The sequence below is a fragment of the Zingiber officinale genome, chromosome 11B, assembly GCF_018446385.1.
Source record: "Zingiber officinale cultivar Zhangliang chromosome 11B, Zo_v1.1, whole genome shotgun sequence".
In the NCBI taxonomy this organism is placed as follows: domain Eukaryota; kingdom Viridiplantae; phylum Streptophyta; class Magnoliopsida; order Zingiberales; family Zingiberaceae; genus Zingiber; species Zingiber officinale.
This window is the reverse complement of record NC_056007.1, coordinates 70,270,592-70,414,770: the sequence shown is the minus strand read 5'-3', so window position 1 is coordinate 70,414,770 and position 144,179 is coordinate 70,270,592. Positions and strand designations below refer to the sequence as shown.

The 144,179-nt window shown below is 42.5% G+C and overlaps 1 protein-coding gene across 1 annotated transcript; it reads left to right on the top strand.

Moving 5' to 3' along the window:
- The first annotated feature begins 69,224 nt into the window (after positions 1 to 69,224).
- LOC122034809 (squamosa promoter-binding-like protein 16) lies at positions 69,225 to 71,415 on the top strand. The gene is made up of 3 exons (XM_042594164.1): positions 69,225 to 70,329; positions 70,419 to 70,552; positions 70,651 to 71,415. Exons 1-3 carry the CDS (start codon positions 69,926 to 69,928, stop codon positions 71,247 to 71,249), a joined length of 1,137 nt encoding a protein of 378 aa, XP_042450098.1. The 5' UTR covers positions 69,225 to 69,925; the 3' UTR covers positions 71,250 to 71,415.
- The last annotated feature ends 72,764 nt before the right edge of the window (positions 71,416 to 144,179 follow it).

The following is a 144,179-nucleotide window of genomic DNA, read 5'->3' as shown; positions in this document are numbered from 1 at the left end:
AGGGGCCGGCCAAGCTAGCTTGGGAACAAGCTAGGGCCGGCCTAGGTATAAAATTGGGTGGCCGACCCTAGCTTGAACCCAAGCTAGTAGGGCCGGCCAAAATAAATTAAAAAAGAAATTTAATTTTAATTTTTATTATGTGGTAGATATAATTTAAAGAGAATTAAAATTAAAATATCTCTCTTGTAAAAGATTTACAAAAGATTAAAGAAAGAGATTAGATCTCTTTCCTTATTTGTAGATTGGAGAGATTTTTTATTTTCTCTTTAAAATTATTCACATGTTAATAAAATTAAAATTATAGATATTTCCTTTTATTAACCATGAAGAGATTTTTAAAAGAGAAATTTTATTTTTAAAATTTCCGAAACAAATAAGGAAAGTTTTAATTGTTGATTGAAACTTGTCCAATTTGCTTCCTCTTGATGTGGCCGCCATTAGAGTTTATTTGGGAAATTTTATTTTATTTTCTCAAATAAATCATGTCAAGAAATTAAGGAAATTTTATTGTAAATAAATTTCCTAATTTGCCTAGGCCAAGGAATATAAAAGAAGGGGTAGGGGTGCCTTCATGAGACACAACCTTTATTGTTTTTTCTCCCTTTTTCCTTGGTGTTGTGGCCGGCCATTACCCGCTCCCTCTCGTCCTCTTGTGGTGTCCTAATACTTCATCTTTCTTGGTGTTCTTGTGGGTGCCGGTTACTACTTGGAGAAGAGGAAGAAGAAGGAGAGAAAGCTAGCATCTCTTGGAGCTTGGTTAGTATTTTGATTTTCTTCTTTGGTAAAGTTCTTCCTTTGTGGCCGAACCTTGCTTGGAGGAGAAGAAGGTGGTTGGTGGTTTCTCATCTCGGTAGATCATTGCCCACACAACGTCCAAGGTTAGAAGAGGAATACGGTAGAAGATCAAGAGGTTTTTCTACAAGGTATAACTAGTAATTTCTATTTCCGCATCATGCTAGTTATTTATGGAAATAATATCAAATACAAGAGGCTTACGTTCTAGAATTTCGAATATGTTTTTTCGAAGTTGTGTTCTTTTGTTTTTTCTTTTCCTTGTGATTTGATTGTTCTCTTTGGTTAACCTAAAGTTATTTTAGGAAATTAAATATTAGCTTTCTATTAAAGGTTTTGTCTAGTCGGTGGTGGTTGCTCCCATATCCAAGAAGGCCATGTGCCTCGCCACGTCAGTACTGGGAACCTTTTATGGAAATTAATATTTAATGGAATTAATAACTTAAGGTGACTTGGGTCGAACGTGTTAAGTTCCGCAGGAGATCCAAGTCAAAACCTAAAAGAACAAATAGATTAAGTTTTGGATCAAACGTGTTAAGTTCCGCAGGCGATCCAAAATTTAATTTAAAAGAACACATGGTAGCTAGGAAAAGGTTCAGACCTTTGTACAAAATTTTTGTACAGTGGAACCTATAGGTTTTCCGAGTAGCAACCAACAATTGGTATCAGAGCTAGGGTTTTGCCTCTGTGTATTTGGTATTTAGTTTAATTATGCACATGTCATACATAATTTAGGCAGGATAATAGTAGGATGTGCTAACTTTGTGGATGCAGGATCCAACTATTATGGCTTTTAGTTATTATGTGTGTGATTGGACCCTTGGACATGTCAAGGACATTAAATGTGTGTGCATGATTGTATTAAAATACAGCAGGAGCTGTATTTAGTTTGTATTAGGATTTTATTTTTGATCTAGATACATGTACATTCCTTTTATGGAATATAAGATCAAAAATGTAAAATTCTATTTATGTCGCGGATCGAATCTTGCAAAGCGTGGAACCTTCTAAGGACCAGAGGCGCAGCGGAACTAGGAGCAAGATGGATGCGACAGCTAGACCCGGTGGCGGTGGCCAAATATGGCAGCAGCTTGGGATGACAACACACGGAGGACAATTAGAGATAAAAGCCATAATAGTTGAAAATTAAATTTTCTATTTATTGCTTTTATATTGTGCTGTGTGTGCATGTTAGTTTACAAGTTTAGTAGGCTAGCATAGTTAAAATTCCTCATTTATAAATAACTAAGAGGGAGAGGGATTTTTAAGTAAATCCCATGGTCTCCATTACTGGTTTGTAAGTGATGCAAATAAGCTTGCGCGTTGGCTCTGAGTGCCTTCCTCCATAACGGATGAGCTTGTTTGTAGATCACTAGAACAGACTTCCATTTTTGGATGACTATAGGAAGTTAATTAAGAGCGTGTGATCTTCCCCAACGGAAGGGGCATAATCTTATTAATGGACTTAGTGTCAAGTAATGGTGTACACTTAGACACATCTAATAGTATCCTCCCCAACGGAGTCACTGCTATTATTTGTGTGACCAAATAATACCAACTATTAATTTTATTTGTCAAAAAGTTAGGTTGACAAGATAATAAAATTAATGGGTTAAAACCCTCCTTTTACAAATGATGAAATTGTATACGTCCACACTAACGTGGCATACAAAATTCACGGTGTTATGAGGTGTTGGTTAATTTAAAATAGTATTGTTTGAGGAATCAATATTATTCTAAATTTAGAGTGCTGACCAAAAGTTATTTGTGATTCTTAGGATGTCTTTCAACCCCCTGTCCATCATTCTTCAACATAATAGACTTACTGGACCAAACTACATAGATTGGAAAAGAAACCTGGACATTGTTCTTACTGCTGAAAGCTATAAATTTGTACTGACTGAGCAGTGCTCTGATGCACCTACTGGTGAATCTACCCAAGAGGAGATTGAATATCATAGGAAATGGGTAAAAGCAGATGAGATGGCGCGGTGTTACATTTTGGCTTCAATGTCAAATGTATTGCAACATCAGCATCAAGATTTACCAACAACCTATGATATTATGAACAATCTCAATGAACTCTTTGGTCATCAGGATAGGGCTTCTAGGCAAGAAGCCATGAGAAAGATAATGTGACCACCATGCAAGAGGGTACTCCGTAAGGATCATATCCTAAAGATGATGGCTTATCCGAACGAAATACAGATCCTTGGAGGAGAAATTGATGGGAAACCCGGATCGATATGATCCTCCAAACCCTACCTAGAAGTTTTGACAGTTCCCTTTGAACTATAATATGAATAAAAGGATTTATTCATTAGGGGAACCACTGATAGAACTTCAAGCAGAAGGGTTATTTCGTCACAATGCTCAAATTCACTATGTCGAAAATGGTTCTACTTCTAAACCGAAGGAAGAAGAAGAAGAAACAAACCGGTTCAGAAAGAAAGTGAATAAATCTCAGTACGGGATTTAAAGTTGGAATGAAGAAGCCGAAGGGCAAGTGCTTCATCTGCAAGCAGTCAGGGAAGGCGGACTGTCCTCGTAAGAACCAAAACAAAGGTATATCTCATGCTCTGGTTGTTGAAACATGTTTAGCGGTGTTATCTACCAGCACCTGGTGTGTAGATACGGGAGCCACTGATCATGTCTGCAATTCTTTGCAGGGATTCCAGGAAACCCGACGACTATATGAAGGGGAGATAACCGTCTACATGGGCAATGCTACTAAGGTGGCGGTTGTTGCAGTGGGAGACGTCTACTTATCTTTTGATAGAAATAGAAGATTGGTTTTAAGAAATTGTCTTTATGTACCCAGTTTTAGAAAGAATTTAATTTCAGTTTCTAAACTGTTTTTGGATGGATATTCTGTTTCCTTTAATAACAATGTAGTTATAAAGAGAAAAAAAGTGATTATCTGTTCTGGTGCATTAGTTGACAATTTGTATAATTTAAATCTAATTTCTCTCACAAAGCAAAATATGAAAATTTATAACACATCATCTAACACTAATAAGAGAAAACAACCTTCGGAAATGAACCAAGCATATCTTTGACATCTAAGGCTTGGTCATATTAATTTAAGTAGGATTCGGAGGCTTATAGCCGATGGACTTTGAGTTCATTAGAATTGGAAAATTTTCCAACTTGTGAATCTTGCTTAGAAGGTAAAATGACCAAGAGGCCGCTCAAGGCCAAGGGGTATAGAGACAAAGAAGTGTTAGAGTTGGTTCACTCGATTTGTGTGGTCCTATGTCTGTCGAGGCAAGAGGAGGTTTTGAATATTTTGTCTCTTTCATAGACGATTATTCAAGATATGGATACATTTATCTAATGCGCCGCAAGTCCGAATGCTTTGACAAGTTCAAAGAATACAAGGCTGATGTGGAGAAACGATTAGGTAAAGTATCAAGACACTACGATCCGATCGTGGTGGCGAATACCTCTTAGGAGAGTTTAGGAATTACTTATCGAGGTCGGATTCAATCCCAATTGTTTGCACCGGAACACCCCAATGGTGTAGAACGAAGGAATAAGACTCTTATGGAGATGGTTAGATCGATGATGAGTTATTTACCAAATTCATTTGGGGATATGCTCTGGAAACAAAAGATACGTTCTTAGTACCTTCTAAATCGGTTTCTTCTACTCCCATAGAATTGTGGAATGGCGAAAACCCGGTCTAAGACATATTCGGATTTGGGGTAGTCCAAACATGTCTGAAACGAGATTGATAAGTTAGAATCTCGTATGAAGTTCGCGTGTTTGTAGGATATCCCAAAGGCGAAAGGTGGTTTATTTATAGTCCTAAAGACCGAGAAGGTCATTGTTAGCACCAATGCCCATTTTTAGAAGAAGACTATATAATGGATCACAAGCCCGATAGTAAAGTCGTTTTAGAAGAACTTAGAGAGGACATGTCTACTTCAGTATAACAGGACAAGATGAAGTACCACAAGAGACGCAACACGTGTCACACATGATACACAACCACGGACGTGCCTCGTCGTAGTGGGAGGTTGTGAGGACCTGAGAGATTCATGTTTTGGGAGAGTCTTGGACTTGATCCCGGTAAACATGAACTGATCCCCGATCGTATGACGAAGCACTCCAAGATAAAGATGCAAGATCTTGGCAAAAGCGATGAATTCGAAAGCGAGTCTATGTACTCTAATAAGGTCTGGGAGCTAGAACCACCGATGGTGTAAAAGCTGTTGGATGCAAGTGGATCTACAAAAGGAAAAGAGGATACGGGAAGGTAGAAACCTTCAAAGCTAGGCTTGTTGCAAAGGGTACACTCAAAAGAGGAATCGATTATGAGGAGACCTTTTCACCGTAGCCATGCTTAAGTCTATCCGGATACTCTTATCCATTCTGCTCATATGGATTATGAGATTTGGCAAATGGATGTCAAGACACTTTCCTTAATGGAAGTCTTGAAGAGAACATTCATATGAAGCAACCGAAGGGTTCATTGAAAAGGCAAAGAGCATCTAGTGTGCAAGCTTAATCGGTCCATTTATGGATCGAAGCAAGCTTCAAGTCTTGGAACATCCGGTTTAATGAAGTAATCCATCATATGGATTTATTCAAAGTCCGGATGAGTCTTGTGTATATAAGAATAACGGAAACGTGGTGGTATTTCTTGTACTATCGTAGATGATATTTTGTTAATTGGCAACAATGTCAAGTATTATCGACGTAAGGGTATGGTTGTCAAACAATTTGATATGAAGGACTTAGGATATTGTGCACATTCTTGGGATCAAAGTTATAAGGGATCGTAAGAAAGAATGTTGTGTCTATCCCAAGCTTCATATATAGATACAATCCTTGCTCGTTTTAGTATGCAGGATTCCAAGAAAGGTTTCTTACCTTTTAGACATGGAGTAGCTCTATCTAAAGAGATGTCTCCAAAGACGTCGAAGAGATAGAGGACATGAAAGCAGTTCCTTATGCTTGGTGGGAAGCCTAATGTATGCAATGCTATATACGAGACACGATATCCGCTTTTCCGAGTGGGCATGGTCGAGATATCGGAGTAACTCTGGACAAGGACATTGGACTGTAAAGCATATATTAAAATACCGAGAAGGACTAGAGATTATATGCTAGTTTACAAGGCAGATGATCTCCTGTGGGTTACACGGATTCATATTTCCAATCGGATAGGGATAACAGTAAGTCTACATCGGGCTATGTGTTTACTTTGGGAGGTGGAGCCATTTCATGGAGGAGTGTTAAGTAGAAATGCTTGGGACTTAAACATGGGCGAGTATGTAGCGAACTCGAGGCGACTAAAGAAGCAGATGGCTCAAGAACTTTCTAATGGACTTAGATGTGATTCTGGTTTGCCCAAAATCATCACAATTTATTGTGATAACAATGATGCTGAATTGCAAACTCGAAGGAACCACGAGCCCATAGGGCAAGTAAACATATAGCGCAAGTACCACCCATACGAGATATCGTGAAGCGAGGAGAAGTTGTCATCGCCAAGATTGCATCAGGATAGCGGATCCTTTCACTAAGGCCCTTCCTGAAAGCTTCGATCGGCATGTGGAGGAATGGGAATCGGATGTATGGTAGAAGATATGGCAGCTTAGTCATTAGTATAAGTGGGAGATTGTTGGAGTGTATCTGAAAGCCTAAGCTTTGTAAACATTCATTATGAAGAAAAAATCATATTTTGTCAAATTATCTACATTTGTTTGTAGTTGTTCATTTAATTTGTATTGTAGAGAACATAGTATGTGGTGTCACATACAGAAGATGATGTTATCAGTACCTTATAAATTATAAACAGTAGCTCACGACCAGAATGGAAAGGAACAAACCATTAGAAGGTCGTAGTGTAATTAGGTATTAGTTTATCTTGACTATATAATTACACTAGTACACTTAGAGTGTATTGAGTAGGACCATTTGAGGTCGTTTCTTTTATACTGACTTTATAAAGGAACAAAGACCTCAGTTATTATGGAAGTGTGTGCTCTTAATCCTAATATAATAACAAGCACATATATTTGATATTTATTTCTTTAATTTATCAATGGGTGAGATTTAGTTCGATGAATCAATAAGCCCGATAAATTGGGAAATGATATCACTTATAGTGTGTGTTGTTGATTATAGAAGGAAACTGTGTCCTAGAGATACTAGGTTGATAATGTCCCCAAGAGGAGCTCATAAGGATTGTCATGTTAAACCATGCAGGTGGACTTAGTCCGACATGACGATAAGGTTGAGTGGTACTACTCTTGGACTTAGATATTAATTAAATGAGTTGTCAGTGACTCACTTAATTAGTGGACATTCGATATCTTAAACACAGGGAGACTAACACACTCATAATAAGAAGGAGCCCAAAAATGTAATTTGGGATTGGTGCGGTAGATCAATGATAGTTCTCTAGTAGAATGAATTATCATTGGTAAAATTAAGTTGTGTGTTCGGGGCGAATACGGGATGCTTAATTTTATCGGGAGACCAAAACCAATTCCTCCTCTCGGTCCCTATCGTAGCCTCTTATTTATAGAGTTCTATACCCACCTATACCTACCTTCTAAACCCACCCAATAGGGGCCGGCCAAGCTAGCTTGGGAACAAGCTAGGGCCGGTCTAGGTATAAAATTGGGTGGCCGGCCCTAGCTTGAACCCAAGCTAGTAGGGCCGGCCAAAATAAATTAAAAAAGAAATTTAATTTTAATTTTTATTATGTGGTAGATATAATTTAAAGAGAATTAAAATTAAAATATCTCTCTTGTAAAAGATTTACAAAAGATTAAAGAAAGAGATTAGATCTCTTTCCTTATTTGTAGATTGGAGAGATTTTTTATTTTCTCTTTAAAATTATTCACATGTTAATAAAATTAAAATTATAGATATTTCCTTTTATTAACCATGAAGAGATTTTTAAAGAGAAATTTTATTTTTTAAAATTTCCGGAAACAAATAAGGAAAGTTTTAATTGTTGATTGAAACTTGTCCAATTTGCTTCCTCTTGATGTGCGACCATTAGAGTTTATTTGGGAAATTTTATTTTATTTTTCTCAAATAAATCATGTCAAGGAAATTAAGGAAATTTTATTGTAAATAAATTTCCTAATTTGCCTAGGCCAAGGAATATAAAAGAAGGGGTAGGGTGCCTTCATGAGACACAACCTTTATTGTTTTCTCCCTTTTCCTTGGTGTTGTGGCCGACTACCTCTCCCTCTCTTCCTCTTGTGGTGGCCGATACTTCATCTCTCTTGGAGTTCTTGTGGTGGCGGATACTACTTGGAGAAGAGGAAGAAGAAGGAGAAAGCTAGCATCTCTTGGAGCTTGGTTAGGATTTTGATTTTCTTCTTTGGTAAAGTTCTTCCTTTGTGGCCGAACCTTGCTTGGAGGAGAAGAAGGTGGTTGGTGGTTTCACATCTCGGTAGATCGTTGCCCACACAACGTCCAAGGTTAGAAGAGGAATACGGTAGAAGATCAAGAGGTTTTTCTACAAGGTATAACTAGTAATTTCTATTTCCGCATCATGCTAGTTATTTATGGAAATAATATCAAATACAAGAGGCTTACGTTCTAGAATTTCGAATATGTTTTTTCGAAGTTGTGTTCTTTTGTTTTTTCTTTTCCTTGTGATTTGATTGTTCTCTTTGGTTAACCTAAAGTTATTTTAGGAAATTAAATATTAGCTTTCTATTAAAGGTTTTGTCTAGTCGGTGGTGGTTGCTCCCATATCCAAGAAGGTCATGTGCCTCGCCACGTCAGTACTGGGAACCTTTTATGGAAATTAATATTTAATGGAATTAATAACTTAAGGAGACTTGGGTCGAACGTGTTAAGTTCCGCAGGAGATCCAAGTCAAAACCTAAAAGAACAAATAGATTAAGTTTTGGATCAAACGTGTTAAGTTCCGCAGGCGATCCAAAATTTAATTTAAAAGAACACATGGTAGCTAGGAAAAGGTTCAGACCTTTGTACAAAATTTTTGTACAGTGGAACCTATAGGTTTTCCGAGTAGCAACCAACACGTTCTTTATCCACTTTAGAGCGCCTTCCAAGTGCTCAAAGGTGCCTCTATGCCACACTCCAAGGCGCCTCCGATCACATGGGAGGCGCTTCCACGCCTTGTAGCGAGTGATATTCATCCAACACTCAAGGGTGCCCTCAGTCTGTCCAGGGCACCTCCAACATTGTTCATCCAAGGTTTAAAACATAGTTTTACCCCTACAAAAAGTGGCAGTCCAAACTATACCTTGTAAAATAAAGTTAGCACAATTTATAAGCATTATTAATTATATCCTATCTGTCTGAGATCAGGATCTAGTCATGGTCTCAGTTTAGGCATCCCAAATGGACCTAAATTGGGCCAACACCTAAAGTACCGAATGAGACTCGTCCTCATTAGAATACTCGCCTCCAATGACTTACCTTACTTACCATGCAGAATTGCTTGATTCTGTAGGACCGTTAGATTCGATAGAGGGGGGGTGAATATCGATTCGAAAAAACAAGAGTTTAAACGCAGCGGAAAAGTAAAATAAACACAATGGTTTTACTTCGTTCGGAGCCTGTGACGACTCCTACTCGAAGGCCCGTGGTCCTTAACCACTTTCGTTGGGCAATCACTAGCAATTCGGAATAATTACAAAAGAACCGTACAGGGAATGCTAATGAAAATACCGACAAAAGGGAAAAGAGCGGAGCGTAGTGTCGGAGCTTTGTTGGCATCGCCTTGGCGTCGGCGGCAAGACCTGAGAGAAGAGTTCTCGGCAATTGATTTGAAGCTCCTGCACGCTTCTTTTATATCTGTTGCGGCACCTGGATCCCTTCCGGGAAGTTGCTCAAACCGAGATGCTCCACGTGGCGACGACGCGCAATCAGGATAAAGTTTGCCTCCGGGCGCCGGATCCCCTCGGGCGCCGGACTACTGTTCCGAAAACTCCCTTTTCACCGCAAAACAAAGTTAGTCCGAGGCAAATGTATATCTGTAAATGCATTGTCGGACGGTTAAAGTTCAACAGATAAATAAAAAGTATGACTTAGATTCCATCTTTCAGAGGCCGGAATCTAGTCACGATCTCGACTTAGATATCCGAAATGGATCTAAGTCGGATCGACGCCTAATGTTCCCTTCCGAAGGGCGCGTCCTCAGATCCTCCCTTCTAGTGACTTACCTTGCTTACCTACCGACGTCCGGTCAGCCCGTCGACCCGTCTGGACTTCTCGCCAAGCGTCCGGTCAGCCCGTCGACCCGCTTGGACTTCTCGCCAGCTATCCGGTCAGCCCGTCGACCTAGCTGGACTTCTCGCCAAGCGTCCGGTCAGCCCGTCGACCCGCTTGGACTTCTCGCCAGCTATCCGGTCAGCCCGTCGACCTAGCTGGACTTTTCCTGCACACTTGATCAAAGTGTCAGACAACAACACAACTAACTTAACCTATTTGTCATTCATCAAAACCTGGGTTAGACCATTAGTGCAACCAGCACCAACAGATTCTATATCTGCCCACTAGGCTTTCCTGCCAGTTGTCAGGTTCGTAAACCTAACTGGACTTTGACCAGCTGTCAAGTCCAACGGATCCAGCTGGACTTCCCCTAGATATCGGATTACTCCTTGACTTGTTTGGACTTCTACACCAGCTATCAGGTTCTCTAAACCTAGCTAGATTTCAGTCCGGTGTCAGACCCATCAAGTCTCGCACACTTGGTAGAAAGGTTATATCACACCATACCTAACTTTAATGCAATTGTCATTCATCAAAACTTAGATTTGATCATCGGTGCTAACTGTACCAATAATCACTCCCCTTTTAATGTAATGACAATTTGAGTTAAAGTTAGAAAAAATATGCAAAAAGAAATAGTAATTGATCCTGTCCGAACCAGGAGTCGACGGACACTGGGCACGTGGCGCTCCCTGCTAGATCCTCGAGCGCTCCGGCGAACCTGCAGTAAAACCGAGCCGGGAGGGGTGTCCCGGCGACGGCCCTCCGACGCTCAAGTTAGGCGAGGAATAACGAATAGGTGGCCTCAAGATGAAGATTCGCATACCTCCGGTGAAGAAATGGAGGCCTTATATAGACCTCTCGAAAAAACCTGGGCGCGCCAGTCGAAGCAACCACCTGCCTTTGACCATGCCCAGGTATGGGTCTGTCAGAAGGGCCATGCCCAAATATGGATCTGTCAGGCAGACGTCCATGAGACCATACTGCTACTGTATCAACCTGTCCATGATGTGACGGCAAGATCCTCCATCGTGCGATCTTGTGTACGGCCTAATCATCCTTCTGTTGATATCCCATATCCCGAGCTGAGAGCATAGGCCGTTCGGCCACCCTTGTACCCTCGCCCCTATCCTGGCCGAATGGACCACCCGATCGGCCCTTCGGTCCCAGCCGAGCGGACTTCCGCTCGGCCCTCCGATCTTCCTGCCTTGGCGTCGGAAACCCAAGCCCATGGATGGGTTATCTCTAGCTCCGCTCGGACCATTACCCGCTTGGCCAACCCTCCATCCATCCTTAGGTTGGGACCCTTCAGAAGGTGGGCCCCGCATTCTTACCGCCGGATCACTTGCCTTCCCTTCAAGTCTAGTCGAAGGAGGAAGTGAGTCCGACTGACTGGACCATATGTGTCTGAGCGGGCGGTCGCCGTCTTTCTGTAGCTTATAATATCCATGGGGCCGTTCGACCCTTCTGCCAAATTCAGCCGTTCGGCTCTTCATTTCGGTTGTCTTGTCGCTTAATGTTGATATTTGCTTGTCTAGATCTCCTCGAAAGTCATGCAAATCCTCTCCATTAAGTCGGAGCATGCGCGGTATGGGCGCATTAATTGCGCTCGGTGACAGGGCGCCACGTGTCGACCCTTGTGTGGCGGCGGCGTCACTTGCGATGGGACGCCCCCGTTTGAAATGGACGGCCCGATGGCGTCCTTGTCCTTCGTGACCTGGATCGGACGGCGGAGGCCGACGGGCCCCGGCTGTATAAAGTCTCAGTTCTCCTCCTCTGCCGCACGCTCGCTCGTGCTTCCTCCTTCTGCCTCCTCTGCCGCTGTAGCCTTCGGTGATCCAGTCCCACTTTCCGGCTACTACCTTTTCCCCGGTGATCTTTTCCGCCCGTTTCCTCCTCAGTGAGTCTTCTTCCTTCACTTACTAGGTTTTCCCTGCTCATTTCGCCTCTTTCGCTCCCCTTCTTTCGATTTCTTGCTATCCTCTTGCCTCTCCGAAATGGCAAGCTCCTCCGAACCCGCTGTTGGCGTTCAGGGCCCTTGGTACCTGACCATGGAAAGCCGATTTGATGAGGAGGGTGCTCGGCGCCTGGTTCGGACGTATGGGATTCCTGATGACCACGAAATAATTATAGCCGACCCGACCGACCGGCCACATGACCCGCCGATCGGCACAATTTGTTTCTTTTTAAATCAATTCCAGGGCGGTCTCAGATTTCCTACCCATCCCTTTATTTTGGAGGTTTGTAACTATTTCCGCATCCCGCTCGGCCAACTTGTGCCGAATTCCTTTAGGCTGCTGAGCGGAGTGGTCGTCCTCTTTAAGTTGCACAGTATTCCTCTCGACCCTAAAATATTCCACTTCTTCTTCTACCCCAAGCAATCCGAGCCGGGCACTTTTATTTTCCAAAGTAGAATAGGCTTTAAATTTTTTGATAATATGCCGACCTCCAACAAACACTGGAAGGAGTTTTTCTTTTACATCCGACTTCCCGAGCGGCCAAAGATTCGAACCGGATGGCGGACAGCCTTGTCGACTCGGAAAGCTTGGCAAGTTCGGAAGCAACCACCTATCTTCATGCGAACTGTTGTCCGGTCGATACAAGATCGACCGATTCTTTGCTCAAAGGGTGTTGTATATTTTCGGATTGTCTCCGTTCGGCAAATCTCCCCTTCCGCATGAGTAAGGACCCTTTACTCCCTTGGTCTTTTTGTCTAATTGATTTTAATTTCTTTTATTACTGAAGTCATGTGGCGCCAAGGCTACCGCTAACCCGAAATTGAAGTCCGTGGAGATTAAGCGGCTACGAAAAAGAGCTCACGCCGAGGACTCATCCCACCGCCTGACGGATGCGGAGAGGGAGGGCGCGATCGCCACAAGCGCCCCATCCGCTTCAGCGGAGGTTGAGGCGGATCCTGTTTCCTCGGCCCCTGGGCGTTCAGGTTGGAGATCCACCATTGGAGGTTCGGCGGAAACGTCGAGAGACCCCACCTTCCGCCGAACCAAGAGGGGGAACCACAGTGATCAGTAACCGCTCGACCGCACGCCCGCAGATCGGGACCCCGTGGCCTCGCCTATCGCTGACCCTCCGGCTCTCCTCCTCGAACTCGCCGCCACGCCGGTTGGGCGAAACTTCCACCATAGGGGTCTTTGCATCGACCGCGGCTGAAGAAGCGCCGTCCGGCCACCCTACCATCAAGACTACCCTTCGATTCCGTCGGAGGAATATTTACTGTCTACCGATCGACCATCGAGCCCCGTTCACGAAATAACCTCGACGTCCGCTCGCCAAGCTCTTCGAGGCGCCCAGATTGTGTGGCCCTTATGACGCCCAAGCACTCGGCGATAATAATATGCAGCAGCCACTCTGTAAACCCATCTTCATTCTCGTGTCATGCTGTTGTTTGATTCCTGATATTATTGGGCTGAGCAAATTGCCACGAGCCATCGGCTAGCCGAGTTGGAGGATCTCCTAGAAAACTCCAAGTGTCGGGAGGTCCCACGGCCGAGCGGGAGAAACAAGCTCTTGAGGCCGAACAGAAGAAGGCCGCCTGCAGAGGTGGTCCGACTCGATGACTTGGTGAAGAAGCGGGATGGGGACGTGAAGCGCGCCAATGGTCGGAAGAGGCGGGCAATTGCTGATCTAGATAAAATGAAAGTCAAGTCCGGGCCCTAGATCGCGATCTAAGAAGCTAGAGGCCAGCTGGATGCCGAGCGAGAGATCCGTTCGACAGAACGCACAAAAGCCGAGGTGGACTTGAAGGCAGTCCAAGATACCTTAACCGCTTCTCGAGCGGCACTCAAAAAATATAAGGAGGGAGAGCCGAGTCGCCTGGCAGCAGCGCGCCAGGAATACCTCCGCTCGGAGCGCTTTGGCGAAAAGTTTGGTGGCAACGTCTCCTCAACCTTCCTCGAGGCGGTCAAGGTCACCACGGCGTACTTCAAGAAGGGGGGGCATCTTCCTGCTAACCTGAGCATTCCCCCTCCCGAACTGGCGGCCATGATTGACGACATCCCGGACACCTTCTTTAACTTTGAAGACCCCGAGTGAGGCGAGTTTTTTGAGTGCTTTCTGTGTTTCATCCGCTCGGCGGATGTAAAATTTTTGTATGTGCCATTCGGCATAATTTTTCTTATAATGAAACGATGTCCCTTTGCTTGTCTTCTTACTCATTGTCCACAATATTCTTCTGTTTGCTTAACGTTGATGCTTAGCGTAAGTCATGTTCTTAAGCATTCTCCCTCACGCGTCCGATCGGCTTGGCTCATTGCATAAAGTCCGAGCGAGGAGACCTACTCGCTCTGCACGTATCCTGCTTGCGTGAAGTCCATAAACGCCGAGTATCGAAGGACCAACCCCCAATCGGGCCTGAATGTTTTAATATTTGTAGTTTCCGCGGTTTCTTACTCTGATATTCGTTCTTCCGCTTGGTATATTTATAGCCGATCGGCGCGGCTCTCGATTTTTAACGACGGGGCTCGTCGGCGCGGATGTTTATAGCCGATCGGCGCAGCTCTCGATTTTTAACGACGGGGCTCGTCGACGCGGATGTTTATAGCCGATCGGCGCGGCTCTCGATTTTTAACGACGGGGCTCGTCGGCGCGGATGTTTATAGCCGATCGGCGCGGCTCTCGATTTTTAACGACGGGGCTCGTCGGCGCGGATGTTTATAGCCGATCGGCGCGGCTCTCGATTTTTAACGACGGGGCTCGTCGGCGCGGATGTTTATAGCCGATCGGCGCGGCTCTCGATTTCGACCGACGGCGCGCGTCGCCGCGGATGTTTATAGCCGATCGGCGCGGCTCTCGATTTTTAACGACGGGGCTCGTCGGCGCGGATGTTTATAGCCGATCGGCGCGGCTCTCGATTTTTAACGACGGGGCTCGTCAGCGCGGATGTTTATAGCCGATCGGCGCGGCTCTCGATTTTTAACGACGGGGCTCGTCGGCGTGGATGTTTATAGCCATCCGCGCGGCTCTCGATTTTTAACGACGAGGCTCGTCGACGCGGATGTTTATAGCCGATCGGCGCGACTCTCGTTTTTTAACGACGGGGCTCGTCGGCGCGGATGTTTATAGCCGATCGGCGCGGCTCTCGATTTTTAACGACGGGGCTCGTCGGTTTTCCGCTCGGTTTTTATAGCCGGTCGGTGCGGCTCTCGATTTTTAACGACGGGGCTCGTCGGCTTGCCGCTCGGTTTTTATAGCCGGTCGGTGCGGCTCTACGGTTTAACGTCTGGGCTAGACTACTCTGGCTAATTTTGACGCTTCCGTTCGGCGAAGCTTTTTGCCCTCCTTTTTATCACTTTTGGTTCCTTTCACCCAGCTCGGATACCGTACTCTTGGCCGAATGGCTCAGGGTCTGCTTCGTCGAGCATCTGGGCTAGGATAATATACCTCCGTCCAAATGGTACGGGGCCTTCAATTTTAGAGCGCTTGGCCCGACCCATTTACCTCCGGCCGAGCGGCTCGGGGCCTTCGTTCTTTTGTTGGCGATGTCTTATTTGTTCTCTTGATTTTTCGTTTCTTTCACCCTGCCCGGTAAGGCTGGAGGTGGTTCGCGCTCCACGGCCTATCTAGCTGTCGACCTTCCTCATCCTCCAGATAATACGCGCCCGAGCGGAGCTTTTCGATGATTCTGAAGGGACCTGCCCATGGAGCTTCAAGCTTGCCGATGTCGCCGACCGGCTTGACTTTCTTCCAGACAAGGTCGCCGATCTGGAATGATCTGGGAATGACGCGCCGGTTATAGTTTTGCTTCATTCGTTGTCGGTACGCCATCAGCCGAACGGACGCCTTTGCCCTCTCCTCTTCTACCAAATCCAGCTCCATGTTTCTCCGTTCGGCGTTGTCCTCATCAGGGCGGACTCCATGCCGACTTCAACCGGAATGACGGCCTCGCCACCATATACCAAATGGAACAGTGTGACTCCTGTCCCTTCTTTTGGCATTGTTCGGATGGCCCACAAGACGTTCGGCACTTCATCCGGCCAACTTCCTCCCAAATGGTCGAGCCGAGCGCGCAGAATACGGAGAATTTCCCGATTGGTCTGAGGATAGGCCACGGATGTGAAATGTTGCTCAATGCCGTAGCTCTTGCACCAATCCTCTAACATCTTCCCTGTGAACTGCCGCCCGTTGTCGGACACTAGTCGGCGAGGGATGCCGAACCGACAAATGATGTGTTGCAATTTTTTAACCATTTGTTCGGTGATCTTTGCTAGCGGCTCGGCCTCCACCCACTTGGAGAAATAGTCTACCGCCACTAGTAAGAATTTCCTCTGCCTGCCGCCATCGGAAATGGACCGACAATATCCATTCCCCATTGGTCGAACGGGCATGAACGCTTGACGCCTTCATTTCTTGGCGGTCGGTGGGAGAAGTTGTGATACTCGGCATGAAAGGCGGTAGATCTTGTCCGCGGCATCTGCTGTAAAGTGGGCCAAAGTATCCGGCCAAGAGGATCTTCGCCAATGAGCGCCCTGGATGACCCCGCATGATCCTTGATGTACTTCTTGGAGGATGTGGCTGAGTCCTCCAAGCTTACACATTTGAGCAACGGGCGAGAGAAAGCTTTAAAGCTGATCTCCGATGAGTGTAAACCGACTGGCTCTTCTTCCGAGGAGCCGGGCCGCATATTCATCGGAGGGTGTGGTGCCGAACGGAGAAATTCTATAATAGGTGTCCTCGATCGCTTGGAACGTGAAGCCTTGCATCCGATTGACGGCGCCACGTTTTTCAATTGGTTCTTGAATGGCAATCGGTGTTATTGAACTCATGAGTTTGCTAACTCGTCTGCTGCCTGGTTCGAGATCTTCCGTATAAGAACCTCTCGGAAGGTAGCTTTGAGCTTTTCAAAGGCCTCAACGTAGAGTTTAAGCCGAACACTATTGATTTCAAAGGTGCGAAAGTTGTTGAGCGGCCAATTGTGAATCCGAATAGAGAGTCACCCGACCGACATGCCGGCCGCTTGCAATCCGGCTATGAGGGCCTCATATTCTGCCTCGTTGTTGGTAGCTTTGTAATCCAGCTGGACGGATAGGTGCATCTTCTCTTCTTGAGGTGAGAGCAGCAATATTTCGATCCCACTTCCGAGCCGAGTGGAGGACCCATCCACATATATTCTCCACATAGCTTCCGGCTCGGCCTTTGCACTTCAGTCACCAAGGATTGGGCTTTGATCGCCGAGCGGGGCTGATATTGGATGTCAAATTCACTTAATTCTGTCGTCCACTTGATGAGCCGTCCGGACGCTTCGGATTCAACAATACTCTTCCGAGTGGACTGTTCATCCGGACAATGATGGTGTGAGCCAAGAAATACGGTCGAAGGCGCCGAGCGGCTAGAACCAAAGCAAAGGCCAACTTCTCGAGCCCGGTGTAACGAGATTCAGCATCCTTTAAAATGTGGCTTAGAAATGCTCTTCGCCGCTTGCCCTCACAAGTGCCGAGCCTACAGCATGCTCAATCGATGACAAATAAATATAAAGTGACTCACCCCGATCGGCTTGGCTAACACCGGCAGAGAATTAAGATACGTCTTCAATTCTCTGAACGCTCGGTCACATTCTTCATCCCACTGGAACTTAGTAGCCTTGCGCAGGATCTTGAAGAATGGAAGGCTCCGGTCGGCGGTTTTGGAGATGAATCTGGACAAAGCAGTTATCCGACCGGTCAACCTCTGCACTTCTCTTGTATTTCTTGGGGGCGGCATGTCTTGCAGAGCTTTCACCTTGCTAGGATTTGCTTGATTCCCGTTCGGTCACTATGTACCCCAAGAAACGCCCTCCTTTCGAACAAGCACTTCGGGATTTAGCTTGACTCCGCGGCTCGGAAGGTTTCTTATGTCCTTGAAAAGATCGGTCGCTCGGACAGACTTAATGAGAATGTCGTCACATAGACTTCCAGATTCCGCCATCTGCTCCTCGAACACTTTGTTCATCAAGCGTTGATAGGTGGCCCGGCATTCTTCAATCCGAACGGCATCACGTTGTAGCAATAAGTGTCGTCGGCTGTTACGAAGTTTACCTTCTCCCGGGCGGGCGGCACTTGATGATATCCTTGGTAGGCGTCAAGCATGCAAATTAATTCGCAACCGGCCGTAGAGTCCACCAGCTGATCTATCCAGGGCAGGGATAAAAATCCTTGGGGCATGCTTTGTTTAAGTCCCGAAAGTCGAGACTAATACCACGTTAGCCAGCCAGCTTGAGAACTGCACCTCGTATGTGGCCGCCTCCGAAGTTTCTCTACTTCCGCCGGATTATGGCATTCGCTCGGCACTGAAATCTCTTTTTCTCTGCTTCATGGCCGAGCGTCCGGTCGGACATGCAACTCATGCTGCGCCAGGCTCGGTGAAATTCCGGGCAACTCATGTGTCGACCAGATGAAGACATCATGATTTCGTTGGAGGCATTGGATCAGCTTCTCCTTCGTTCTTCCTCCAGAAGCGATAAAAGTCGTGGCCTCCGATCGGGTCGGATGGATCTGAACTTCCTCCTTTTCATCATAAATCAAAGCGGAGGTTTCTCGGTTATGGCGTGTACCTCGATTCGGGGCGCCTTCCAAGCAAGCTTCCGCCCGGATCATCTCTATATAGCACCGCCGAGCTGCTAGCTGATCTCCACGCACTTCTCCCAACTTTATCTTCTGTGGAAGGTTGAGACAACCGCTTGGCGGTCATCCCAAAATGACATTGTAGGAGGATGGAGAGTCGACCACCACGGAGTTTATTGTCTGGTCCTCCCGAGCGGCTCTTCTCCCGGTGAGGTGGCCGGATTTGTCCGAACCGTTGCAAGTAAACCCGTGGCGGGTCGTCATAAGCGGCACGGCTCGATCAATTTGCAGTGGTCGAACGCCTTCTTGAATATGATGTTGACCGAGCTCCCTGTCAACAAATGAATGGTGTAATTTGCTATTACCGCTTTAATGAGCAGAGCGTCGTCGTGGGGCACTTCTACTCCTTCTAAGTCTCCGGGCCGAAAGTGATTTCCGGTCCACTTGCCGCTCTGGCTACATGACCGCGTGGATCTGCAGTGGACGCCCGCCTTTTCGGTTGGAGTCTCCTCGGCCCGCCAAGAATAACGCTTGATCTCGCCCGGAAGTATTGCTCTGTTTTCCTCCTCCCGAGTGGACGGTCGGGACCGTTCCGGCGATTCTCCTGTCTTGGGGATCGGTGCCGATCGGGCGTCTGGTGATGTCGCCTCTCGGTGCGGGTCCGGTCAGCTTCATGGGTCCTTTGCCTCCTGTCGATGGGAGGAGACCGTCGTTCGACTTTCCTGGGAACGGGATTAGCTACGAAGGGAAGACTTCGACAATCCCTCGTGTTGTGCGTATCCGACTGGTGGAAGGAGCAGAACATAGGAGTCCACCTCTTCTTTGGCTTGGGCCGAGCGGCGGCCACTTCTTGTACGTGCGGTCTGGCATGGGGGGATCGAATTGCTTTGGCCCTCGGTCCTCTGGGTGGCTGCTGAGCGGCGTGTTGTTTCCGCTCGGTTTGAACAGGTGCGCGCTCGGTTGGAATTTCCCTTTTCCGAGCGGCTTGCGCTTCTTCCACATTTATGTATTCGTTGGCTCGATGCAGCATGTGATCATAATCTCGGGGTGGTTTTCGGATGAGCGACCGGAAGAAGTCCCCATCTACAAGGCCTTGTGTGAAGGCGTTCATCATCGTCTCCGATGTGGCCGTTGGGATATCCATCGCCACTTGGTTGAACCGCTGAATGTAAGCTCGAAGCGATTCTCTTGGCTCTTGCTTGATGGCGAACAAGCTGACACTTGTCTTCTGATACCGCCGACTGCTAGCGAAATGGTGGATGAAGGCCGTTCGGAAGTCCTTGAAGCTAGTGATGGATCCGTCCGGCAGCCTCCGAAACCACCGTTGAGCCGATCCCGAAAGGGTTGTAAGGAAGACGCGGCACTTTACTCCATCTGTATATTGATGGAGTGTAGCTGTGTTATCAAACTTACCCAGATGATCATCCGGGTCTGTTGTTCCATTATACTCGCCTATCGTCGGAGGCACGTAGTGCTTGGGTAGGGGGTCTCGTAGAATAGCCTCCGAGAATTGGCGATTGATCCGCTCGGGAGATGAGTCCGCTCGGGGAGCTTTCCCTTTTCTGTCATCCCGCCTTGGCATTTCACCGAAGAAGAGCCTCTATCTCTCCGAGCTGGTACGGCTTCAGGAACTTTGAAGGGGCCGGCCCACGGTGCTTCCGCTCGGCCACCCGACGCAGATGTTGTTGTTATTCGGCCGCTCGGCCTTGCTTTGCTCCACAATTTTGCGGCCCTTATCTCGACTAGAGCTTGAGTTCTTCCGTCGAAAGCACCGTGTGTTGTCGCCCACCTCGTCCATCGTTCTTGTTCGGATGCAGGTGCGTTCCACAGGCCATTTGATCCTGTCCGAACCAGTGGTCGGACCTTGGGCACGTGGCGCTCCCTGCTAGATCCTCGGCGCTCCGGCGAACCTGCAAAAACTGTCCGGGGACGGCCCTCCGACGCTCAAGTCAGGCGAGGAATAACGAATAGGTGGCCTCAAGATGAAGATTCGCATACCTCCGGTGAAGAAATGGAGGCCTTATATAGACCTCTCGAAGAAACCTGGGCGCGCCAGTCGAAGCAACCACCTGCCTTTGACCATGCCCAGGTATGGGTCTGTCAGAAGGGCCATGCCCAAATATGGATCTGTCAGGCAGACGTCCATGAGACCATACTGCTACTGTATCAACCTGTCCATGATGTGACGGCAAGATCCTCCATCGTGCGATCTTGTGTACGGCCTAATCATCCTTCTGTTGATATCCCATATCCCGAGCTGAGCGCATAGGCCGTTCGGCCACCCTTGTACCCTCGCCCCTATCCTGGCCGAATGGACCACCCGATCGGCCCTTCGGTCCCAGCCGAGCGGACTTCCGCTCGGCCCTCCGATCTTCCTGCCTTGGCGTCGGAAACCCAAGCCCATGGATGGGTTATCTCTAGCTCCTCTCGGACCATTACCCGCTTGGCCAACCCTCCATCCATCCTTAGGTTGGGACCCTTCAGAAGGTGGGCCCCGCATTCTTACCGCCGGATCACTAATAAAAAAATGATTTAAGAGAAATTAACTTACTATTATTCTCTTGATCATTTTAGGATTAAGATTTTTCAAATTTAGCTTAGTTTTTCTTACTTAAGTCCTTACCCTACCCCTTTCACATTTATAAAAAAAAAATATGCAACTAAGGAAGAGAAAGTATGAAACAGGTAAATAGATTAAGTAAGCATAACAAGCAATAAGCTTCTCAAAGGTAAAATTTTTCATAAAAAATTTATAGGTCTATTTCAGGGAAGATTGTTTTTCTAAACAATTCAAGATAATTGTTAAGGTTTCAAGATAAATGACAAGAGTTCTCAAAGTAAATTTTAGAAATATTTATAAGTTTTGTCAAAGATACTTGGCCAAAACTGTCAAAAAGTTGTAATCAATTTTAAAGACAATTATTGCACAAGTATACATTTTTCAAACGTTTGTAAGTTGTCACTCCCCCAAGGAGTCATTGCCCGATAAATGGACATCATCTCCCCCCTTTTGACAACATATAGAACTTGGATACATAGCCACACAGTTGTACTAGTATAATAACAACAGTCCACATGGCTAGATCAACAACCACATAATTATATAATAAACAGCTCACACGGCTGAAATAAAAACATAGCGGAAAACATAAAGTAAATATATAAATCCAAAATAATTGACTATGAGTCAGCCCGACTTGACACAACAACATCAAAATAAATACAGGAAGTCACAAGGCTAAACTTCATACAGAAGATACACGTATAAGTCCAAAACCAAAAATGTGAGTAGAAGTAATATCAAAAGAAGTCGCTCGATGTGACATGGGACTGGCGGGCAGGATCTCTAGGAGACTCCATAAATCCTCTGCCTTCTCCCTAGTGAAAGAAAACTAGTACAAGGGGTGGTGAGTGCGGTTAACTCAGTCGGTAATAAACAGATAGTGCATAAATATAATATGTCTAGAGATTCAAAGTATACAGTCTCATAGTGAATAATTGACAAGCATAATAGTAATTCCATAATAAATGTTCATACTTGAATGTTGTGCCAAGCACCAAGTAATTGCAAGTGCAGGAGTGAAACTACAACAGAACTGCTCATATCTACTAAAGCATCATATATAGCCTATCCGACTATTAATAAGCATGTCAATATCAAGTACATGCAATAGACATATCTCAACCATATGTAAACATATCACAGACATATGGATATAATCAATCCTAAGCATATGCAATCACATATCATATGCATATGAACAGCATGATCACTCCCGCCCATTCCTTAGCTACCACAACCCTTGTATGGTCGAGAGGCCGGGACAATAACAACTATACAACACTACTAATAGCCACTACTCCTGAGTGATGTGAGTGGGCAGTTTGCTAAATAGCTATCTAACTACATATCAACAGGGTCTCTGCTGCTCGCAACTCCAGCTAATATTATCCTTGAGTGAAGTGAGTTGGGCATGATAGGACAAGCTACATTCACTCTAAGCACACTACCTCGAGCGACTGATTAAGAAGCAATGGCTAACGTCTCTCTCAACCACAAGGGAGAAATAGTCACTGGTATGCATGAAATGCTATGATGAGCAAGATGCGAATAATCATCACCACAGATATAGAAAACAACTATACCATAGTATAACTAACATGTCCAACAAAGTACATGTATATATAATAGTCAATGAAAATAAAAAAGATATCTAGTATCTGTTGGAACCCCAAAGTTGTTTTGGTGTGATCAACAAGTTAAGTTAGGTCCTGTATGTTTTTAACTTTATGTCTAAGTGTGCAGGAGCTTAGGAGCACAGGTAGTCGAGTGGAATACGCAGCTAGCGAGAAGGACGACACGTGGTGCGTCTGAGGGACGAGGCGCTATGGAAGAGTACACCGGCGGACGAGAAGGAAGCGTATGGTGGTTCTGAGGGACGAGAAGCCGGAGCGGAAGATTGCTCGAGGAGCAAGAGACGCAGCTAGCGAGAAGGTCGGCACGGGGTGCGACTGAGGGACGAAGACTGCGGATGAGTACGCTAGCAGACGAGAAGGAAGCACGCGGCGATTCCGAGGGACGAGAAGTCGGAGCAGAAGCCTGCTCGAGAAGATCGAAAGTTGGGTTCGGGTGAGCCCTATTCTGGATGGCAGAGATCACCCAAGTGAACGGAATCGGAGTGGAAGACCCGGACCGAGGCGAGTGGACCCGGAGCAGAGGGCCCAGACTGAAAAGGAACAGTCCAGGGTGCCCGGACCGAAATTATATCCAGATCTTGATCAAACCGAGATATGTGTGTTGGGGATAAAGTTTTATCCCCACCAGGACACCCAGAACACTTCAGAGCACCCCGACCAAGGCTATAAATACAGCCTTGGTCCAGAAGCTTTCAATGAACTCAAGCAATTCATTTTCAACACTTGTACGCTTCATTTCTAGATTAGCTTTGTTGTTTTTGCTCTTCACTGTTGTAAGAGGCTTCTCCGCCTGAAGGAGTATTTAGTGCTACACTTTCCTTGGATTAACAACCTCCCCGGTTGTAACCAAGTAAAAATCCTCGTGCTTCTTCTTTCTGTGTATTGTCTTCATTTCTTTTGCAAGTGTTATTTTAAGAAAAGTTGAGAAGGGTTGTGTTTTTATTTTTGCAGACTATTCAACCCCCCCTCTAATCGGCCGCTGTGATCCAACAAGTGGTATCAGAGCCAAGGCGCTTCAGGAGGACTAACCGTCAAACAAAGTAACGAAATAATGGTCGGACCAAGCATCTACCCGCCGAAGTTTGAAGGGGAATTCGCGAGCTGGAAAAAGCGAATGCATGTATTTTTTAAAACCGATTTTGATTTAATGTTAATTATGGAATTCGATTTTACAACACTGAAAGGTAAGGAGAAATATCACTGGACAAAAAAGGAGCAGGCCGACTATGTGGCAAATGACAAAGCAGAGTACCATCTACTAACCGTTCTTCCGCCACAAGAAGTCAACCGGATCGGCAACTATGACTCTGCGAAGGAACTTTGGGAGAAGTTCCTTGAGCTGCACGAAGGAATGTCCGAAGTCAAGCTCATAAAATGAGATTTACTCCGCAACCAGCTCACCAGCCTGCGACTTGGGGAAGACAAGACAGTTGTGCATCTGCACTCAAGAATTAAGGAAATCATCACTGTACTCTCGAATCTCTAAGAAAAGGTAAGCAACCGAGATTTGCTAAGGTACGCCCTCAATTCATTCCTAGAAATACAAAATGAGCATCACTAGTAGATGCCTTTTACATTTCAAAAGATTTAGAAAAAATAACATTAGAAGAATTCTTTTCCACATTTGAAGTGCATGAATCAAGATGTGCAGTTACGTAGGAGGCCAAGCACAACATCACCCTCAAAGTATCGAAAGATGAACCTGAGTCAGAGTCCTCTCTCGACGACAAGGAAATGGTAATAATGATAAGGCGATTTAAGAAGTTATGTAATTATAGAAAAACTAACCATCCGCAGGGTAGAAAGAAAAGGATGATCCGCTGCTACCACTGCAACAAAGAAGGGCATGTCAAGGACAATTGGCCCAAGCTGAGGAATAAGGACACGGATAAAGGTAAGAAGCCTGTTCAAAAATGCAAGGCATTAAAAGCGACATGGGACGATACATCGTCCGAATCAGAAGTCGAAGCCTTCTCCGGACTTGCACCAATGGCAAGTCATCAAGACGACGACTGCAAGTCATGGTCTTCAGAAATGAGCATCGAGAGCATCGATGAAGGGGGAGCCACACCAGAAGATAGCAGCAATTCAGGAGGAGAAACAGACAACGAGATCGACAAGGTAAGTCAGGTACGATCTCTTCCTCCCGATAAACTATTTAAGTTTATTAAATTGTTAACTAAAGATTGCTGTAAATTAGAAAAAGAAATTAAGAATTTAAAAATAAAATTAGCTAATTCTTGTCCAATAGAAGAATTCGACAAAATTAAATTAGAAAATGAAAAATTAAAAGTAGGAAATGATAATTTAAAAGTACAAGCAAATAACTTGAAAAATCATGCATAGTCATCTAATACCAATGTTAGCAAATTTAACAATTTAAATTGGTATTTTAGATATCATAAGGGACAAATTAGGAATATTTCAAAAAGGTATGTCCCTAAGAAATTTTTAGTTAATCCAGTAGGCTGGAACCTTTATTGAGTTCCAAAGTCATGTTTAAATTGAAACTTTTAATCGGATTTAGCGCTTTCAGTGAGGAAACTAAACAATCGGTTTCTTTATGAGGTTTTGTTTAAAGAAGTGTTGTTGCTCCAATAACCAAGAAGGCCTAGTACCTCGCCACGACCTGGAAGCCAAAATATTAATTTGGAGGCATTAAAATTTTTGGTAAAGCATTAAAATTTAATAAATGCTTTAAAAAGTTTTTAAAACAATTTTTTGGAAATCTTTCTAAAATATTTTTATACTTAGAAAAATTTTCGTGCATAAAATTCTTTTTAGAAAAATTCTCAAAAAAAAATATATTTTTGCCTAAGTTATAATTTATTCTGAAAACTAGAAATTATTGCTTAATTTTTTTTTACTCAGAAAATTTTCTTACCTAAAGTTTTTATTTAGAAAATTCAAAAATTTAAGTTAGAAATTTTTAATATTTCATTTGCAAACTTAGAAATTTTTAATCATTGAAATTATTTCCAAAATTTTCTAAGTTTTAACCCTTAGATTTTTTTCCGAAACCCCAATTTTTATGTGATCAAAGAGGGAGGAGGAAAAGTATACGTCTAAGGGGAGGTAGACCAAAATTTAAATTTTATATCTTTTTTCACTTTAATTACAAAATTAGTTAGTTTACTTTTTATGTTTATTTACCCTAGCTTAACTTGGGTTGCTCACATCAAAAAGGAGGAGATTGTTGGAACCTCAAGGTTGTTTTAGTGTGATCAACAAGTTAAGTTAGGTCCTGTGTGTTTTTAACCTTGTGTCTAAGTGTACAGGAGCTTAGGAGCACAGGTAGTCGAGCGGAAGACGTAGCTAGCGAGAAGGATGGCACGCAGTGTGTCTGAGGGACGAGGCGCTGTGAAAGAGTACACCAGCGGACGAGAAGGAAGCGTGTGGTGGTTCCGAGGGACGAGAAGCCGAAGTAGAAGACTGCTCGGGGAGCAAGAGACGCAGCTAGCGAGAAGGTCAGCACGGGGTGCGACTGAGGGACGAAGACTACGGATGAGTACGCTGGCAGACGAGAAGGAAGCACGCGATGATTCTGAGAGACGAGAAGCAAGAGCGGAAGCCTGCTTGAGAAGATCGGAAGTTGGGTTCGGGTGAGCCCTATTCCGAATGGCAGAGATCACCCAAGTGAACGGAATCGGAGTGGAAGACCCGGACCAAGGCGAGCAGACCCGGAGCAGAGGGCCTCGACCGAAAAAGTCAACTCCTATTGACTCTGGGCTTCCGGGCGCCCGGAACAGTCCGGGGTGCTCAGAACCCTTCCGGGCGCCTAGACCGAAATTATATCCAAATCTCGGTCAAACCGAGATCTATATGTTGGGGATAAAGTTTTATCCCCACTAGGATGCCCGGAACACTTTGGGGCGCCCCGGCCAAGGCTATAAATACAGCCTTGGTCCAGAAGCTTTCAATGAACTCAAGCAATTCATTTCCAACACTTGTATGCTTCATTTCTAGATTAGCTTCATTGTTTTTGCGCTTCACTGCTGTAAGAGGCTTCTCCATCTGAAGGAGTATTTAGTGCTACACTTTCCTTGGATTAACAACATTCCCGGTTGTAACCAAGTAAAAATCCTCTTGCCTCTTCTTTCTGTTTATTATCTTCATTTCTTGTGCAAGTGTTAGTTTAAGAAAAGTCGAGAAGGGTTGTATTTTTATTTTTGCAGGCTATTCAACCCCCCCTCTAGCTGACCACCGCGATCCAACAGTATCTACTAAATACCATAGATGACAACGAGAGACTGTATAGATATGAAATCGATCATCTCAAAAATCAAGCGACCAAGAATTAAGCTTATGAAATAATACAAATAGAGTTAAGGTAAATACAACTACTTATCCAGATAATAAGTCATGCACTAAGGTCAAAGTACTACAGAAACAAGTCAAGAAGTACTCGCCTTTATTTATCGATCTGTTTATTATCGGTCCTTGTCCTGACCGGTACTGACTACGTGGGCTAAAAATCCCGTACATCCTGAATCCATTAATCTCTGTGCTTTCATAGCTGAGAGAAACTTTTTGGACTTTCTCTTGGGTTCTCCGATGAACTCGAACTGTGCTTCTGCTTCAGGTTGAAATATGACTTTCTGTTTACGGCACTCGATGGAGGCACCGTATCTGCTCAAGAAGTCCATTCCAAATATGACATCGTAGTCAGTCATATTTAGCACTATCAGATCACAAAAGAGTTCTCTGTCTGCTATAATGACTGGCACTGCTCTGAGCCAGTGCGTGGATGCCATAATTTCTCCTGAAGGTAACGTTGTCAAGAACTGACTACTGAGTACCTCTGGGGGTATCGCTAACTTCTCGACAAATGCCCTGGATATATAAGAATGGGTTGCCCCAGTATCGAATAAGACAATTGTACTTTGCTATAAAAACAACTGTCGAGGCATTCGCTACATCTTCTCTGGTGAGTGAGTAGATCCTCGCATTTGTCATAGCTGGAGGGGTTTCTAGTCTGCCCTGGCTGATGTGTGGACCATCTAGAGCGGCCTGCATCTGATGTAACTGAGCTGGCTGGCCTCCATACTGAATCGGTTGTGGTGGAGGAAGACTAGTCTTGTTCGGGCACTGCTTAGCCATATGCCCTTCCTGTCCACACTCAAAGCATCCTCGGGTGCCCTTGCGACAAACTCCTGGGTGAAATTTCCCACAAGTAGCACACTTGGGATAACTAGGCTGTTTGCTGGTTGGTCCTCCCTTTGGGTAACTCCCTGGTTTGCGCTTGTTGCTGGAGTTCCCTTTCTAGTTAGAGCCGTGGGAGCTGTGGTCCTGGTGTTTCTGGGTGCCTGAGCCTCCTTGACCCTTGGATTCTGAGAGAACTTGCTTCTGCTGCTTAATATTATTCTAGTAGTGCTCGGTGGTCAGAGCACTGCTGACTAGTTCTTCGGTGGTTTGCGGCCTATGAATGCCGCCAGACACGTTCATCGCTATTTCCAGCCTCAGCATCTTGAGCATCAACCGAACTCGTTCTTTTTCTGTGCTGACTAGTTCAGGACATAGACGAGCCAATCTATTGAATTTCTTCACGGCTTCCTCAACTGATAGGTTGCCCTGACGAAACTCAGTGAACTCGTCGTAGTGGCGGTTTGTGACCTGCATGTGAAAGAACTCCTCGAAAAATTCTTTCTCGAAGTCTACCCATGTCATCTGGTTCACTGGGCACTTCGCTCTAATTCTCTCCCACCAGATACGTGCATCTCCTGTCAAGCAGAAGGAGGCGCACTTCACCTTCTCATGTTCTGGCCAGTCCAGAAGCTCCATCGTACTCTCCAGTGTCTTGAACCAGGCTTGAGCATCCCATGGTTCATTGGTGCCTGAGAAATTCTCGGGCTTGACTCTCTGCCACTGGATCAGATAGGCCTCTCTTTTTGCCTCTGCTGCTGGGGCTACTGGTGCTGTTGGCTGGACTGGTGGAACCTCTAAGACTACTGGCGTTGCTAAGTTTGGTTCCGGGGTGACTGTGGGTTCATCTAGCTGCTGCTGTAACTGAGCCACTAATGCTGTAAGGTCTGGAGGAGGCACTGAACTGCCTGCCCCATGCTGGGGCTCAGTAGCTGGTGCCCTTCTAGCTGGGCGTCCTCGTGCCATTCTAGAGACATAGAGGACATATATAACTAATACAATCATAATTGTATATCTATGGTTATCATGTTAGGTACTATCATAAATAAACATGCTTCATTTATTTCTAACATGAAAACAAGAAACATAAATAAAGTGAGAGATGTTCTTACTTGGAAGCTGCAGGTTCAATGCTGATGAGTGTGTAGGAAGTATGGAAGCTGCTCTGATACCACTCTGTAACGACCCGCCTTCTACTGGTTAGGCTGTAAGGCCGATCGTCACATTATGCTGTGCTAGGCTATATCCCTGACCATCACTAAGTCTAGATGCGGAAGCTATACTAATTAAAAATTTTGCTAAACTATTACCATTTCTTGATTCTATATGTGCTAAGGGGTGTAATCTAACTATTCATGACATATATTACATCCCCCAATGGTCAAGGAACTTAACTAAGGGTTTCTTACTGACATCAGGCCTCCCAATCGATCCACGGATCTATTGGAATGGCTTGATCGATCCATTGATCGATCCAGGTGGCTACTGTATGCGGAACTTAGGTTGGATCGATCCAGTGATCGATTCAGCACGCTACTGTGCTCGGGGCAATATTCTGGATCGATCAGCTGATCGATCCAGACCGGCCAATCGATCCAGTGATCGATCCTAGGACTTTCTGTTCGCGACAGAAGTGTTCGCGGTACGAACTTCTCAATCTATCGGCTGATCGACTGAGAAGCCTCCAATCGATCGGCCGATCGATTGGGGTTTCTGATTTCGTACAGAAGTCTGATTTCAGCACTGCTTCATGCCTTAATCACACATACAAGTTCTAAAATGACTAGAACACAATCTAGCATCACATAACTATTGTTCTAAGCATGGTAGAGTGCATAATTTACTAGTTCATGGCGTTCAACATACTAAGGTGCGGAATAATAAAATGTTAAAAAGTTCTAATGTTCAAAACAAAACTCGCTGAAATTCCCTAAGATCTTCGTTCCAAGTTCCATCCGCACACATCTTCATCACTGCATTGACCTCCAGCCTCCACTAGTCCATCTTCCCTTTACCTTTATCTGCAGTATAAGGAAAATAATATCTGTAAGCTTGAGAGCTTAGTAAGAAACCATCTACCTCACAAAACATGCATACGATGCAAATTATGTTTTTAAAACATGCTATTTGAAAAATATACTGAATGTGCTAAGCATGGCATGGCGTACATCACATAGAAACAAACTGATCATGGCAATAAAGCTAATTGTAAACTATCATGTTGTATCAACAGAAAGCTAAACTGATACCATGATTGAACTAAGCTTATACTAATCTGATGCTAAAACTATACTGTGTTCACATAACTATTTTGTGAAGGTTGAAAACTATATATAATAAGTGAAAATACATAATCATGTTACTGTTTGGGCCCGGCAACTGTACTTGCTATGCGCGCATCCCTAACTAGACCCGGGTTTGCAAGTCCCGAATTTAGTAGGGTTACTAAGTTATCTGAACCTAGGGACGACTGTGGGAGTCCAACCCAATGGATATCTAATCCAGTACAATGCCACTGAGAAAATAAAATACTGAACATAAGCTAATAATTCTTGTCTTGCTTTTATTAGGTTGTCTAAACCCAGAACTAGGTTATCTAAACCTAGAGGCGACTGTGGGAGCCCACCCATTGGACATCTAGTCCTTTAAGAGCTGTAGCAAGACTAAATAAGCTGTGAAAATGCTTCTATTGCATTTGTCTAAGCTAATAAAATGCCTAAGTTGCATTTTAACTGTGCTAACAATTTAATCGAACACTTGGTATGCGCTAATTCGCATCCTTTGTGCCGAAAATCTACATACTACTAAACTGAAGCATAAAATCCATACGGAAGCTACTTATACTGCAGGTGAGGGGTTTCTTACCTCCTGTGCTAGTTTTCTTACAATTCTAATCGCTAGATTTCTGGAGGAGACGATCCTTTCGACGATCTTCTCGCGTCTATGCGTTCCTCTCGCGAAGGGGAGCGTCCTCGCGTCGAAGTCGTCGCCGGAAAGTGCCCTTGGGGACGGAACCCTAGCCTTGCTTGTGGTTGGCGCCGAGAGAAGGAGAGGGAAAGGGGGCGGCGTGGCTAGGGTGAGGAGAAGGAAAAGTCACGTTAAAAATAACTCTTCACTTATTAATTCCCTATTTATATTAAGTGGGTAATTTCACCCAACTCTAATATAAATTTAATTGATTCCCTTTTCTTTCAGCACGGCCCTGATGGGTTCACTTGGTTACTGGAGTTCGCTATAAATCGTAGGACCCAATAGGTCTTGGGTTCAATTCCCGCGTAGGCTATTTTCGTTATCTATTTATTTTTGCTACTTCCGCTAATCTAAAAATTCCATAAAAATATCCTAAAATTATAGAAAAATACTAGGATATTCCTAATAATTATTTTGAGAATTTTCAGGCGTTACAGCTTAGGAGCACAGGTAGTCGAGCGGAAGACGTAGCTAGCGAGAAGGATGGCACGCGGTGTGTCTGAGGGACGAGGCGCTGTGAAAGAGTACACCAGCGGACGAGAAGGAAGCGTGCGGTGGTTCCGAGGGACGAGAAGCCGAAGCAGAAGACTGCTCGGGGAGCAAGAGACGCAACTAGCGAGAAGGTCAGCACGGGGTGCGACTGAGGGACGAAGACTACGGATGAGTAGGCTGGCAGACGAGAAGGAAGCACGCGATGATTCCGAGGGACGAGAAGCAAGAGCGGAAGCCTGCTTGAGAAGATCGGAAGTTGGGTTCGGGTGAGCCCTATTCCGGATGGCAGAGATCACCCAAGTGAACGGAATCGGAGTGGAAGACCCGGACCGAGGCGAGCAGACTCGGAGCAGAGAGCCTCGACCGAAAAAGTCAACTCCTATTGACTCTGGGCTTCCGGGCGCCCGGAATAGTCCGGGGTGCTCGGAACCCTTCCGGGCGCCTAGACTAAAATTATATCCAAATCTCGGTCAAACCGAGATCTATACGTTGGGGGATAAAGTTTTATCCCCACTAGGATGCCCGGAACACTTTGGGGCGCCCCGGCCAAGGCTATAAATACAGCCTTGGTCCAAAAGCTTTCAATGAACTCAAGCAATTCATTTTCAACACTTGTATGCTTCATTTCTAGATTAGCTTCATTGTTTTTGCGCTTCACTGCTGTAAGAGGCTTCTCCATCTGAAGGAGTATTTAGTGCTACACTTTCCTTGGATTAACAACATTCCCGGTTGTAACCAAGTAAAAATCCTCTTGCCTCTTCTTTCTGTTTATTATCTTCATTTCTTTTGCAAGTGTTAGTTTAAGAAAAGTCGAGAAGGGTTGTATTTTTATTTTTGCAGGCTATTCAACCCCCCCTCTAGCCGGCCACCGCGATCCAACAGTATCTACTAAATATCATAGATGACAACGAGAGACTGTATAGATATGAAATCGATCATCTCAAAAATCAAGCGACCAAGAATTAAGCTTATGAAATAATACAAATAGAGTTAAGGTAAATACAACTACTTATCCAGATAATAAGTCATGCACTAAGGTCAAAGTACTACAGAAACAAGTCAAGAAGTACTCGCCTTTATTTATCGATCATGCTAAACAATCCAATGTTAAGATGCTCATCTTGAATCAACGTCTATAAATCACATAATGTACAATTTACCTAATCACATATGCAACAACTAGCTAAACCTAAAATTCAAATTAATCAAGGAAAACCCTAATCAAAACAACTAACCTCGATTCATCAAATCCATTGATTGAATTATGTTTAACCTAATATTATCAACTCCTTAATGGATCTATGTAACAATTCATTTACTAATAAGTCTACTCATCATAAATTAAACATACCAAATTTATTTGATAACCCAATTAAATCATCCCTATTGATAATCATATTCTAATCTTATCCATCCACCTAATTAGATTAGGTTTACCATATCACCCAACAAATCCAATTAATAATAGATTATCCCATATACTCATTGAATCCATTGTAACAACTACTAAACATCATGAATCAATCCTACACAATTCATCCACATAATCAATTTCTAATCAATTCATTCACTATTCGATATCCACAATTTACTAATCAATGAATTTGTTAATCTATCTCATCACACAATTCATTAACCCTAAACCTCACCTAGTCCGGTGGAGGTTGATGGTGACTCACAGTCGAAAAGATGGCTCACAGATAGAGGTATTGTCGGCAATAGTGAGGGATTATCAGTGGTCAGGGCTTGGTGAAACCACTGACCCCTAATTCAAACACCCCAAAATCAGCACTAGGTATAGATTAAATCAATTCATTAATTTGATCAGATCTAGTTTGTTACCGAATTCAGATTTACAGCAGCTTCTCGATGAAGAATATAAATGCAGCTGTGATGGACAAAAACTCTCCAATGAGGATCATGATGCTACTGTGAAGGGCAGGGATCTCATCTAGATGGTCATCCTACTCCCCTAATCACAGCCAATGATGGCTATACTAGATTTTGAAGGATGTCCCAAGGCAATCATCTTATAATTTTTTATTAAATATATGTTCACTATTTAAGTGCATATTATATGTCTGATTGCTTTAAACTCACTTATTGAATATCCATAATATAATTCATAGCATGAGAGAAATTATGATTAGATAACAACTAGTGATTATCTCTACATGTGTAATTATGAACGTATTAGAATTTTCCTAGTCATCAAATTAATACATTTGGACATTATCAATTCTGTAAAACTAGCACGGGTTATACTCCTTGATTCACCAAGCAGCTATTTTCTCACTAGCTAGAGACATTGGAATGTCGAGAGTTAAACGCGGATGCTAGTTATAGTAACTAGTTCATTAGAGTGACTCACAGTAAGATTTCATATGGTTATCTATATATATAGATATATTTGTGAAGCTCGAGTGCAAGTTTCCTTTGACTTGAAGTATACAAGTCATCTTGGTCATGGAGACTTATACATTGACATCTTAAACAAGCACCTCATTAAGGTGTGGACCCGGGATGATTAGGTATAAATCAAAATATTTGAAGATGTTTGGATAGCCCACAGACGATTCATCGCTCCTTGCGAGGAGACGTATATCCTATGGCCACTCGTTAGGATTATTACTCAAAGTTTTTACCCAAAACATCACATGTTAAGAGTGTGAGACTCTTGTGCACATGTACGAGTAATTTGAATCCGTAGAACGAGGAAGTATTACTTGGGCTAGGTGTGACGTTGTCAGTCTAGTGGGGACAAACACATAGACCATGTCCTGAACCAAGTGGGTATAAGATGAGTGAAAGTAATAAGGCACGACTCATTGTAGCTGCTGAAGGGTTTAGAATTAGTTCTAAGATCAACTATGACTTTTCAGCTAATTGAGGATCATGATATACTACTAGGTGTCATTTATGATTGTTCTATAATTAAGTAGTTAATTATGGATGACCAAGATCAATTGGGAACCTATTCGGTCACACGCATTAATGAGTCTCTAAAAACTGTAAAATAAGTTAAAGAATAAGATTCTTAGATCAAGAGATAAATTTTTGGTTGGATCATACATAAGATAAATATGAAAATATTTGTCATAATGGAAGCGCGGATGAGCTACATCTCTTATGGTAGAGTTGGATCATATTTGGTTTAATCATGAATTAGTCATGAACCAACTTGGTTTAGTTGTGAACCAAATTAAGGGGTTAATGGGCTAATTTTTTGTTAAGGAATAATGAGTTAGATTTAGGCTTTCTAATCCAACTTATTAAAGAGGATTATATATAAATGTAATTGGGAGAGAATTAGATATAAGTTTCATTATTTGGATGATTGACTTTTGAAAGCTCAATCCTCCTCTCCTTCTCATCTCTCTCTCCCGCCGCAAACAAGAGGGCTCTCCCTCTTGTTACCGTGGCCACCACAAGGGAGAAAAACTCTCCCTTGTGTGCTTCTCTTTTTCTTCCTCTTGATCCCTCTTATTCCCTCGTAGCTAGTAACTTCTGAAGGAGAGGCTTGTACTCAAGGAGTTATCTTGAGGAGCTCGACATGGACACGAATAGAGGCGAGGTTCGACAACGTCATTACGGTTGATGCCCTTCTCATTACAAGTCATCCATAAGGTATACCTACAATAAATTTACTTCCCATAAAATTTTAATTATGCGATCATGTTTAGAATGTTGTATCCTTGTATGTGTCTGGTGTGTGTGATGTAATAATTAGGAATTATTATTATTTTATTTTCTACTATGCATGTTTACGAAACGTGTTCTAGCTATTGGATCGTGAAAATCGATAGAGGGGGGGGGTGAATATCGATCAAAAATGTTTAAGCAAGTATACAATGGAAAGATGAAAACACAAAGCTAACATGCGTAATTTTTTACTTGGTTCGGAGCCTTGGTTGACTCATACTCCAAGGTACGCACTTGTTGAGTGTTTTCATTGGGCAATTGCTAATAATTCGTAAAGTTATTACAAAAACTAAGTACAAGAATTATTAGAAAGGAATACCGACAACACTGAAAAGAAAAACTTGAGCCGATTGTTGTCGGAGTAGCTTCGCAGCGTTGCAGGAGCACAACATGGCAGAGCAAGCGTTGGAAGATCTTGTTGTTAGTTGTTCTTTGCTCCAGGGTGCATCCTCCTTATATAGGAGGCTCCGGACGCTCGGATCCCTTCCGGGCGCCTGGAATGTGATGTAGCCCATCCAAGCAGAGTGCTCCACATGGCGAAGCGGAGAGGGGATAAAGTTTGCATTCCGAGCGCCCGGACCTCTGGACGCCCAGACCTCCGAGCACCCGGATCCCTTCCGAGCGCTCGGACCTCTATTTTCTAGCAACCTGCAAGAAAATGTTAGTCCGAGGTAAAATATAAAACTACCCTACAAAACAAAGTGTTAGCATAGTACAGTTATAATAATAATAAAAGCATTAATTAGATTCTGTCTCACCGAGATTGGAATCTAGTCAAGATCTCAACTTAGAGTTCTGAAATGGTTCTAAGTTGGATCGACGCCTAAGTTCCCTTCCTGGGAACGCTCCCTCACAGTCACTCCCCTCTAGTGACTTACCTTAACTTACCTGCCAGACGCTCGGTCAGCCCTTCGACCTGTCTAGACTTTGTGCCAACTATCAGGTCAACCCATCGACCTAGCTGGACTTCGTGCCAGACATCCGGTTAGCCCGCCGACCAGTTTGGGCTTCGTGCCAACTATCAGGTCGACCCATTGACCTAGCTGGACTTCTCCTGCACACTTCGTCAAAGTGTTAGATCACAATAAAACTAACTTAACCTACTTTGTCATTCATAAAAACTTGAGTTAGACTGTTAGTGTTAATCGCACCAACAATCTCTCCCTTTTTGATGCAATGACAACCTGAGTTAAGTTAGTGAAAAAGATGCAAGTAAAACAAGCAATTATAAGATTTTTTAAGTTGGTTTATATTTTGTATTTCATTATTTTGTTTTAACTAACTTAAACCACCTAATCCCTCCCCCTTTGACATTCATAAAAAATAACACAGAAAAAATTGAGTGATTAAGGAAGTGAACGAAAATATAATAAAAAATTTGAATTAAAGTCATATTAACTTGGGGGAGTCTAAAGCAAAATCCCCCGAGTTAAACTAAACACATAGAACATTTTACTTTAAACTTTAGCTTTTACCTTTTTCAAAACATAGTTAAGTTTTTAAAATGTAGTTAACTTAGAAAGATAACTTTAGAAAAATAACTTTGTAAATTAGAGTAATTTTTAAAGATAAACTTTGCAAAATTAATCCAACTTTCAAAATAAGCTTTGCAAATTTAAGAAACTTTTGAAACACAATTTTAAAAAAAAAGTTTTATAAAGGCTAATTTTCAAATATACCATTTTTACAAAAGTGAGATTAAAGCCAAGTCCAATTTTCAAATCCAATTTTTAAAAACTAAGTAAAATCTATTTTTTCAAAACTAATTTTGTAACATCCAATTTTCAAAACTAAGTAAAATCTATTTTTCAAAACTAAGTTTGTAAAATCCACTTTTTACATTCAGTTTTCAAAAACTAAATAAGATTAAAAAAAACTTTGTTAATTTTTTTTATAAACAAATTTGGAAAGTAATTTGTAAAATAGTTTTCAAAATGATTAAAAAATTTTGAAAATATTTTAAGAATATTTTTCAAATAAAGTGTGAGAGGGTTTTTCAAAATATTTTTATAAAAATAATTTGTCAAAAGATTTCAAAAACACCTCCCCTGATGTCAACACTCCCCCTGAAGTCAACACTCCCTCTAAAGTCAACACTCCCCCTGAAGTCAACATTTCCCCTAAAGTCAACATTCCTCCTGAAGTCAACATTCCCCCTGAAGTCAATAGTAGAGTTTGGACATAATTTCAAGGCTTTTAGCACATTTTTCTACCTAAGTATGTTAAGAAAATTGGGATCAGTAACACTCATGTTAAGAAAATATATTTTTAGGTTAATTTTAAATTAATTTTTTTTAAATAGTTTTTCTGTTAAACTAATTTTTAAGTTAAATTAATTTTTTAAAGTAATTTTTAAAATCATTTTAAAGATCATTTCTAAAATAACTTTTAAAATAATTTTTAAAATAATTTTTAAGATAGTTTTAAAAATAATTTTTAAGATAATTTTTAAAATAAATTTTAAAATAATTTACAAAATAATTTTTAAGATAATTTTTAATTAATTTTTTAAAATAATTTTTAAAATAATTTTTAAAATAATTTTTCAATAATTTTTAAAATATTTTTTTATTAATTTTAAAATAATTTTTAAAATAAAATTTTGAGTTAAAATAATTTTTAAGTTAAAATAAATTTTTAAAAGGTTTAATAAAATATTTAAGTTAAAAAGATTTAAGGAAAATTTTAAGAAGTTAAAAAGTTTTTTTAAATTTAATTTAATTTAATTTAATTTTAAATTTTAAATTTGATTTTAATTGGATTTGGTTCGATTCGATTCGATTTGAAGTCCTTAGTTATCTCACCCGATCTATGTTTTCAATCAGGGAAACCTATAATTTTTATGAGATTAAGTTACATTCAATTTTAGGGTTTGGTTTAACTTTGTGTTAATTTAACTTTGTGTTAAATTAAATTAATTTAATTTAATTTTAATTTTAATTTTAATTTTAATTTAATTTAATTTAATTTTAATTTTAATTTTAATTTTAATTTTAATTTAACTTTAATTTTAATTTAATTTAATTTAATTTAATTTAAATTTAATTTTAATTTTAATTTTAATTTAATTTAATTTAATTTTAATTTTAATGTCCTTAGTCATCTCACCCGATATATGTTTTCAATCAGGGAATTCTATAATTTTGTGAGATGAATTAGGTTCAATTTTAGGGTTTGTTTTTAACTTGTGTTAGATTCAAGTTTAGTTTTGGGTTCAACAAATAGGCGTTCTCTGGATAAACTTCTGGGCTATGGTGAGTCACTTGGACATCATTAGAGTAACCATGTCTTCGAGGTTTTTCAAATAGTCCTATCCATTGGACTTAGTACAAAACCTTGGTCTAACTGGTTAGGATCCATAAAGGGTAGCTTCGGTCAGTTCCACTTAGCCAAATGCACCAGGTCGAAGCCATATCTTCCTAGACATGCATAGACTAAGCTTCCCTAACGTACTATCATCCAATATTTCACCAGTACCATTTTTCAAGTTAAACTTGAACCCTTTTTAGCTAATCCTAATTACCCTGTCGGGTAAGTTGGTTAGGGTTACCCTGCCGGGTAGGTTAGTTTTGGAGGTGCCAGCTATTCTGGAGCCTCCCCCTGAATTAATGGCCATTAATTTAATTTTTAGTTCTTGGTTTATGTCTATTTCTTTTATAATTATATTTTACTTGGTGATAGTTTACATTTTGTTGAATTCTAATATGTGTAGATTTTAAATTTTTTGGTTTAGGTTTGTGTTCTGGTTTTTTATTTGGTTTATTTGACTTTACGTAATATATTTTATCTTTAGGGATATAATATTGGTTAGGTCCTATTTACGTGGTTAAACACGCTTTCGGAACCCAGGCTTTATTTGTTGATTTGTATTGGGTTACTAATGATTTAAAAATTTTATTCGAGTTCGACTTATATCCGAGTCTGGTTTTATTATAACATGTTTTTTGATTATTTAGAATTAACTCTAAATTTTTGGATCTGGCAGTAAATTTTTCTAACATATTTTTTAAATTATTAATTTCTAATTTTAATGATGAATTTTCCTCCTCAAGTGTTAGATCTTGAGTTGATTTATTATTTACAACTTGTTCCTTGAGGATTAGATTTTCCTCGAGGAGCAATTTATTTTCATTTTCTAATTTAACTAATTTATTATTTAAGCAAGAAATGATTTTAAAAATCTTTCGATTTAAGTTTAGGAATACCTCTTCGGAACCTTCGGAAACGAGTACGGACTCATGGCTCGATTCGGGTTCGGACCCATCTTCCGATTCGTCTTCCGACTCTGCTTCGCGGGCCATCAACGCGAGGTGGCTCTGGTGCTTCTGATCTTCTGCTTCCGATTCTTCCGAGGAGGAGTCGTCCCACGTCGCTTTGAGGGCCTTCTTTTTGGTCGGCTTCGGTTTGTCGATCTTCAATCTCGGGCACTCGTTCTTGTAGTGACCCTTCTTGTTGCATCCGAAGCACGTAACGCTCCTCGATTCGGTTGGAGAATTGATCTTTTGAAGGTCCTTCTTGTTGAAGCTTCTTTTCCTCCTGGTGAACATCTTCCTTACCAGGTTCACCAGGTGTTCTTCATCTTCAGAGTTCTGGTCAGAATCTTCTTCCGGTTCAGACTTGTTCTTCTTTTCTTTTGAGGAACCTGCAAATAAAAAGCTACACCTTTCTCGACCCCGGCGTTAGTTTGCTCATGCAGTTCTAATTCACATAAAAGCTCATCTAGTTTTAATTTTGATAAATTTTTAGAGATCTTGTAGGCATCTACGATAGATGCCCATAAGTTGTTGCGTGGAAAAGCGTTTAAGGCATACCTTATTAAGTCCCGGTTCTCCATTTGGTGCCCTATTGCGTGGAGTCCGTTGAGAATGTCTTTGATTCTTGCGTGGAGTTGGCTGGCCATTTCTCCTTCCTGTATTTTTATATTAAAAATTCTATTTAAAAGCAAGTCTCGTTTTGTTACCTTAGCGTCGCTCGTTCCTTCTTGCAACTCGATCAGTTTGTCCCACAGCTCTTTAGCATTTTTATGTGGTCCGACCCGGTTCAGTTCTTCTCAAGTTAATCCACACTGTAATGTGTTGATTGCCTTGTTCTCTGTTGAGGCCTTTTTCTTTAAGTCTGTTGTCCAATCTTCAGGGTCTAGTAGATTCCCGGAGTTGTCTACTGGTATTTTATAGGCTCTTGTGATGCTCAGCCACTGGTCGAAGTCTGTCTTTAGATATACTTCCATCCGCTTCTTCCAGTACGGGAAATCATCCCCGTTGAAGAGGGGAGGTCGCACTGTGTTGAAGCCCTCAATCTGCGACATTTTTAATCTGCACACACAAAAAAAATATAGAGAGGTTCCAAGACTTGGTCTTGGATTAGTAGTGTGGGAAGAATTAAATGGAAATAACTAAATTGGTGTTGCACCAATTTAGATTTAATTACGATGGAAAGAAATTTCTAAAAAGGTAATAATACCAGTTTGGATCTTTACGAAAAAACTGAAATATGAAAAAAGATTAAAAAGCAAATCACCCCCTTGTCTGATTGGTGGTTGCACCAAATCAGAGCGGTACCTGCTCTAATACCACTTGTTGGATCGTAGACGTTTGATAGAGGAGGGTGAATATCGAAAAACGTTCGTCGATAAGAGAGTTAAGCGCAGCGGAAAAACGATGCTAACACAATTCACTTTACTTGGTTCGGAGCCTGTGTCGACTCCTACTTCAAAGCCCGTGGTCGTTGACCACTTTCGGTGGGCAATCACTATCAATTCGAATATTACAAAGTTTAAGTACAAGAATTAATATAGAAAGAAAATACCGACAATAAAATGAAAAACAAAGCAAGCACTGAGTCGGAGAGCTTTTCATGGCGTCGCGAGAGCACAGAGAAGCAGATCTTGGATTCTGAGTTGTTGTAGAAGCTTCACCTCTGCCCCTTCTTTTATATGAAGCTCGGGGCGCCCCGGATCCCTTCCGGGCGCCCTGGTGAGACATGGCAGGTCCAACCAGCGAGCTCCACGTGGCGACGACGCGTTTGGATAAAAGTTGCCTCCCGGGCGCCCGGATCCCCTCCGGGCGCCCGGACCTCCTTTCTCCAGAAGACTTCTTCTCCTGTAAGACAACGTTAGTCCGAGACAAATATATAATTTATAACTTGCAAAACAGAGTGTTAGTTTAGTTTATAGTTTGATAAAAATAGTATGACTTAGATTCCGTCTTTCCGAGACCGAAATCTAGTCACGATCTCGACTTAGATATCCGAAATGGATCTAAGCCGGATCGATGCCTAATGTTCCCTTCCCGGGAACGCGTCCTCACAGTCACTCCCTTCCAGTGACTTACCTTTACTCACCTGCCAGACGTCCGGTCAGCCCTTCGACCCGTCTGGACTTCTCGCCAGCTATCCGGTCAGCCCGTCGACCTAGCTGGACTTCTCGCCAATCGTCCGGTCAGCCCGTCGACCCGCTTGGACTTCTCGCCAGCTATCCGGTCAGCCCGTCGACCTAGCTGGACTTCTCGCCAAGCGTCCGGTCAGCCCGTCGACCCGCTTGGCTGTCTGGACTTATCCTGCACACTCGGTCAGAGTATTAGATCACGACAAACCTAACTTAACATGATTTGTCATTCATCAAAACCTGAGTTAGACCGTTAGTGCTAACCGCACCAACATCTCGGTGTTCTCCTATTCTACAAATAATTTTGTCAAGTAATAAACTCGAAATTAACTAATCACCTTTATATTTTCTTCCAAATTTTGAGAGGATTGCTTCAACCTCATGCCACTGTCGAAGTTGTTCATAAGAATGAAGCTTTCCATCTGCATCCTCCATGGATTAATTCGTCCATCTTGTATGTCTTGTATGGAGGTAGTTCATTAACATTTCGTTCGAGCGTCTCTTTGGTCTCCATTATTCTTGCACAACACAATTAAAAATAAATTACAAGACTAGATCTTAGGATAGGTAGTGTGGGAGGAGAAAGATAAAAAAATAAGGCTCGAGTGGTGTTACACCAATTTCGAATAATTTGAAAAAATCACGGCAAAAAAACTTATTTGAAGGGGTAATTCTACCAATTTAGATATATTTGAAAAACTTAACACTGAAACAAGGAGCGAACCTAAAGAAATAAACCCTCTGCTTGATTGGTGGTTGCACCAATTCAGAGCAACCATGCACTAATACCACTTTTAGGATCGATGTGCATGTGAGAAAGTGGTGAATCACATGTCTTTTAAAAAAATCCATCTTTTTCATTTTAAAATCAAAGTGCATAGCAGAATAAAATAGAACCAGAAACAAAAAGAACACAAATACGACGAACATGAAGAGTTACTTGGTTTAGAGCCTTTGGCAACTCCTACTCCAAGACCCACAATCCTTCATACCGTATCGACGGACAATCCACTATAGACCTCTTCCGGAACCGCTGGAAGAGCTGGAAGAGGGAATCAAATACAATAATAAACTAAGGACAAGTGTAACAACCTACACTTTTCTTTATACAATAATTAAAAACTTAATAGACAATTTCATTACCCAACACGTGAAGAATATCGGATCGAGCTCAGTGTCGGATGGCTTCTCAGCAGTAGTAGGGCGTAGTAGCATCGTAGCACAGTAGAAGGACGAAGCCAGAGAAGCCAGAAACTTGAAAGATTGTGTATTAAAGTTGTGTTAAATGTTTGGTCGAGCAGCCCTTTTATTGAGCATCAAGGACACCTCCAAGCTCAATGGGGGTGCCTCCAATAGCAAAAATAATCTTGAAAACTTTGATATTGATAAGCTTCGCAGACTGCGCTCTTTATCCGCTTTAGGGCTCATTCCAGGTGCTCCAACGCGCCTCCACGCCATGCTCCTGGTGCCTCCGATCACATGGGAGGCACCTCTGCACCTTTTAGCGAGCAATCTTTGGCCAACACTCAATGGCGCCTTCATTCTATCTAGGGCACCTCTAACACTGTTCAACCGAGGCTTAAAACACATTTTCACTCCTACAAAAAGTGTTAGTTCAAACTATATCTTATAAAATAGAGTTATCATAATTTATAAGCATTATTAACTAGATCCAGTCTATCTGAGACCAAGATCTAATCATGGTCTCAGTTTAAGCATCCAAAATAGACCTAAACTGGACCAACACCTAAAGTCTCGAATTGGGACTCGCCCTCACTAGAACACTCTTGTCCAGTGACTTACTTTACTATGCAGAATTGTTTGATTCTCTTTCAGCCCACCAGGTCTTCCTACTAGTTGTCGGTCTGCAATTCAACTAGACTTCGACCAGCTGTCAAGTACCGCGAACCTGGCTAGACTTCCCGCTAGATATCGGGTTACTCCTTGACCTATCTGAACTTCTACACTAGCTATCAAGTTCTCCAGGCCTAGCTAGATTTTAGTTTGGTCTCAGACCCATAAAGTCTTGCACATTTGGTACAAAGATTATATCACACTATATCTAACTTTAATTCAATTGTCATTAATCAAAATTTAGGTTTTATCATCGGTGTCAACTGCACCAACACTATGGGCATCTATTTTCTAGAAGATAACAGAGAAATCATGATTACAATCTAGGATTGGTTGTTCATAGTGAATTAAGAAAAATACCCGATTGCTATCATGGAAAAATTATCGATCGAAATGAATGATGAAAAAGAAAATCGGAGAACTAAAGTGGAAGAATCTTTGGAGCTCAGACCTTCGACCATAAATGATTGAATAAAGATCATTCATTGCCTTTACTCTCTAGCCTTGAAACGCAACCGTTGGTCAACCATTTCAGTCGACAATTACAGATTTTGTATTAATCGCATATTAATGCATCCGCTATGCTTGAGTATCAAGCAAAAGAATGATTTAGATTTTGCCCCAATCGATCTGGCATTCCGCACGCAAGTCGTGCTCGCACACAAGTCATGTTTGATTAAGTACAATTTGAAACTTGGATTTGTACTCCACATGAGAGAGAGAGAGTCTCTCCTCATATAAATGTTCATAATTTCAATATTTATGATACATTATAAATTAACCACAATACTATAAAACTCTCAATGTGACACTAAACACCTATCACAATTGAGTCTTCTTCCTTTTTATCTCTTTTTTCTATTCACATTTTCAACATATAATATTCTAGCGTTGTTGATAGCTACTATAGTGTTGTTAATTATTTTCAATATTATTGTAACAGTTGTTACAATAGGTAGAAATTATTCTATAGCTCCTATAACATCATGTACCATTTAATACAATACATAATATTATTATAGCAACTACTTAATAACTTTTATAATTATTTTAATTAATTTTAAATAATTTTAATAAATTTTAACTAAAAATAATAAAAAAGAATATTTTGATATAATAATATTTAAAGAATTTAACATTCAACTATAAACAAGACTGTTATGGTATATTCACCCCATGAGCATGGGAGAGGCACCCCTCTTACGACCGAAGACCCTCTAAGATGCTCAAGGAACTCTTAGGTATATAGGTGTAGTTGCTACCTGAAGGTATATTACTATAATATGAAAAGCCATCTATTTTCATTTTAATCAAAATAAATAGAAAATTTTAAATTTTAAATATATTATAGTAGCTATAATAACGCTAGAATAAAGACGAATTTTTTTACGATTAGTATAAGTTAGGACGCCCTTTTCATTTTTTTTCTAAATTTTTTTTTAATAATAAAACATACACATTATCAGTTGCATAAGGCAGTTTTATTTGTCGACAGCGATAATATAACTAAAAGCCTGTCAATTTCTCCGATCTTCTTCTCCGTCCACCCTCCTCGCACCACGTTCCATCTCAAATCATCGACGGGGGAACCGTGAAGTCTGCAAACAGTAAACGCACGACTCAAAACGCTGGTCGAATTAAACCAAGAGAGTAATCGTATATAAATGAGAGGTTGATGCATGTCTACCTCCGCACTTGCTTCCTGCGCGAATTTTCTTCCCGCACTTCCTGGCGACGAAGAACGCCTTCTCCAAGCTGATCGTCTCCTCGATCCCCGGAGGGAGATTATCGCACAGGCACGGCACGTTGGATTTCTCGACTAGGGCGCAGCACTCTGCGGAGGGGTTCACCTTCGGGCCCGGGATCTTTATGTACTCCCTGCACGTGTCGGTGAGTTTCTCGATGATCACTCCGCAGATCCTGGTCTGAGCACTCGCCGGTGAGGCGGCGGAGAGTAGCAATAATGCGGCGACGACGGCCATCGAGCAGACGAAAAGGGGCGTCCTGCGCTGCATCACGATCGAATTCCAAGAGCTCATCGTCTTCTTGTCTTGAGTCGAACAGTGAGGAGTTGGGTGCGGGATATATACAGATGTTGAGGAACAATCTTGCGAGAAGCCTGCTGTATATGGATTCCATGTTTGGACGTTTAAGCAAGGAAAGTGAACCAATTAGCTGCCATTTGGTGGATTACTAGATAGGTATCGAAGGATAAAATCGTTTCTTTTCTTTTCTTTTCTTTCCTAATTATTTTGCATCCAGTTTGTAATTTCCATATCAACGGAAGCATATTTAATAATTTAATAATAAAATAAGAAATAAATCAAAATGGAAACTAAAGGAATAATTAATTAATAACTCAATCTTATATCCAAGTGATTCTCTACTTCCAAATAAAACAATTATCAATTCTAAAGATACCTTAAACGGTGAAAAGCTAAAAAATGGAAATAACTAAGGCTACGATGACGGAGCATTTCATTGACATAATGAGAACTCACTAAAAAAATTTGATAAATTAGGTGAACTTGGGACAACCAACTGAGATATCAGCTCTCCCATAAAAGTTTCTGATCGACTGCTAGGATAAATCGAAAAACGTTCATAGCGGGTGATCCTGTCCAAATCAGGAGTCAACGGATGCTGGGCACGTGACGCCCCCTCACTAGATCCTCGAGTACTCCGGCGAACCTGCAACCAAACCGAGCCGAGAGGGGTGTCCCGGCGACGGCCCTCCGACGCTCAAGTCAGGCGAGGAATAACAAAAAGGGTGGCCTCAAGATGAAGACTTGCATACCTCCGGTGAAGAAATAGAGTCCTTATATAGACCTCTCGAAGAAGCCTGGGCGCGCCAATCAAAGCAACCACCTGCTTTTGACCATGCCCAGGTATGAGTCTGTCAGAAGGACCATGCCCAGATATGGGTCTGTCAGAAAGACGTCCATGAGGTCATACTGCTACTGTATCAACCTCTCCATGATGTGACGGCAAGATCCTCCGTCGTGCACCCTTGTGTATGGCGTAATCATCAGACATGCCGTTATTGACATCCCATATCCTGAGCCAGACGAATAGGCCGCTCGGCTAACCTTCGTACCCTCGCCCTTATCCTGGCCGAACGGACCACCCGCCCTTGGCCGAGCGGACACCTCCGCTCGGCCATTCGGTTCTCCGCCTTGGCGTCGCGACCCCTGGCCGGGTTATCTTTGGTTCCGCTCGGACCTACTCATCTGCTCGGCGGCCATTAACCGCTTAGTCAGCCCTCCCTCTGTCCTCAAGCTGAGACCCTTCAGGCATATCACTTGCCTTCCTTCAAGTCTAGTCGAAGGAGGCGGTGAGTCCGACTGACTGTGTGCGGGCGGTCGCCGCCTTTCCGTAGCTTATAATATCCCTGGGGTCGTTCGGCCCTTCTGCCAAACTCAGCCGCTCGGCTCTTAATTTTGGTTGTCTTGTCGCTCAACGTGGATGTTTGCTTGCCTAAATCTTCTCGAAAATCACGCAAATCCTCTCCATTAAGCCGAAGCATGCGCGGTATGGGCGCCTTAATTGCACCTGGTGACAGAGCGCCACGTGGCTCCTCTTGCGTGGCGGTGATGATCCGTACGATGGGACGCCGATCATTTTGAAATGGACGGTTGGATGATGACCTTGTCTCCCGTGACCTGCATCCGACGGCGGAGGCCGACCGACCTCAGCCGTATAAAGCCTCCGTCTCCTTCCTTCGCCGCATATTCGCTTGCGCGTTGTCCTTCTGCCTCTTCCTCTGCCATGACCTCCGATGATCCAGTTCCTATTTTTCGGCAGCTACCATCTCACCGGTGATCCTTTCCGTCCGTTTCCTTCTCAGTGAGTCTTCTCCCTTCATTTACAAGGTCTTCCCAACTTGTTTTGCCTCTTTTGTTCCCATTCCTTCGATTTCTCGCTATCTTTTTGCTTCTTCGAGATGGCAAGCTCCTCCGAACCCGCTGTGGGTGTTCATGGCCCTTGGTACCTGACCATGGAGAGTCGATTTGATGAGGAGGGTGCTCGGCGCCTTGTTCGGACGTATGGGATTCCTGATAACCATGAAATAGTTATAGCCGACCCGACTGACCGGCCCCATGACCCCCCGATCGGCACCATTTGTTTTTTTCTAGACCAATTCCAGGGCGGCCTTAGATTTCCTACCCATCCCTTTATTTTAGAGGTTTGTAATTATTTTCGCATCCCGCTCGGCCAACTTGTGCCGAATTCCTTTAGGCTGCTGAGCGGGGTGGTCGTCCTCTTTAAGCTGCACAGTATCCCACTTGACCCCAAGATATTCCACTATTTCTTCTATCCCAAACAATCCGAGTTGGGCACTTTTATTTTCCAAAGTAGAATAGGCTTCAAATTTTTTGATAATATGCCGACCTCCAACAAGCACTGGAAGGAGTTCTTCTTCTACATACGACTTCCCGAGCGGCCAGCGTTTAGAACCAAATGGCAGACCGCTGTGCCGACCCAGCCAGAGCTCGGCAAATTCAGAAGCAGTCCAGCCTACCTTCATGCGGCAAACTGGTTGTCCGGTCAACGGTACAAAATCGACCAGTTGCTTCTCAAGGGAGTGTTGTATATTTTTGGATTATCTCCCGTTCGGGCCAACCTCCCCTACCGCATGGGTAAGGACTCTTTACTTCTTTCACCTTTTTTGTCTAACTGATTTTAATTTCTTCTGCTGCAGCTGAAGTCATGTGGCGCTCCAAGGCTACCGACCATCTGAAATTGAAGGTCGTGGAAATCGAGGCGGCCACCAAAAAAGAGCTCGCTGAGCGGGGTCTCATACCCAGTCGCCCGGCAGATGCAGGAGAGGGGGGGGGCGCAGTCTGCCCCTAAAACAGAAGTTACCCCATCCGCTTTAACGGAGGTTGAGGCGGATCCTGTTTCCTCGGCCCCCGCCGAGCTGGGCGATCCACCACTGGAAGTTCGGCGAAAACGTCGAAGAGACTCCAGCCTTCCGCCGACCCAGGAGGGCGAGCCACAGGCACCGATCGAGGTCGCTTCGCCGGATCACACGCCGTCGCGGATCGGGACCCCAGTGACCTCGCCTACCGCACAGCCCTCTGGCTCTCCTCCACGGACTCGTCGTCGCTTACGACGGTTGGGCGAAACTCCCACCATAGGGGAGTCTTTGTGTCAGGCGACCGCGGCTGAAGAAGCGCCGGCCGGCCACCCGACCATCAAGACCACCCTCCGATTCCCATCGGAGGAATATCTATTGTCCGCCGATCGGCCATCGAGCCCCGTTCACGAAGTAACCCTGACGGGTCCGCTTGCCAAGCTCTTCGAGGACGCCCAGATTCAGGTGGCCCTCATGACGCCCAAGCAGCTGGGCGATAACAACATGCAGCAGGCCACTCAGGTACGCTCATTTTTCTCCCCGTGCCATGTTACCGTTTGGCTCCTGATTTTATTATTTCCCTTATAGCGTTGGGCTGAGCAAATCGTCACTAGCCATCGGCTAGCCGAGTTGGAGGATCTCCTGGCAAAACTCCAAGTGTCGGGAGGTCCCACGGCCGAGCGGGAGAAACAAGCCCTCGAGGCCGAACAGAAGAAGGTCGCCGATCTGGCTACAGAAGTGGCTCGGCTAGAGGGCCAAGTCAAGAAGCACGAAGCGGATGCTAAACGCGCTACTGCCCGGAAGAAGCGAGCGATAGCTGATTTGGACAAGATGAAAGTAGATGTCCGTGCGCTAGATCAGCGATCCAAGGATCTGGAGGCCCAGCTGAACGCCGAGCGGGAGGTCCGTTCGGCTGAACACACAAAGGCTGAGGTGGACTTGAAGGCCCTCCAAGATTCCTTAACCGCCTCTCGGGCGGTGCTTAAAAAATATAAAGAGGGAGAGCCGAGTCGCCTAGCAGCAGCGCGCCAAGAATACCTCCGCTCGGAACGGTTCGGCGCAAAGTTCGGCGGCAACGTTTCCTCAACTTTCGCCGAGGCGGTCAAGGTCACCATGGCGTACTTGAAGAAGGGTGGCCACCTTCCCGCGGGGATGCACATTCCCGCTCCCGACCTGGCGGCCATGATTGATGATATCCCAGACGCCTTCTTTAATTTTGAAGACCCAGAGTGAGGCGAGTTCTTTCAAGTGCTTTCTGTATTTCATCCGCTCGGCGGATGCAAAATTTTTTTTACGTGCCGTTCGGCCTCCTTATGTTCCTTTGCTTGTATTTGTTTGCCCTTCATTATCTCCTTTTATTCTGTTTGATGCTCATTCGTAGAATCAATTAGGCTCCACGTGTTTCTTACTAGATGACCGACTAGGTTAATCAATTGGCTCGTTTTCCTCAAAACCGTTTAGCGATTGGTTGTACTGTTTGCATTCAGTGAATGCGAAGTATTGGCAAACCGATGGCCGATCGGACCTAATTAATTTAGTACTTACGAACGCTCGTTATTTGGCGTCCTTAGTTCCGTCCAAGTTCACAGTCACGAGTTCGGCACTCGATCTTTGACGGAGCTCGTCGGCCTTCCGCTCGGACGTTTATAGACGCCGGCTCGTCTCTCGATCTTTAACGTCGGAGCTCGACGGCGCGGATATTTATAGCCGATCGGCGCGGCTCTCGATCTTTAACGACGGCGCTCGTCGGCGCGGATATTTATAGCCGATCGGCGCGGCTCTCGATCTTTAACGACAATGCTCGTCGGCGCGGATATTTATAGCCGATCGGCGCGGCTCTCGATCTTTAACGACGGTGCTCGTCGGCGCGGATATTTATAGCCGATCGGCGCGGCTCTCGATCTTTAACGACGGTGCTCGTCGGCGCGGATATTTATAGCCGATCGGCGCGGCTCTCGATCTTTAACGACGGTGCTCGTCGGCGCGGATATTTATAGCCGATCGGCGCGGCTCTCGATCTTTAACGACGGTGCTCGTCGGCGCGGGTATTTATAGCCGATCGGCGCGGCTCTCGATCTTTAACGGCGGTGTCGGCGGATATTATAGCCGATCGGCGCAGCCGATCGGCGCGGCTCGATCTTTAACGCGGTGCTCGTCGGGCGGATATTTATAGCCGATCGACGGCTCGATCTTTAACGCGGTGCTCGTCGCGGATATTTATAGCCGATCGGGCGGCTCGATCTTCGACGGTGCTCGTCGGTAGCGGATATTTATAGCCGATCTCGATCTTTACGACGGTCCTCGTCGGTAGCGGATATTATAGCCGATCGGTTTAACGTCTGGGCTAGGCGACTCGCTAATTTGGCGCTTCGGTGACTTTGCCCTCCTTTTTATCACTTTTGGTTCCTTTCACCCAGCTTGGATAACGTACTCTTGGCTGAATGGCTCAGGGTCTGCTTCGTCGAGCATTTTGGCTAGGATAATATACCTCCGTCCTAATGGTACGGGGCCTTCAATTTTAGAGCGCTTGGCCCGACCCATTTACCTCCGACCGAGCGGCTCGGGGCCTTCGTTCTTTTGTTGGCGATGCCTTATTTGTTCTCTTGATTTTTCGTTTCTGCATTTCAAGTATTCAGTCGAAAAAAGTACACAAGATGATTTACATGGGCACACCTTTCACCCTGCCCGGTAAGGCTAGAGGTGGTTCGCGCTCCACGGCCTATCTAGCTGCCGACCTTCCTCATCCTCCAAATAATACGCTCCCGAGCGGAGCTTCTCGATGATTTTGAAGGGACCTGCCCACGGAGCTTCAAGCTTGCCGACTTCGCCGACCGGCTTGACTTTCTTCCAGACAAGATCGCCAACCTGGAATGACCTGGGAATGACGCGCTGACGGTATGCCATCAGCCGAACGGACGCCTTTGCCCTCTCCTCTTCTACCAAATCCAGCTCCATGTTTCTCCGTTCGGCGTTGTCATCATCGTAGCTCTGGATCCGAGCGGACTCAACGCCGACTTCAACCGGAATGACGGCCTCGCCGCCATATACCAAATGGAACGGTGTGACTCCTGTCCCTTCTTTTGGCGTCGTTCGGATGGCCCACAAGACGCTCGGCACTTCATCCGGCCAACTTCCTCCCAAATGGTCGAGCCGAACGGCCACGGACGTGAAATGTTGCTCAATGCCGTAGCTTTTGCACCAATCCTCTAACATCCTCCCTGTGAACTGCCGCCCGTTGTCGGACACTAGTTGGCGAGGGATGACGAACCGACAAATGATGTGTTGCCAGATGAATTTTTTAACCATTTGTTCAGTGATCTTTGCTAGTGGCTCGGCCTCCACCCACTTGGAGAAATAGTCTACCGCCACTAGTAAGAATTTCCTCTGCCCGGCCGCGGAAATGGACCAACAATATCCATTCCCCATTGGTCGAACGGGCATGATAGACGCCTTCATTTCTTCGACGGTCGGTGGGAGAAGTTGTGATACGGCATGAAAGGCGTAGATATTGTCCGAACGACATCTGTTTGTAAAGTTGGCCAAAAGTATCAGGCCAAGAGGATCTTCCGCCCGGATGACCCCGCATGATCCTTGATGTACTTCGAGGATGTAAGTCGAGTCCTCCGAGCTTACACATTTCAACAACGGGCGTCTTGTAGAGCTGATCTCCGATGAGTGTAAACCGGCCTGAGGAGTCGGGCTGCATATTCATCGGAGGTGTGGTGCCGACGGAGAAATTCTATAATAGGTGTCCTCCATCGCTTGGAAGCGTGAGGCCTTGCATCCGATCGACGTGCACCAGCGTTTTTTCAATTGGTTGCTGAATGGCAATGGCATTATTGAACTCGCGAGTTTGGCTAACTCGTCTGCCGCCTGGTTCTCCGTTCGGGGATCTTACGTATAAGAACCTCTCGGAAAGTAGCTTTGAGTTTTCAAAGGCCTCAACGTAGAGTTTAAGCCGAACACTGTTGATTTCAAAGGTGCGAGAAAGTTGTTGAGCGGCCAACTGGTCACCGGACCGGCACCCACATGCCGTGCTGCATGCAATCCGGCTATGAGGGCCTCATACTCTCGTTGTTGGTAGCTTTGTAATCCAGCCGGACGGATAGGTGTATCTTCTCTTCTTGAGGTGAGAGCAGCAATACCACTTCCGAGCCGAGTGGAGGACCCATCCACATATACTCTCCACAAAGCTTCCGGCTCGGCCTTTGCACTCGGTCACAAAATCAGCCAAGGATTGTGCTTTGATCGCGGCGGGGCTGGTATTGGATGTCAAATTTACTTAGTTACATCGTCCACTTGATGAGCCGTCCACGCCTCTGGATTTAAAAGTACCCTTCCCAGTGGGCTGTTCGTCATGATGGTCGAAGGCGCCGGGCGGCTAGAACCAAAGCAAAGGCCAACTTCTCGAGTCCGGTGAGATTGACATCTTTTAAAATGTGGCTTAGAAAATACACCGCTGCTCTTCGCCGCTTGCCCTCAGTGCTGAGCCTACAGCATTCTCGATTGACGACAAATAAATATAAAGTGACTCACCCCGATCGGCTTGGCTAGCATTGGCAGAGAATTAGGATATGTCTTCAATTCTCCGAACGGCCACATTCTTCATCCCTTGGAACTTAGTAGCCTTGCGCAAGATCTTGAAGAATGGAAGGCTCCGTGCGGTTTTGGAGATGAATCTGGACAAAGCAGTTATCCGGTCAACCTCTGCACTTCTCTTGTATTTCTTGGGGCGGCATGTCTTGCGAGCTTTCACCTTGCTAGGATTTGCTTCGATTCCTCGGTCACTATGTACCCCAAGAAACGCCCTCCTGGCACTTCAGGGGATTTAGCTTGACTCCATATTTGCGCAGCGTTTGGAAGGTTTCTTCCATGTCCTTGAAAAGATCGGCCGCTCGGACGAATTTGATAAGAATGTCGTCCACATAGACTTCCAGATTACGCCCGATCTGCTCCTTGAACACTTTGTTCATCAAGCGTTGATAGGTGGCCCCGGCATTCTTCAATCCGAACGGCATCACATTATAGCAATATGTGCCGTCAGCTTACTTTTTCTTGATCTTCCGGGCGAGCGACACTTGATGATATCCTTGATGGCGTCAAACATGCAAATTAATTCGCAGCCGGCCGTAGAGTCCACCAACTGATCTATGGCAGAGGATAGAAGTCCTTGGGGCATGCTTTATTTAAGTCCGAAAGTCGATGCAGACTCTCCACTTGCCGCCTTGGAGACCAATACTACATTGGCTAGCGCACCTCGCGTATGTGGCGGCCTCCGAGTTTTTCTACTTACGCCGGATGATGGCATTACACCGAAATCCCTTTTCTCTTTGGCGGCGTCGGTCGGACATGCAATTCATCTGCGCTAGGCTCGGCGAAATTCGGGTAACTCATGTCGACCAGCCGAAGACATCATGATTTCGTTGGAGGCATTGGATCAGTTCCTCCTTCGCTCCTCCTCCGGATCGAGGCGATAAAGTTGTAGCCTCCGATCGGGTCGGGTGAATCTGTACTTCCTCTTTTTCATAAATTAAAGAGGCGGCTTTTCGGTGATGGCATTTACCTCGATTCGAGGTGCCTTCCGAGCAGAGTTGGATTCCGCTCGGACCATCTCGATATAGCATCGCCGAACTGATCTCCCCGTACTTCTCCTACTTTGTCTTCGACGGGGAACTTCATCTTCGGTGGAAGGTTGAGACGACCGCTCGGAATTCGCCGAGTGCCGGTCGTCCCAAAATGACGTTGTAGGACGAGGGAGAGTCGACCACCACGAAATTTATTATCCTGGTCCTCTGGCTCCTCTCCCGGTAGGTAGCCAGGATCTGTCCGACCTGAACCGTTGCCGTAAACCCGTAGGGGGGTCGTCATGGGCTCTGACTCGGCTCGATCAATTTGCGGCTGATCGAGCCTTCCTGAATATGATGTTGACCGAGCTCCTTGTGTCAACAAATACGCTGATGAATAGTGTAATTTGCTATTACCGCTTTAATGAGCAGAGCGTCGTGGGGCACTTCAACTCCTTCTAAGTCTCCGGGCCCGAAGTGATTTCCGGCCCACTTGCCCGCTCTTGGCTACAACTGCGTGGATCTGCCGGACGCCCGCCTTTACGCTCGGTTGAGTCTCCTCGGTCGCCCGCCAATAACGTTGATCTCGCCGGAAGTATTGCTCTGTTTTCCTCTTCCGAGTGGACAGTCGGGACCGTTCTCGGCCCCGATTCTCTGTCTCGGAGATCGGTGCCGATTGGCTGTTGATGTCGCCTCTCGGTGCGGGCCGGCTTCATGAGTCCTTTGTCTCACGTCGATGGGAGGTGACCGTCGTTCGGCATTCACAGGAACGGATTGGCCACGAAGGAAGACTTCGACAATCCTTCGTGTTGTGCGTGTCCGTCCGGTGGAAGGAGCAACATAGGGTCCATCTCTTCTTTGGCTTGGTCCGAGCGGCAGCTACTTCTTGCACGTGGGGATCGGTTCGGCCCTCGGTCCTCTAGGTGGCTGGCGGCTGTTGTGCTGCTCGGCATGAATAGGTGCCCGCTCGGTGGGAGTTTCCTTTTTCGGGCGGCTTGCGCTTCTTCACGTTTATGTATTCGTTGGCGATGTAGCATATGATCATAATCTCGGGCGGCTTTCGGATGAGCGACCGAAGAAGTCCCCATCCACAAGGCCCTGCGTGAAGGCATTCATCATCGTCTCGGATGTGGCGTTGGGATATCCATCGCCACTTGGTTGAATCGGCGGATGTAAGCTCGGCGATTCTCTTGGCTCTTCTGATGGCGAACAAGCGACACTTGTCTTCGATAACGCCGTCATTGCTTGGCGAAGTGGTGGAGGAAGGCCATTCGAATCCTGAAGCTAGTGATGGATCCGTCCGGACCTCCGAAACCACCGTTGAGCCGATCCGAAAGAGTTGTAAGGAAGACGCGGCACTTTACTCCATCTGTATATTGATGGAGTGTAGCGGTATCAAACTTACCAGATGATCATCCGGGTCCGTTGTTCCGTTGTACTCGCCGATCGTCGGAGGCACGTAGTGCTTGGGTAGAGGGTCTCGTAGAATAACCTCCGAGAATTGGCGATTGATCCGCTCGGGAGATGAGTGCCGCGGGAGCTTTCCTTTTGTCCCGCCTTGGCATTTTTCAACGAAGATCCTCTATCTCTTGATGGTGCGGCGAGTGCGAAATAAGGCCCGATGGAATGCGACGGTGGCTTGAGGTGCTTCGGCCACCCGACGGATGTTACTGTTGCTCCGGCTCGGCTTCTTTTGCTCCACAAGTTTGGCGGCCCTTATCTCGACGAGCTTGAGTTCTTCCGTCGGCGCCACCGTGTGTTGTCGCCGGCCTCATCCATTGTTTCCGATCGGATGCGGGAGTTCACAGACGGCGCCAATTTGATCTGTCGAACCGAGTCAACGGACACGTGGCGCCCCTCGCTAGATCCTCGGTACTCGGCGAACACCAAACCGAGCCGAGGGTGTCGGCGGCCTCCCCCGAGCTCAAGTCGGTGAGGAATAACAAAGGTGGCCTCAAGATGAAGACTTGCATACCTCCGGTGAAGAAATGGAGTCCTTATATAGACCTCTCGAAGAAGTCTGCAGGCGCAGATCAAAGCAACCACCGCTTGACCATGCCGGTATGAGTGCTCGAAGGACCATGCCGGATATGGGTGTCAAAGACGTCCATGAGGCCATCTTGCCATCAGATCAACCTCTCCATGATGTGACGGCAAGATCCTCCGTCGTGCACCCTTGTGTATGGCGTAATCATCAGACATGCCGTTATTGACATCCCATATCCTGAGCCAGACGAATAGGCCGCTCGGCTAACCTTCGTACCCTCGCCCTTATCCTGGCCGAACGGACCACCCGCTCGGCCCTTCGGTCCCAGCCGGGCAGACTCCCCGCTCGGCCATTCGGTTCTCCCGCCTTGACGTCGGAAACCCCAGCCCATGACTGGGTTATCTTTGGTTCCGCTCGGACCTACTCAGCTGCTCGGCGCGGCCATTAACCGCTTAGTCAGCCCTCCCTCTGTCCTCAAGCTGAGACCCTTCAGGAAGTGGATCCCCCATTCTTACCGCCGGATCAGCGGGTAACTCAAAAGCTCAGCATCTCTTGGTTGTGAGTCCCATTTGGATAAAAAATTTCTACAAATGCATTGTAACTGAGGATCGAACCGTAGATTTCTGGATGATAACTGGATGTCCTTCTACTAGATCATAGCCCCGGGCATGTGATAACTCATTAAGAATATACAGGTTAGAGGTAAAAAGATAAATAAAATATTTACACTACAAAAAACAATGATCTAAGGACAAAAATCTGGGACGAATATTTGTCATCCCCAAATCGTAACAACTTTGGCGACAAAAACAAAAATCGACCCAAATTAGCAACGAAATATGTAATAAAATATTTTTGTCTCAAATTCCCAACATATTTTCGTCACTAAATTTGTCGCAGATTTTGGAACGAATTCAGAATTCATACCAGATTTTGGGACGAATTCAGGATTTGTCCTAGATTCTGGGACAAATCCAGGATTCCTCTAAGATTGGAAATTTTTTTAAAAAAATTATAAGGTCTAAATATGGATTTAGAAATATCGGAATTTCATGAAAGAAGTTCCTATGAGTTCGTATTATTCTCCTAATAATGAAAATGATCTCATCCATAATTTTGACCAAATAAATTGAGTATGTTAATTTTTTTAACACAAATTAGATCATATACAAATAAAAAATTATCACACTTAATTTATTATGTCAAAATTATGGATAAGGCCATTTTTTTGATCAGGAGAACAATACGAACCCATAGGAACTTATTTCATAAAATTCTCATATCTCTACATCTATATTTAGGTATTCCAATCTTTGCTCGACTCATAATGTATCTCTAGGTTTCACGAACAATCATGTAGAGTTTTGCTCAACTCATAATGTATATCCAAAACCTTAAATATAGAGTTAGAGATACCAGAATCTCATGAAACAAGTTTCTATAAGTTTGTATTATTCTGCTGATTATAAAAACGATCTCATTCATAATTTTTACCCAATCAATTGAGAGTGGTAATTTTTTAACATAAATTAGGTCTTATACAAATAAAAAATTATCATACTCAATTTATTGACTCAAAATTATGTATGAGGTCATTTTCATTATCGGGAGAATAATACAAACCCAAAGTAATTTATTTCATGAAAATCCGATATCTCTAAGTCCATATTTAGACATTTTATTTTTATTTTTAAATTTGGGACGAATCCTAGATTCGTCCCAAAATCAGGGACGAATCTGGATTCATCCCAAAATCTGGGACAAATCCTGGATTCGTCCCAAAATCTTGGATGAATCATGGATTCATCCCAAAATCTGGGAAGAAACCAGTATTCATCCCAAATTCAAATAAAATAAAATTAAAAAAATAGAAGGCCTAAATATGGATATAGAAATATCGAAATTTCATGAAATAGGTTTCTAGGGGTTCGTATTATTTTTCTGATCAAGAAAATGACCTCATCTATAATTTTGACTTAGTAAATTGAGTGTGATAATTTTTTTAACACATATTAGGTCATATATAAATAAAAAAGAACCACACTTAATTTATTATGTCAAATTATGGATGAGGTCATTTTTATGATCAGGAGAACAATGCAAACTCATAGGAACTTGTTTCATAAAATTCTGATATCTCTAGGTCCATATTTAGATATTCTATCTTTTTAAGAAATTATTTATTTTTTTTATTTAGGATGAATCCAGAATTTGTTCCGAAATCTGGGACAAATTCAAAATCTGGGACAAATACTGGATTCGTTCCAGATTGGATTTTTTTTTTAAAAAAAATTGGAATGCCTAAATATGAAATTAGAGATATCAGAATTTTATAAAATAAGTTTCCATGGGTTCGTATTGTTCTCCTGATCATAAAAATAACCTCATATATAATTTTGACATAATAAATTGAGCGTAATAATTTTTTATTTGTATAGGATCTAATTTATGTTAAAAAATTATCACACTCAATTTATTGGGTCAAAATTATGAATGAGGTCATTTTCATGATCAGAAGAATAATACAAACCCATAGAAACTTATTTTATGATATTCCGATATCTCTAGGTCCATATTTAGGTCTTCTAATTTTTTTAATTTTTTAAAAAAATTTTATTTTATTTGAATCTGGGATAAATCCTGGATTCATCCAAGATTTGGAGATGAATCCATGGATTCGTCGCCAATTTTGGGACAAATCCAGGTTGGCGATGAATCCAGGATTCATCCCAGAATTGAAAAATAAAAAAAAATAAAAAATAATCCAGAGTCCTAAATATAAATCTAGAGATCTCAGAATTTTATGAAACAAGTTTTTATATGTTCGTATTTTTCTCCAAAATATCTTTATCCATAATGTTAATATAATATATTGAGTGTAGTGATTTTTTAATCCAAATTTAATCTAATTCAGGTTAAAAAAAAATCACTATGCTCAATATATTAGGTAAAAATTATGGATAAGGATATTTCTATGATCAAGAAAAAAAATAAGAACATATAAAAACTTGTTTCATATCATTCCAAAATTTATAGATCTATTTTTAATGTATTAATTAATTACTTTTTTTATTTTTTTCCCTTTGGGACTAAACATATTTTCATCCCATTGTTTAGGACAAAAACTGCATTCATCCCAAAATTTGGGACGAACTCTCTTTTCATCCGAAAATTTGGGACTTATCCCTAATATCCCCGCCTACCTGATCCCTAATTCACTCTCCCCTCGTAGCCTCCTCGATCGCAATCTCCCCTCCCTGGTGACGACGACGGTGACGGCAAAGGCGACGAAGTGTAAGCTCCCCCCTCTCCTCTCTCTTTTCTCCTCCTCAACGGGGGGCGGTAGTGGGTGCCCTCGGCTGGCTCCTGCTTGCCGCATCCGCCCCTGGTGGCCAGGTGTGGCCACGTCCGACCCCTGGTGGCCGCTCCGGCCCCTGGTGGCCGCATCCAACCACTGGTGGCCGCATCCAACCACTGGTAGCGGATCACTTGCTTGATCCGACGCATGTGCTTGAGTTCATAGTGCTTCTGGGATCTATTTACGTTTCTCCCTTGTTTTTTTTGTTTGTGTTTGGTGTTGAGATGTGCCCTGTGCTTTTTGTAGTTGTGACATCGAATGAGTTTTAGTTTGCGTCTGAATTTACTTGTGTCAAGCTGGGCGTCATGAGGAGGGCTTCTGGTGAGCGTCGTGAGTAGGGGTTGCTGGTGCAGGGTTAGTAGTGCATTGGCAAACAGGATTATTCCTACATCTTAAGACCAATTACCTGTGCAAGGATTAGTAGTGCATTGGCAAACCGGGTTGCCAGAAGTATGCCGCTATCCAAAACCATAACATTGTTGATTCCTGCATCTTATTTTATCTTTGATAAATAATCTAAAAACTTACGCGCACATGATGGATCTCGAACCTGCAAAGCATAGCATTTAATTTAGAATAGATTGGTTACCGTTAATTTCAAATTGCTTCATATTTAGTATAGTTTTCTTTATGTTAATGATGTTTGTTACATATTTTAATTGGATTACGAATAGTTATAAATTATTGTTACCCTTATATTTAATTGATTGTTGAGTTTGTAATGTTTTTTTGTGCAAGTCTCATTTTCCTGTGAGCTTACATTTTCCTGTGAGTTTAGTGTGTTTGGAGATACTCTTTTTTCCTCACCTATTTTAGGTATATCTACGTTTGTTACTAAGATGCTTGTTAGATTTTTCCAACTTATTAAATTTGAATTCAATTAACTTTCTACTTATTAGAGACATATTTGGTGTTAAACAACTTTAGTAGGAAAACAGTTATAGGATTTAAACTAATAATATATGTGTGCATGGCAATATCAATTAGGCATTCTGATAGTTAACCTACATGGAAACTAATAATATGTGTGTGCATTAAGTAGACCAAAGTAGATTTTGCAATCAATGGAAGAAGCTACGATGACAATGGAAGAAACTAATAATATGTGTGTGCATTAGTTGACCTACATCAATTACGGATAGCTCAAGTCTCCAATTTTCCACAAGCTGCGACCTACCCCATAGAGGTCTTGACAACATCACATATAGGAAGAATAAGAGACTTTGACACATCCCTCAAAGGTGTTTGCAATGAATCTATTGCATCCAACAAACAAACCCCTTGATACTTGTGTCAACTTTTTTAGTTACAAAAATTTAAAAAAGGATTTTCAATTTGCATACATAAGAAGGCACGAATTAATAAGGCCTTCAGAATTGAAATAAGTCTACTATTATCAACATTTTGGTGATTTGCTATTCAATGTCAATAACCATAAATCTGTATGAGAATAATTAATGATATTGAACATATACATAGAAGACCCACCAAGATAATAATAGCACTGTAAATTGCATAGCTATCTTGAATATTAATCCCTAATATATAACCATCACCACACTAAAACACAGATGTGAAAACTAGTAGTGAAATTAATAAAACACAAGTGTTGTGAGAACAACAAGCTGAATAGATATTTGAGCATGCTCTACATCTATGCAGCCTTTTGAGCATACAAGCATTATTATCACCCTTCCTAAACACAAGAAGAGGCAGTATTGAAGTGTGTTTAATGGAGTCTTGGAAATTATCTAAAAGGTAAAGGATTCTACATCTATGCATCATTTTGAGCATATGAGCATCATTACCACCCCTTCATATATACTAGATGAGGCAGCATTAAAGTGTCCTTTATGGATACTTGAAAATGGTCCTATTATTTGTTTTCATTAATTGCTTACGTAGTTGCTTCAAAAAAAACATGCCACTTCCTTATTGGAGTGCATCATAAATCTCCAAAATATTTCTTTCTCTAATCAAATACATTTTTTTTTGTACTTTAAGGTAAAAGGATATATTAGATCCGCTTTAGAAATTAACAATGGAATTATTAGTTCTATATCCACAAAAAATATACTAGATGAGGTAGCATTCAAGTGTCCTTTATTGATGTGTTTATTTATTTGTTTATTTTTATGTAAGAAAAGATGATTTGATGGGAAAGATAGTTTGTGGAAAAAGAAGATGAGTTGATGCATGTATTGTTTATTTTGAAAAAAACTTATATAACTTTTAGGAGGTGTTGGACTTGTATTATTTTTTGGAGTATTGGACTTGTATAAGTTCTTGGAGTCTCGAAGAAGAAAGTTCTTGTATAACATTTTGAGAACTTTGGAATTGTATTATTGTAAAATTGATTTCAAATATTAATAGATGTGTATATATGTTAAATAGGATGTGATAATGTTAATCAAGATGTGTTAAATATTTATGATGTGGTATTTAATTTTGTTGTATATAAGTTTATATGTATTGGATTAGAAATTTTAGAAACGAATTGGTTCTGTTGGAATTTTTGGGATTTAGGGATGAATTTGGCGACAAAAATAATTTGTCGCCAAATTATCATAATTATTTTGCAATAAATTATATTTCATTCCAAAATTCGCCCCGGTTCTGAGACAAATCTGTGGATTCGTCCTAGAATTTGGGATGAATATGTGAATTCATCTCAAAATCTGGGATGAATTTGTGAATTCGTATCTGATTTTGGGACAAAATTTGGGACGAAATTTAATTTGTCGCAGATCATAAATTTTTTTATTATTATTTTCATCGCTAAATTTGTTGCAAATTTAGGACGAAAATAAATTTGTCGCAGATCATACAACATTTGTCCCAAGAGTTGTTTTTGTCACAGAGTTGTCTATGATAATTTTGCGACGAATTTTATATTTGTTGTAGAATTTGCAACAAATTTAGCGTTAAAATTATAATTTGTTGCCAATTTCATTGCCAAATTCGTCACCAAGTTTGCAACAAAAATAATTCGTCGCCAAGTTTGCCAATTATTCATCGCTAATTTCGTCCCCAAATTCATCGACAAGTTGGCAACGAGAATTCACCCCCAGGTCGGCAACATCTACCCTGGTTGGGAAGTCACCCCCAGGTCGGCAACATCTACCCTAGTCGGGAAATCACCCCCAGGTCGGCAATATCTACCCTGGTCGAGAAATCACCCGAGGTCGGTAACATTTATTTTTGAACGGGTTTTTCATAAGAATTCCCGATCGGGTCCCAGACACTCGCTCCAGTGCGAGTTATAAGTGAGCAAGGCTGTCACGCCCAACGACCTTCCCGGTCGGCTGTCCTAGACTCTCGTCCCAGTGCGAGTTATAAGTGAACAAGACTCTCACGCCCAACGACCTTCCCGGTCGGTTGTCCCAGACTCTCGCCCCAGTGCGAGTTATAAGTGAGCAAGACACTCACGCCCAACGACCTTCCCGGTCGGCTGTCCCAGACTCTCGCCCCAGTGCGAGTTATAAGTTAGCAAGGCTCTCACGCCCAACGACCTTCCCGGTCGGCTGTCCCAGACTCTCGCCCCAGTGCGAGTTATAAGTTAGCAAGGCTCTCACGCCCAACGACCTTCCCGGTCGGCTGTCCCAGACTCTCGTCCCAGTGCGAGTTATAAGTGAGCAAGACACTCACGCCCAACGACCTTCCCGTTCGGCTGTCCCAGACTCCCGCCCCAGTGCGAGTTATAAGTGAGCAAGACTCTCACGCCCAATGACTTTCTCGGTCGGCTGTCCCAGACTCTAGTCCCAGTGCGAGTTATAAGTGAGCAAGACTCTCACGCCCAATGACCTTCCCGGTCGGCTGTACCAGACTCTCGCCCCAGTGCGAGTTATAAGTGAGCAAGGCTCTCACGCCCAACGACCTTCTCGGTCGGCTGTCCCAGACTCTCGTCCCAGTGCGAGTTATAAGTGAGCAAGACTCTCACGCCCAACGACCTTCCCGGTCGGCTGTCCCAGACTCTCGCCCCAGTGCGAGTTATAAGTGAGCAAGGCTCTCACGCTCAACGACCTTCCCGATCAGCTATTCCAAACTCTTGTCCCAGTGCGAGTTATAAGTGAGCAATACTCTCACGCCCAACGACCTTCCCGGTCGGCTGTCCCAGACTCTCGCCCCAGTGCGAGTTATAAGTGAGCAAGACTCTCACGCCCAACGACCTTCCCGGTCGGTTGTCCCAGACTCTCGCCCCAGTGCGAGTTATAAGTGAGCAAGGCTCTCACGCCCAACGACCTTCCCAGTCGGCTGTCCCAGACTCTCGCCCCAGTGCGAGTTATAAATTAGCAAGGTTCTCACGGCCAACGACCTTCCCGGTCGACTGTCCCAGACTCTCGCCCTAGTGCGAGTTATAAGTGAGTAAGGCTCTCACACCCAACGACCTTCCCGGTCGGTTGTCCTAGACTCTCGCCCCAATGCGAGTTATAAGTGAGCATACTCTCACGCCCAACGACCTTCTCAGTCGGTGCAATGATTTTCTCGGTCGGTACTCCTTATATTCGCCGACGCAAAATGCAGCAAGTCAAGTTATCTTGTCGGATTGGTCAGTAAGTCATATTTCAAGGGTTCTTGCCAAATATGAAATTTTGCAGACACATTCTCAAGTCACAAGCACATTCTCAAGTGTCTCATTCGCTTCAGCCAAAGGCTCATGCGTTAGGAGGTAAAAGGAAGATGGGGTAAGCAAGTTATCTTTATTATTTTTGCTATTTTTGCTAGAAATATTAGAGAAACGCAGGTGTTCTATAAAAACATAATGATACCCGAGCAATAGGGTGTGAAGCTACACCATTAGTGGAATACAAAAAACAGGGTTTATTTTGTTAAATCAGAGGTACATTTTTTAAGGGTTTACATGGCTACCAAAGCCAGAGGCTTAATCCTTTCTAGCCAGATGAGCTTGGGCTTTAGTTAAATCTTCTTTAATAAGATCGATGGCGCGCTTCAGTTGCCCAATAGTCTCATCTTTAATCCGTCCTTCCTCTCTCAGAAGAGCCACCTCATCCTCATGCTTCATCTTCAGATAAATAATATAGTGCACTTGGCTCTGGAAGTCCGATTGAGCTTTAAGCTTGAGGGCGATTTCGGCTCGGGTTCTGGATTTCGCGGTCAGCCAGAGGTTTTCCATTTCATGAGTAAGGGACGCTTGAAGATCTCTGCTCGCAGTCATCTCCAGCAGGATTTCTTCTTTTTGAGCCAGTAACTCCGTCAAAGCGGTAATTTGCTAAAGCGAGGCTTCCTCTTTCTGAGTCGATAACTCCAGCGGATGGGAAGTTTGCCGAAGTAAGAAGCAAGTTCGCTAGGTTCTGTCGTAGGTTCCATGAGGACAAGATATTGTATTAGCAAGAGGATAGCTTGAGGCATTAGATGCTCGGACATTTTATAAGGAAGGAGAAGGCGAAGGGATTTCCTCGGAATTTAAGTTGTTGCTTGGAGAACCGTGTAACATTCATGGAAAAGGGGTACGCTCGGAAGTTGAGGAGTCAACATATGCGCAGAAGGAGCCTGTTCGTCTCCCAGGACGGAGGGAAACTTTGTAGAATACAGATGGAAGACAAGTCAGCGCAGAATGCGGGAGCCAGGTCAGGTAACTTTTGGACATGGGTATAGTCAGTTGGACTAGAGTCTCCTTCGACTAGACTTGAGGGGAGGCTTGTGATACTGCGCATGTTTATGGGGTCAGTAAGATGATATGGTTAGGAGTCAAGACCACAGGATGGTCAGAAGTCAAGCCTCATTGGCAGGTCAGAAGTCCAGCCTCTGTGGCGGGTCAGAAGTCCAGCCTCCGTGGCTGGTCAGAAGTCAGGATTATGCGGAGGTCAGAAGTCCAGCCTCCGTGGCTGGTCAGAAGTCAAGCTTACATGGTCATGGTCCAAGTCTCAGCTGATGGGGCGATCAAAGGATAGCAGTATAAGTCGGACAAGGGCCAACCTTGATAGCAGTCAAGGACAGGGCCCACGGGCCAGGTACAGCTGAGGACTGAGCCCACAAGCCAAGTAAAGGTAAAGGAAAGAAGGCCCTTGGCGCAGAATAAGCTGGGTGTACAGGCCGAAACGTACAGGCCGTGGATAATAGCGGACAGATGCAGGTCGGGATACAGACTTAGCATACAGGTCGGGACGTACAAGCCATGGATAACAGTAAACAGAAGCAGGTCGGGACGTAGACCTAGCGTACAGGTCGGAACGTACAGGGCGTGGATAATAGCGGATATATGCAGGTCGGGATACAGACCTACCGTACAGGTCGGGACGTACAAGCCATGGATAACAGTAAACAGAAATAGGTCGGGACACAGACTTAGCGTACAGGTCGAGACGTATAAGCCATGGATAATAGTAAACAGAAACAGGTCTGGACACAGCTCTAGCGTACAGGTCGAGATATACTAGCCATGGATAACAGTAAACAGAAGCAGGTTGGGACACAGACCTTGCGTACAGGTCGGGACGTACAAGCCATGGATAACAGTAAACAGAAGCAGGTCGGGACACAGACCTTGCGTACAGGTCGAGACGTACAAGCTATGGATAACAGTAAACAGAAGCAGGTCAGGACACAGACCTAGCGTACAGGTCGAGACGTACAAGCCATGGATAATAGTAAACAGAAGCAGGTCTGGACACAGACCTAGCGTACAGGTCAGGACGTACAAGCCATGGATAATAGTAAACAGAAGCAGGTCTGGACACAGCTCTAGCGTACAGGTCGAGACGTAGGAGCCATAGATAATAGTAAACAGAAGCAGGTCGGGATTCAACTCTTGCGTACAGGTCGAGATGTACAAGCCATGGATAACAGTAAACAGAAGCAGGTCGGGACATAGACCTAGCGTACGGGTCAGGACGTACAAGTCATGGATAAAAGTAAACAGAAGCAGGTCGGGACACAGACCTAGCGTACAGGTCAGGACGTACAAGCCATGGATAACAGTAAACAGAAGCAGGTCAGGACACAGACCTAGCGTACAGGTCGGGACGTACAAGCCATGAATAATAGTAAACAGAAGCAGGTCTGGACACAGCTTTAGCGTACAGGTCGAGACGTAGGAGCCATGGATAATAGTAAACAGAAGCAGGTCGGGATTCAACTCTCGTGTACAGGTCGAGACGTACAAGCCATGGATAACAGTAAACAGAAGCAGGTCGGGACACAGCTCTTGCGTACAGGTCGGGACGTACAGGTAATGGATAACAGTAGACAAAAGCAAGTCGGGACATATCTCCAGCGTACAGGTCGGGACGTACATGCCATGGATAACAGCTGACAAAGGCAGGTCGGGATACAAGCTTAACGCACAGATCGGGACATACGAATCACGGATAACAGCACACAGAAGCAAGTCGGGTACAGATTTCGGAATACAGGCCCAGCGTCCAGGCATTACAGGACAAACAGGCCAAGGAATCGTAACCGCTTGTCAGAGAGTGTCAGAGAATAATCAATGTGTCAGGGAATATGCTAACAATCGGTGCTCACTACGTCTTTGGTTTTGCCGCCGACCTATTAGGAAGAGCCACGTGTCAATCACGGCCAGACAAAGCCTGACAGCCGACATTCCCTGGCACTCGCCAGGTCCCAGAAACATCCGTTGCAGTATAAAAAAAGGATGTTTTGTCCTTTATGCAGGTGCGCTCACTCGTCATTTCTCACTAGTCTTTATTTTTCGTCTTTTCTCTGTGTTTTCTGGGGAAAAAGTACCTGACTTGAGCGTCGGAGGGCTTGACCCGGGGATTTTTTCCTTGGGTTCTGGTCTCTAACGACTTGTGGGCTCGTCTGAGTATGCGCAAAGCAGCAGTGTCATCCTCCTGGTTATCTTCCTCCGTCAGTCGTCCGTGCGAATCTTTCAGGAGGGTGCCAGATAGATTCGACGTCGCAGTGACTTTCCGTCAACTTTCAGTACATCGAGGTTCGTCTCCATCTGACTCAACTTTCGAACGAGATCAATTATAATGACATTATATAAATATAAAAATTATTGTAGGACTTAAGGTATTATTTTATAGGATTTTTTTTATAGTGTCACTATAAATTTAATGTCATTAAAAGTATATTATAATAACGTTTATGCATGACCTGAAAGTGTATTATTCTTGTAGTGGGTTCTCGTCCTCGTCTCGTGATCTGAGACGACGAGTGTCACTCTCCTGCTCAATTCTAATGATCATGATAAGAGTTACGATACATCTCATTCGCTTGACTAGACGATTTAATCAAAGCATGCACCGTATTTCCCAGCAGGTTTAGTTTCATTCGTCCCCTGGAGAAATACTATGCCATGCCATGCCTGGTTTCATGACTCCACTGTAACCTTGTTTGTCCTTAAAACTTTGGATTATCCATTTCTTAACACTGAAGTTTCAGGCAACTCCAGTCCAAGATGCATAATGTACGTAGCTCCACTTTGGACACCACCACGCCAGCCATAGATCAGCTTTGATTCACTTGCAGATTACATTTTTCACTCCTCCATGATTTTGTCTCACTGCTGTTTGGCCCACAATATCACCATCCAACAGATGCAGATCTCACCTTTTGCTCCCCTTAAAGAACAAACAACTATGCAAATTAAACTACTTTACTGAAGCAATCTAGCTAACACCAAATCCATGCAATGAAATTCTCGTGCAGAGAGCTAGCGATGCTCCAATTTTTTTCCTTTCACTTTGTTTTTTCTTTCTTCCTTTCTTCTTCTTCTTCTTCTTCTTTTTCTTTTCTTTTCCAGAGAGCTGCTCCTGGTTGATTAATAAAGACAACATCGACATTCTCTTCCACTAACCTTGTGCGAAAGTTCTGAAATTTAAAAGTGAGAAAATTAGCAGCAGCCACCCTGTTTCCTCTCCACGATCAGCAATAGTATTGAGCATTACTTTTATCACTGAAACAGCTTGTCTCCACCATTCAATGTGGCACTCGCTTTAATTTAGCTTAAAGAAAGAAAACAAAAGCAGTGTCATCAAGGAAGTAATCAAACATATCTGTTCTAGTTCCTCATAAAAAAAACAATTTTATATTTGTAAGCAAAGATCTAATCATTTCTCGGGGATTGGTTATCAGGAGCTTGTTCATTAAACTAAGTCACTAATTAAAGTTTGTCTCCCTAAATAGTAGGCTTTTTGCTTAAAGAAAATCAAAAAAAGCCTAGTGAATGAAGCTTTAAAGACAAGTGGTTGCTCCAGGTTTTTGATATTTCTGGTCTTTGCCAAAGTGACATGAGCACTAAGAGCCATTTAATTTATCTATATTCAGGCTAATTTGACTTTATTGGCAACTTTAGAGAAAATAAATCAAATGTTTTGAACCAAATAATTAACACTGCTTTTTAAAAAATATACAATTTAACAATTCGCACATGACGACAAGTAAATGTAGACAATTCTATAATTTTATGCCGTCTCTTGTATCTTCCACTGACTTGTCTGATGCAGGACTGGACTCAGTGCTCAGGAGTCACCCTTTGCACGTGACTGGAGAATCTCTGGAACACGTGTGAGGAAGACGAAGGCACCAGCTACGTAGTCACTCACTCTTACATTTACCTCCTGTTTTTATTATCAAATTCAAATTAAATCCAAATTTAATCATAGCTTTTAATTAAGATCTAAAAATTTATTTATTTTAATAAAATTTGATTTTGATTTAAAACTAGAATCGAAAAATTATTTGGTCTAAAAAATTAATTTATTAATAGATTTTTTAAAAAAATAAAATTTTAAATAAATCGAATTGAATTTTAAATTTATAAATTAAATTTTACTAGGGGAGACCACCAATCTCTTCATTGGCTGGGGCACCGCCACGTCTCCCCTTAAAATATCTTCGCGCCGCGACAAAACTAATTTATTAAACTGATGCCGGTGTGTTTTTTTTTCTTCATCGATTAGATTTCCTGGCGTGCGGTTGTTGATCACTAGCGTAATCTTTTACGATCTCAGGGATCATGCAAGCGAATCATGACCCATCAGTGTCGCTTCAAATCAAATCAAATCAGAACAAATCATTTAAGAAGTTAGATAATAATGGTCATGGAGATTCCTCACGCGCAGTGCACCTGAGTAGCTCGGTGATGGTGAAAGTTACGGAGCAAGCAAGATTCTGAAACAAACAGTAGGGATGTTATGCCGTGTGCCGAAGTCGGGCAAGGGCAATCCAGCAGAGCGGCAGAGGAGAGGGTGAGAAGAGAGACATGTTATCATGAATGGTAGCATGGCGACATGATCCCTGCCTCCAGACCTACCTCCTTCTCCACTTTAATTTCTCCCCACCAAGCTCGCAAAGTGGACAGGGCTAGCAATCACACCCTGTCACTTTTAGTTAATGGACTCTCTCTCTCTTTCTCTCTGTAAATTTGCCAACTCCCTATGTTTCTACTGCTAAATAATTCTTCTACCTCACGCCTATATGCCTTTCTCTCTCCCTACGCGTCATGTCTACTTATAGAGAACCGCTCTGTTACATGCTAATATGAGTGCCCACTCCGCCCTCCTTCCTCTCTTTTACCACTCGGATTCAATGCTTGAATAATAATTGAAGGCGTGTCAGAGATTATTGAATGGGGGTGAGAGGGGAGGAGAGCTCGAGCCCCAGATTAGTTCATCTGTCATGGGGTCACTGGTCTCGCTCATAAACCTTGCACTGTCTCAGTCTCTCTCGCCCCTGCAGCTCTGCCATCTCGCCAAGTGGAGATTGTTATTACTTATTAGCTAGCTGGATCTGACAATTGTGCGCAGTGCTGGTTTTTTATTATTTAGATTTGATCTCTTGATGTTCATGGCAGTGGATTCTTGATTGGTGTTTGGCTTTGGCTTCTTTTTGTTTCGAAAAATATACTCTCGAGGAGGCAGCTTCCGATGGAGTGGAGCTCCAAGATGCCGGCTTGGGACCTCGCCGATCTGGAGCAGAGCGCGGAGCTCAACGTGGGCTCTTTAGTGGGCCCGAGCTTCGTTCTCGGGAGTCAGAGTAGTGGGCTCATGGATTGCTCCGTCGATCTGAAACTGGGTGGGTTGGGTGACTTCAGGGAGCCGGAGAGTTGGAGCACCCGACCGCCAGCGGCGGTAACGGCGGTTCCATCTAGGAGAGCCCGGGCGTGCGGCAATGGCGGCCTCGGCGCCTCTTGCTTGGTCGACGGTTGCAAATCCGACCTGAGTAACTCCCGGGAGTATCATCGACGGCACAAGGTGTGCGAAGTCCATTCCAAGACTCCGGTCGTGATGGTGGGCGGACAGGAGCAGCGCTTCTGCCAACAGTGCAGCAGGTAATTAAGGGGATGGAACAGGGGAAGCTAAGTCTGCAAAATCAAGACCATCCTTAATAATTAAATGTTGCGTTCACTGATAAGCACAGGTTTCACCAACTGGTGGAGTTCGATGAGGTTAAACGGAGCTGTCGAAAACGACTGGATGGGCACAATCGACGGCGAAGGAAGCCTCAACCAGAATCCATCAATCCTGCTGGCGGCGCGTTCCCAAATAACCACGGTAAGACTTTTAGATTTTCCTTCTCGATTGTAGCCAATTAACAATTGGTTTCCTGTTTGTTAGTTCTGAAGCTATCTGTAAATTTGAGTAATGCTCAGGAAGCAGGTTCTTAATGTATCCCTATCTGACTTCAACTCCAACACAAGGCCACAGTTGGTCCGGGGTCATCCAACCTGAAGACACACCACGAGGAACAAAATTGCCCCTGCAAAGCACCACCAGAAACATAAAGCAGTTTCCTTTTCTGCAAAACGATAGTACTTCTCCCTTCGGCAGGGCACAGACCACGTTGCAACCCTTTCTCGAGACAGGCTCCTCGGCAAAAGGCGGCGGCAGCAGCAGTAATAGAATTCTCGCTGAGGGATCGCCGGCGCAAGTGTACAATTCCGATTGTGCTCTCTCTCTTCTGTCATCAACTCAGGATGTGAGCGTCGGCGTGGGCCAAGTGCTGCCTGCCCGTGGGTTTCCTATTCACCAGTCTTTGGTTGCGGGCCTTCCCTTCTCCAATGCTGCTCGAGCTTCAAGCTTTGTTTCAGCAGCGACAGGGTTTTCTTGTCCTGGGGTTGAGGATGAGCAAGTAGGCAATGTGTTTGTCTGTGAGGCTGGGGTAGGGCTTCACTGTCAGGGTGCGTTGAATGTGATGGGAGGAGAGCCATCAGATGTGGCTTCACGCGCTCTTCCCTTTTCCTGGCAGTGAAATTAGTATAATCCCAGTTCTAATACAGTTTGATCGCCTTTCCAGCTCATCTATCGCTCTTGTCGAGTTTTGATCGATTGCAACCTATTTTCCTTCTTGTTGTAGAGCCTCTGCGACATTGCTTGTATGAATATGACCTTAGTAAATGATCTGAATTACATATCTATTCTCCTTCGAATTTAATATAGTGCAAAAATAAAAAGGGCTAATGGGCGCTTTAGTTTTTTTTATTAAAGTCAAGTGAACCTCTCATTTGACTTGAACGGTCCCAAATGTCTTTTTACTCCAAGAATTTGAGTTTTTAAACTTGGTTTAAGTTCTGAAAAGGATGGATTTATGATTTTAATTTTGAATCATAATCAGTTGACTAACTTGATTTTAAAATTTAATAAACGAAAAAGAATGAACTAATACACTATCCTCTTGGAGCATCAATTTTTTTTAAAAAAAAATTCATATCTTTGTGAGTTGGTATAGTTTGCAGTGGCAAAAGATGAATATATTCGTCTTTAATGTCTCCGTTAAGTTGTCGCAGGGTCAACACGAAAGAGGAGAGTTGGTGTAGTGTGTATGTGGTTGCTGCGTTGATATTGGAATTAATTTTTAACTAGTGTAAAATATCTCGTTAGGTGCTTAATTTTTTCATACAAGATCGTTGTGTTACGATAAATATTTTCATAATTTATTCCTTTCTAAAGACTGTGGGACCGTCCCAAAGGAGCCACTAAATTTTTAGTGAGCCATTAAAATGATGATTTTATTTTTTACTCCAATTAAACTTCTCCCTTTCTGTTTTTTTTTTCCATTTTTCAATTTAGATTTATCGTTTCCTCACAATGTAGAATTTATTTTTTTTATCTTTTTTTCATGCATACCACTAAAAATGCTATATCTCGAGTAAATAAATTCATTTTCATAGATTTTTTAAAATGTTATTTGTATGACAGTTGTTCTTACACTTATTAACTTGTTTCAAAAACGTGTTTGATTATTATAACAAATGATGAGTTTTAAAGACGGATTGAGTTGTTGGTCTATTTTTAGATGTGTTAAGCTTGTGTCATATGTTTTTGATATTGTTTTCTAAGGTTAAGTTTGGTAGGGATGATAGGATTAGAATTGGGTTGATTAGGATAGGATTAGGGATAGGATTAATAATCACTCTCCATGTCTAGAGATTATGAATCTCACTCCTAATCAACTCTAATCCTACTCTTAATCAATCCTACCAAACGATATATTAATAATTTTTTTAAAACATAATTCTAATCTTATCACCTCTACCAAAAGGAGCCTAAGAGTATATGTCTTATAAACATTATCTACCAAAAGGAGCCTAAGAGTATATGTCTTATAAACATTATCTACACATGTGCCATGGCATAGAAGTTAGTAAGTGCACCTTATAGAAACTTTTATAAAATTTATATCATTTTAATTTTACTTATCTTAGTAAAAATATATATACTATTTAATTAAATTATTATTTATTTCCGGGGACTCACCTTTGTCTTCCACGATTCACTCTTACATTGATACTGTAGTGAAAGAGTAGTGTCTTCTTCATAGACGAGACAAAGTACAATTAATATACAACCAAGCTAAATCTTAGAAGTTCAAAATTTACTTGTAATTTTGCAATTGATAGATCCATTTGAATAATACAGTACATAAAGAAGATGAATTACCATATGAGCTTGTAGATGAACATGATTCACTATTCCAAAGGTTAGTAGTAGTCCGTGATTTACTTTCTCCGTATTGATCTTAGGACGAGTTGATGGGGGTGCTAGGGATGAGCATATTCATCTTTTTTTCATAATTATAAATGAACATGATGAGAAAAATTGTATTGTAGAAGTTGAAGAATTCGAGAAAGATGATTTTTGCTATTCGACACAAGAAGAGAAGGAAAAGTTGAATTTTGAATATTTTGAAGATGATTACTCAAACATTATCAATTTCTACGCATCTTATATTGATAATGATCTGGATGAAATACTCATATCTGAGATGAGAATTTCATCTGATATGGTTGATGATTCTGTCACATAGCACGTGCCAGTTGAAGAAGAGGATGATAAAGGTAATTCACCAAAAGTTGGTTAACCATTTTCGGATGGTAAAAAATTTCGAAAAGTATTAGAGAATTATGTAATATATAAAGACTTTGACATTACATGAAGACTAGAAGTTATAAAATGGAATTTGTTTATAAGCATTACAATAAATTTAACTTTTCGCAGTACACAATTATTTTATCCGTAGCACGCATCTGTATGCTGTACAACTGCAACCTGTTAAAAGTTATAAGACATCGACAACGCGTGCCAAGTGCTATAATTAAGAGCATTCAAAGTACGCACTATGCGCTACGGTTAAAAGCATTCATAGTGTATTGTGCACTGCAATTAAGAATATTCACAGTGCGCGGTGCGTGCTGTAATTAATAGTCATCAACAACGCGTGCCACGTGATGTAATTAAGAGCATTCATAGTACACACTACGCGATGCGGTTAAGAGCATCCATAATGCACTACATGTTACGGTTAAGAATATTCATAGTGTGTGTTGTGTGCTGCAATTAACGGCATTCGCACCGTGCACTATAGTTTATAGCATTCGTGGTGCATAGTGGGCGTTGTTGTTAAATACTATACTGTTAGTAACTTATGCCCACTAAGGGCATTCATATGGTGTTAGCATTACAACAAAAATGACTTTCCACAACGCGCAATTATGCTATCTGCAACACGCATCGCATGCTGCGGTTAATTGCATATAAAATAAAAAAAATATATCACACATATAAATATCAATATCGTACAATTATCGCTAAAGGAATAATTGTGTTACAGGCATATAAAAATAAAAATAAATAAGCATCATGTAATTTTTGTTTTTAATAGAAATAACTGTGTTACAGGTTGATAAGGTAAAAAATTATAAGCAGCAAGTCTTTCCTCTCCTTCTATGTCTCTCTGAAGTAGTGCAACTAGTTCAAAGTCCACATTGATTTCTGATTGTTGCGTTGGTTCTTCTAACTCTCTTATAGTGGAATACTTAAAATAGTCATAACATTAATAGACCACTCGATTCTCACAAGGTAACATTCATAAGACTAGACCTACAAGAATCAAACGACATAAGTTAGTATTAGATAACCAACCACTGATTCATGTGTCTGAAAAGAATCAAATGATAATTTTTTTATTCTGAAATAAAGGGAGTTGGAAACACATTGATAATATAACAGAAAAATATTTTGATACAATCACTGGGGGCATAACTCCAAACTATTGATACGGCTTAAAATCATAATCACTAGGGCACAACTCCAAACGAACCATATTAGTACGACTTAAAATGCCTTTAATTTTCAATAAAACTAATATAATATATAGAAAACCTATTACAATGTGAATAATGCTGAAGTGGTTTTAGTAATATTTCTCAATGGTGCAACTCACATCATGGTAGTAAGAACAATGTACAAGATAAACGTATAACCCATAAAGCATAATGATGCAAAATCTCAAACTTTATGTTGAGTATCCACATTGCAATACATAAAATTAAAATTATTATAATGTAGATACTACCCAAGTAATTTTGATTTCTTAGTGGTGCAACACATCTTAATTGAACCTAACTTATTTGCTCATAAAAAAAATTCAAATTCAATAAATGCCTATCACCATAGCACAATGATAAACTAAACTAAATTAAATGTTGTTAGTTGAAATGCAAGACTAGCTCAGAAAAGTTGAGATATGGAGATATCGGAATAGAGTAAAGTTGATTTTGGAAAGAAAGTTCTAAATATTATAAATGGTCATACTTTGTCAATTGAAATGTATTTTTTTCTTTATTTCGTGATTTACAGTTTAAAAAACTTGTACAAAAGTATATTAGATGAAATAAAAGCGAAAAATAGATTCGAATTATAGAGAATTAAATATTAGTGTCTTTTATGAAATTTAATTATTCGTCTAATTTATGCTTTCAATTGAATATTTAGAAGAATAGATGAATGCCTGTGAACGTGAAGGTTCAGTAGGCTTCCAATTAGGCAGCAGATTCTCTAGTTCATCATTTTTAATTTTCTCTTACTTCCTTTTTGTAATTTGAACATTAATCATGATTGGAATTCAGTTAAACTTTAACTGTAATCTCCGTTAGATTTATCTCTCTATCCAATTTATAATTTGAATAAGGTCATCTCAACTATTCTTGATCCTAAGTAAAAAATAAATTTAAAATTTTAATATTTTTAATTAAAAAATATTATTAAAGATATTTGAATTAGGTCGCATAATAATAACTTTATCTTTACCAAATTTCACTTCTTTATCAATAAAATTTAAAAAATAAAAATTATTTTAGATTAAATTTTCAAACATAATTTATTAAAAATATATATATTATCTAATAAATATTTTTAATTAAATAAAATAAGTTAAAATTTGTCAATAAAATATTAAAAATACTAACTAATTTAGCAACAATAAACTATTATAATACTATTAATATACATTATAATCGCTATTTTAAAAAACATATGATCAATTTTAACTTTAATGAAAAAGAGTCTTGATATGGTAAAATTATTATTTGTGACCTAAGGTAATAGAACTTCAAATATGCTTTTGGCTTTCAAAAGTATTTTTAAAAAAAATATACTTAACTTTGGTTAGTAAATTTAAATTTTGTCAATAAAAAATTAAAAATTATGGATCAAATTTTAATAATCATAAAAATAAATTACTAACCAAATCTAATATTAATAGTAAAAAATTAAAAGTATGAATCAAATTTAACTTGACAGTAAAAAAAATATAAACTAACAAATTTAACTTTAATCCATGAAATATTAAAAATTATTGGTCAAATATAAAAAATTATTAACTAAATTTAATTTGGCTAATATAAAAATTAAATTTAAAAATTATTAACTAAATTTAATTTGACTAATATAAAAATTAAATTTACCAATGAAAATATATCTAAACTAAAATTTATTTTAACCATAATTTTAAATATTTAATATCTAAACACATATATTTCTAAATTAATATTTATATTTAATTATATATTTATATATAAAATTTGGTGGCCCCAATATAATAGGGGCCCTAGGCATAGACCTTAATGGCCTATACCTTGAGCCGGCCCTGATTTGAATTGATAGACGACTGGAGGCTACTAACGGTGGACGTATTGTATGACACCGAGTAGGGGGCGACCCGACCACCACCGGCGATCTCCGATCACCTGCCTTGACCCAAACTATAACGTAGATGAGAAGTTGAGCCCAGAGAAAATTATAGCTAGTTTTGATCGAATTTGTAAAATACGACACCCAAATAATAATTCAATAATAAGTGTTTTTGAAGAAATAGCCATATTGGATTTTTCATGAATTTTTAGAAATTTTCTAGGATTTAATTGGAGCTCGTATGATATATTTTAAGGGGTAGAATTATTGGGCTTAGAGAAAGCCTGTTTAGAATAACTATTAAGAGGGAGTTGATTGAGAAATTAACTTAGGGTTTAATTAAATCAAACCTGAGTTTAAGTTTAGCTCCTTCCTCTTCGATCACCGCACACCCCCGAATCCCTATCCTCCCTATCTCTCCCTCTACCGACTTTGCCGAACCCTTCTTCTCTTCTGATTCTTCCTCTCCTCGTCTCCTTTGCGAGCGTTATCCACCAGATCCACTGTCGTCGGTGTCGAGAGCCACTACCCAAGTCGTCGCCGCCCAAATCCCTCCTCCTCTCCCTCACGCGTCGCCCTCTCCTGATTTCTCATCGTTGCAGACCACCGAGCTCCGACGTCGATGAGCTCTGATCGCTGATCACCCAGCTTCGCTGTCGCTCAATCGCCTGACATCACTCGATGTCGCCCGATTGCTTGACCTACAGCGACGATAATCACCGACCCCTCTTCGATCTCCACTGCGGCCCTCTCCAGCCGTGCCCTAGCGTCGTTGCCTCCACGCCATCGTCATCACTAGAGGTCACGCGGTCAGGCTAGTGATGTCGCCCCATCACCCGTGCCCTAGTTGGATCAATGTCACTTCGATCTGGTTGGTGCTGCCGATCCTTTGTCGCGATCCACCGTCGGTCAAGCTCTCTTATACCTGATCTATCACACCGTCGCATCTCCCACCTCTGGACCTCTTGATCTAGATTGAGAGGTCATCGCTTGTTACCGTGAGCTGTCATTGGAGGATTGGGACTTCACCGGAGAGTCAAGGTTGTTGTTTTCTTCAACAACAGCCATCACAAATAGTTGTTGTTGCTATCATAGCAAGGTCATTGTTGTTTGTACCACTCAACGCCATTTCTTCTATGGGAAGCAGTGGGCCGGAATTAGGGTAATGGTTTGATTAATAGTGATATTAATTGAGATTTTTTGATTAATTATGATTAATTGAGTTATTAGATGAATTGGATGTGTGTGATTCATGATGCCTAGTTGATTTATGACATAGATTAAATGATGTGTTGATAGGTGAGTTTTGGAGATGAATCATGTATAAACATAATCTAATTAGGGTGTAGTATGATTAAGGTGAATTGAGGGATTAATCCATAATCATGCTCGATTAGAGTTACTTTGATTATGTGGGGGAGTTTATTTAGCTATTTACTTCATATGTAATTAGCTAAATACATTATGTGATCGCAGGACTTGGATTCGAGATGAGCGTCTCGAAGTGATTTATTTGTCGCGATCAACATATAAAGGCAGATAATTCTTTCTGGGCTTCTATATAGTTCTTTGAACTTAGTGCATGGCTACTTTTATTTGATGGATTAGGTTGTTTTACCTTAATCTATCCATATTGTTATCTTGCTTGATACTTATGCTTGACCTTTGAGATGATCTATTTATTTCATATACAATCTTAAGCTTTGAATATTTATACTCTGTTGTGTATTCACATATAGAGTATGTATGATAGGATACATTTTGTTGACTGAGTTAACATATTGATTTTGCAAATGGTGTTGTGTACACATGTTTGGTATGTGCCATAGAAGTTATCATGTTGACCATGCATTTATATATTGTATGTGTACACATATCTGGTGTTATCTATTGGAGGTTTCATGTTGATTGTATCTATGTTGTATGTACATGTGTCTGATGTGTACTATTAGAGAATCATGTCGATAATGTTTATGTTGATGATCTTATGTGACTGGTGTGATTTGGAGGTATCATATTGATTATACATATGTTATAGGGTGCATACGTGTATGTTGTATACGCGTTTGGTGTTACTACTTATTATATTTGTGGTTTAGTAGACATTAGTTGAATCTACTCTTACCTACAAATATAGGTGATTGATGGATCATGTATTGGAGATACTTATCATGGATTGAAGTGTTGCTTTGATGATGACTGTGTCTGTATCATGATTACTACATCATGTTCATCATTGCACTGCATGCTGACGACCACTGCTCCCTTGTGGTATGAGCTAGTTGATAGTCATATAATATGCATGATGATGACCATTGCTCCCATGTGGTATAAACTGGTCCTTCGACCATTGCTCTCTTTTGGTATAAACTAGTTGTTAGTCATGTTAGCTTACCATTCGGCCACTGTGGGAGAGTGGTATCTAGAAGTGAAGCTAGTCCTGTCGTGCTCACTTGGTTGCGCAGTGTTATACTCTGTCAATCTCGATTACCCATGAGTAGTGGTATCTGGAGGGTACAGTAGTTAGGGAGCTAGAAATATGAGTAGTCATGGACCATGATGCTATGTAACTAGATAGCTACTTAGCGAACTGTCCGCATCGACCACTCTATTGTGGTATCTGGAGGGTAGTACAGTTGTCACAGACCCAAGTTTCTCAGCCATATAGGGGGTCATGGTGTCTTGAGAGGTGGCAGGGGGTGACCATGGAGCATGCATGCGCATTTGCATATGATGCGCGGTGTATCTTGTGGAGATATATTTGCATACATGTCTAGTAGATACTAGATACATGTGATTGTGATATGTTGCACTTGTTTGAGTTATGATTGTTGCATATAGTTGGCATGCTGTATACATGTCATTTATTATACATGTATATGCTTTCAGTTATATTACTCAAGTGTTGCGAGCATATCTGTTGCTGATCGCCGGTGAGTTTACTGATCATTATATCATATGTGTCGATTCTAGATTGGGTATGTGCATTTATAATGTCATTTTTGATCTTGACCTTATGTGTTAGATTCAGATTGGATATGCATGTGTATTATGCTAGGAGCGATCATGATCCTATGTGTTAGATCCAGATTAGGTATGTGTATTCATTATGCCAGTTATGTTAGATACATGGATTATGTTAGTATGATTATGTTCTTATTTCTTTACTGAGATTGTATACTTTGATCTCTATATTTTATATAGATCATGCACTATCTTATCTATTACCCGTTGAGTGACCTACAATCACCACCGTATTTCTATGTTGTCTTTTCCTCAAGTAGCAGGTAGTGATTTCTAGAGTCGCTTGGAGTATGCTGTCTGTCGGTCCTACGTCACATCAGAAGACGGTTTTTACTTCGCACTTACTTTGGTTTATGCTTTTATAGTTTTTACTTAGATTTAAATACTTGGTATTGTAATAATTTTGTCGTGGACTTGGTGTTTGGCCTTGTGGCTACTTTTGATGTTTCTGATGGTTGTTGTGTAAAGCCTAACCGGCTAGCAATGTGTTGTTATGGTTTATGGGTTTTCCTATCATTTTCTGTTGTATTTGGAGTACAGCTGTGTGGGATGTTTATTATACAACTGCGTGGTTGTGATTATTTTGTTCCAACCGGGTGAGATGTGTATATAACTGCTGCTTGTGTATGTTCTAACTGTGTGGGCTAATGATTATAGCTTGTGAGTAGTCTTGTGGTTGTATTCATGATTCATATTTGTTGGATTAGAAAGAACGCTAGAGGTAGGGTGAATAGCGATAATCGAAAATCGAGAATTAAATCGAGTACGCAACAGAAAGATAACAATAAAAACAACGCTAACAAACCAAGTTTTACTTGGTTCGGAGCTTTCGTCGACTCCTACTCCAAGGTCTGCAAGTGAGAGTGCTTTCGGTGGGTAATTCACTAATAATTCGTAAATCTTTTACAAGAGAAATACAATGAATGTATAATTTAAGTGTAGAAATAAACAAGTATACCAACAACTTCTAATAGATATGGAAGGTTGTGCTTTCAGTTGTTGGAGTCGCGTCACTCTGTCGTCAGAGTTCTGTTGCTCGGTCATTGGAGCAGCGTCACTCAGCCGTCGGAGTCACGTCATGGAGTCGCAAGAACTTCTTTGGAGTAGCGTGCAAGAAGGCAATCGCAAAATAAAGTTGTGTTTTGTGCTCCTGATGGAAGGTTGCTTATATAGGCAGTTCCGGGCCCCTGGATCCCTTTCGGGCGCCTGGACCTTGACGTCAGCCAACCAATCAGCGTGCTTTAAGCTGGCGAGCAGATAAGCCTTGGGCATTCCGAGCGCCCGGACCACCTTTTTCAGCAAACTGTTTTCTTGCAAGAAAAAGTTAGTCCGAGTCAAATAAAAATTATTCTACCTTATAAAACAAAGTTAGCACAATATATAACAACTAGAGTAGTAATTAGATTCCGTCTCCTCGAGATCAGAATCTAGTTAAGATCTCAACTTAGATTTCTAAAATTGATCTAAGTTGATTGACGCCTACTGTTCCCTCAAACGGGGAACGCGTCCTCAGCAGGTCACTCCCCTCCAGTGACTTACCTTAATTTACCGCTTTGCCAGACATCCGATCAACCCGTCGACCTGTCTAGACTTCATGTCAGCTATCCGGTCGGCCCGTTGACCTAACTGGACTTCGTGCCAAATATCTGGTTAGCCCGTTGACCTATCTGGACTTCGTGCCAACTATCCGGTCGGCCCGTTGACCTACTTGGACTTCGTGTCAGATATCCGATCAGCCCATCGACCTGTCTAGACTTCTCCTACACACTTAGTTAACTCGTTAGATCATAATAAACTTAACTTAACTTACTTTATCATTCATCAAAACTTGGGTTAGATAGTTAGTACAACCTACACCAACAATATTGTCACAGTTATAAGGGAGATATTGTCGGTTTGCCAGATAGAGACTCTTCTAAGACATGATAGAATTTTAACTATAATATGATGCGTAAATTATAGAAGGACAAGGAAAAAATTAGAGATTACGGACCATCTCTTCCCATTAAGGGTGCAAACGAATGGAATGAAACCAAATAATAGTTTTAAAATATTAATATTTGAAATGTGGGATGTTCTAATTCGATTTAAAGAGTTACTAAAATTTAAGATCGACTTTAGTTCGAGTTGTCTCAACCTTAATTCAAACCGACTCGAATTATAGTTCAAAATTATTTAAATTCAAATGTGATTTGAATTATTCCGTCCTATTTAAGTATATTTAAGTTAAAACTACATAAAAATTATTTGAGTTGTATTCAAATTTGATTCACAAGCGGCTAAAGAATAATTAAATAAAATATTATGAATTTGAGTCAGTGATTTGGATGAAGTTGTGACTCCCCTAGGCGTTTGAGGACTCCCAGGGTGGATTTTTTTTTGGCCGTTTGTCAATAGTATCATAATTTTTTTTTGTTTTTTGGCCGTTTGTCAATAGTATCATAATAAATTTTATTAAACGTCTTTTTTTATTGATGATTGAAATATCTAAGTCATTATATTTATCGTTTGATTATGTATAAAAAAACCATAATATAATTAATATTTAATTTGATAATAATTATAAAATTAATCAAGATAAAAATAATTAAATGTAATAAAGTTAATAATTTTATGTGTATAGTCTAGATCGAGGATTGATAAATGTATCATCTTTCTTTTTGTGGGTAATGAGATATACCTCTATATAAGTGGGCTAGTGGGATAGTTTATGTTACTGCATACATAATAATTTAGGATAAAATTATTAAAGTTTGATAATAAATATAAAATTTGTTTATATAACTTTAAACTAAACTCATCATATTTATGGCGTGCTCAACGATAGATCTGGATCGAGATATCAAGCGGTTCTGGTGCTTGGGCCACTTGGCTATGTATTCATGTTTGCTCGTGCCTTTTCAACATTTGCTTGCTATCTTTCTGCAACCCAAGTGGTCGCTCATGCACTTCATATCTTGGTTGACACATACGCCGATTTTGTACACTTCTTTCTCATATAATAAAGAAGATCTATGTAAAATTTAGAACAATAATTATTTCAAGTATCTTTAAATTGTTTCTCATGACCTTCCTCCCATATATATATATATATATTTTACAATTATAAGTTGAATAAAACAGTTAGTATATTAAAGGATAAATATATTATAGAATATAAAATATATTAACTTTATTTACTATAAATTCATTATAATAAAAATATTTTTGTCTCTTGGTCTACATGTCTCCATGTAGTACTAGGAGCGTATACTCATTCTTTGAATTTTTCGATGATATACGTGGCAACTCGATGACCATCAAGGATAAACCTATATGAAAAAATATTAAAATATGAGAAATATATTATAAATAAAGTCATATATGAACTTAAATTACTAATAACAAAAAAATATTTACGAGTCTCCAATAACTCCCTTGTAGTCACAGAGTGTTACTGACTAATGCTGCTTTGCTATAATAATGTCAGTAAAATAACATTACAACACATCATAATAAAGTTTACAATATGATAATATAAATATAAAATAATATAGAAACATAACTTACTTGATGAACAATAATACTAATAGTTAATCATCATTAATATCTGACTAATCAACATTAGCAGTTTCTATCTCCTCATCGCTATACTCTGTTAGTTCAACAAGATCTTCACTGTTGGACATCTCTCCATCATTTATATTCTCGTAAGTGATTAATATTTACAAGTAATTGAAATGTGGATTGGAGTTGTAAATCAACTAACTATCTCTCCACTTTATCATTCTGAAATGCATCATTGTTTTGAATAGTGATGGTGTTCGGCATTTCTATAGTCAAGTGAGGCTTCATTCGATAAACAAACAACTATTCACTAGATCTTTTTTCTTCGTAGAGTATTCAAGATAAAAAAAACTTGACTTATTTGTACCCTGAAATGAAAAGTTCAAACTTGTTGAACTTTTTGTTTGTATTAACCTCAACTAAATTATAATTTGGATATATTCTAGTACATATGCTAGCTGCCAACATAGCTGCCAACCGCGTATTGTGTCGGTCGCCAGTCACTACCGACATCGGGAAGATGGAGAGAGGGGAGGAGAGAACTCACTAGAAATCATCGTCAAAGTGATCAGGATTAGGGATCAAACACGCATTGAAAAAAAATCAAGGTTGTGCCCTAGAATTTTATGCGAACTTACCGATAGAATTATTTCCGTTGGAAATCCGTCGGTAATTATCTATGGAACACATATTCCGTCGATAATATCTTTTTGGTATTAGCGACGGATATGAAGTTTCATCGGTAAACACCAACGGAACACATATTCCGTCGGTAATTCTGTTGGTAAGATTAGGATTTTGGATTATGACTAGTCCTACCGATGAAAATAATATAATATCGTTAATTACCAACGAAAATTATTTTCGTCGGTAATTTCATCACTATTCAGAGGTATTTTTATAGTGAAATATTTATAAATCAAATTCGATTGCCAAGTTTTTACCTTTTGGATTCACGTAGCTACAAATGACAAGATCAATTGTCTAAAATAATCCGACAATTATGATAAATTGTAACAATTTATGTATTATTTGTGTTTTTTCCAGTTAGAAGTGTTGCACCTATATGATATATATTTAAATCAGATCAGGAATATTTATCCTCCACATTGGCCTGCAATAACAGTATGAACAAATCCCAGGGTCCTCCGTCCTTCACTCTATTATCAAAGCCCTTCAATAATTTCACATTCACACTTTGGTGTGATTTATAATTAAGAAGCCACGTCCACATCTTATATATTCCCATTTCCTACGGCATTAACTAAAGAATTAATCCCAACTAAAGTGACCGATCGCCACCAAATGAATTTGTGTAAAGCTTTGCATTCCATTAATTTATAAAGCAGTTCCTCCCCTTGCCTTTGGTTCTCCAATTATGACTGCTCTAATTTCTTATTGCTCAAGTACAACACCAACCCTTTCCTCTTCTAAATGTAATCAGTACTACTCTAATGGTGGCAAAAAAAAAAAAATAAAAAAAATGAATATGCCCGCTCCTAATATCTCCGTCAATTTGTCCCAGGATTAATATAGAGAAGGTAAATTACACCCCTAACGTTCCCGCCAACCCGTCCCAGGGTCAACACGGAGAAGGTAAATCACAGGCGGCTACTAGCCTTTGGAATAGTGACTAGCACATAAGGGAGGTATTTACCTCGGCTTTGCCCAACCCGTCTCAGGGTCAACACGGAGGAGATAATCACATACGGCTACTAGCCTTTGGAATAGTGACTAACACATAAGGGAGGTATTTACCTCGGCTTTGTCGAGATTCGAATCCTAGACCTCATGGTGACAACACCTCATGCACTAGCCACCAGACCCATCCGAGGGGACAAAACTAAGGTAGGGTAAATTTTTTAAAGTGACTGGGCTCACCGCTCTGCGGTCCCATACCCCAGAAACCCTAGGAATTTTTTGGGGAGCCTCAGTATCACGTATCCGATGGATAAAAAGTTGATAAGAGGGCTCGAACGCGGCACCTCAGTTAACAGTACCCAAAATAAGGACTTAAATTGATAAGAGCATACGCAGGTGGGGGCTTGAACCTAACACCTCAATCAATGGATAACAACATCATAACCAGAGCACCCCTAATTCGGTTGTTAAAACTAAGGTAGGGTAAACTTTTTAACGTGACTGGGCCCACCGCTTCGCGGCCCCATATCCCAGAAATCCCCGAAGGGATTTTTTAGGGAGCCTCAGTACCACGTATCCGACGGATAAAGAATTGATAAGAGAGCTCGAACGCGACATCTCAGTCAATAATGCCCAAAATAAAAATTTAAATTGATAAAAACATATACAAATAGGACTTCAAATCTGACACCTCAGTCAATAAATAACAACATCTAATGCTACATGCACTTGTGGTCATATAATAAAATTCGAAGCACTAGAAGAATATAATACCTCAATTAGCTAGCTTGTTGATCAAGGCCTATGGCGGATTGAGGACCCGTGATGCTCTCGGTGGTTCTGTTCATCCTGCCGTAGAAGATGAGGGTGGTGGAGTTCGGGAGTAGACGTGAAGGATTAAATTTTCATAAGGTGGGCTACTATATGAATTAACAATACAATCATGGGCGTAATTAAAAAATTTACTGACCTAAGGTAGGCTGACTGATCTAATAAATTAAATGATCAAATGTCTTGAAAAATCAAAGAATAACTTAATAGAAACGGAGTCGAGAGCTAGGGTTTTGGGTTTCAAATTGGTTCACGTTTTACATTCCAAAACTTGATATCAAAATAAATTTTATGATGTGAGGAACAAAAGCCCCCAATCAATTTTGAAATTGTATCAACAGAGCGCGGCCGTTTCTTGACAATAAATAGTCATAAAGTTGTAGATTACGATAGAAAAAAGGTAAAACTGATAAACTATTTGAGTTTTCTATATGTTATTAAGCTAAAAGATTAATGAGCTAAAAAATTATAATAGATTAAAGTCTAAAATAATTTACCTAGGGTTAAGTCCGATAAAAAGTAAAATCCAATACATACTGCTCACTTTAATAAAAAAAAATATAATTATATTGGGAGCTCATTTCATGGTGGTAAAAGACGAATACGTTCAACCCCAGTGCTCCCGTCAACCTCTCCAAGGGCTAACACGGAGGAGATCGGGAGCCCACTCCAGCCGCCTTTGTCGTAGCTCGGTCCCTAAACACAATAATTATTATTAAAATTAAACTGTAATTAAATGATCCAATGCATAGGGTATAAAAGGGATTTAAGATATTAGATATAAATTAAATATGTAGATCTAATAATCGGATTTTAACTGCTAAATGAGATTGCTTATCAGATGAGCCAAGATTAAAAAAAAAAAAAAAAAAAAAAAAAACCTCTGCTACGCTTGCTAGAACTCCTCTAGCAATAAGAAAGCAATGACATTCGTTAAGTCAGCGCTACGGTTTGTCATTGCATTGAATTTCAATTTAGCAGATGATAACTAAATTCTGTTCAGTTCTACTGATACGTGAGAGAAATTTGTGAAAAAAGAGAGAGGAAATTAATGGAAGGAACAGGAAGCTACCCGTCTACCTGACGTTGGGTGCCCGGAATCTTCAGGATGAGGCCCGGCGAGAGCAGCACCACCCCGACTACCACCGGCGCCCAGTCCGCCATTTCGCTACGGGGATTGCAATTAATAGCAGAAACGATAAGAACAAGAAGGAAGTTGGGCATGGGAACAGATCGAACACGACAAAAGTCAATTAATGCAAGGTTTTTTTTTAAAGATTTATATAAAAAACGGAAATAAAAGTCCTAGGAAATTATCATTAAATCTCTCATCAAAACTTAAATTTTACATTTAGTCCGCGTGTCAATATAAATTTGTTTTCAATACATAATCAAATTAGTTTATTTATTTTAATTCTTTAACCCTGATAAAATTATCATATTATCCTCGTTTAAAATTAAAACATACAACTATTTTTTTTTCTCTTCCAAGGCCCGACGCATTACTCCCCGACTTCTCGACTCCAAACATTGGCGACACACTTTGCCTCTGTGACTCTAAATTATCAGCGATGCACTCCCCAGTTTCGTCCCTAAACCATCTCCATCGACATTGAAGGCAAAAATCAGAGAGGCGGCAGAACCCGACTAAACCATATTAAACCCTTGAATCATCGGTCAGTAAAATTTGTGTGCCTTAGATTTCGAATAATTCATTATTCCTCTACGAAAAATTGAAACTTTAGTCCATGGGTGTTTTAGTTTATGGGTATTTTAGTTCATGGGTATTTTCAATTTTGTGAGGTTGAGGTTCAATAAAATTAGGTTTAGGTGTCCGCATTATAATTTTATGAATGAGTGTATTGCATCTTATTCAATTCAAGGAATATGAGATATGTGCAAATTTTATAGTCATTATCAACAAACTGAGTAATATACTCAATTTAAGCAGTTTGATATCCAAAATCTGTAGAGTTGTACATTAAGGTATGAATAGGTAAATTGTTACAATTATTGGTGTTATCCATTCTGCTGATTAGAATAAAATTAGTTTTGATGTTCAAATTATAATTTTATGAGTGTGTTTGTCTTTTATCTTCTTCAATTGAAGAATTGAAAGATATATGCTAGTTTTAGATATTGATTATCAATAAATTGAATAATATAATCAATTTAAGCCCTTTGATACCCAAAATATTTAGGGTTTATATTTTAGGGTATGAATGGGTAAATAGTTCAAATTTTTTATGTTGTCCAATCTATTAGCTAGAATAAAATTAGTTTTGATGTTCGAATTACAATTTTATGACTGTGTTTATGTTTTATTTTCTTCTATTTATTTTCTTCAATATAAATTTGTTTTCGATACATGATCAAATCAGTTTATTTATTTCAACTCTTTAACCCTGATAAAATTATCATATTATCCTCGTTTAGATTTCAAACATGCAACTATTTTGTTCTCTTCCAACGTTCGATGCATCACTCCCCGACTTCCCGACTCTAAACATCGGCGACACACTCTACCTCTGTGACTCTAAATTATCAGCGATGCACTCTCCAGTTTCGTCCCTAATCCATCTCCATCGACATTAAAGACAAAAATTAGAGAGGTGGCAGAACTTGACTAAACCATCTTAAACCCTTGAATCATCGGTCAGTAAAATTTGTGTGCCCAAGATTTTGAATAATTCATTATTCCTTTGTGAAAAATTGAAGTTTTAGTTCATGAGTATTTTAGTTTATGGATGTTTTAGTTTATGGGTGTTTTCAATTTTATGAGGTTGAGGTTCAATAAAATTATGTTTAGGTGTTTGCATTATAATTTTATAAATGAGTTTGTATTGAATCTTATTCAATTCAAGGAATATGAGATATGTGCAAATTTTATAGTGATTATCAATAAACTGAATAATATACTCAATTTAAGCACTTTGATATTCAAAATATGTAGAGTTGTATGATGCGGCGATGATGAGGGGCCCCACCCCGTGGCCACGGTAGAGGTCAAAGTCAAGGCTGTCAATGCGTTGATAGCATCGGCCGGTCGGGCAAAGCATGCCCCGACCAGGGGAGAGGCCCCCGATCTGCCGCCGTCTTCGACACGGGGAGGAGTCAAACGACTGACGCTCAATGGATTATTGGACGCCGAACGGAGGGGGAGACGAGGTGCAGAAGCCAGGCCGAGCGGCTACCCCGCTCGGCCAGACAGCAGAGCTCGACATTAGCAGAGTTCAACTTTGGCCGAGCGACTACCCCGCTCGGCCTGGAAGTAGGTCTTGGCAATGGCAAGTGGAACTTCGGTTGAGCTGACACACGCACAGGAGTAGCGAGGTTTTGGCCGATCGGACGGGACACCAGGGCGACGAAATCCCGATCGAGCAGCCAACTCGCTTGGCCTAGTAGTACACTCCCTCAGATATCCATCGACATCCTTTTGGGAGTTGGTGTCGCAGACACCGGCCTGGACAGCCAGAAGATCGTACGACGGAGGCTTCCACTATCACTTTAAAGATATGCTTGGCCCGTTAAGGTACTATGTCAGGGACACTTTACTGACAAGTCTTTTTAGGGGAAACCTTGAAAAACGTGCTCACTTTGGGAAGCATGTACACGCGCTTTAGGAACTCTATATAAAGGGGGGTCCAAGCATCGGCAGAGGTATGCAATATGCGAGACACTGTGCTCTCTACTGTTCATTTTTGCTCCACCTTCTCCTTCATCGTCGGTGACTGACTTGAGCGTCAGAGGGCCAACGCAGGGGGCCCCTTCCCTAGCTCGGCACTAACGTAGTTTGTGTTGCAGGTCCGAGAGGAGTCTACAGGCGGTCGGCGGGAGAGTCACATCCCCAGCTTTCCATCTTTTCGACTTTCGGACAAGATCATATTTGGCACCATCTCTGCATCTGAGCAGAGAAGATGGAGGACGCTGGATAACTCACAACCGTGGCACTCACCCATGAAGAGCTCGACATGCTCGTGCAAGCCCAAGCGACAAAGATGATCGAGCAACAACAACAACAGGCATTAGCCAATCGACAAGCGCCGCAACCTACAACATTGACAACTGGGAGACAAGCGGGATAGGAAGACTGAGCGGAGCAAATCTCCGTATGGAGGCAGAATAGAAGGTCGACCGGCACACAGGGGAAGCGCCTCCTGCATCGATTCCCTTTTATTGCGTCTTGTTCCAAACCCCCTCAGAAATAGCCCAGGCTAGTCAAGAACAGGGATTGTCTTCGGATGATGCTCCCGTTCGGGATGCACGAAAAGGCAAGGCTCCCTGAAACAACGCGTCGCCCGAACGGATTAATCGGTAGTTCTCCGAGGAGATCTTACAAGACCCTCTGCCCAGACACTATACCCTGCTCGCTATCGGGACATACAACGGGTCGACCAATCCAGATGATCATCTGGATAAGTTCGATAATGAAGTCACGCTGCACCAGTATACAGATAGAGTTAAGTGTTGAGTCTTCCTCACTACACTCTCCATATCAGTGCAGCGTTGGTTCTGACGATTGCTGGATGGGTCTATACGTAGCTTCAAAGACTTCCGAGATGCATTCTTACATCATTTCACCAGCAGCCGATACTATCAAAAGACGAGCGTTAGTCTCTTCTCCCTGAAGCAAGGATCAAAAGAAACGCATGCTTGCTTATGGTGCCTCACTAGAGGACAAAATGAAAAAAAAAACATTGTACTCACCTTTGGCCACTTTTGGACACTCTTTCCACTCCTTTGGAGATGGCACGCATGCTTATGGTGCCTCACTAGAGGGATGGCTACCTGCCTAGAGTTTGTCGGCTATGGAGGGACACGTAGGCGACCAGAGTCACATCACCCATGGAGACCTGCACTGACACCTGCGGCTGTTCATGCGCTGCCATGGAGTCCTGCAGCGGGGTGTTTTTCTACGGGTACCTCTTCTGTCGCACTACGATGCTCTCAGGCATTTCTTCAGAGACTGCTGCATATTCTATGGAGCCCCCACTTGTGGAGCAGTCACCTTCTTAGAGTCGCTTGACGGAGGGTCGCATTACCCATGGAGACCTGCATGAAGGCATGAGGCTGTCTTGGAGTGGTCACCTTCAGAGTAGACCTACGTGGATAGAGTTCTATGAGAGGGGAGTACGGATATGTGACGGTGAGGGCCCCATAGCTTGTTTTGTGTGGTGGGGCCATTCTTGTATTGTACAGTGAGGGAGATTGTATAGTGTATAGTGAGGGGTCATTTTGTTAAGAGGGGTGGTTGTGTGTTGTTATACACTGGTCTGTGAGTGGGGTAGAGGAGGTGAGATATGGGCGAGGATGGTGAATAGATCCACCATAATGATCTATCTAGTCTGCAACAAACGACTCACCATTAAGGACACACCAAATCCATTGATGGCTGGGGCTTTGCCAAAAAGCCCAAGACGATTCATAGATCGACCAGAAAGATCTATCTAGTCCGCAGCAAACAGCTCACAGTAAAGACACTTCAAATCCGTTGATAGCTGACCACTTGCTAAAAGTAGGGTGACAATACATTGTGAGATGACAGCCTTTGTCTGGGTGCCCTCATGACCCCCATGTGGATTGGTAGTGACACTATATACTGGGGATAGACTATGCACTGCGGATACTGATACTGTCATGGACAGGGTTGTTAGGATCGATGGTCGCGGCTAGAGAGGGGGGGTGTGAATAGCCGACTCCAAATCTTCGTTTCTTTCTACAAGTTGACGTTAGCGCAGCGGAAAATAAAACAAAGAAACAAAGACAAGAAGATCAAACCTCAACACGCGTCGATGTAACGAGGTTCGGAGATATACTCCTACTCCTCGGCGTGTCCGTAAGGTGGACGAAGCCTATCAATCCGTCGGTGGATGAGTCCCCGGAGAACCGGCTAATATATATACTCCTTCTGGGTGGAGAAACCTCGCCACAATCTTTCTTGCACCAGCAAGAATAGGAGTACAAGAATACACAAGAAGAAGCAATAATATGAATGTAAAAAACAAACAATCTTGCCTTCTCGTCGGCTGTTGATGAAGCAGCAACTTCACGGGCCAAATACAGCAGCAACTGTTGGAGACCCCAGCCGAGGAAGCTCACGCGAAGCTTCAGCTAAGAAGAGCTCAGCAAAGCTCAAATCACAGCAGTGAAGAAGAAGAAGCAGAAGCTTCGGAGAGAAGTAAGACTGTAGAAAGCCCTCGATCACCTTTTATAACCTGCGCAAAGAAGACAGCGAAGAAGACGGAGATAGTCGTTGTCACTCACAACGGCTATACCTGGACCGATCAGGCTCCACCCTGATCGGTCCGAGGCCTCCCTGATCGGTCTTGGGGACCGATCAGGACCTATGCTGATCGGTCCCCAGACCGATCAGCACTCTTCACAGAGAACTCGCCCAACTCTCTGATCGTCTCCTGATCAGTCTGTGGACCGATCAGGGTGCATGTGGATCGGTCCACAGACCGATCCCCTCCTTTTTTCTTTGCCTTCTGTTCGCTTTCTGATCGGTCTGCAGACCGATCAGATAACATACAGTAGCATAATCGGTCACCAGACCGATCAGATAACCCAGTGTATCACTGGATCGATCCACTGATCGATCCAGCTCTTGGTTTTTGCCCAAACCAAGTCCCACGCCTTCTAAACCAATATCCGGTCAACCTTGACCTATTGGTATCTCATGCTTAGCATCTGGTCACTCCCTTGACCTGCTAAGACTCCCTACCAAGTGTCCGGTCAATCCCTTTGACCCACTTAGAATTTTCTCTTCGTGCCAAGTATCCGGTCACACCCTTGGCCTACTTGACCTTCACAACACCAGATGTCCAATCAGCCTTGATCCATCTGGATTTTTCCTTGCCCGGCTTCACTCACCAGGACTTCCCAACTGCCTGGCTTCACTCACCAGGACTTTCCCTTGCCTGGCTTCACTCACCAGGACTTTCACTGTCACCTAGCTTCACTCACTAGGGTTTTCACCTGGCTTCACTCACCAGGATTTCCAATCTGCCTGGCTTCACTCACCAGGACTTTTCCGTCTGCCTGGCTTCACTCACCAGGACTTTCCATCTGCCTGGCTTCACTCACAAGGACTTTTACCTGGCTTCACTCACCAGGATTTCCACCTGGCTTCACTCACCAGGATTTTCCATCTGCCTTCCTGATCTAGAGAACGAGCTACCGAGCCCTCTCTGACCTAGTCCGAAGAACGAGCTACCGAGCCCTCTCCGTCTTTCACTTCCGGTCCAGAGAACGAGCTACCGAGCCCTCTCTGACCTAGTCCGGAGAACGAGCTACCGAGCCCTCTCCGACTTTCACTTGCCAAGTTCCAATACTTGGACTTCTCCGTGCCAAGTCTCCATACTTGGACTTTCTCCCGTGCCAAGCTCCCTGCTTGGACTTTTCCCGTGCCAAGCTCCCTGCTTGGACTTTTCCGTGCCAAGTCAACTCACCTCGGGTCAACCAGGTCAACCTTGACCAAGGGTTGCACCCACAACCTCCCAAGTTTCTGTTCTTGTCAAACATCAAGATACAACTTGAGTCAGGTCAAATCGAGTCAGGTCAACCAGGTCAACCTTGACCTAAGGTTGCACCAACAATCTCCCATCAAAATACAACTCTTCTGTTCTCGTCAAACATCAAAATACAACTCGAGTCAGGTCAACTCGAGTCGGGTCAACCAGGTCAACCTCTACCTAAGGTTGCACCAACAATCTCCCCCTTTTTGATGTTTGACAAAACCATAACCTAACTTAGGTTTTCTAATGTTCTTCCTTGAACATTCTCCCCAAACCTACACTCTCCCCCTTTTTGACACACATCAAAAAGAGTGAATCAAAGTCAAGAGTTTCTTTCTAATGAAGGTCCCATACCTTTCATTGAAACCCTTAATTTCCCCCTTGATACTAAGGTCAACAATTAACTTAGTGATAATCTCATATCACTCAAGTCTTTAGGAGTAAAAACTCCCCCTAAAAGTCAACTCCCCCTTGACTAATAGGTAAAACTCCCCCTAAAGGTCAACTCCCCCTTGACCATTGCACCAACAATGTCTTGGAGAGTTTCAAGCCTTTAGAAATCCAAAACACCAACTCCCAGCTGAAATTTCAGACAAAACAGTCGAAAATCAGCAAGTTGGCACGCGCTGATCGGTCACCTGACCGATCAGACCTTCCCTGGATCGGTCACCAGACCGATCCACACTTCCCTAGATCGGTCCAGTGACCGATCCAGAGTGCCCTGGACCGATCAGAATCCCCTCTGATCGGTCCCCAACTCTGATATAAGAAGTTTCTGATTTTTCTACTTCCGAAATTCAGAAACCTCTCAAAAATCACATAAAATTTTGAGAATACATTCCTCATAACATATACTATCATGGAAAAATAGTTTTCTATGAAAATAACTTCCATTTTCAAATCTTGATACAAAGTTTAAAAACTTTGAAATAGTTCAAGTTTACCTCAACTTTGTATCAACTTGCTCAATGATGAATGCTATCACTAGAAAAGCTTCATCAAGGTTTTTCAAATCAATTTTGAAATGATTTTAAAACATTCAATTTAGGACCACAATCTTAGGGCTAAATGTACATGACTTGTACACAAGCTTTCCCTATGATCCTCAATTTCGAATTAAGCTCATCTAGGTACAAGAACTATGCACCTTGATCCTAACTCATGATCCTAATATCTCACACACATCTAAGGTGTATCAAACACATCCAAGTCAATTTTGATGTGAGATATGGGTTTAGGTTATCTTAAGCTAAGTTCTCATGCATTTTCTAAACAACAATTTGATTTCCATATCAAATTGAGTTTTTTATCCTTAAATCAATTTAATTGATCATAAATGCAAGAGATGATGACATGACATAAAATAATATCATAAGTGAACATATATGCCAATGTCTGATGTCATGGCATAAAGTATGAAACTTAAATAAGGCATGACATATAACTAACCAAAGCATTATCATGACATTTCAAATAATACTAAATTAAATATGATGTCATGACATGACATATGACAAACAATATATGGCAAATAACATGTAAAGGTATAGGAAATACCTAATTCTAGCCTTAGTTGCCATTTTTGATAATTTTGATCATTTTGCCATAGGTTCTATATTCCTAAGAGTAATAGACCTAAAATCATATACCAAGGATGTTTAGATCACTATGTGCCAATTAAACTGACCTAAGAGAACTCCTCAAATGTAGTTGGCACATTCTAATCACCTTAGGAATAATTCTTAATTTCATTTTCAAGGCTTGATCACACCTTGAAAATTCCTAAAGTGTCACCTTTTGCCATGATTAGGTTAACTACCTATTCAAGTAAGGTTGGCACACCCTAACTCATCTAGCGTGATGAAATCACGCTCCTAGGAACCCAATACCTATTTGAGCTCATTGGGTTCACTAAATATTCACTAGGGATGACTTCCCTAGCAACCCTCCTAATGACCCTCCTAGGCTTTGAAGCCTTGGTCATTTGGGACTCATCAAGATCAACTCTAGAGGTGACTCCCCTTGTGACCTTGGTGATGGTCTTCCTAGTCCTAGGTTTTGTTCCATAATCGAATGGAACATCATGGTAAGTGGGCTTGACCACTTGGGACTTAGGTTTGTGACCCAATCCTTTCTTGTCCTTGGACTTGGGTTTTTGACCCCTAGACCCTAGAGTCAAATCCTCAAGAGCCTTTTCTAGAGAGTCAAGTCTTGACCTCAAGACTTGATTTTCTTTCTCTAATACCTCAAGCTTTAATTTATCATTTTTCTTTGAGGTATTCCTAGGCATATGTCTAAATGATTTGGGATTTCTACCTAGATTTTCCTTAGCCTTAGATGGGTTAATTCTAGGGTTGACATTTCTAGTATTATCCTTATCTAGGTTAACATGTTTGGCTCCTAAGCTCATGTATTGGTTCCTAAAGTTAACATGCTTATCATTATTAACAATTGTAACAAAACTACTAGCATGTGTCTTATTGCAAGAATGAGACTTAAATGTTACCTTAGGGTTTGCCTTAGCTCCCCCTATTGACGTGCTCGGTCTCTTGTCCTTGTGAGGTTGCCTCCCCCTCGGACATTGACTCCTATAGTGTCCCTTTCGCTTGCATTGGAAGCACACCACGTGCTCCTTGCCTTTGCGTGTCGGGACTCCGGCTTCCTTGACCTTTGGCGCCGGTGGAGTCTTCCTAACCCTCTTTGGACACTTACTTTTGTAATGCCCAAATTCCCTACACTCAAAGCACATTATGTGTAATTTATTTGAAATTAAATGGCTTGAGTTACCTAGGGTTGAGGATGGATGTGAGATCTCTTCTTCATCCCTTCCGGAGATAGAAGCTTCTTCTTCTTGCTCCGATCTTGAAGAGGAACTCTCCTCCTCTTCTTCCTTAGATGTTGAGTAGCCCTCAACCTCTAAATCCATGCCTCCATGATGTGAGCTATTTGGCTCACTTGACTCCTCTTCATGACTTGAAGTGGAGTTCTCCTCATGGAACTTTGCCAAGTTATTCCACAACTCCTTGGCATCGTTATATCCACCTATCCTACACAAAACATCATTAGGTAAAGAAAATTCAATGATTTTCGTTACCTCATCATTGATGGTTGATTGGTGGATTTGCTCCTTCGTCCACTTCTTCTTCTCCAAAAGTTCTCATTCTTTATCCAATGGAGGAGTAAAACCTAATTGCACACACCTCCAATTTTCTAGGTTAGTCATAAGAAAGTACTTCATTCTTACCTTCCAAAACGCGAAGTCGTCGCGATCGTAGAAAGGTGGAATTGTGACGTCTTCTCCAAATAACTCCATTCTCTAGCTCGTGCTCCCCCGGGTGTTGATCCAACGAAGAGCGACCTCGCTCTGATACCACTTGTTAGGATTGATGGTCGCGGCTAGAGAGGGGGGGGTGTGAATAGCCGACCCCAAATCTTCTTTTCTTTCTACAAGTTGACGTTAGCGCAGTGGAAAATAAAACAAAGAAACAAAGACAAGAAGATCAAACCTCAACACGCGTCGATGTAACGAGGTTCGGAGATATACTCCTACTCCTCGGCGTGTCCGTAAGGTGGACGAAGCCTATCAATCCGTCGGTGGATGAGTCCCCGGAGAACCGGCTAATATATATACTCCTTCTGGGTGGAGAAACCTCGCCACAATCTTTCTTGCACCAGCAAGAATAGGAGTACAAGAATACACAAGAAGAAGTAACAATATGAATGTAAAAACAAACAATCTTGCCTTCTCGTCGGCTGTTGATGAAGCAGCAACTTCACGGGCCAAATACAGCAGCTCAGCAAAGCTCAGTAAGAACAGAAGGAACAGGAAGAAGAAGTAGTATTGTAGATGCCCTCAATCTCCTTTTATAACCTGCACTGCAAAGAAGACAGCGAAGAAGACGGAGATAGCCATTGTCACTCATAACGGCTATACCTGGACCGATCAGGCTCCACCCTGATCGGTCCGAGGCCTCCCTGATCGGTCTTGGGGACCGATCAGGACCTATGCTGATCGGTCCCCAGACCGATCAGCACTCTTCACAGAGAACTCGCCCAACTCTCTGATCGTCTGCTGATCGGTCTGTGGACCGATCAGGGTGCATGTGAATCGGTCCACAGACTGATCGGTCTTCTGTTCGCTTTCTGATCGGTCTGCAGACCGATCAAATAACTTACAGTGAACTACTGTTCCAGCCGCGGCCGAACTCTAACCGAGAGACATCGATCGATCCATCGATCGATCCGGCTCTTGGTTTTGCCCAAACCAAGTCCCACGCCTTCCAAACCAATATCCGTCAACCTTGACCTATTGGTATCTCATGCTTAGCATCTGGTCACCCTTGACCTAAGACTCCCACCAAGTGTCCGTCAATCCCTTTGACCCACTTAGAATTTTCTCTTCGTGCCAACCGGTCACCCTTGACCTACTTGACTCTTCACAACACCGATGTCCGATCAGCCTTGATCCATCTGGATTTTTCCTGTGCCAGCTCCCTGACTCCAACTGCCTGGCTTCACTCACCAGACTTTTCGCACCAGGACTTTCCAACCGCCCGGCTTCACTCACTGGACTTTCACTTTCACCTAGCTTCACTCACTAGGGTTTTCACCGGCTTCACTCACCAGGATTTCCAATCTGTCTGGCTTCACTCACCAGGACTTTTCCATTTGCCTGGCTTCACTCACCAGGACTTTCCATCTGCCTGGCTTTACTCACCAGGACTTTCACCGGCTTCACTCACCGGATTTCCACCGCTTCCCAGTCCTCCAGCCTTCCCGATCTAGAGAACGAGCCACCGAGCCCTCTCCCAGTCCGGAGAACGAGCCACCGAGCCCTCTCCGTCTATCACTTCCGGTCCAGAGAACGAGCTACCGAGCCCTCTCGACCTAGTCCGAGCTACCGAGCCCTCTCCGACTTCCACTTGCCAAGTTCCCATACTTGGACTTCTCCGTGCCAAGTCTCCATACTTGGACTTTCTCCCGTGCAAGCTCTGCTTGGACTTTTCCGTGCCAAGCTCCCTGCTTGGACTTTTCCGTGCCAAGTCAACTCACCTCGGGTCAACCAGGTCAACCTTGACCAAGGGTTGCACCCACAACCTCCCAAGTTTCTGTTCTTGTCAAACATCAAGATACAACTTGAGTCAGGTCAACTCGAGTCAGGTCAACCAGGTCAACCTTGACCTAAGGTTGCACCAACAATCTCCCATCAAAATACAACTCTTCTGTTCTCGTCAAACATCAAAATACAACTCGAGTCAGGTCAACTCGAGTCGGGTCAACCAGGTCAACCTCTACCTAAGGTTGCACCAACAAGGGTGATACTAGCGGACGAGGTTGAGGATGAGATACGACCAAGGCAGGATGCACCATGATGCGAATACTAGTGGGCCTTGTACTTCTAAGTTGCAGAATGCGGATACTAGTGGGCCTTGTCCTACTAAATTGCAAGATGCGGATAACATTGAGACACACATTGCATAGTGCTAGGATTGGCGCCTTGTTGGCATCTTCAGAGGCTAGTGCGGTGGAGTGCATGATGTTGATTATATTTGGGTGGATGGTATAGTGAGAGCATGTGAGACTGGATGTATTTTTAGAGGATGGTATAGTGAGAGTACATTTCATGTATATGGGCCTTCTAAAGTCCATACCTCAGATAGCCAACTGGATCTGACACTTCATCAAAATCGATTGGATACCCTAGGACATGCAGATTTGTACACCTTTTCTTGATGATATATAATTTACCTTTCATCAAAAAAAGGATCAAAAGAAATGTTCTGGGCCTACATACCGCATTTTAATCAAGTAGTCATGGGCATCCCCTCGGTCTCATCTGAGACGATGATGTGTTGGAGTGAATACTGAAAGCCTAAGCTTTTGTAAACATTTGTTTTGAATAAAGAATCACATTTGGTCAAATTATCTACATTTGTTTGTAGTTGTTCAATTAATTTATATTGTAGATAACATAGTATGTGGTGTCACATGCAGAAGATGATGTTATCAGTACCTTATAAATTATAAACAGTAGCTCATGACCAAAATGGAAAGGAACAAACCATTGGAAGGTCATATTGTAATTAGGAATTAGTTTATCTTGACTATATAATTACACTAGTACACTTAGAGTGTATTGAGTAGGACCATTTGAGGTCGTTTCTTTTATACTGACTTTATAAAGGAACAAATACCTCAGTTATTATGGAAGTGTGTGCTCTTAATCCTAATATAATAACAAGCACTTATATTTGATATTTATTTCTTTAATTTATCAATGGGTGAGATTTAGTTCGATGAATCAATAAGCCCGATAAATTGGGAAATGATATTACTTATAGTGTGTGTTGTTGATTATAGAAGGAAACTGTGTCCTAGAGATACTAGGTTGATAATGTCCCCAAGAGGAGCTCATAAGGATTGTCATGTTAAACCCTGCAGATGGACTTAGTCCGACATGACGATAAGGTTGAGTGGTACTATTCTTGGATGAAGATATTAATTAAATGAGTTGTCAGTAACTCACTTAATTAGTGGACATTTGATATCTTAAACACAGGGAGACTAACACACTCATAATAAGAAGGAGCCTAAAAATGTAATTTGGGATTGGTGCGGTAGTTCAATAATAGTTCTCTAGTGGAATGAATTATTATTGATAAAATTAAGTTGTGTGTTCGGGGTGAACACGGGATGCTTAATTTTATCGGGAGACCAAAACCAATTCCTCCTCTCGGTCCCTATCGTAGCCTCTTATTTATAGAGTACTATACCCACCTATACCCACCTTCATACCCATGAGAAGGGGGCCGGCCAAGCTAGCTTGTGGTTCAAGCTAGGGCCGGCCAAGCCTTGGTTCATGGGTGGCCGACCCTAGCTTGAACCCAAGCTTAGGTAGTCAGCCCCCATTAAATTAAAAAGAATATTAATTTTAATTTTTATTATGTGGAAGATATAATTTATTACAGAGAATTAAAATTAAAATATCTCTCTTTAAAAGATCTACAAAAGATTAAAAAAAAGAGATTAAATCTCTTTCCTTATTTGTAGATTGGAAAGATATTTTATTTTTTTCTCTTTGAAAAATTATTCACATGTTGAAAATTAAAATTATAGAAATTTCTTTTTATCAACCATGAAGGGATTTTAAAGGGAAATTTTATTTTTTAAAAATTTTCCAAAGACAAATAAGGAAGTTTTAATTGTTGATTAAAATTATCCTATTTGCTCTACATGAGGTGGCCGGCCACATACAATTAATTAGGAAAATTTATTTAATTTTTCTTAATTAATTGTTGTCAAGGAAAGTTAAGGAAATTTTATTATAAATAAATTCCCTTATTTGCCAAAGCCAAGGAATATAAAAGAAGGGGTAGGGGTGCCTTCATGGGTTACAACTTCTATTGTTCTCTTCCTCTTTTCCTTGGTATTGTGGCCGGCCATCATCCTCTCCCTCTCTTCCTCTTGTGGTGGCCGAATCCTTCATCTCCTTTGGAGCTCTTGCGGTGGCCGGATACTACTTGAAGAAGAAGAAGAAGAAGAAGGAGAGAAAGCTTGCATCTCTTGGAGCTTGGTTGGTGTTTTATTCTTCATCCTTGGTAAAGCTTCCTTGTTATGGCCGAACCTAGCTAGGAGGAGAAGAAGGTGGTTGGTGGTTTCTCATCTCGGAAGATCGTTGCCCACACAACGTCCGAGGTTAGAAGAGGAATACGGTAGAAGATCAAGAGGTCTTTCTAGAAGGTATAACTAGTAATTTTTCCTTTCCGCATCATACTAGTTGATCCTGTCCGAACCAGAAGTCAACAGACGCTGGGCATGTGGCGCTCTTCAGCTCGCTGATGTAGACCTCCCACTGGTGGCGCGACGCTCCGGCTAGCCTGCACAGAAGTCGAGCCGGGAAGGGGTTCCCGGCGGCGACCCTCCGACGCTCAAGTCAGGTAAGCTACGATGAACAAAGTGGCTTCCAAAGTCTCTGAATACGTACCTCCCCGGCGAAACCTGAGGTTCTTTATATATAGAGCTTGTGAAGGGTTTGGGCACGCGTACCTAGGTACATACGTGTCCTCTGTCCTTTCCCAGGTATGCGGCTGTCAGAAAGCTTACCTGACCCATATTGCTATAGTCAGAGCATGCCCTCGATGGGACAGCAGAATCCCCTGTCACAAGATTTGGAGCATGGCACACACGTGAAACCTACCGGTTGTCAGAGAAGAAATCCTCGAGTCTTTTCCCTTGCTCCAAACTTATCGTCCGAGCGGACATCTCCCTCAACATCCGACCGGACATCCGCAGTGGTTTACTTGTGCTTTGTGGAGACTAATAAACAGGGGTGCTTTATGACTGTGGTCGGTCAAAAGGTCAGCTCGGTCCATGACCTTTTTAACTGAGCGTCGGAACCCCGATTTGACAGGGTGCCTTCCAACCATAAGTGCGAGCCGGCCAGACCCGTCCGGGTATTCGATTCCATCGGCCCGGCCGTCTATGGTCGTCCGTCCGGTCGGACCACACTCCTCCCGGATGGGCGGCTACTCCGGTGACTTCCACTCGGCGTTGACATTGCAAGAGAGAAGGGGGGGCCCACTCTTACCACCGGATCACTTGCCTCCCTTTCAAGTCTAGTCGAAGGAGGCGAATAGTCCGACTGACTGGACTGTGAGTCTAGCCGAACGGCTCCTCCATGCTAATACTCTCCGCTCGGTCAGCCGAGGAAATATCCTTGAATGAATCAACGATGGCCTTCACCGGATCTCCTCGCGTTCTGCGCCAATCTTCGACATCAAGGTCGATCATACCTTCATTAAATGCTCCGAATGATTGACTGCCACGTGGAGCAATGCCACCAGAGTACGGAGGCGGTTGCATGATATTTTGATGTGATCGAAGTAATTCGAAATAAACGGCTAGATGTATGCTTTGATTCCCGTGACCTGGATCCGACGGTGGAGGCCGCCCGACCCTCACCCTAAATACTCTTCGTTTCCTTCTCACCTTCACACGCCCCCATTACCTCTACTGCTGCTCTCTGCGCTTTGGAGCTCCGGCGATCTGGTTGCTGCCCCCTGACGCTCTCCGGCGCCTTTCCCCGATCCATCTCCCCTCAGTAAGGTTTTAGGTCTTTCCTCCTTCCTTTCCGGTATCTAATTCGCCTTTCTTCCCCTAGCTTCAGTCTTTGAAATTCCCTTTCTTCGTCTTTGGAACTTCCTTTTTTGATTTCTCCTATCCGGATCATGGCCAGTTCCTCTCATCCCGAAGAACAATCCTTAGGCCCATGGTATACTACCATGCGATCCCGTTTCGAACAACGGGATTTTGATATTCTGGCTGACAATTTCGAAATCCCCGAGGATATCGAAGTTCGTCTAGCTGGTCCCGCCGCTCGGCCACACAGACCGCCGCGCGGTGGTTTCTGTGTCTTTCGCGACCAATTTACCGCCGGTCTGCGGTTCCCCGTGCATCCCTTTATAGCAGACGTCTGTAATTATTTTGGCGTGCCGCTCGGAAGTTTAGTACCAAATACCTTCCGTCTCCTCTGCGGCGTTGTCATTTTGTTTAAGATTCACAACATTCCCCTCCGACCGGAGTGGGTCTTTTATTTCTATTATCCTAAGCAAGCCGAGCCGGGCACCTTTATGTTCCAAGCTCGGCCCGGTCTGGTCTTCTTCAATAAACTACCCACTTCCAATAAACACTGGAAGGACTATTATTTCTATATTCGCATGCCCGGTCAGCCCAACTTTCCGACCCAGTGGCAGGTCAGTCTACCTCCTACTCCCGAGTTGAAGAAATTCAAGACCCGACCGGATTATCTTCACGCCACAAATGTACTAGCCGGTCTGCGGCTTGACATCAACAAACTTCTCCACGAGGGAGTGATGTACATTTTTGGGCTGAGTCCTATACTGACCCCACTTCCGACCGGCTTCGGTAAGAATTTTGCTTGGGCGCTTGCTTTAATTGCTAACTGATTTCTTCTCCTTTTCAAAACATCGGCGCTGGAGGCCGCGGCGGCCAAGGAAATGGAGGCGCTGGGTATTCACCGGTCGGTTCTCACGAAGGAGAGAGCGGCACCCAGTGAATCGGCCGCTCCGGCCTCTCAACAGCAGGTGGCAGCGGAGCTACCTCCAGGGAACCAACGGCCCCGAGGAAGGGTCCGCTTGGGAGGGGAACAGCCTCTGCAAAAGAGGCGCCGGGTGGAGCTCGGCCTACCTCAGCCCAACCTTCCGACGGGCCGCTGTGGTGCTAAAGGCAAGGCGCCTGTGCCGAGACCATCTCGTCCGACCGGACTCCTTCTGATGGGACGAGCTGACTCCGGTCGAGGCCACTCGGTCGACACTCTCCCCCCCGCTCGCCATTCAGTCCATCGCTCGACCATCCATTCGCGAACTTCTGCGCCCGGTCGCACAATACGAGTTACTCTTCATCTTCCAATGAAGAGTTTCTACCGGCCGACCGACCCACCGCACCCGAGCACACCATTACTTTGAAAGGGCCCTCGCCGAGATGTGGACGCCGGCGCCGAGTAGCACCGATCCTCTCTGAACCTAGCCATGACCACATGCAAGCACGGGGTAAGTTTGTTGTTTTTTGAAGTTTTGCTTGAATATTTCCGCTCGGCTTTTAACAACTGCGCCTTGTTTCAGAGATGGGTGGAAGAGATAGCAGTTGCCAGCCGCCTGGCTATGGCGGACGAGGAGATAAGGCAACTGCGGGCGGCGGGCGGTCCGAGCGGCTCCCAAGGCCCTTCCTACTCCGAGCTGCAAAAAGAACTAAAGAAAACTCAAACTCTGTTGGCTGCTGAGCAGAAGAAAATAGCTGACCAGGCCCACGCCCTAGCCGAGTCCGAGCGACAAGTCAAGTCGCTTGACACAAAGATAACTCTGGCCACCACTCGGAAGAACACAGCCATCTCCGATCTGGAGAAGAAAAACGTGGAGGCCCGGGGCTTGGAGTTGAGGATAAAGGAGCTGACGGAGAAGCTTGACCGGGAGAAGGCAGGCCGCTCGGCCGATGCGGAGAAGATTGAACGTCTGAATGAGGCCCTCACAAGCTCCCAGGCAACCTTCAAAGAATACCAGGATGCCGAGCCGGGCCGAGTCGCCGCTCTCCGACAAAGCCACATCCGATCGCCCGAGTTCTCGGAGAAAATTTACGAGCGGATGTACTCGGCTTTCGACTTGGCCATTAAGGCCACTGTGACCTACCTGAAGTCGAAGGGCCTTCTTCCGGATTCCACCAATATTCCGGCCGGCGATCAGGTGGAGCTCCTCAACAACATCCCGAGGGACCTCTACGACTACATCGAGTAATTCTTGTAATATTGTCGCTCGGACGAACATGAACCTTTTTGTACTTAGGCCACTCGGCCTAAGGTTTTAATTTTAATGAAATGCTTTCCTTTCGTGTGTTCGACCTTTTTGCACTGTCCCCTTGCTAATACTTGTGCTGTCCGCTCGTCTGCTATCACACCTTTGGCAATCGAGGTGCATTCTTGCAAGTGTTTTCCCCAGCCCTTCCATTCGGCCGCATATCATTCTGTGTTGCTAGTAAGAATCGCTCGTCATAAGCCGATCAGAACCTATATACCTCGAGCCTGAGCGGAACTTAGCGTCGGTCTCTCGATATTTAACATCGGAGCTCGACGGCATGGATATTTATAGCCGGACGACGCGGCTCTCGATCTTTAACGACGGAGCTCGTCGGTTCGTCCGCTCGGATTATTTATAGACACCGGCTCGTCTCTCGATCTTTAACGATGGAGCTCGTCGGCGCGGATATTTATAGCCGGACGGCGCGGCTCTCGTTCTTTAACGACGGAGCTCGTCGGTTCGTCCGCTCGGATTATTTATAGACGCCGGCTCGTCTCTCGATCTTTAACGACGGAGCTCGTCGGCGCGGATATTTATAGCCGGACGGCGCGGCTCTCGATCTTTAACGACGGAGCTCGTCGGTTCGTCCGCTCGGATTATTTATAGACGCCGGCTCGTCTCTCGATCTTTAACGACGGAGCTCGGTTTTCGCGCGGATTATTTATAGGCGGCGGCTCATCTCGATCTTTAACGACGGAGCTCGCCGACGGATATTTATAGCCGGACGGGCGGCTCGATCTTTAACGACGAGCTCGTCGGTTCGCCCGCTTCGATTATTTATAGACGCCGCTCGTCCTCGATCTTTAACGACGGAGCTCGTCGGTATTTATAGCCGGACGCGCGGCTCTCGATCTTTAACGCGGAGCTCGTCGGTTCGTCCGCTCGGATTATTTATAGGCGCCGCATCTCTCGATCTTTAACGACGGAGCTCGTCAGATATTTCAAGGCTAACTCCTTACCAGGCTGAGCGTCCTTGGGCTTCGTCAAAGGCTAACTCCTTACCGGTCGAGCGACCTTGGCTTTCCTTTCCGCAGAGAATACTCAAAGTGCTTCCATCTTTCTACTTCGCTTAGCCGAACGGCTCAGGATCTGCTTCGTCGAGTACTTTGGCCGAACGGCGAGGGGCCCTCGATACTTGATGACGATGCCTTATATTTGTTTCTTTGACTTTTCATTTTACATTTCAAGTATTCAGTTGAAAAATGTACAGGATGATTTACATAGGCACACCTTTCACCCCGCCTTGTAAGGGAGGTGGTTAGCGCCTCACTGTCTAGCCGCCACCGTCCTCATCCTCCGGATAATACGTCCCGGCGAGCTTTCGATGATTTTGAAGGACCGCCCATGGAGCTTCAAGCTTGCCGGTCGTCGACCGGCTTGACTTTCTTCCGGACAAGGTCGCCGACTGGAATGATCGGGAAATGACCTCCGGTTATAGTTTTGCTTCATTCGTTGACGCTATCACCGAACGGATGCTTTGGCACGCTCTTTGTCAACCAAATCCAGCCCATATTCCTCCGCCGCGTTTCATTATAACATTGGACCGGACGACTCGATGCCGACTTCAACCGAATGACCGCTTCACTGCCGTACACGGATGAAAGGTGTAACGCCGCCTTCCTTAGAGTCGTCCGGATGGCCCATAAATGCCCGCACTTCATCCGCCAACTTCTCCCACGTGGTCGAGCCGAGCGATAACTGGAGAATTTCCGGTTGGCTACTTCGCTTGACCATTGCTTTGGGGTAAGCCACGGACGTGAAGTGTTGCTCGATGCCGTAGCTTTTGCACCAATCTTCAAGACCTTCCCTGTGAATTGCCGCCCATTTTCGGAAACCAATCGGCGAGGGATACCGAACCTACAGATGATGTGTTGCCATATGAATTTTTTGACCATCTGTTCGGTGATCCTGGCTAGTGGCTCGGCTTCTACCCATTTGGAGAAATAATCGACCGCCACCAGCAAAAATTTCCTCTGCCCGGTCGCCATTGGAAAGGGACCCACAATATCCATTCCCCATTGATCGAACGGACATGAAACGGTTGATGCTTTCATCACCTCTGCCGGTCGGTGAGAGAAGTTGTGATACTTCTGGCATGAAAGGCACGTAGAGACGGTCCGGGCGGCGTCCATTTGTAAGGTCGGCCAAAAGTATCCCGCTAGCATAATCTTCTTGGCTAGTGATCGTCCGCCCGGATGTCCTCCGCATGATCCTTGATGTACCTCCTGGAGGATGTAAGCCGAATCTTCCGAGCTCACACACTTCAACAACGGGCGAGAGAAAGCCTTCTTGTAGAGCTGATCGCCGATAAGTGTGAACCGACCGGCCCTCCTCCTGAGCAGCTGGGCTTCATCCCGATCGGCCGGTGTGGCTTCCGAGCGGAGGAACTCTATGATGGGTGTCCTCCAGTCGCTTGGAAACGTGAGGCTTTCCATCCGGTCGACATGCGATACCAGTAGTACTTTTTCAATAGGTTGCTGAATGGTGACCGGCACTATAGAACTTGCTAGCTTGGCCAAGTCATCTGCTGCCTGGTTCTCCGTTCGGGGAATTTTTTGAATAAGGACCTCTCGGAAAGTGGCTTTGAGTTTTTCAAAGGCTTCAGCGTAGAGCTTAAGCCGAAAGCTGTTGATTTCAAAGGTACCAGAAAGTTGCTGAGCGGCCAACTGTGAATCCGAATAGAGAGTCACCCGACCGGCTCCCACAGGCTATGAGGGCCTCATACTCTGCTTCATTGTTGGTGGCCTTGTAATCTAGTCGGACGGATAGGTGCATCTTTTCTTCTTGAGGTGAGAGTAGCAATATTCCGATCCCACTTCCGAGCCGAGTGGAAGACCCATCCACATATATTCTCCACAGAGCTTCAGGCTCTGGCCTCTGCACTTCGGTCACAAAATCAGCCAAGGATTACACTTTGATCGCCGAGCGGGGCTGATATTGGATGTCAAATTCACTTAGTTCTGTCGTCCACTTGATGAGCCGTCCGACCGCTTCTGGATTCAACAGCACTCTTCCTAGTGGGCTGTTCGTCCGGACGATGATGGTGTGAGCCAAGAAATATGGTCGAAGGCGCCGAGCGGCTAGAACCAAAGCGAAGGCCAACTTCTCGAGCCCGGTGTAACGAGATTCAGCATCTTTCAAAATGTGGCTTAGAAAATACACCGGCTGCTCTTCGCCGCTCGCCCTCACAAGTGCCGAGCCTACAGCATGCTCAGTTGACGACAGATAAATATAAAGCGACTCACCCCCGATCGGCTTGGCTAACACTGGCAGAGAATTAAGATATGTCTTCAATTCTCCGAACGCTCGGTCACATTCTTCATCCCACTGGAACTTAGTAGCCTTGCGCAGGATCTTGAAGAATGGAAGGCTCCGGTCGGCGGTTTTGGAGATGAATCTGGACAAAGCAGTTATCCGACCGGTCAACCGTTGAACTTCCCTTGTATTTCTGGGAGGCGGCATGTCTTGCAGAGCTTTCACCTTGCTGGGATTGGCTTCGATTCCCCGCTCGGTCACTATATATCCCAAGAAACGCCCCCCTTTTGCTCCGAACAAGCATTTCTGAGGGTTTAGCTTGACTCCATATTTGCGTAGCGTTCGGAAGGTTTCTTCCATGTCCCTGAAGAGATCGGCCGCTCAGACGGATTTGATAAGAATGTCGTCCACATAGACTTCCAGATTACGCCCGATCTGCTCCTTGAACACCTTGTTCATCAAGCGTTGATAGGTGACCCCGACATTCTTCAAGCCGAACGGCATCACATTATAGCAATATGTGCCGTCGGCCATCACCAAACTAACTTTTTCTTGATCTTCACGGGCGAGCGGCACCTGATGATAGCCTTGGTATGCGTCGAGCATGCAAATCAATTCGCAGCCGGTTGTAGAGTCCACCAGCTGATCTATCCGTGGCAGAGGATAGAAGTCCTTGGGGCATGCTTTGTTTAAGTCCCGAAAGTCGATGCAGACTCTCCACTTGCCGCTCGGCTTGGAGACTAATACTACGTTAGCCAGCCAGCTGACCCGGGACCACCTCAGATGTGGCCGGCCTCCGAAGTTTTTCTACTCGCCTGATGATGGCATTACGCCGCACCAAATCCCTTTTCTCTCGCTTATCGGCGGCGTCCGGTCGGACATGCAACTCATGCTGCGATAGGCTCGCGAAATTCGGGTAATTCATGTCACCAGACGAAACATCATGATTTCGTTGGAGGCATTGGATCAGCTCCTCTTTCCTCCTCCGGATCGAGCGATAAAAGTCGTGGCCTCCGATCGAGTCGGATGGATCTGAACCTCCTTTCATCATAAATTAAAGCGGGAGGTTTCTCGGTTATGGCGTGTCCGGTGCGCCTTCCGAGCGGAACAAGCTTCCGCTGGACCATCTCTATATAGCACCGCCGAGCCGCTAGTCGATCTCCACGTATTTCTCCTACTTTGTCCTCCACGGGAACTTTATCTTGTGGAAGGTTGAGACAACCGCTTGGAATTCGCCGAGCGCCGGTCGTCCCAAAATGACGCTGTAGGACGAAGGAGAGTCTACCACCACGAAGTTTATTGCCCTGGTCCGGCTCTTCTCCCAATGAAGTAGCCAATGAATTTGTCCGACCTACCGAACTTCGCTCGTAAACCCGAGAGCGGGTCGTCATGGAAGTAGCTCGCTTGATCAATTTGCACTGATCGAACGCCTTCTTGAATATGATGTTGACTGAGCTCCCTGTGTCAACAAATATACGGTGAATAGTATAATTTGCTATTACCGCTTTAATGAGCAGAGCGTCGTCGTGGGGCACTTCTACTCCTTCTAAGTCTCCGGGCCCGAAAGTGATTTCCGGTCCACTTGCCCGCTCTTGACTACAACCGACTGCGTGGATCTGCAGCTGTCGGACGCCCGCCTTTCTGGCTCGGTTGGAGTCTCCTCCGGTCGGCCCGCCAGCGATAACGTTGATCTCGCCCCGGGAAGTGATGGGAAAGCAGAATCCCCTGTCACAAGATTTGGAGCATGGCACACACGTGAAACCTACCGGTTGTCAGAGAAGAAATCCTCGGGTCTTTTCCCTTGCTCCAAACTTGTCGTCCGAGCGGACATCTCCCTCAACATCCGACCGGACATCCGCAGTGGTTTACTTGTGCTTTGTGGAGACTAATAAACAGGGGTGCTTTATGACTGTGGTCGGTCAAAAGGTCAGCTCGGTCCATGACCTTTTTAACTGAGCGTCGGAACCCCGATTTGACAGGGTGCCTTCCAACCATAAGTGCGAGCCGGCCAGACCCGTCCCGGTATTCGATTCCATCGGCCCGGCCGTCTATGGTCGTCCGTCCGGTCGGACCACACTCCTCCCGGATGGGCGGCTACTCCGGTGACTTCCACTCGACGTTGACATTGCAAGAGAGAAGGGGGGGCCCGCTCTTACCACCGGATCACTAGTTATTTATGGAAATAATACAAAATACAAGAAGCTTACGATTTTAGTATTTCGAATATGTTTTTCGATGTTGTGTTCTTTTGTTTTATTTTTCCTTGTGATTTGATTGTTCTTTTCGGTTAACCTAAAGTTATTTTAGGAAATTAAATATTAGCTTTCTATAAAAGGTTTTGTCTAGTCGGTGGTGGTTGCTCCCATATCCAAGAAGGCCATGTGCCTCGCCACGTCAGTACTGGGAACTAATTATGGAAATTAATATTTAATGGAATTAATAACTTAAGGTGACTTGGGTCGAACGTGTTAAGTTCCGCAGGAGATCCAAGTCGAAACCTAAAAGAACAAATAGATTAAGTTTTGGATCAAACGTGTTAAGTTCCGCAGGCGATCCAAAATTTAATTTAAAAGAACACATGATAGCTAGGAAAAGGTTCAGACCTTTGTACAAAATTTTTGTACAGTGGAACCTCTAGGTTTTCCAAGTAGCAACCAACAATTGGTATCAGAGCTAGAGTTTTGCCTCTGTGTATTTGGTATTAGTTTAATTATGCACATGTCATACATAATTTAGGCAGGATAATAGTAGGATGTGCTAACTTTGTGGATGCAGGATCCAACTATTATAGCTTTTAGTTATTATGTGTGTGATTGGACCCTTGGACATGTCAAGGGCATTTAAATGTGTGTGCATGATTGTATTATAAAATACAACAGGAGCTATATTTAGTTTTTATTAGGATTTTATTTTTGTTCTAGTTACATGTACATTCCTTTTATGGAATATAGGATCGATGGATGTAAAATTTTATTTTATGTTCGATCTAGTTTACATGTACATTCCTGCGAGGAATATAGGATAGAATCAAAAAATGTAAAATTCTATTTATGTCGTGGATCGAATCTTGCAAGGCGTGGAACCTTTTGAGGACCAGAGGCGCAGCGGAACAAGGAGCAAGATGGATGCGACAGCTAGACCCGGTGGCGGTGGCCAAATATGGCAGCATCTTGGGATGACAACACACGGAGGACAACAATAGATAAAAGCCATAATAGTTGAAAAAGTAGTTTTTCATTTATTACTTTTATATTGTGCTGTGTGTGCATGTTAGTATACATGTCCAGTAGGCTAGCATAGTTAAAATTCCTCATTTATAAATAACTAAGTGGGAGAGGAATTTTAAATAAATTCCACGGTCTCCATTACTGGTTTGTAAGTGATGCAAACAAGCTTGCGCGTTGGCTCTGAGTGCCTTCCTCCATATCGGATGAGCTTGTTTGTGGATCACTAGAACAAACTTCCATTTTGGATGACTATAGGAAGTTAATTAAGAGCGTGTGATCTTCCCCATCGGAAGGGGCACAATCTTATTAATGGACTTAGTGTCAAGTAATGGTATACACTTAGGCACGTTTAATAGTATCCTCCCCATCGGAGTCACTGCTATTATTCGTGTGACCAAAGGATACCAACTATTAATTTTATTTGTCAAAAAGTTAGGTTGACAAGATAATAAAATTAATGGGTTAAACCCTCCTTTTACAAATGTTGGATTTGTATACGTCCACACTATCGTGGCATACAAAATTCACGGTGTTTTGAGGTGTTGGTTAATTTAAAATAGTATTGTTTGAGGAATCAATATTATTCTAAATTTAGAGTTCTGACCAAAAGTTATTTGTGATTCTTAGGATGACTTTCAACCCATTGCCATCATACTAAAAGAATAGACTTACCGGTCCTAACTACATAGATTGGAAAATGAACCTAGATATTGTTCTTCGAAAGCTATAAGTTTGTACTGACTGAGCCTTGTCCTGATGCACTCACTGGTGAATCTATCCAAGAGGAGATTGAATATCATAGGAAATTGGTAAAAGCAAATGAGATGGCGCGGTGTTACATTTTGGCTTCAATGTCAAATGTATTGCAACATCAGGATCAAGATTTACCAACAGCCTATGATATTATGAACAATTTCAAGGAACTCTTTGGTCATCAGGATCGGGCTTCTAGGCAAGAAGCCATGAGAAAAATAATGACAGCCACCATGCAAGAGGGTACTCCTGTGAGGGATCATATCCTTAAGATGATGGCTTATCTGAACGAAATATAGATCCTTGGAGGAGAAATTGATGGGGAAATCCAGATCGATATGATCCTCCAAACACTACCTAGAAGTTTTGAGCAATTCCGTCTGAATTATAATATGAACAAAAGGGTATATTCATTGGCGGAACTACTGACAGAACTTCAGGTAGCAGAAGGTTTGTTTCGTCATAATTCTCATATTCACTATGCTGAAAATGGTTCTACTTCTAAACCGAAAGGAAAGAAAAAGAAGAAACAAGTTGGTTCAGCAAAGAAAGTGAATAAATCTCAGAGTACAGGACGAATGAAGAAGCCAAAGGGCAAGTGCTTCATCTGCAAGTAGTCAGGGCATTGGAAGGCGGACTGTCCTCGTAGGAATCAGAACAACAAAGGTATATCTCATGCTCTAGTTGTTGAAACATGTTTAGCGGTGTTATCTACCAGCACCTGGTGTGTAGATACGGGAGCCACTGATCATGTCTGCAATTCCTTGCAGGGGTTCCAAGAAACCCGACGACTATCTGAAGGAGAGATTACCGTCTATATGGGCAATGCTACTAAGGTGGCGGCTGTTGCAGTGGGAGACGTCTACTTATCTTTTAATAAAAATAGAAATTTGGTTTTAAGAAATTGTCTTTATGTACCTAGTTTTAGAAAGAATTTAATTTCAGTTTCTAAACTATTTTTGGATGGATATTCAGTTTCTTTTAGTAATGATGTAATTATTAAGAGAAATAAAGTGATTATCTGTTCTGGTACATTAGTTGACAATTTGTATATTTTAAATCTAAATTCTCCCACAAAGCAAAACATGGAAATTTATAACTCATCTTCTAACTCTAATAAGAGAAAAGAACCTTCAGAAATGAACCAAGCATATCTTTGGCATCTAAGGCTTGGTCATATTAACTTAAGTAGGATTCAGAGGCTTATAGCCGATGGACTTTTGGGGTTCATTAGAGTTGGAAAATTTTTCAACTTGTGAATCTTGCTTAGAAGGTAAAATGACCAAGAGGCCTTTTAAGGCCAAGGGGTATAGAGCCAAAGAAGTGTTAGAATTGGTTCACTCTGATTTGTGTGGTCCTATGTCTGTCCAGGCAAGAGGAGGTTTTGAATATTTTGTCTCTTTCATAGACGATTATTCAAGATACGGATATATTTACCTAATGCGCCGCAAGTCTGAGTGCTTTGATAAGTTCAAAGAGTACAAGGCTGATGTGGAGAAACGACTAGGTAAAAGTATCAAGACACTACGATCTGATCGTGGTGGCGAATACCTCTTAGGAAAGTTTAGGAATTACTTATCAGAGGCCGAGATTCAATCCCAACTGTCCGCACCTGGTACACCCCAACAGAATGGTGTGGCACAACGAAGGAATAGGACTCTTATGGAGATGGTTAGATCGATGATGAGTTACTCGGAATTACCAAATTCATTTTGGGAATACGCTCTGGAAACAGCAGTGTATATTCTGAACTTAGTACCTTCTAAATCAGTTTCTTCTACTCCCACAGAATTGTGGAATGGGCGAAAGCCCAGTCTAAGACATATTCGGATATGGGGTAGTCCAGCACATGTGCTGAAACCAGATCTCGATAAGTTAGTATCATACGTCTTTGTGGGGTATCCCAAAGGAACGAAGGTGGTTTATTTTATAGTCCTAAGACCGGAAGGTCATTGTTAGCACCAATGCCCGCTTTTAGAAGAAGACTATATAATGGATCACAAGCCCAGAGTAAAGTTATTTTAGAAGAACTTAGAGAGGACACGTCTACTTCAGTACCAACAGGACAAGATGAAGTACCACAAGAGACCCAACACGTGTCACACATGATACACAACCATGCATAGCCTCGTCAGTGGGAGGGTTGTAAAGGCACCTGAAGATTCATGTTTTGGGAGAGTCTTGGACTTGATCCCGGTAAACATGAACCGATCCAGAACATATGATGAAGCACTCCAAGATATAGATGCAACATCTTGGCAAAAGGCAATGAATTCAAATAGAGTCTATGTACTCTAATAAAGTAGCTTGCAGAACCACCGATGGTGTAAAAGCCGTTGGATGCAAGTGGATCTACAAAAGGAAAAGAGGGATGACGGGAAGGTAGAAACCTTAAGCTTGTTGCGAAAGGGTACACTCAGAAAGAGGGAATCGATTATGAGGAGACTTTTTCACCGGTAGTCATGCTTAAGTCTATCCGGATACTCTTATCCATTGCTGCTCATATGGATTATGAGATTTGGCAAATGGATGTCAAGACAGCTTTCCTTAATGGAAGTCTTGAAGAGAACATCCATATGAAGCAACCAGAAGGATACATTGACAAAGGCAAAGAGCATCTAGTATGCAAGCTCAATCGGTCCATTTATGGACTAAAGCAAGCTTCAAGGTCTTGGAACATCCGGTTTAATGAAGTAATCCAGTCATATGGATTTATTCAGTGTCCGGATGAGTCTTGTGTATACAAGAAGTGTAACGGAAACGTGGTGGTATTTCTTATACTATACGTAGATGATATTTTGTTAATTGGCAACAATGTCAAGGTATTATCAGATGTAAGGGTATGGTTGTCCAAATAATTTGATATGAAGGACTTAGGAGATTGTGCACACATTCTTGGGATCAAAGTTATAAGGGATCGTAAGAAAAGAATGTTGTATCTGTCCCAAGCTTCATATATAGATACAATCCTTGCTCGTTTTAGCATGCAGGATTCCAAGAAAGGTTTCTTACCTTTTAGGCATGGAGTAGCTCTATCTAAAGAGATGTCTCCGAAGACATCAAAAGAGATAGAGGACATGAAAGCAGTTTCAACCGTAGGAAGCCTAATGTATGCAATGCGCGAGACCGATATCCGCTTAGGGCATGGTTAGCGATATCGAGTAACCTCGACAAGGACATTGATCAGTGTCATATATTAAAGTACCGAGAAGGACTAGAGATTATATGCTAGTTTACCAAGCATGATTTGCTGCCTGTGGGATACACGGATTCATATTTCCAATCGATAGGGACAATAGTAAGTCTACATCGCCATGTGTTTACTTTAGGAGGTGGAGCCATTGCATGGAGGAGTGTTAAGGAAAATGTTTCGGACTCAACCATGGAAGTCGAGTATGTAGCAGCCTCTGAAGAAGCAGTATGACTCAGGAACTTTCTAATGGACTTAGATGTGATTCCTGGTTTGCCCAAAATCATCACAATTTATTGTGATAATAGCGGTGCAGTTGCAAACTCGAAGGAACCACGAGCTCATAAGGCAAGTAAACATATAGAGTGCAAGTACCACCTGATATGAGATATCGTGAAGCGAGGAGAAGTTGTCATCGCCAAGATTGCATCAGCGGATAACCTGGCAGATCCTTTCACTAAGGCCCTTCCGGCGAAAGCTTACGATCGGCATGTGGAGGGCATGGGAATCAGATGTATGGTAGAAGATATGGCAGCTTAGTCATTAGTATAAGTGGGAGATTGTTGGAGTGTATACTGAAAGCCTAAGCTTTTGTAAACATTTGTTTTGAATAAAGAATCACATTTGGTCAAATTATCTACATTTGTTTGTAGTTGTTCAATTAATTTATATTGTAGATAACATAGTATGTGATGTCACATGCAGAAGATGATGTTATCAGTACCTTATAAATTATAAACAGTAGCTCATGAACAAAATGGAAAGGAACAAACCATTGGAAGGTCATAGTGTAATTAGGAATTAGTTTATCTTGACTATATAATTACACTAGTACACTTAGAGTGTATTGAGTAGGACCATTTGAGGTCGTTTCTTTTATACTGACTTTATAAAGGAACAAATACCTCAGTTATTATGGAAGTGTGTGCTCTTAATCCTAATATAATAACAAGCATATATATTTGATATTAATTTCTTTAATTTATCAATGGGTGAGATTTAGTTCGATGAATCAATAAGTCCGATAAATTGGGAAATGATATTACTTATAGTGTGTGTTGTTGATTATAGAAGGAAACTGTGTCCTAGAGATATTAGGTTGATAATGTCCCCAAGAGGAGCTCATAAGGATTGTCATGTTAAATCCTGCAGGTGGACTTAGTCCGACATGACGATAAGGTTGAGTGGTACTATTCTTGGATGAAGATATTAATTAAATGAGTTGTAAGTAACTCACTTAATTAGTGGACATTCGATATCTTAAACATAGGGAGACTAACACACTCATAATAAGGAGCCCAAAAATGTAATTTGGGATTGGTGCGGTAGTTCAATAATAGTTCTCTAGTGGAATGAATTATTATTGATAAAATTAAGTTGTGTGTTCGGGGCGAACACGGGATGCTTAATTTTATCGGGAGACCAAAACCAATTCCTCCTCTCGGTCCCTATCGTAGCCTCTTATTTATAGAGTACTATACCCATCTATACCCACCTTCATACCCATGAGAAGGGGGCCGGCCAAGCCTTGGTTCATGGGTGGCCGACCCTAGCTTGAACCCAAGCTTAGGTAGCCGGCCCCCATTAAATTAAAAAGAATTTTAATTTTAATTTTTATTATGTGGAAGATATAATTTATTACAGAGAATTAAAATTAAAATATCTCTCTTTAAAATATCTACAAAAGATTAAAAGAAAGAGATTAGATCTCTTTCCTTATTTGTAGATTGGAAAGATATTTTATTTTTTCTCTTTGAAAAATTATTCACATGTTGAAAATTAAAATTATAGAAATTTCTTTTTATCAACCATGAAGGGATTTTAAAAGGAAATTTTATTTTTTAAAAAATTTTCAAAGACAAATAAGGAAGTTTTAATTGTTGATTAAAATTATCCTATTTGCTCTACATGAGGTGGCCGGCCACATACAATTAATTAGGAAAATTTATTTAATTTTTCTTAATTAATTGTTGCCAAGGAAAGTTAAGGAAATTTTATTATAAATAAATTTCCTTATTTGCCAAAGCCAAGGAATATAAAAGAAGGGGTAGGGGTGCCTTCATGGGTTACAACTTCTATTGTTCTCTTCCTCTTTTCCTTGGTGTTGTGGCCGACCATCATCCTCTCCCTCTCTTCCTCTTGTGGTGGCCGAATCCTTCATCTCCTTTGGAGCTCTTGCGGTGGCCGGATACTACTTGAAGAAGAAGAAGAAGAAGGAGAGAAAGCTTGCATCTCTTGGAGCTTGGTTGGTGTTTTGTTCTTCATCCTTGGTAAAGCTTCCTTGTTATGGCCGAACCTAGCTAGGAGGTGAAGAAGGTAGTTGGTGGTTTCTCATCTCGGAAGATCGTTCCCCACACAACGTCCGAGGTTAGAAGAGGAATACGGTAGAAGATCAAGAGGTCTTTCTAGAAGGTATAACTAGTAATTTTTCCTTTCCGCATCATACTAGTTATTTATGGAAATAATACCAAATATAAGAGGCTTACGATTCTAGTATTTCAAATATGTTTTTCGATGTTGTGTTCTTTTATTTTATTTTTCCTTATGATTTGATTGTTCTTTTCGGTTAACCTAAAGTTATTTTAGGAAATTAAATATTAGCTTTCTATAAAAGGTTTTGTCTAGTCGGTGGTGGTTGCTCCCATATCCAAGAAGGCCATGTGCCTCGCCACGTCAGTACTGGGAACCAATTATGGAAATTAATATTTAATGAAATTAATAACTTAAGGTGACTTGGGTCGAACATGTTAAGTTCCGCAGGAGATTCAAGTCGAAACCTAAAAGAATAAATAGATTAAGTTTTGGATCAAACGTGTTAAGTTCCCCAGGCGATCCAAAATTTAATTTAAAAGAACACATGGTAGCTAGGAAAATGTTCAAACCTTTGTACAAAATTTTTGTACAGTGGAACCTCTAGGTTTTCCGAGTAGCAACCAACAAGATGATGAACGCCTTCACTCAAGGGCTCGTCGAGGGAGATTTCTTCCGATCGCTCATTAGGAAGCCACCCAAGGACTTCGACCACATGCTTAAGAAGACTAACGAATATATAAATGTGGAAGAAGCCTAAGTGGCCAGAAGAAAAGAGGTGCAGACCGAACCCTCAGCGTTGACTGAGCGCCGACCATCAAGCCACCATCAGCCGCTCAAAGGGTCGAGGGTCGAAGGAGCGCGGTCACATCAAGAGACCAGGACACATGTCGTGCAACATATGACTTCCGGTGGGTAGAAGGCGGCAGAAGGCAAGATGTGGACACCGATGTTTTGTTCTTTCCACCAGTCGGCGACCCACAACACGCATGATTGCTACAGTCTGACACCAATCATCAGCCGATCGGATCCAAGATGATATTGTTGGATCGTGAAGAATCGCTAGGGGGGGGTGAAAATCGATAAAAAATTTTTGTAAATAGTAAGCATAGCAGAAAAAGAATAAGCAAGAAAAGAGCAAGGCTAACACAAGTTCTTTTTACTTGGTTCGGAGCCTTTGGCGACTCCTACTCCAAGGCCCGCACACAAGGGTGCTTTCGATGAGTAATCCACCAGCAATTTGAATAAGTTTTTACAAATTGAAAGTACATGAAATGATAAAAGAAATGAATTATCGACAATAATAAAAATAAACGAAAGAACACGTTGTCGGAGAAGCTTCAACGTCGCAGGAGCACAGGAGAGCAGTTCTTCAGTTTTTGAGTTGATGTTTTGACTCTAGCCTTGACTCTCCTTATATATGAGGTTCGGGGCTCCTGGAACCTTTAGGGCACCCTGGTTGTGACGTAGCCAAGTCAACCAACGAACTCCACGTGGCACAGTGACGTTGGGGATAAAACTTTACCTCCGGGCGCCCGGGTACCTCCCAGGCGCCCGGACCTCTAGGCGCTCGGGTGCCTTCCGAGCGCCCGGACCTTGATTTTCAGCAGCTTCCTTCCTGCAAGAAAATATTAGTCCGAGACACTTATATCTCCTGCAAAATAAATTATTAGCACAATTCATAGTTTAACAGAAAGAGTATTAATTAGATTCCGTCTCTTCGAGACCGGAATCTAGTCAATATCTCGACTTAGAGTTCCGAAATGGTTCTAAGTCGGATCGGCGCCTAAGTTCCCTTCCCAGGAATGCGTCCTCACAGTCACTCCCCTCCAGTAACTTACCTTTACTTACCTGCCATACGTCAGGTCAGCCCTTCGACCCGTCTGGACTTCGTGCCTGCTATCCGGTCAGCCCGTCGACCTAGTTGGACTTCGTGCCAAACGTCCGGTCAGCTCGTCGACCCGTTTGGACTTCGTGCCAGCTATCCGGTCGACCCGTCGACCTAGCTGGGCTTCGTGCCAAACGTCCGATCAACCCGTCAACCCGTTTGGACTTCTCCTACACACTCGGTCAGAGTGTTAGATAACAACGAAACTAACTTAACATATTTTGTCATTCATCAAAACCTGAGTTAGACCGTTAGTGATAACCGCACCAATAGATATCGTCGCCGATCTCCTTCTCCCGATTGGCGACAAAGACATCGATCTACTGGGTGGAGGGAGGACGAAAGAAGGGCACCCGAGGGCACAATCAACATCAGCGGAGGGATGACATTGATCCCTCCCAAGTCTCGGCCAAGCGAAATAGACCCTCCGCTTGGGAAGAAGAAAATATAAGCAATGCATCCCAAGGAGAAATAGGCATGATCGTCAGAGGGATGATCGGCGGTGACTCTAACAGAGCCAGGAAGTCGTACGCTCGGCGGCTGGAGGTTCACGCGGTGGGATGCAGCAAGGAGAAGGCCGAAGGGCCCGAGATTAGCTTCGATCCCAGCGACTTGGAGGGAGTGGAGATCCCTTATGATGATACGTTGATCATCGAGGCGGTAATCGCTAATTATACTATTCACCGAACTTTTGTTGATACAGGGAGTTCAGTGAACATCATCTTCAAAAAGGCATTCGATCAATTACAAATTGATCGGAATGAGTTGTTGCCCATGACAACCCCTCTGTACGATTCCAAGGGCAATGAAGTGCTGCAGCTCGGACAAGTCTGACTGGGCATCTCGCTCAGGGAAGAGCCACTGAGGAGAACAAGGACCACAAACTTCATCGTGGTGGACGCACCGTCAGCCTACAACATCATCTTGGGTCGACCGACTCTCAACAAATTTCGGGCGATGGTGTCTACCTACTGCCAAAAGATTAAGTTCCCGGTGGGCGACCGGGTGGGTGAGGTCAAAGGCGATCAAATGGCCGCTCAGCAATGCTACACCGAGATGGTCAAAACAAGAAGCACTCGAAAGAATTCACGCTTAGAGGTGAATGCAATCACTGAAAAGCCTCCTATGTTGGCATACAAAGAAAAGGAGGAGGTTCAGATCCACCCCAGCCAAGCGGAAGCAACTACCTTTATTGTCGCCGACCTGGAGGTGGAGAACAAGGCAGAGTTGATCGACTGCCTTAGATAAAATCATGATGTGTTCGCCTGGTCGACACACGAGCTTCCCGGTATCTCCCCGAGCGTGGATAAGCATGAGCTTCATGTCCAACCGGACGCTCGGCCAGTGAAGCAAAGAAAGAGAGACTTCAGTACAAAGCAAAATTTGATCATCCGGGCAGAGATAGAGAAATTGTTGGAGGCCGACCATATTAGGGAAGTTCAATTCCCAACCTCGCTAGCCAATGTCGTGTTAGTCTCCAAGCCGAGCAATAAATGTCGGGTCTACATCAACTTTTGCGATTTGAACAAGGCATGCCCAAAGAACTTCTATCCGTTGCCCGGGATAGACCAGATGGTGGACTCAACGACGGGTTACGATCTGATCTGTATGCTCGATGCATACCAAGAGTATCACCAAGTGTCGCTCGCCCAAGAAGACCAGGAGAAGGTCAACTTCATTACGGTCGACAGAACGTAGTGCTACAATGTTATGCTGTTCGGACTCAAGAATACCAAAGACACGTACCAGAGGTTGATGAACAAGGTGTTCCGACGGCAGATCGACCGTAATATGGAGGTATATGTTGACGACATATTGATAAAATCCCTCCAAACTGCCGACCTATTCATAGATATCGAGGAGACCTGCTGCTGAACACTGAGGGCTTTTGGAATAAAGCTAAACCCCAATAAGTGTTTGTTCGACGTGAAGAGTAGCCACTTCTTGAGTTACATCGTCACCGAGCAGGCCATTGAAGCCAACCCAAGCAAAGTCAAAGCATTGCAAGACATGTTGCCACCTCGGAACTTGAAGGAAGCTCAACAGCTGACCGGTCGGATCATGGTGCTGTCCAGATTCATATCCAAGTCGTCCGATCAAAGCCTTTCATTCTTCAAAGTGCTTCGCTGAGCTACAAAATTCCAATGGAACACCGAGTACGATCGGGCATTGGAAGAGATGAAGGAATATCTTAACTCCTTACCTATACTAGCCAAGCCAATTGTGGGTGAGCCGCTGTAGATCTATTTATCGTCCAACGAGTATGTGGTTGGATTGGCTCTAGTTAAGCAGAACGACCAAGAGCAATAGCCTGTATACTTTTTAAGCCATATATTGAAGGATGCAGGGTCTCGTTACATCAGTCTTGAAAAATTAGCTTATGTTTTGATTCTCGCTGCTCGAAGGCTCCGTTCGTACTTCTTAGCACACACAATCATCGTGCTAACTAACAGCGCCTTGGGACGAGTCCTCCTCAACCCCGAAGCATTAGGAAGGGTAATCAAATGGATGATCGAGCTAAGCAAATTCGGCATACAATATCAACCCCAAGCGGCAATCAAGGCTCAGTCCTTGGCGAATTTCGTCATAGAAGTCCAGAATATCGAGCCGGAGGTAACATGGAAGATATATGTTGACGGCTCGTCCACTCGGCAAGGTAGCAGAATCAGCATATTGATCATCTCGCCTCGAGAGGACTGGATGCAGTTCTCTGTTCAGCTGAACTATAGAGCCACTAATAATGAAGCAGAGTATGAAGCACTAATAGCCGACCTACAGACAGCTTGGCATGTGGGGGTCGTTAAAGTCCTCATCCATTCGGACTCTTAGTTGGCTGCTCAGCAGCTATCCGGGACGTTCGAAATAAGTAATGCCTGACTCAGACTCTATGCGGAAGCCTTCGAGAAGTAAAAGACCAACTTTCAAGAGGTCATTATATAAAAATCCCTCGATCGGAGAACCAGGTAGCAAATAAGTTGGCAAAATTAGCCAGTTCATTATCGTCGATCGTTATAGGGCAGCCGATCGAACAAGTCTCACTAGTGGCGCATATTAACTGAATGGAAGGAATAACCTTCCCCAACGACTGGCGAACGACCTTGATAGAGTTCTTGCGGTCGGGAGCCGCACCTGTCGATCAGGAAGAAGGTCGCCTGCTGAAGAAGAGGGTCAGATGGTTCACCTTGATTGGGGACCAACTTTATAAGAGAGCCTTGTCCAGGCCCTTACTCAAGTATGTCAGATCGGAAGACGCCAAATACATTCTGCGGGAGGTGCACCAAGGTTGCTGCGGAGGTCACCCGGGCGACCGTGCGTTAGCTCTAAAGATACTCCTGACCGGATATTTTTGGTCAACCCTCCAAGAAGATGTCGCTCAGACGGAGGCCACCTGCTTATCTTGCCAAAAGTATCACAACCTTCCACATCGACCGACCGAGGAAATGAAGGTGTCCACAGTATCTTGCCCGTTCGACCAATGGAGCATGGATATCGTTGGGTTATTCCCCATGGCGACAGGTCAGAGGAAATTTTTGCTTCTCACGGCAGACTACTTCTCGAAGTGGGTGGAAGCCGAGCCGCTGGCAAGAATAACCAAGCAGATGGTCATTAAGTTTGTTTAGTAGAACATCATATGTCGGTTTGGCAGTCCATGCCCACTCGTATCAGACAATAGGAGGCAATTCACAGGTCAGGGGCTCAGAGAGTGGTGCGAGGGCTATGACATCTAGCAAGCCTTTACATCGATAACCTACCCCCAAGGCAACGGACAAGTCCAAGTCGCCAATCGGGAGATCCTCAGAGTTTTACACGCTCGGCTCAACCACGTTAGAGGCAGCTCCCCTTCCACTTGGTATACGGTGGCAAAGCAGTCGTCCCCGTGGAGGTCAGAGTAGAATCTAATCAGGTGTAGTACTACGATGAGGGAAATGCTGAACAGAGGCTCATGGAGCTCGACTTGGTGGACAAAACATGGGCGAAAGCAGCTGTTCGGCTCACGGAGTACCGATAATGGATGAAACAGAACTACAATCAGAGAGTGATCCCGAGGTCCTTCCAGGTCGACGATCTCGTCTGGAAGAAAGTGAAGTAGGTCGGTGACATCACCAAGCTCGAAGCCCCATGGGCGGGACCTTTCAAGATTGTGCAGAAGCTCCGTTCAGGCGCCTACTACCTGGAGGATGAAGAAGGAAGGCAGCTCGAGAGGCCATGGAACACGAATCATCTCCAACCCTACAAGACCGGATGAGAGGTGCGTGAGTGAATACATGTATTTTTGTATGTTTCCCGAACGCAGGACAAAATATGAATAAAAAGCGAAGGCCTCTTAATTGTGTCTCTCTCAACGGTCGAGCGGTGACGTTAAATCCTGGTCTCCATCAACGGTCGAGCGGCGACTTTAAACCCTAGTCTCCTTCAACGGTCGAGCGGCAACCTTAAACCCTAGTCTCCGTCAACGGTTGAGCGACGACCTTAAACCCTAGTCTCCATCAACGGTCGAGCGGCGACCTTAAGTCTCCATCAACGGTCGAGCGGAGACCTTAAACCCTTATCTTCACCAACGGTCGAGCGGCGACCTTAAACTCTTGTCTCCATCAACGGTCGAGCGGCGACCTTAAACCCTTGTCTTCACCAACGGTCAAGCAGCGACCTTAAACTCTAGTCTCCATCAACGGTCGAGCGGCGAACTTAAACCCTTGTCTTCACTAACGGTCAAGCGACGACCTTAAACTCTGGTCTCCATCAACGGTCGAGCGACGACCTTAAACTCTAGTCGACATCAATGGTCGAGCGGCGACCTTAAACCCTAGTCTTCGCCTAATCTTCCTCAATGGTCCACGTAAACGGTCGAGCGACGACCTTAAACCCCAGTGTTCGCCTAATCTTCCTCAACGATTGAGCGACAACCTTAAACCCTTTGGCTTAGTGAGAGGGCAAGCATCAATGAATAGCCGACCATGAACCAGGGCTACTCGAAAGCTCATGTAGGATCGAAAAGAATTTAGATATCTCCACAATGACATGATATTGTCCACTTTGAGCCTAAGCCCTCATGGTTTTGCTCTTGGGCTCTACCCAAAAGGTCTCATGCCAATAGAGATATCTTTCTCTTATAAACTCATGATCTTTTCCATGTGTTTTCAATATGGGACTATGTTTGCAACCTTGCAACCCCAACAATCCCCCCCCTCAAACAAAGGACCATGGGCTTCCCACGTCCGATCCTCAACCCACCAGGTCTTCCTGCCCCTCGGTCTACCCGACCTACTAGGACTTCCTTTCCTAGCCGCAACTAGGACTTCCTGCCTGGTGTCTGGTCCTCTTGATCCAAACATAGGAGCCCCCACTTTCTTTGTTCGAGGTCAATATTGTACTCACATGGTTCAATCAGACCATAGCTCTTGTGCACAGTCGGCGGTTAAACCTTCTGGCAGTCCGGGCTCTGATACCACTTGTAGGACCGTTAGATTCGATAGAGGGGGGGTGAATATCGATTTGAAAACTTAGAGTATAAACGTAGCGGAAAAGTAAAATAGACACAGATGTTTTTTACTTCGTTCGGAGCCTGTGACGACTCCTACTCGAAGGTCCGTGGTCCTTGACCACTTTCGTTGGGCAATCACTAACAAGTCGAAATATGATTACAGAATAAGTACAGGAAATGCTAGTGAAAATAAAGCAATACCGACAAGGAAATTAAGTAAAAATGGAAGGAGCACTTTGTCGGAGCGTTGTTGGCGTCGTACTGAACGTCGAGCAGCAAGACCAGCAGTAGAAGAGTTCTCAGATGAATTGATTCTGAAGCTCCTGTCTGGGGCTTCTTTTATATGCTGTTCCGGGCGCCTGGATCCCTTCCGGGCGCCTGGAATGTGACGTAGCTGCTCACACCGAGATGCTCCACGTGGCGATGCGTAATCAGGATAAAGTTTGCCTCCCGGGCGCCCGGATCACACAGAAAAGCAAGCCTGAATTTGAAGAAGAATCTGACCAAGACTCTGAAGACGAAGAACACCTGGTGAACTTGGTAAGAAAAATGTTCACCAGGAGAAAGAGGAGCTTCAGCAAAAAGGATCTTCAAAAGATCAGCTCTCCCTCAGAACAAAAGAACGTGACTTGCTACGGCAGCAACAAAAAGGGACATTACAAGAACGAATGCCCAAAACTGAAGTTCGACAAACCAAAGCCAACCAAAAAGAAGGCACTCAAAGCAACGTGGGACGACTCCTCGGACGAATCGGAGGAAGAAGAGCAACATCGAGCCACCTCGACCGATGGCCCGCGGTCAAACAAAATGAGTCGAAGATGAAGACGGGTCCAACCCAAACAAGCCACGAGTCCGCATCGTTTCCAAGGCTCGAATGAGGTATATTTTAATTTAAACAAAAAGTTTTTTAGAATCATCTCTTGTTTAAATAGTAAATTAACTAAAGTAGAAAATGAAAACAAATCACTTCTTGAGGAAAATCAAAACCTCAAGGAACAAATCAAAAATTCAAATCCAACTCAAGATCTAACACTTGAGGAAGAGAATTTATCATTAAAAGATGAAATAAACAATTTAAAGGAGATGTTAGAAAAAGTCACAACAAGATCAAAAAATTTAGACTTAATCCTAAATAATCAAAAAGCATGTTATAATAAAACCGGACTAGGATATAAGTCGAATTCAAATAAAACCTTCAAATCATTAATAACCCAATACAAATCAACCAATCTAGCTTGGGTTCCGAAAGCGTGTCTGACCACGCAAGTAGGACTTAATCAATATTATATACCTAAAGAAAAAATACATTATATAAAATCGAATAAACCAAACCAAAATCCAAAATACAAACCTAAATCAAATTCAAAATCTAAACAGTTTAAAAATCAACAAAATTATCACCAAGTTAACCATAACTATAAAAAGAATCGACACAAGCCTAAAATCAAAATTTATTAAAGGCCAATAATTCAGGGGAGGCTCCAGAATAGCTGGCACCTCCAAAACTAACTTACCCGACAGGGTAACCCAAAATTTACCAACCCGGCAGGGTAATTAAGATTAGTTAAAAAGAGACCAAGTTTAACTTGAATCATGGTACTGGTGAAATTTTTGGATGATAGTACGTTAGGGAAGCTTGGGCATCGCATGTCTAGAAAGATATGGCTTCGATCTGGTGCATTTGGCCAAGTGGAACTGACCGAAGCTACCCTTAAATGAATCCTAACCAGTTAGACCAAGATTTAGTACTAAGTTCCGTGGATAGGACTATTCGGAAAACCTCGAAAGGTTGGTTACTTCTAATGATGTCCATGTGACTCACCAAGCTTAGAAGTTTATCCGAAGAATGCCTGTTTGTGGAAACCAAAACTAAATCTGAATCTAACACACGTTAAACCAAAACTCCATAATTAAAAATACAATTTCATCTCACGAAATCATAGGATTCCCTGATTGAAAATATAGATCGGGTGAGATGGATAAGGCTTCAAAAATTTTAATTTTAAAACTTAAAAATTTTAATTTCAAAATTTTAATTTTAAACTTAAAAATTAATTTCAAAATTTTAATTTTAAACTTAAAAATTAATTTCAAAAATTTTAATTTTAAACTTAAAAATTTTAATTTCAAAATTTTAATTTTAAACTTAAAAATTAATTTCAAAAATTTTAATTTTAAACTTAAAAATTAATTTCAAAATTTTAAATTTAAACTTAAAAATTATTTTCAAAATTTTAATTTTAGACTTAAAAATTTTAATTTCAAATTTTTTTTAAAAAAAAAAATTTCAAAATTTTAAACTTAAAAATTATTTTCAAAATTTTAAACTTAAAAATTATTTTCAAAATTTTTAACTTAAAAATTATTTTCAAAATTTTAAACTTAAAAATTATTCTCAAAATTTTAAACAAAAAAAATTAATTTCAAAATTTTAATTTTAAACTTAAAAATTAATTTCAAAAATTTTTAGACTTAAGAATTTTAAATTTTTTTTTTAAAAAAAATTATTTTCAAAATTTTAAACTTAAAAATTATTCTCAAAATTTCAAACAAAAAAAAAATATTTTCAAAATTTTAATTTTAAACTTAAAAATTGTTTTTCAAAATTTTAAACCTAAAATTTTAATTTCAAAATTCTAATTTTAAACTTAAAAAAAAATTTTAAACTTAAATAATGCATGCTCAAAAGACTAACTTTAAATCCTACTTACTGTAGGAAACCAAGTGGATTTTGGACAGTGGTTGCTCCAAACATATGACTGGAGATCACACCAAATTCACTCAACTCACTTACAAAAGCCTAGGAACAGTTGCCTTTGGAAACAACGACAAACTCAAGGTAATTGGTATAGGTAATATTGAATTAAAATTAGACTTTATAATTACAAATGTTTTACTTGTTGAAAATTTTAAATATAATCTTCTAAGTATAAGTCAATTGTGTGATACTAGGTATAAGGTCAAATTTCTATCTACAGAGTGTTTAATCAAACATCTAGATAATCCTACCATAAGCCTAAAAGGCTTTAGAAAAGACAACATCTATGCCATCAACTTAACCATTTCTTCCATTAAGTGTTATTTAACACAAAAAGAAGAAACTTGGTTATGGCATAGGAGGATGTCTCACACTAACTTTAGAAATATAAGTAAACTAAATGGACTTGTAAAAGACTTACCAAAGTTACCTAACTTAGATTCAACCATATGTAATGTTTGTCAACAAGGCAAACAAACTAAATCAACCCACAAACAAACAAATCAACCACAAACTAACTCAATCTTAGAACTTCTACATTTAGACCTTTTTGACTCCCATGGAGTCAAATCTATAAATGGAAACTTATATTGCTTAGTAATTATAGACGATTATTCTAGGTTTACTTGGGTCAAATTCTTAAAACATAAAGATGAAACTTTTGAAATTTTTACAAATTTTTGCAAACAGATTGAAAACGAAAAAGATATTAAAATTATAAGAATTAGGAGTGACAACGGGGGAGAATTTAAAAATCACAACTTTAACAGTTTTTGTTTAGAAAACGGTTACCATCATGAGTTCTCATGCCCTAAGACCCCCCAACAAAATGGAATTGTAGAAAGAAAAAATAGAACCTTACTTGAAGCTTCTAGAACAATGTTAAATGAGTATAACCTACCTAAATACTTTTGGGCAGAAGCCGTTAGTACAGCCTGCTATGTACAGAACAGAACAACAATAAATAAAACTCATAACAAAACGTTCTTCGAATTGTTTTATAATAAACAACCAAATATAAAATATTTTAAGGTATTTGGGTGCCCAGTTTTTATCTTAAATACAAGAGAATACTTAGGAAAATTCACCTCTAAAATTGAAAATGGAATTTTTGTAGGATATTCCCTAAATAGTAGAGGCTACAGAATTTACAATAAGGTTACCTTAAAAATTGAAGAAACTACTAATGTAAAGTTTGAAGAAACTAAACAAGACATAGGATCTACACAAACACCTGAGTTTGTTCCAGAAACCAACCAAACTCTAAGTCATGAAGAAGAGGAACAACATCAAGAGAATCAACCTCCTAGAACAATAAGGGTTAACCCAAATCATCCAATTGATCAAATAATTGGTGACCCAGACTTAAGAGTTCAAACCAGATCATCCTTTAGAAACCTAAGTCAAATTTCATTAATTTCAAAAATTGAACCCAAAACTGTGGATGAATCCCTACTAGACCCAGATTGGATTATAGCTATGCAAGAAGAACTAGCCCAATTTGAGCGTAATGAGGTTTGGGACCTAGTTCCACCACCTAAGAATAAGAAAATAATAGAAACAAAATGGGTATTCAGAAACAAACTAAGTGAAACTGGGGAAATTACTAGAAATAAGGCTAGGCTGGTTGCCAAAGGATTTAGTCAAGTTGAAGGACTTGACTATGATGAAACATATGCCCCAGTAGCCAGATTAGAATCCATTAGAATGTTACTAAATTATGCAGCCCATAAGGGATTCAAACTATACCAAATGGACGTTAAGTCTGCCTTTCTCAATGGACTAATTAAAGAAGAAGTTTATGTAGGTCAGCCTCCTGGGTTTGAAAGTCTAGAACACCCTGATTATGTTTTTAAATTAAAGAAAGCACTATATGGACTTAAACAAGCTCCCAGGGCATGGTATGAGAGGCTAACATCTTACTTAACATCTAAAGGATTCAAACAAGGTCAAATTGACCCAACCTTGTTTGTTAAATCATTAAATACAGACATATTTATTGCACAAATATACGTAGATGATATAATATTTGGCTCAACAAATTCAGAATTTTTAGAAGAATTTATTAATCTAATGGAAAAAGAATTTGAAATGAGCTTAGTGGAAAAATTAACCTATTTCTTAGGATTACAAATCAAACAAACAAATGAAGGAAATTATATTATCAACATAAATACACCAAAGAATTACTTAAAAAATTCAGAATGGAAAATACAAAAGAAATAAAAACACCTATGGCAGTAAACACAATCTTAGACAGTGACCCAAATGGAAAACCAATTGATTTAAAACACTATAGAAGTGCAATAGGTAGCCTACTGTACTTAACTGCAAGCCGACCTGATATTTTATTTGCAGTTAGTATGTGTGCTAGATACCAAACTTGTGCTAAGGAATCCCATTTGACACAAGTTAAAATAATTTTTAGATATCTTAAAGGAACAACAAATGTGGGAATCTGGTATCCTAGGACAAATAATTTTGAACTAATAGGATATTCTGACTCAGATTATGCTGGATGCAAATTAGACCGCAAAAGCACAAGTGGTGGATGCCAATTATTAGGTCCATCACTTGTTAGCTGGTTTAGTAGAAGGCAACATTGTGTTGCTTTATCTACAACTGAGTCAGAATACATAGCTATAGGCGAATGTGTTGCACAATTATTATGGATGATGCATACTCTAAAAGATTTCAACGTAAATATCACAAATGTAAAAGTATTAATAGACAATATAAGTTCAATCAACTTAACCAAGAATCCTGTGCATCATTCAAGAACCAAACATATTGAAGTTAGGCACCACTTCATCAGGGATCATGTTACTAAAGGTGATATTGAACTCAAGTACATTGAGTCCAAATCAAATTTAGCTGACATTTTTACAAAACCACTCCCTGAAAGTGAATTTAGCAACTTACGGCGAATATTAGGGATGTGCTTAATAGACTAGGATTCTTTTTAAACTATTTTTAAAATAATGTTTTTTAACTAATAGGTTAAACTTGTTTATTTTCAAAACTTTCCATTTTTGGATTTTCAAAAACAGTTTTGGCCTTAGACTAGTTTTGAATCCTTAGAAAGCATGTACCCATAGGACTAGTTTTTGAGCATCTCACCAACACCTTAGGTTTACCTTGTTTGTGTTTGACAAACATAGAAAGGGGTGAGATGCATAGGCCAACTGTCTGGACTTAAGATGCTTATTTCAGTGCATCAGCATAAGTCTGGACGTTAAATACAACTCAGATATTAATCAGATTAAAGTTCATCAGTCAAGTCAAACATTGACTGCTTATAATCAACTTAATCTGACTAACCAAGTGAAAGCTACTATCTTCTGATAGTTAGTTAGTACCTAATTGGTTAGACAGCTGGTTAAATTTAAATATCAAGTTCAGGGGGAGAAATTAACTTTGTATGTTTAAAAAATATTTTTTTTAAAACTAACTTATTTTTAAAACACCAGTTTTAAAACTAACTAAATTTTTAAAAAATGTTCTTACTTGTTTAATTTTTGTTTTGTTTTGAAAAATTGAAGTTGAAAATTTACCTTTTTGAAAAGTAAAATGTTACTTAAACATGAAAGTAAATTTGAAAAACCTGATTTGAAAATTTTTTACACGCTTGAAAGGTTAAACTTGATTAACTTTAAATTTATACTTTTCAAAATTCAACTTATCTCCCCCAAGTCAACTTGATTTTTTCCTTGGATTTAAAAATTGTACCAAACTCAGATTTTTTTTTCAGTAATTTGACACTATGATTGTTTACCCTTGTTTTTTGATGAATGCCAAAGGGGGAGGGTTAGGCGGTTAAGTTAGATAAACCAAATTGAAAACACTAAAACTAACTTTAAAACCAATGTACCTGATTTTTTTCGTTCTTTCACTAACTTAACCAAGTTGTCATTCCATCAAAAAGAGGGAGATTGTTGGTGCGGGTAGCACTAACGGTCTAACCCAGGTTTTGATGAATGACAAATAGGTTAAGTTAGTTTTGTTGTTGTCTGACACTTTGATCGAGTGTGCAGGAGAAGTCCAGACAGGTCGACGGGCTGACCGGATGTCTGGCACGAAGTCTAGCTAGGTCGACGGGCTGACCGGATAGCTGGCGAGAAGTCCAAGCGGGTCGACGGGCTGACCGGACGCTTGGCGAGAAGTCCAGCTAGGTCGACGGGCTGACCGGATAGCTGGCGAGAAGTCCAAGCGGGTCGACGGGCTGACCGGACGCTTGGCGAGAAGTCCAGACGGGTCGACGGGCTGACCGGACGTCTGGCAGGTAAGTGAGGTAAGTCATTGAAGGGGGAGTGACTGCGAGGACGCGTTCCCGGGAAGGGAACATTAGGCGTCGATCCGGCTTAGATCCATTTCGGATGTCTAAGTCGAGATCGTGACTAGATTCCGGTCTCGGAAAGACGGAATCTAAGTCATACTCTTTGCTATTACTTTGTTGAACTTTAATTGTGCTAACAATCTGTTTTACAGGATATATATTTGCCTCCGGACTAACGTTTGTCGTGCAGGACGGATTCTGCGAGAAAACAGGGTCCGGGCGCCCGGAAGGAATCCAGGCGCCCGGAGGTCCGGGCGCCCGGAAGGGATCCGGGCGCCCGGGAGGCAAACTTTATCCTGATTGCGCATCGCCACGTGGAGCATCTCGGTTTGAGCAGCTACGTCACATTCCAGGCGCCCAGAAGGGATCCAGGCGCCCGGAACAGCATATAAAAGAAGCCCCAGACAGGAGCTTCAGAATAAATCAAACTGAGAACTCTTCTACTGCTGGCCTTGCTGCTCGACGTTCAGTGCGACGCCAACAACGCTCCGACAGTGCGCTCCGTTCTTTTACTTTTTTGTCGGTATTGCTTTATTTTCACTAGCATTTCCTGTACTTATTCTGTAATCATATTTCGACTTGTTAGTGATTGCCCAACGAAAGTGGTCAAGGACCACGGGCCTTCGAGTAGGAGTCGTCACAGGCTCCGAACGAAGTAAAAAACATCTGTGTCTATTTTACTTTTCCGCTGCGTTTATACTCTAAGTTTTCGAATCGATATTCACCCCCCTCTATCGAATCTAACGGTCCTACAGCTCGAAGTCTTCAGAATACAATGACCACTCGGGACTATTCTTAAAAATACTCCCAAGGTCGATCGGAAGGTCGCAGAATCATAATGGAACTCTGAAGACAAAAAGGATCGATCAGCTGGATAGACTAATCATGGACAAACGAAGGAGTCACGAGGCCACGAGTTCTTGCAATGCTCAAAAGAATTGAAAAAGCACATACAAGGAGATAAAGCTTGGTCGGACAGGCAAGCATTCATTAAAAATTCAAAAATTTTACAGGAGGTCTCAACCTCACTCAAGGTAATCTAAGGCCTCATCAGGCAGCAACACAGTAAGTTTATCCCGGCTAATGATGTTGCTGGTCAGAGCTGCCGACAGGTAGCCACCCTCTCTGAGCTGGTCGATCATCCCGTCGATCGCCAGGTCGAACAAGCGGAGTGTCCGGTCGACAACTTTGACATTGAAAGCGTCCGAGCGGACATAGTTCTTCATCATAATCTTGAACTGGCCAGCCTTGGCATCTTGGTAAGTCTTCAAAGCCGCTCGAGAGGCCTCCAGCTCATCCTTCGTGGTGGCCAGAGGTCTTAAATGGCCTAGAGTTTCCTCGCATTGGCCGATTCGATCTTGACGTCAAAGGTGGTGACCTGCTTATTGAGCCGAGCCAATAGAGTGGCCTGCCCTGAACTCTTGTCCTGTTTGGCCTTGAGCAATTTGGTGCTCTTCTCCAGATCGACTCGCAGTTTAGCCACCTCGGCGTTTATCTTCTCTTGAGAGGCGAAGGTTTGGCTGCTCGACGTCTTCATCTTCCTCCTCCTCCAAAAATACGAGCCTTTGGCACATGGCTAGACTCTCTACCCAGTACTGCAAGTAATAAAGAGAATATAAGCACCGATCGGAAATAAACTATGAAAATGCAAAACTTACCCCAGTAGACATCTGGGTGTGGCTATCCGCGAGCGCCCCCGGAGGCATCATCGTTGCACAGGCCCGGACATTAGCCCATATTTGGGCGAGCAACCCTTGGATGATTATTTAGTGCTCGGGAGCTTGGGATTCGACGCTAGACTCACGCCACTCCTCGGTCGGTAGATGTAGCACCGCCGTTATATGGCGGTGGCATCTCGGGGCCGATTGGACAGAGGTTGTTCGCCCGAGAGACTGAGACGAAGACGCCGGACGGATGTAAAACTTCTTAGCCTTCGATTTTGGTGGCATGAAGGCCACGGGCGGTGAACAGACTGTTCCCTGGGGCAGACCGGATAGGGAGGGAGCATGATCAGACAATGTAGGAGCCGCCATCTCTTGGAATGGAGCGGGGGTGGACGTTCAAACTTGCTCAGCGGACCGCACCACGGAGGATGCGAAGCGTGATGAAGGCTCCGCTCGGCGCCTCTTGTGCCTGATCAGTGGCTTGGTTGAGGAGGCTGAGCCCGAAGCCCCCTCAACTTCAATGATCAGAAGTTGTGAGTCACCAGTCGCTCCACCACTTGCCAAGGCTGGAGCCGCCTCACTCTCATCTTGGGGGTCTTCTTGGGAGCCGGTTGGCTACAAGCCACGACTCTCCAGCTCCTCCGCAGCAGTCGCATTGATCACGGCATCCACAAGCTTCACCTTGCCCTCCAGACGTGCACGTAGCATGACTTCGGCTATAAAAGAGGAAGAAAAATCAGTTAGAATCAAAGGAAGGAGTATAGAAGTCGTATACCTAGGATGAACGGAAGTCGTGTGCGGATCGGACTCAGGCCGAAGATATAGAGGACACCCTCCAACAGCAACTTATGGATATCCTACTTCTGACCGGCCAACATGGAAGCTGCGTTGAGGTAGTCCGATCGGCTCTTGTACTGTTTCAAGGGAGGCTGAGGCGCCACTTCGAGCTGCCAGTGGGTCGGGAAGTCCTACCGCTCGAGAAGGCATACAAAAAAGAAATATTCCCTCCAATGCTTGTTGGAGGTCGACATCTTGTCAAAGAAAACCAAGCCCACACGGGTTTGGAAAAGGAAAGTCCCCAGCTCGGACAATTTTGGATAATAAACATAGTGGAAGATCCATGGGGTGAAGGAATGTCGTGCAGGCAGAAAAGAACGATGACCCCGCACAACAATCGAAAGGATTTCGACACTAATTGGTGAAGGGAGATACGAAAGTATTTACAAACGACGGAAAAAAAGGATGAATGGGGAACCTCAGACCGGCTGTAAATTGATCCCTAAAGAAATAAATACAGCCAGGCGGTGGAGAATTTGGCTGATCGGAAGGAGAGGGAAGAACGACTTGATAATCAGGAGGAAACTCGAATGCAGCTGTCAAACTCTCAGTGTCGCCGGCGTCAAATCGGGACTCGATAGAGGTGTACCAGAGCCCAGGGATGCCGGCGGGAGGTTGTGAGGAGCTCGCCATCGTAGAAAACAAGGGAAGGTGAAGAGATGCGAAGAAAATCTACTGGCAGGATTATCGCCGGAACACTGAGACGCCGAAAAACTCGAAGACGAGGAAGTATAGACGCTGAAAGATGAGAAAGCAAGGGGCGATGGGAAGGAAGCTTACTGGAAAAAGGTTGCTGGAGGAGCAAGGAAAGAGGAACGTTGCTGGGCACAAAAGGAGCATCGCCGAAGAACTCAAAGAAGTGCGCAAAGGCAGTGACACGCACGGGCTTATAAGCCTCGGGGTCGGCCGATCGGAGCTGTTCGATCTAGATCGCAGAAACCCAGGCTGAGATCTCACCGTTGAATTTAAATATCCAAACATCACATCACCAACGGATATCCACCTGTCATGTCAGGCGTGCGGTGGCAGTGGGCAGGACACGTGGCACATCGCCATAGGTCAGCATTTAATGAGGGAATGGGGGTGCACTTAGCCTTAATGCGAAGATATTTGCACGATTTCCCAGAAATATGGGTGACATAAGCCTGGCTTGTGCTCGCCCAAGATAGCCCAAGAAAAGATTTCACAAGTATAAACCTTCATTGTGCTGACTGGATTAAGGGAGCATACCTACAGCCGAACGATAAGCTTCAACAGGTCGACCGGCAGGGAGCGGTCACATCCTGATTAGAAACCAAGTAAGGCCGAAGGCCGATCGGGCAAAAAACTGCTCAGATAATTGTTCAGTCAATCAGACTTGCAGCCTCCTTCGACTAGACATGAGGAGGAGGCATGTGATGCGGCGATGATGAGGGGCCCCACCTCGCGGCCACGGTGGAGGTCAAAGTCAAGGTGGTCAATGCACAGATAGCATCGGTAGGTCGAGCGAAGCATGCCTCGACCGGGAGAGAGGTCCCCGATCCACCACCGTCTTTGACACTAGGAGGAGTCAAACGATCGACGCTCAATGGATTATTGGACGCCGAACGGAGGGGGAGACGAGGTGCAGAAGTCGGGCAGAGAGACTACCCCGCTCGGCCAGACAACAAAACTCGATATTGGTAGAGTTCAACTTCGGCCGAGCAGCTACCCTGCTCGGCCTGGCGTAAGTCTCGATAGTGGTAGAGTGGAACTTTGGTCGAGCGGACACACACATAGGAGTAGCGAGGTTCTGGCTGACCAGACGGGACACCAGGGCAGTGAAATCTCGGCCGAGCTACCACCCCGCTCGGCCTAGCAGTATTCTCCCTCAGATATCCATCGACATCCTTTTAAGGGTTGGTGCCGCCGACACTAGGCATGGACAGCCAGAAGATCATACGACGGAGACTTCCACTGTCACTTCAGAGATATGCTCAACCCGTTAAGATACTGTGTCAGAGACACTTTACTAATAAGTCTTTTCAGGAAAATTTTTGAGAAGCGTGCTTATCTTGGGAAGCGTTCTTATCTTGGGAAGTGTGCATGCGCTCTCCAGGAACTCTATATAAAGGGGGCTCCAAGCATCGACAGAGGTAGGAATACACGAGACACTGTGCTCTCTACTGTTCTTTTTTGCTTTGCCTTCTACTTCATCGCCGATGACTGACTTGAGCATCGGAGGGAAAACGCCGGAGACCCCTTCCCTGGCTCAGCACTGACGTAGTTTATGTTGCAGGTCCGAGCGGAGTCTACGGGTGGTCAGCGGGAGTGCCACATCTCCAACTTTCATCTCTTCAACTTTCAGACAGGATCATTGTACTTTAAGGTATGAATAGGTAAATTGTTACAATTATTGGTGTTGTCCATTTTGCTGATTCGAATAAAATTAGTTTTGATGTTCAAATTATAATTTTATGAGTGTGTTTGTCTTTTATCTTCTTCAATTGAAGAATTGAAAGATATATGCTAGTTTTAGGTATTGATTATCAATAAATTGAATAATATAATCAATTTAAGTGCTTTGATACCCAAAATATTTAGGGTTTGTACTTTAGGGTATGAATGGGTAAATAGTTCAAATTTTTGATGTTGTCCAATCTATTAGCTAAAATAAATTTAGTTTTGATGTTCAAACTATAATTTTATGATTGTGTTTATGTTTTATTTTCTTCAATTGAAGAATTGAAAGATATATCTTACTTTGATGTATTGATTAGCAAACAAATGAATAATATACTCAATTTAAATACTTTGATGCTCATATTTTCCATGACTTGTACTTTATGATATGAATTATAAATTATTTTTGTTGTTTGAGTGTGGTTGATTTTGTTAGTTAAAATAAAAATGGATTCTGGATTTCTAATTGCAACATGTTTTATAAATATCTTTGTATTTTATCTTCTTCAATTTAATGATTGAATGAGATATGTGGTTGTTGTGTAGTGATTATCAATAAACTGAATAATATATTCAATTTAAGCACTTTGATGTCTATATTTTCCATGGATTATAGTTTATGGTATGAATTAGTAAGTAATTTATTTTTATGCAAAAATGGGAAAGAAAACCAGAGTGTTGTAAAATTAAAGGAGGTTAAGGGGAAATCTGTGGAGAAGAGTAAGAGCAAGAGCAGCAAATAATCATGTTCGCATTATTCACCGACATATTTCAAAGTTGTTTTGGATGAAGTGTTTCCCAATTTGGGTAATAAGCAAAAAAAAAGGATCAAAAGCACTCCACTTACTCAATGACTCGAGATTCCTGAGATGTCAATTAGTAGTACCAGAATAGATTTAGTATTAAACAGATTCCAGTAATCTTTGCATTCTTTCTTGTTTGGTGACAACATTGTAGTTCCATTCACATCGATCGAGTTTTGCATCACCCTTGATTTGGTTCATGTGAAGTAACCTATTAATTTGGATGTTAGCATGGAGTTCAAATTTGTGGCTTGGTTATTGGGAGGAAAAGTTGACAAAATAAATAAGACTACAATTCATGATAAAATGCTTGTATTAGCTGGATCAGAGAAGGATTCTGAAATGGATGATTTTGATAGACTGCTTATTTAATTTGTCTTATATTTAACTGTATTATTTTTTTTTTGTTAGTAACTATTTCACTCCTCGATTTATTATGTCCTACATTGATAGCCTAACAAGGTTCTTTGATTATTTATGGGGAGAGCTGCATATAGATTTGTGTGCCACCAACTTATTTTATATACTGGTAATGGCAATAGACTGGAAGGAAGCAAAAAGTATGTAGATGGTTGTACTGTTGGCCTGATAGTGAGTTTAAAATTTTTGAAGTGTGATTGTGATATATTTCATATTATTATAATAATATCTTTATGCATTCAGGCATGGTTATAGAAAGAATACCTTCATTTGAACATGCATTTTCTTTATGTTGTTTTTCCAGGTTGTTTCATTGGGAAAGGAGTAAGATTTCCATCCAACGTGATACTGCAGAGAGATTATTTATCAGCATTGATTTCAACAGGGTAAGTTGCTATGTTTTTAGTATATATTTTTTAAATATGATTGTAGAAGTGATGTTTTGTTTATAATTATTAAATAGGTGTTGGATATAGTACCATTTCTGAATGAGGAGATTCTGTTAAGTGACAAACAAGAAAGTTCTTTGGTAAATATATAAATAATGAAATTATTTATGTTAAATAATGATGATAAGACATTTTTTGACTACATTACTTTTATTTTGATGGTAAAAGCATTGTGTGAGATGTCATAGATTAGCTAATAAGAAGATGATGATTGAACCAAGCGGTGATGAAAAGAGTAATAATGATGTGGAGGTAGAACCAGTTAGTGAAAAATAGGTGGTGAAAAAGAAATTTTTAATTTTGAAGAGAATAAGAATGTTGAAGTCGAAGTTGAATTCGGTGGTGAGACTGAACTTGCTAGGTTATTTAAGTTGAATGTGGAAGTAAATGAAGATCTAACTCCTAACTTGGATGATAATATTGATTTGATGGTAAAAGATGTTATTTCTCAATTGAATAAAGAAAACACTGGATTAGTAGGATTTGATGGTGATAGATTGGAAGTAGAAAAGAATAGTGGTTCAAGTGAAGAGCATGTTTCTAGTAGTGACGTTGCTACTTCAAAAACAGAGAAGAGCAGTCCTTTTTAATCTTCTATTATGGATACTATGAGGAATAGGGAGGATCATGTGGCGAAAAGAAAGGTGCCAATGTTTATGACTCCCCCTAGATCAACACCAAAACGTAGGAGGAAGGGAATAAAACAAGTAAATGGAGCATAACCTAGAATGGTTATTTTGAAGTCTAATAATTTTTGTGTATTATTATATATTATTATTAAACATATATGGATTTTAACTTATATTACCAAATGTGTTGCCACATAGATAAAATCCATCGTAGATGTTGAGAAGGATGGCAAGAGTCCTGCCAAGAATAAAATAGATGCATATAAAGGGAGAGGTGATTTCTATGTCCATGAAGAAGGATCAGAAGAAGAGAGAAAGGTATTGACAGAATTTCTATCTAGGGATGAATTGGAGTAAGTTTAACTTCAATATGTTAATTTTTTTCTTAACACTTCTTTCTCAATATTTGTAATGAAAATAATTTTTCTCTCCGTGTAGTGTTGTCATTTGGCAAGATGACTTCTTGAGCTTGACTAGACCTGTATTCTGTCTTTTTTTGTTTGGTAAGCCTGTTAATAGTCAAATCATAAACATTTACATGAGGATTATGAAAAAACAGAGCCTAGCTTATGAATTTAAGATATACTATATGGGCACTACTGTACAAGTTTGTAGCATAATTGATATTTGATTGTACTTCTTATTAGATTAAGATGGATTAAGATAATATTTGTATTCTTGTTTTAAATATCTAGTAAGAAGTGTTGCTACATTTGAAGGTATATGACAAATACAAGTAGTTATAGAACATGGAATACGGACCTTTTCTTACCAGGTTGACATTGACCACTAGGGAAAGATTGCAGGATCTAAAAGAAGATATATTTACAAGATGCAGATATATAATTTTCCATATTAATGATAGATGGTATTGGTATTTGTTGGTTTTTGAAGTATCTGAAAGAAAATTCAAACTATGATTCCTTTTCAGCTGGGACAACTAGAGTATATGTGAGTTTGTCAATATTCTACTCCAATAAGTCTTAAGATTGAGTATTAAAGCAATTCTCATTTTGTAAGCACAGTTTTTGGATGGTTTCATTGCTCATCTTTCAGGTTTAGCCATAGGCAGTCAAGAAGTGTTCAAAGCATATTGTCGTTATCAAGGTGTCACTCTTGATTGTGGTATTTATACCTACATGTGGATCGAGTGTCTATCCCATGAGACTAATGATTTCTGGAGGTTTGCCAATGATGTGAATATGAATAACTATTGGGCACGTGTTTCATCAACGATATTATCATATGATAATGGATTGTTAAAAAAAACATATTTGGCTAATTTTTCTCGTCCTCTAGGTTGTTTATGGAAAAACATATGTGATGGCTAATTTTTCTCGTACGGTTGGTTTTTATGTTGTAGTGATGATAGACATATAGTTTTAATTCTATAAAAAATAATTTTGAGTGATGACAACTTGAGCACACAATTTATAGGTATAAAAGGTCAAAAATCAGGTATATCTCCTCCAAAATTTAAGATAATTTATACTAAAATCTAATATATTTGTAGCCAATTGAGCACCATCTACAATAGGTCGATTGATAATCTGGGGCACTATTCCTTGAAATATCTTTAAGAGATATCATTGATCATAATGATACATAATTGTCAATGATGATACTATTAATTAGGTACGAAATATCAGTAAAAAAGTCCAATATAAGGTATACTTTTTTCAAAATTTAGCACAATTATAACTAACTCTAGTATAATTCCTATCAAAATGAGCACTATCTACAATAAGACTATCAAAACTTGTTAGAGCTATGTGACAAAATATCAGTACAAAAGTCTAAAATCAGGTATACTTCCCTCTAAATTCAGTCTAAGGTTTACTAAATTTAGTATAATTCCTATCAAAATAAACACAATCTACAATAGGTTAATCAAAACTTATTAGAGTCATGTGACAAAATATAGGTACAAAAGTCCAAAATCAGGTATACTTCCCTCTAAATTCAGTACAATATTTACTAAATCTAGTATAATTCCTATCAAAATGAGCACTATCTATAATAGGTCAATCAAAACTTGTTTGAGTCATGTGATAAAATATAGGTACAAAAAGTCTAAAATCAGGTATATTTTCCTCTTAATCCAGCATAATGTTTACTAAATCTAGTATAATTTCTATCAAAATAAGCACTATCTACAATGGGTATATCAAAACTTGTTAGAGTTATGTGACAAAATATAGGTACAAAAGTCCAAAATTAGGTATACTTTCCTCTAAATCTAGCACAATGTTTACTAAATATAGTATAATTTCTATCAAAATGAGCACTATCTACAATAGGTGAACTTTGTTATGTGAATATGTGATCACATGATGGTATTTAATCACTTAGACAATATTTCATAAGTAGAAGAGGACAATATATGGGATATTCATATGATGTGATATACACTCATAACCAAATTCTAGAAGAGGTTAATGTTTGTGAGTTATTTTTGCCATATCACCTTGTGTACATACTTGATCATATAATATGGATTCAACTTATTTCTTGTAGAAATTCATGTATAATCCACTTTATTAATATAAGGTATGTATAAATCTACAAAGTATCCAAATTTATGTATAAATATAGTATAAGGTACATAATCCACTTTATTAGGTACAATTTAACCAAAATAAAGTATATATGTACACAATTTCAGTACAATTTGTAAAGTATCGATTACAATTGGACGCAATATAAGCATTAATTAGGATGTTGTAGAACCTAATACTTCACATTTAGTGTGGTCAATAGCATTTCTAGGGATATTAATATAAATATGGACAAACCAGTATGAGTCAATACTTCATAAGTAGAAGAGAAAAATATATGAAATATTCACATGATATGATATACACCTATAACCAAATTCTAAAAGAGGTTAATGTGTAGGGATCTAGCGCACTAAACACGCTTAAGCGCAGTAGAAAATTAACTAGATCCTCTCCAGAAGATCCATGCGAAGGAGAAAACAATCATATACTAAGTTTTACATGAGAGGTATACTTTTGTTTGCTACCCTTCGCAATCCCGACAACAACTTTTTCTTTAGATGCAGATCTCAGCGCGATCAAGCGTCCGCCCCTCTATGGTATCCACATGAACACATCATTCGTTCGTCACATGAACGAAGCCTTCGGAGAAGAACCACCTTCATGGTGCTATCCACTCATGGAGGTTCGGCCAAGAGCAAAAATCGCCCAAGGAGGAAGAAGAGGGAAGATTAAGAGTCACACTTTTCATCTCTCTTTCATCTCATTCTCATCTCATGAAAAATTCATTCCAAAAACCTATTTATATTCATCCCATGAATACCAAGGGTTTTTATCTCTTTGTATTCCTCTTAATGGGTTGGATTATTATATTAGATTAATCATTAATCCAATAACCCAATAAGTCTAACCTATTAAGTCTAACCCAGTAATCCAATGTGTCTAATTCAGATTAGACTCAATCCAATGAGTGGGTTCATTTGAGTCTAAATCAATGAGTAACCCAAAAAGCCTAATCATCTCATAATTGGCTCTTATGGCTAATTACTAATGATCCGGCGGTAAGAATGGGGGACCCACTTCTTGAAGGGTCTCAGCTTGAGGACCGATGAAGGGCTGACTAAGTGGTTAATGGCCGCGCCGAGAGGCTTAGTAGGTCCGAGCGGAGCTAGAGATAACCCGTCCATGGGCTTGGGTTTCCGACGCCAAGGCAGGAGGATCGAAGGGCCGAGCGGGAGTCCGCTCGGCTGGGACCAAAGGGCCGAGCGGGTTGTCCGTTTGGCCCAGATAAGGGCGAGGGTACAAAGGTGGCCGAGCGGCCTATGCGCTCGGCTCGGGATATGGGATATCAGCAGAAGCATGTCTGATGATTAGGTCGTACACAAGATCGCACGATGGAGGATCTTGCCGTCACATCATGGAAAGGTTGATACAGTAGCAGTATGGCCTCATGGACGTCTTTCTGACGGATCCATATCTGGGCATGGCCCTTCTGACAGACCCATACTTGGGCATGGTCAAATGCAGGTGGTTACTTTGATTGGCGCGCCCAGGCTTCTTCGAGGAGTCTATATAAGGTCTCCATTTCTTCACCGGAGGTATGAAAATCTTCATCTTGAGGCCACCTATTCGTTATTCCTCGCCTGACTTGAGCGTCGGAGGGCCGTCGCCGGGACACCCCTCCCGGCTCGATTTTACTACAGGTTCGCCGGAGCGCTCGAGGATCCAGCAGGGAGCGCCACGTGCCCAGTGTCCGTTGACTCCTGGTTCGGACAGGATCAAATTGGCGCCGTCTGTGGGAACGCTCCTGCATTCGAACAAGAACAATGGATGAGGCTGGACGACAACACACGGTGGCGCTTTCAACAGAAGAACTCGACGCTCTGGTCGAGATGAGGGCCGCCAAACTTGTGGAGCAAAAACAGAAAGCCGCGGCCGAGCGGCCGGAGCAACAAGCAACATCTGCATCGGGTGGCCGAGCGGAAGCACCTCAGGCCACCGTCGCATTCCACCGGGCCTTATTTCGCACCCCTGAAGCCGTACCAGCTCGGAGAGATAGAGGCTCTTCTTCAGACGAAATGCCAAGGCGGGATGACAGAAAAGGGAAAGCTCCCCGGGCGGACACATCTCCCGAGCGGATCAATCGCCAATTCTCGGAGGCTATTCTACGAGACCCCCTACCCAAGCATTACGTGCCTCCGACGATCGGCGAGTATAATGGAACAACAGACCCGGATGATCATCTGGGTAAGTTTGATAACACAGCTACACTCCATCAATATACAGATGGAGTAAAGTGCCGCGTCTTCCTTACAACCCTCTCGGGATCGGCTCAACGGTGGTTTCGGAGGTTGCCGGACGGATCCATCACTAGCTTCAAGGACTTCCGAACGGCCTTCCTCCACCATTTCGCTAGCAGTCGGCGGTATCAGAAGACAAGTGTCAGCTTGTTCGCCATCAAGCAAGAGCCGAGAGAATCGCTTCGAGTTTACATCGGTTCAACCAAGTGGCGATGGATATCCCAACGGCCACATCGGAGACGATGATGAATGCCTTCACGCAAGGCCTTGTAGATGGGGACTTCTTCCGGTCGCTCATCCGAAAGCCGCCCCGAGATTATGATCACATGCTGCATCGGGCCAACGAATATATAAATGTGGAAGAAGCGCAAGCCGCTCGGAAAAAGGAAACTCCAACCGAGCGGGCACCTGTTCAGGCCGAGCGGAAACAGCACGCCGCTCATCAGCCGCCCAGAGGACCGAGGGCCGAAGCAATCCGATCCCCCCACGCCAGATCACACGTACAAGAGGTGGCTGCCGCTCGGCCCAAGCCAAAGAAGAGATGGACCCCTATGTTCTGCTCCTTC

Coding starts and splice junctions, on each gene's coding strand:
- LOC122034809 (XM_042594164.1), top strand. CDS start 69,926: ATGGAGTGGAGCTCCAAGATGCCGGCTTGGGACCTCGCCGATCTGGAG. Junction 70,330..70,418: donor TTCTGCCAACAGTGCAGCAG/GTAATTAAGGGG, acceptor TGATAAGCACAG/GTTTCACCAACTGGTGGAGT. Junction 70,553..70,650: donor CGCGTTCCCAAATAACCACG/GTAAGACTTTTA, acceptor AGTAATGCTCAG/GAAGCAGGTTCTTAATGTAT.